Source organism: Onychomys torridus, chromosome 3 (genome assembly GCF_903995425.1).
Source record: "Onychomys torridus chromosome 3, mOncTor1.1, whole genome shotgun sequence".
NCBI lineage: Eukaryota > Metazoa > Chordata > Mammalia > Rodentia > Cricetidae > Onychomys > Onychomys torridus.
The window spans coordinates 160,807,611-160,949,444 of NC_050445.1; the positions used below are offsets into that span (position 1 = coordinate 160,807,611).

General features: G+C 41.1%; 1 protein-coding gene and 2 pseudogenes across 3 annotated transcripts; 1 reads left to right on the forward strand and 2 right to left on the reverse strand.

Annotated features, from left to right (window-relative positions):
* Positions 1 to 11,510: 11,510 nt before the first annotated feature.
* Positions 11,511 to 12,756, reverse strand: LOC118580345 (annotated as a pseudogene).
* An 18,375-nt stretch (positions 12,757 to 31,131) lies between these two features.
* On the reverse strand, positions 31,132 to 55,221 carry LOC118580346 (annotated as a pseudogene).
* Resf1 (retroelement silencing factor 1) lies at positions 54,786 to 83,489 on the forward strand. Of its 3 annotated transcripts, none has more exons than XM_036182032.1 (6): positions 54,786 to 54,874; positions 55,717 to 55,773; positions 64,426 to 64,527; positions 73,172 to 77,636; positions 79,251 to 79,334; positions 82,612 to 83,489. In XM_036182032.1, the coding sequence occupies exons 4-6, from the start codon at positions 73,229 to 73,231 to the stop codon at positions 82,767 to 82,769; spliced, it is 4,650 nt and encodes a 1,549-aa protein (XP_036037925.1). In that variant the 5' UTR covers positions 54,786 to 54,874; positions 55,717 to 55,773; positions 64,426 to 64,527; positions 73,172 to 73,228; the 3' UTR covers positions 82,770 to 83,489. The 3 variants fall into 3 exon arrangements, with proteins under 3 accessions (XP_036037925.1, XP_036037926.1, XP_036037927.1); XM_036182034.1 differs by lacking the exon at positions 54,786 to 54,874 and adding an exon at positions 55,298 to 55,383; XM_036182033.1 differs by lacking the exon at positions 64,426 to 64,527.
* Positions 83,490 to 141,834: the final 58,345 nt, after the last annotated feature.

The window sequence follows — 141,834 nt, forward strand, 5'->3', positions numbered from 1 at the left end:
ATCCAAGCAGTGATGGATATATTCCACAGGGCTAAAAGCAGCATGAAAACAATCAGCTACCTCAAAACATCTGGCTACCTCAAGAAAATCCCCCTCCTCACCCCCAAAAACTAACAGATGACCACCAAATCAGCCGGAAGCAGTTCTGAGAGACATGGCACCCCATTCCCATTTGCTTGCTACCCCTAACTCCCTACTTTTTATAATAACAAAAGGTGTAGAATCTTATTCCTAGCCACCTCCCAGCTACATGACTTCACGCACTATCCAGCAGTCAGACAAAATGCTTAGTCACTCTAGGGTCTTATGTCCTACATAATCTGTGCACATGTGTAGCATGGCCATTTAAGCCCATATATGCATGCTTGAGCATAGGCTTCACCCACTGCCCGGCTCTCTCTCTTCTTCATCTCTCTTTCTGGTAGGCTTTTTTGCATGTTCTCCCTTTCCCTTCCCTAATAAAACTCTTAAAGTGGGTTCAGTTGTAACTTGTGTTTTCTTGAGCCCAGTAAATAGCGCTGTGAATGAATATCACTGACCCCTTGAACTTCAATGGCCACCTGTTGCTTCCCTGACATGGCCTCTAGCACTTGTTCTTTAAACAGCCTTTTAAAAATGCCTTATAAGTCAGCTCAAGACTGTTAAAAGTATCCCTTTCTGTAGAAAGAGAAACACAACTTATTAACTATATTTCTGCTTTCTAGTTGGTAATATCATTCTATACTTTTCTGAGATTATTATGATGGGCCTGTCAAAAATGAAGACATTCTAAAGAGACACTTGAATCTCTCAATCTCACTATCAGACTATTGAAATAATGGTCCCTTAAGAAATGGGAATCCTCCATGAATCTCATCCTGTGAGAAAGAAAAGGCACCAATTAGAGAAGGAATTTGTCTCCCAGAAAAAGATCTCACTCTGTACTATTAGAAGTCAAGATAATAATGGGTCAGTGAAGGGTGGGACCACATTAATAGGCTTTCTGTAACTCAATAATAGGTTTCTCCATGGCCAATGCTGTAAGCCAGATCAAACTGAATGAAAAACTAAAAGAACAGATTAATTCTAGTAAAGCAATTCCTGGGTGAGTTTTCCAGTCCTAGAGATTGAGGGAGGAGAAGTTACACACCTGAACTAAAGCATGGAGCTTATGGTTACATGAATTCCTAAATAATCTTAATAGAAAACTCAGAGCCAGAAATTGGGGTAAATACTGAAAGATCAGAGAGACAAGCCACACCCTTTTTTTTGGTTTTTTGAGACAGGGTTTCTCTGTAGCTTTGGAGCCTATCCTGGACTAGCTCTGTAGACCAGGCTGGCCTCGAACTCACAGAGATCCACCTGCCTCTACCTCCCGAGTGCTGGGATTACAGGTGTGCACCACCACCGTTCGGCCCAACAAGCCACCTCTTACCACTGGGACTCCTCAGCCTGAAAAGCTTTCCTCAGCCAAAAGACTCCTAGTTCCTGTCTCTTCACACCTTACATACCTTTCTCCACCCAGCCATTAAAGGCATGCGTGCTTCCCAAGTATTGAGATTAAAGGTGTGTGCCACTACTGCCTGGCCTCTTTGTTTAATCTAGTGGCTTGTTCTGTTCTCTGATCTTCAGGTAAATTTCATTAGGGTACACAATGTATCACTGCTGTGGATATCGCTCTGTACAAATAAAATGCTGTTTGGCCAGTGGCTAGGCAGGAAGTATAGGCGGGACAAGAGAGAAGAGGATTCTGGGAAGTAGAAGGCTGGGGAGACACCGCCTACCACCGCCATGAAAAGCAACATGTAAAGACACTGGTAAGCCACAAGCCATGTGGCAAAGTATAGACTAACAGAAATGAGTTAATTTAAGATAGAAGAAGCAGATAACAAGAAGCCTGCCACGGCCATACAGTTTCTAAACAATGTAAGTTTCTGTGTGCTTTCTTGGTTGGGTCTGAGCAACTGTGGGACTGGCGGGTAAGAGAGATTTGTCCTGACTGGGCCAGGCAGAGAAACTCTAACTACATATCACTACAGCTTATGTAGCCTATAGGTGAAGGGTGATGACATATCCCAAGAATGGTCAAGAGCTTGAGTGGTTTAGACTTGGGACTTCAGGGGAGGAGCTGGCACAGCTGCTGGGAATTTAGAATTGGACTTTTTGGTGCCTTTTCTTTCTTTGGGGTTCTCTGAGAGGGTTGGGTTTGGTAGGAGAGAAATGAGGCTTTTGGGATCAAGCAGGAGTGAGCTGGAGGTTTCAGCCAAACACATACCTAGATCAGAGCTGCTTAGATGTGCAAATCTTTGGCCCTCTATTTCAACATAGATGTCATTTCAGGACCCTGAATAAGGTAATTAGATCTCTTTGTCTCTATTGCTAAGTCAGGATAAATACACCCCCCTCCATTTTCTGAGACAGAATTTCTCTGTATAGCCCTGACAACCCTGGAACTTGCTCTGTAAACTAGGCTAGCCTCAAACTCAGTGATCTGCCTGCCTCTGCCTTCCAACTGCGGAGGAGACCAAAGGTATGCTTGATGAGTTTGCTTGGTCTCTTTGTCTCTTTTCCCAATGTGGCCACATTGAATAAATAACCTTTTTCCTGCTTTCCATTTTTAATTTGACTCTTTTAATTGTCTTATTGAGAATGGGTGGCTGGACATGACTTGGGAGATGGAGAGTCTTGTCTATATTTGCTTTGTTTCTTCTACTCCCCTAATCTATTTGTTTTAAATATAGTTATGCTTAATAAATAGAATGTTTCTGACAACTGAATCGCTAACTGATTTCTTTCATCATAGAGGTCACTTATACATTAACATATTGTGAAGGTCAGCACTTTTAGTGGCCAAAAGAGACGGAAAGGAAGTGGTAGACACAAGATGAATGTAGTCGCTGAGATACAAAACAACACAGTCCAGACAGTCCAAAGAGATGAGCAGTATAAATGCTCTTCCTCTATGGATGTGCACATTATTCCAGTCACTTGGAGATGGAAGCTATTGCTTTTAAATTCATCTGCCTTCACCTTGTGACTTACTTTGACTGGCAAAATTATAGCAAAGTTGAGAGAACCCATAGCCCATTAGAATGCTCATGAAATAAGTGTACAGTGAAATGGCAAGATTGTTTCTATGAAATTAAAACAATTAGTGAGAATTTACTCTCAGCATTCAGATAATAAGAGGGAAAAAATAAATCTTTAAAAACTAGAATTCATTTGGTTCTGGCTAATGCACAAAGAGAAACCAGCCCTGAATAGAAATCCCTTACTATTAGATCAGGATTGATGAAAGCAGCATAAAATTAGAAAAACAAGAAGCTGGGCATGATAGGAATTCCAGCCACACCCCCACTTAGTTATTTCTGCCTAGTCATTTCTGGGTCATACGTCCTATGTAATCTATGTGCTGCATGGTCATGTATATTGTGCACAGCGTGACCATGTGCGCATGAGTGGAATAGCCATGTGGGCCCATGTGTGAATGTGCAGGGTAGTCCTTAAAAGGTGGATCTGCTGTGGATATCGCTCTGTGTAAATAAAGTTGTGATTGGCCAGTGGCCAGGCAGGAAGTATAGGCGGGACAAGAGAGAAGAGAATTCTGGGAAGTAGAAGGCTGGGGAGACACCGCCAGCCGCCGCCATGAGAAGCAACATGTAAAGACACTGGTAAGCCACGAGTCATGTGGCAAAGTATAGACTAACAGAAATGGGTTAATTTAAGATAGAAGAAGTAGATAACAAGAAGCCTGCCACAGCCATACAGTTTCTAAACAATGTAAGTTTCTGTGTGCTTTCTTGGTTGGGTCTGAGCGACTGTGGGACTGGCGGGTAAGAGAGATTTGTCCTGACTGGGCCAGGCAGGAAAACTCTAACTACATGGATCCCATGTCCCTCCCCCTGCTCATGTATCTTTCCAGCAGGCCTGATCACATCCTGTCCTTTCCTCTTCCTAATAAAACTCTTGATTGATATGGATTCACAACACGTCCCCATGGTTGGGCATGGTCGTGCATGCTGGGTGGGACCTAGTCACTTCCGCCTAGCCATTTCCGGGTCAAAATGTCTCGAGTGACCAGGACCCCATGGCTTTGTGTGGTTGTGTAAAGTGTGCAGCACAACCATGTGATCTGGAATAGCCACATGGGCCTGTGTGTGCAGGCGCTGCCCAGTCTTTATAAGCCGACACCATGAATCTCGGCCCCACTTCACTCATGTGTCTTTCCACAGGCCTGTGCACATCTATCCCTTCCCCTTATCTTAATAAAACTCTTGTTAGTGGATTCTGTCATGTTCACTGACATTTCTTTGCAGGGTAAGAGCACTGCATAAAACCAACAAGGCATGCTAGCACATGTCTTTAATCCCAGCACTCAGGAGGCAGAGGCAATCAGAGTTCGTGGCCAGCTTAGTCTACAGAGTGAGTTCCAGAACAGCTGGGAATATACAAAGAAACCCTATCTTGAAAGAATACCACACACACACACACACACACACACACACACACACACAGAGAGAGAGAGAGAGAGAGAGAGAGAGAGAGAGAGAGAGAGAGAGAAACCTCTACAGAAATAGACTGGCCTTTAATTATAAAAAAGAAGGGCATTCATCTATCTAGGGAGTGGATGGATACTGTGTGTGCCAGGGTACAGGGTTTTGGGAGTTTCATAAGTCAGAAGAGGAAATTTTCAGGGTGGAAGATTCCATCTGCAGATTTGTTTTCTTGCAGTCTCAAAGTTGTAAATACCAATGAAGGTTGAAATATTGACCTGCTTCCCCAGGAGCTTCCCAGATCCTAAACTTCTGTAGATGTTATCAGTGTGTCAACTTCCATTTCTAAAGTTTATCAGCTCACTTGAGGTTTTTAAGTCATTAGATCTTTATTCTGTAAATCTGTGACATAAAAAGCCCATTCATAAAAGGAGTCTTGTCACTGAATTTTTTGTCTGGTCCCTAAGTCTTTGGGCCCCGTCTTTTGTCTTTTGATATATATTTAAAAACATAGGCCTAGTTAAAATAAGAAACTTGAGAAACCTATTAGTTTGTTTTTAAAGAAGCTGTAGCCATCAAAAAGAAAAAAATCTTTAAGATGTTTGTATTTATACATACGTTCACTTATTTGTAAAACATATTTAAAAGCACACACATAAGTTATTATTATCTAAAGGGAGCATGAATATACAATAAGACAAAGGTTTCCTGAAGTAGGAGTGATCGTCTATTAAAGTTAATTTATACCCTCAAGCAATGGGACCATGTTGTGGAACCAGAACTGGGATACAGATCAAAGAGACAACATTTTCACCAGAGCTGTATAACTGTGAATGTCTTGTCTTTAAAAGAAAATTCAAAATGTAAGCAATCATGTTCATTTTCCATAAACAGCAAAGTAAACTGAGGAAGGAATTTTGTGATCTCAGCTCAAGGAAGCAGAGTTTGTAGACAAGCTAAGGAGTATCACAGCTTGAGGTCTCTCAGAGTTGCAGAAGAGGGGAAGGAGAAAGAGATAAAGGACCTTTGAAAAAAACAAAACAAAACAACTCAAGACCCTATTTGTCTCCAGATGGTAAATAACTTCCCAAATCTCCTTAAGGAATGTTGCCAGCCCAGTTCCAGGACTGGCAGGTGAGGGGGTGGGGTACGTGTGTGTGTGTGTGTGTGTGTGTGTGTGTGTGTGTGTGTGTGTGTGTGTGTTTCCAGCAGCTTAGCAGTCTCTGTGTGCTTTCTCCCTGTCATAGAGTTAGGGGATTAGTTTTACTTTTTGTATTCTTTTACAATAGTTGTTTTTACTATAGACATCTCTCTATATTATAACTAATAGTAACCTCTGCTGGAAATAGTTTACCCATTAGCTGTCCTTAAGGCACCATGTCTTTACTTCCTGAGTGCTGTGGGATGTTCTGTATGTCAAATGTGTTGCTCTGATTGGTTAAAATAAATAAAGTGCTAATTGGCCAGTAGCCAGGCAGGAAGGATAGGGTAGGCAGGACAAGGAGGAGAATTCTGGAAAGTAAAGGCAGGGAGAGAGACACTGCCAGCTGCCGCCAGGACAAGCAACATGTAAAGACACTGGTAAGCCACAAGCCATGTGGCAAAGTATAGACTAACAGAAATGGGTTAATTTAAGATAGAAGTAGATAATAAGAAGCCTGCCACAGCCATACAGTTTGTAAGCAATATAAGTTTCTGTGTGTTTACTTGGTTGGGTCTGAGCAACTGTGGGACTGCCAGGTAAGAGAGATTTGTCCTGACTGCGCCAGGCAGGAAATTCTAACTACAGCTAAGCTGTTTCATTTTCCTTTTCCCTGTTAGAGTCAGGAGGCCAGCTTGACCCAAGACAGGGATTGGGAGTACATTTTGAGACAAACATGCTTGAGTCTGAAGTAAGATAGCCAAATCTCATCTCCACACCCAGCTTTTCAGTGAGCTTAAATAGCACAAGACAATTTGCCAACACAACCGATCAACAAGCATAGGGATCAGAACTGTCTTTTTTTTTCTTGCAGGAGTTAGGGGACCTCTCAGTAAGAAAGAGGTCACAGATCTCAACTGAACCTTTTGTGTCAAGGACTGTGAGTGGGATCTATTTTTGCAATGTATAAAATTTGTGAAAGAGAGGAGGTAGTATTTTTTAAAAAGTTAGTCTAGTGATATTTTCATTTTAGTGTTATCATCAACCATGAGGTTGAATGGTGATGTGGCAGATACCTTGGCTCCTCGTGGCTTTTGCCACTGTACCCAAACCAAAGGGTAAGGCTTTTTGTAAGGGTTCATATTATAATGTCAACTTAAAAGACACGTTGAAGCACACTGACTAGCAAACAAGTTTATTCTAGCCACAATGATGAGGATGGCAAATTGGGAACCATGTCTTCTATTTGTGTAGACTAAGGGCCCCTAACAGTGCCTGTGAGACTGGTTTCATAGAGAACGTGGGTTACATTATAGTATGTCAGTTTTGATAATTACCTTGGTTAAAAAGAAATTGGGCTGGCAAGATGTTTTAGTAGGTAAAGGTGTTTGCTGTCAAATCTAACCATCTAAATTTAATCCTTGTCATCCATATAGTAGAAAGAGGGAACCAGTTCCTGCAAGTTGCCCTCTGACCTCTACATGCACCCTGTGGCATACACCACTCCCACCCATAAATAAAAATATTCATGTGGAGGGGGAGATTGCGGATTTGTCATGGCTCACTTACATGTTCAAGGAACAAACTGACATACGTGGGAAAAGGCTTTTTATTAAGGTTATTTATTATTGTGATGTTAAGAGCTTGGCAGAAACAGCATGCTGGTCAGAATGACCTAGGTGACTGCTGCCTCATACCACATATTCTCACTGAGCTGAAGAAATTATCTGAGATTGTTCTTGAACATTTTGAATCCACTTTCAAGAAGATATAATAAACCATGGCTCTCTGGTGTCTACTGTGCTGTCCTTAAAATCTTGAATGCTTATCCTGATTTTTTAAATTACAAGTATAAATTAAATTTTATCATAATTTGGAGTCCCAAGAGTAGTGAGTCTGTTCAGGACAAGGGTACATATTTGTCAACTAATTAAAATCATGTAAAGGAGAAGCCAGTAAAGGAAACATCAGTATTATGAGAAATCCATGGAGTCTGCTTAAAGAGTAAAGGAATTTATTAGGGAGGAAAACTCACTACAGCATGGGAGATTTATTGTAGGGTCCTGGAAGCTGAGTTACAGTCCCAAGCTGTTCTTCTGCCTGGTCCATCTCAGCATCCAAACTCCACAAGGGAGAGCAGAGAGAGGCCTACATGGGTCTCAGTCTTAAGGGTAGCCCTGAGCTATGCCCCAAGGGGCAGGTACTTCAAGGTCATAGGTAGGTAAGACAGTTACCTGCTGCATCTCTGGACTTGTGCGGTCATGGACAGAACAGCTACCCACTACACATTAGCTTCCAGTGGCTGTGATGCTAATAAGTTTAAGAAATCCCCTAATTTTGTTTTGGTAGTTGGCAAGGTGAGGTCATGAGGAGGTTCCATTACCTGATAATGTCATTACCAAGAGAATATACTTTGGTTTGATGAAATTGGAATTGATCCTTTGAGACTTTATCCTTTTCGTTAATGTTACTAGCAAGTGGAAGCATTCAATTCCTCAAGACTCTGTTTGGAAAGAACAATAGAAAACCCACTTGTCAGGTAAGACTCACTATATCAGGGTCATAGAAGGAGACAAACTGATAGATGAAGATCAGAGAGGTGTGGTGATATATTGTGTACCCTAAATGAGGTAAGAGGTGGTGGCTGTAGCTTGCTCTAGTTCTCTGATCTTCAGGTAAATTTTGTTAGGGTACACAATATATCACCACAGGAAGGTTATACTAGGAATTCTTGGGCTGATCCTGAAATCTTAACTTCTCTTTTTGTCTAGGGAGATTTAGAAAGTGCTTAACTATGTTACATAGAATTGATCTGTTTGTTTTGTTTCACTTATTTTGTGTAGCAGGATTTAACCCCTTGGCTTGTCTCTAATTCACAGAAATCCTCCTGCTTCAGTCTCCAAACTACAGGGATTACAGGTATGAACCACCACATGCTGTGGAATAATCCTTCTGTATACTGTTAATATGTATTGCTCTCATTGGTTAATCAAAAGCTGACAGGCTAGTAGCCAAGCAGGAAGATTAGATGGGACAGCTATACACAGAAGACTCTGGGAGAAGGAAGAACATAGTCAGGAGAGATCACCAGTCAGCTGTTGTGGAGGAAGCAGGACATATAGAAAATGAAGTAACAAGTCATGAGCCATGTGTTGAAGCATAGATAAGAAATATGGATTAATTGAAGTGTAAGAGTTAGCTAGTAACAAGCCTGAGTACTGGCCAAAAATTTATAAGTAATATTAAGCCTCTGAGTAGTTATTTGGGAACTGGCAGGTGGGAGAGAAGTGATTGTCTACACCAAACCCACAAAATGTGATTTTGAATAAGGTTTAAAGCTATAGGGTTAGCTAGACTGATCATCATCCTTATCTAATGCCTAGTGAAAAGGATATGGATTTTAGATGCACAATGTTTTTTTTTTTTAATTTTTTTTTCTGTTTTTTTCAAGACAGGGTTTCTCTGTGTGGCTTTGCGTCTTTCTTGGAACTCACTCTGTAGTCCAGGCTGTCCTTGAATTTACAGAGATCTTCCTGGCTCTGCTTCCCAATGCTGGGATTAAAGGTGTGTACCACTACCGCTGGCTGATGCACAATATTTTTACTAGCCTATCCTAAGAAGCTTAATGTAAGCAATTATACAATTTTTCTTTGGAAGACTCTTCATGCCCACTTAAAAATATTGACCATTAGCTGGGAGTGCTAGCCTATAATCCCAGGCTGATGCAGGTGGATCACCACTAGTTCACATACAAGACCAGTCTGTACTACCTAGTTAGTTCCAGGACAGCTTGGGATATAGAATAAGACTCTCTCTCTCAAAACAAAACAAACAAAACATACACATACAAACTGACTGTTGAATTTATATTTACAGTGTTATGTGAGTGGATTGTTTTTTCATATCTCAGGTTCCACTGAATGGCTGCAATTCTTTCTTTCTTTCATTCTTTATTCCTTCCTTCCTTCCTTCCTTCCTTCCTTCCTTCCCTTCCTTCCCTTTCTTTCTTTCTTTCTTTCTTTCTTTCTTTCTTTCTTTCTTTCTTTCTTCCTTCCTTCCTTCCTTCCTTCCTTCCTTCCTTCTCTTTCTTTCTTTCTTTCTTTCTTTCTTTCTTTCTTTCTTTCTTTCTTTCTTTCTGGCTGCAGTTCTAAAGTGTCCATTTTAAGACTCTGCTGGGCTGGGGCTACATGTTAATTCAGTGGCAGAGTACTTGTTTAGCATGTACTACAGTTCTGGGTTACTTCTCAAGCATTATCCAAAACCCAGACCAAACCAAACAAAAATGTTTACCTTAGTTACTAGCCAGATATAGTGGCACAAGCCTGTAATCTACAGCATTCAGGAGGTCTCAGAGGCAGGAGGATGTCCACAAGTCTGAGGTCAGCTTGCACATTGTGAGTTAGAAGCCAGCCAGAGCTACATGGTGAGATCCTGTCTCAAAAACCCAAACAAAAATAAAATGACAACAAAAAAAGAGAATAAGAGCTTACATGGTACTTCAAATGGGGAGAAGGTTGCTCAAAGCAATGCTCACTTTGTAGACTAGTCAGTGACTGGAGAGGACATCAAAGGGTCTGGGCCCTGTTTTGTGCTCCTTGTTGTAGCCCAGGCTTAGCATATAGTTCAGTCAGATTCAAATTGAGGCATCACAGTTTTAGAAAACACAGCTTAAAACCCTGTTGGAGTTCAAAATCTGAAATTCAAATTATGGTGATTTGTTGTGTTGAATGTTTTGGGTTTGGGAACATTTTTATTTGTTGTTTTACAAATTCCCACTCTTAATCCTTCTGCATCTGCCTCCTATCCTGCTTGTATTCTAGGCCATTTTTCTGTCAAGAAACCAGTGTGGTGGTGTTTTTGTTTGTTTGTGGTGCTGTGACAGGGCTAAAAAATGCAGAGTTCCCTCCACCTCATATTCTTGCTGAAGCCACTTAAGTTTCACTATAATTTGATTTCCTTGATGGAAAATTCCATAGGAAATTACTCAAATCTATTCTAAGTCAAGATGCTCCAACTAACTTGTCTTGGATTCTGTTAAGCTGCCTGCTTGTACAAACCAACCCCTCCAGCTGATTGCTTGTTTTCTGTTAAACTGCTTGCTTGTATAAAACTTCCCCCTGCAGCTGCCAGCAAGATAACAGAAAGTGGAGGTTGCCTTTAAAAGCACATTGCTCTAACATCTTGGTTATAATTGAGTTATGAATACCTGAGTATAGTTCCAGCCAGCCAGAATAAAGACTTTCAATGGGCTATAAACTGTGTCTGAGTGGTTTTCTCTGGTAGGGTCCCCATAAAAGCACAGAGGATGAAACCTAGGTCCTGGTACATGCTAGGTACCCAGTCTTTGCTTAGTACTTTGATGGAGATAAAGGCTGGTGGGAAACCTCAAAAGTAGATTCAGAATTGTACTGGCTAGTTTTATACCAAATCAATACAAACTAGAATCATTTGGGAAGTGGGAACCTCAGTTGAGAAAATGTCACCACCAAATGGTCTGTGGGTGAGCATATGGTGCATTTTCTTTTTTTCTTTTTATTTATATTTTATAGGCATTGGTGTTTTGCCATGGGTGTTCAGTTCTCTGGAAATGGAGTCACAGACTGCTATAAGCTGCCATGTGGTTGCTGGGAGTAGAACCTTTGTCCTCTGGAAGAGCATTCAGTGCTCTTAACTGCTAAGCCATCTCCCCAGCATCCCTTTCTTTGTTTCTCCCTCCCTCCCTTCCTTCCTTCCTTCCTTCCTTCCTTCCTTCCTTCCTTCCTTCCTTCCTTCTTTCCTTCTTCCCTTCCTTCCTTCCTTCCTTCCTTCCTTCCTTCCTTCCTTCCTTCCTTCCTTTTCTTCTTTCTTGAAATAGTTTTGTAATTGTATTTATGAACAGAAAACTTAGCAGTGTACATTTAACACAATTTGGTGGCAAGTTCTTTGCCCTTTGTCTTTTCCAGCTTGGCAATTTTAAACACAGATTTAGGAACCAGGATGTTGTCTTCCCAGTGGTGCAGGTCTCATCATATTTAAGTTGTCTTTGTAACCAGTCCTAATAGCTTCCACCAGCTTATCCAGAGCACCCTTGTGCTATGGATATTGCTCTGTGTAAATAAAATGCTGATTGGCCAATCACCAGGCAGGAAGTGTAGGTGGGACAAGCAGAGAGGAGAATTCTAGAAAGTGGAAGGCTGAGTCAGAGAGACGCTGCCAGCCGCCATGATGAGAAGCAACATGTTAAGATACCGGTAAGCTACGAGGCAACTTATAGATTAATAGAAATGGGTTAATTTAAGATATAAGAACAGTTAGCAAGAAGCTTGCCACGGCCATACAGTTTGTAAGCAATATAAGTCTCTGTGTGTTTACTTGGTTGGGTCTGAGCGGCTGTGGGACTGGTGAGTAAGAGAGATTTGTCCAGATCATGGGCCAGACAGGTCCCGGAGAGGAAATTCCAGCTACACTCTTGTCTTTCAAGTAAACCGTGTGAAGGCACCAATGGTGCATGTTTTCCTGTGGACCAGCCACCACAGCCTGGCCTTTCCCCTGATGGTACAGTAGGGGACCCCCATCTTTTCACACAGGACAGGCAGGAAGACTACAAACTCAATGGGGTCTACATTATGAGCAATCATCACCAGATAAGCCTTCTTGTTCTCCACCAAGGTGGTGACTGTATTGACCCCTGCTCAAAGAACAGGTGGTCTCTTAGTTGAGATATCCCCTTGGCTAGCAGCTTTCTTCTCAACATGAGCCAAAAGCCTTTACTACTTCTCAGGCTTTGTCTCTGACCTGTACTTGTGGGCAGGCTTAAGCAGCTGGGTAGCTGTTGCCAGTCCAGGGCCTGGGGAACTGGTTAATGGCAGGAGGTACTTGGAGCTGCTTAGAGAGGATGGCCCTTTACTGCTGCAGCCTAATGCAGTGTTGGGGCGGGGGGCATTTGAGGAAATGTGTGAGATTTCTTTTGGACTGGATATCCTGCCCAATGCCAAAGATCATAGACCTTTTCTCAAAGGATTCACTACCTTTTTGGCTTCCTGTTTCTTCACAACAGCTGGAGCCAACACCACCTTCTTCCCCTTAGTCTTCTTTCCTTTGGACATCTTGCTCGGCTGGAGGAGAGAGAGTGTGGTGCATTTTCTTTATGTTTGATGTGGGAGGGTTCAGCTCACTTGGGGCAGTGCCACCCCTGGGCAGGTGGTCCTGAATGGTATAAGAAGGCAAGGTGAGCAAGCCATGAACAGCAATCCTTCAATACTGCTTCAGTTCTTGTCCCCAGGTTCTTGCCTTGGCTTCTCTCAGGGATGGATTTATAAGTGATAAGGTAAAATAAACTCTTTCTGCCTCAAGTTGGTTTTGGTCATGGTATTTAATGACAGCACTAGAAATCCTAACCAAGACAAGAAACAAGATCCTCCACAAGAGCAACAAGTACTTTCATCCACTGTGGTATTTCTCCAGCCCAAAAATAAAAATTTCAAAACTCCAGTTTTAGCAAAGGACTATGCTTAGTCAGTTTAGTTAGTTACAGATAGTTAGAACCTAACTCTCTGTATCTGATTAGATTCCCTATCTGTGGTGGATTGAATAAGAATAGTCTCCATAGGCTCACATATTTGAATGCTTAGTCATTAGGGAACGACACTAATCAAGAGGAATAAGGAGGTGTGGTCTTGAGGGAAGCATGGGCTCTAGGTTTTCAAATGTTCAAGCCAGGCCCAGCGTCTCTCTCCTTGCAGCCTGTGGAGCTGGATGCAGAACTCTCAAGCTCCTTCTTCAGCACCATGTCTACCTGCATGCTACCATGCTTCCTGCCATGATGGTAATGGACTAAACCTCTGAAACAGTAAGCCAGCCCCAATTAAATGCTTTCCTTCATAAGAGTTGTCATGGTCATGGTGTCTCTTCACATGGGTTAGAATTTTGATGAAGACACCATCCCCCCCCCCCTTTTTTTTCAAGACAGGGTTTCTCTGTATAGTTTTGCACCTTTCCTGGAACTCACTTTGGAGACCAGGCTGGCTCAAACTCACAGAGATTCACCTGGCTCTGCCTTCCGAGTGCTGGAATTTAAGGCGTGCACCACCACCGCCCGGCAACACCATCTCCCTTTAAGCTCCAGGTGATACATGGTTGTCTTGGCCTGTTGAGTTGGTTTAGCCAGAATTGCCTTCATCCCTGACATTATCTTTTTGACACTTTTCCATCTGTCCCTTGTAAGACAATTGGTAAACATCTTATTAATAAAAACCTGGAGCCAGATATTGGGGTGAAAGCCAAGAGATCAAGGAATAGGACAAGCCAGAACCAACCTAACCTCACCAACTCCTCAGCTTCCAAAGAGACCTACTTTCAGTATAACCATGCCTATATGCCTTTCTGTTCTGCATCTCATTTCCTCTCTCCACCCAGCTACATCACTTCCTGTCTATCTGTACAGACCTCCAGACCTCTATGGTTAGTGTTGGGATTAAAGGAGTGTGTCACCATGTGGCCTTGAACTCAGAGATCCAGATGAATCTCTGCCTCCCAAATGCTAGGATTAAAGGCATGTGCTACCATTGCCTGACTTCTATGTTTAATATAGTGGCTGGCTTTTTCCTCTGATCTTCAGATAAGCTTTATTAGGGTGCACAATATATTGGGGGACACAATATATCACCACAGTCCCTGATCCTACTTCTTAGTTCTAAATTTCCACTTGTACATGATGTTTTTGTATTTAAGCCCAAATGGCTCCACTATAAGACCTTATTGCCACCCTGGTCTCCAAAGCAAGTTCCAGGAAAGGCACAAAGCTACACAGAGAAACCCTGTCTCGAAAAACCAAAAAAAAAAAAAAAACCTTATTGCAGCAGTTTCAACATCTATGATCCTAATCAAAGTCATATTTTGATAGTTACTATTATGTTTTGAAGGGATTTCTATGACTTGTTGAATAAAGCAAAAAATCATAGTAGTGTGTACTGTGTATAACCTAATGGTGTTAAAATTACTGTTTATTTTATTAGTATATTGCTAAATGAATATGAAAACAATTTGAGGAAACTGGAGGGTTATCCTTACATAGGTACTATAGTGTATGTGTGTGCCTGCCAGTCTGTGTCTGTGTGCTTGTCTGTCTACCATGAGCTAACCTCACAGTGTTACAGAACTAATATGCCTTCTCAAAGAGAAATCACTTCACACACTTAGAGATTAGCAAAGAAAAAGCTCGTTAACAGTGCACACTCAGTGCTACACTTAGGTCCAATACCTGATTGTAGTCCCAATCGACTGGAATAAAGACTTTTAATTGACCATAAACTGTGTCTGAGTAGCCATCTCTGTTAAGTTCCCTGTAATGATACAGAGGAAATCGGGGACTCCTTTGGGTCTCTTAGTTTCATTAATAAAAGAACATAAGAATGGACTTGAATGGAAACACAAGGACAATTTTATCGGAGTTTAAAAGAAAAACCACAAAGCAGGCAAGCTATAAAACCTCAGTAGCTGCCTAGAGAAGAATGAAGAAGAGAAGGGAAAAGTCATGCATTTAAGCTGGCATGGAGGTCAGATATGGTAAATAATAAGCCACATGACATGGAGGGAGGGTTTAGAGAAAGAATAAGTGTTAATATTCCAATCCCACTCCTAAGTGCCACCTTGTGTCCTGTTGTAAAAGTCTCTTTTTAAGGAAAAGCTCCACCCATTTCTCTCTCTCCTCCCCCACCACTCCCTTGATGTGTGCACCTCTTGACACCCCTCTCGCTCTCTCTCCCTTCCCCTTTTTCTGTCTCTCTGCCTTTTTATCTCTGTATTATAATAAACCATTTCTGCAGATGCAGCCTCTGGGTTGTGAGTGCCCACCCACCGCCCCACCACCATGCCCACCAGTCCACTGCTGCATCTGCCCAGCATGCCAGCATCATTCCCTGCACATGTGGGATACCCATGGAGGTTACCCGTGTAATAATAAATCATAACAATAAGGAAGGCCAAAATATTGGGGAGAAAACCTGATCTGTTAAGAAAAGTGTGCTTAGAAAACAGAAGAAATGAATAAAGGAATAATTACACTTTTCTGAATAACTCAGAAAAGCTGGCAGACTTCAGATCCTATATGAGCTTCTGCACTAGAGGTGGGAATTTGGGGAAGGAAAAATATGATACTCCTTAAATAACTAAATATTCCACCTATCTCTTTAGCATAGTTTAAAGTGAGTCTGCCTTCTTAGGTATAGATCCGTAGCAAAAGTGATTGAACCAGCACAACTGGAATTTTAAGTCTCCACCCAGGTCAGGGAGTCTATGTTTGTGACCAAGAGCTTTTTCTACTCCAAGCTATTTCATGGCCAGAGAGGTACTCAGCTTTGAAAAAAGAACTTTACTTATCAATAATAGGTTAGCTGGCCTAGGATTGAGCTAGATCCCCTCCCCCAAGACAGGGTGTTTCTGTATAGTTTTGGTGCCTGTCCTGGATCTCACTCTGTAGACCAGGCTGGCCTTGAACTCACAGAGATCTGCATGGCTCTGTCTCCAGGGTGCTGGGACTAAAGGCATGTGCCACCACCACCTGGTGAGCTAGACCTTTAGTATTAGTTTCTGCTTAATTTTTCTCACTCCAGAACCAGTAGCACAGGAGTGGCACTGCCCACAGTGGGCTGGGCCCTTCCACAACACTTACCAATGAAAAAAACAAAAACCCACAGGCTTGTCTACTGGCCAAACTGATGGGACCCTTTCTCAATCAAGGTTTCTTTTGCTCAAATAACTCCATTTTGTGCAAGTTGACCAAATTAATAATAATAATAATAAATAATAATAATTGTGCTGGCAAGTTTTGTGTCAACTTTTCACAAGTTAGAGTCATTGGAGAGGAAGAGCCCTCAATTGAGAAAATGCCTCCATAAGATCTGGCTGTAGGCAAGACTGTAGGATATTTCCTTAGTGATTAATTGGGAGGGCCCAACCCATTGTGGGTGGTGCCAACCCTGGGCTGGTGGTCTGGGTTCTATAAGAGAGCAGGCTGAATAGGCCAGAGGAATCAAGCCAGTAAGCATCACCCTTCCATGGCCTCTGCATCAGTTCCTGCTTTCAGGTTTCTGCACTGTTTAGGTTCTTGTCCTGACTTCCTTCAATGATGGACTATGATGTGGAAATGTAAGCCAAATAAACCCTTTCCTCCCCAATGTGTTATTGTTTCATCACAGAAATAGTAACGCTGACTAAGACCCTAACCAACACAGTTTTCTTCCATAGTTTTGTGGGTTTTTTATGTTTGTTTGTTTGTTTTGCCTTTTGAGACAAGAGTCTCACTATGTAGCCTAGAGGAGACCAGGCTGTCCTCAAACTCACAGAAGTCTGCCTGCCTCTGCATTCCCAGTGCTGGGGTTAAAGCAGTGTTTCTCAACTTTTCTAATGCTGTGACCTTTTAAAACAGTCCCTCATGTTGCAGTGACCCCCAACCAAAAGATTTTTTCATTGCTACTTCATAACTGTAATTTTGCTACTGTTGTGAATCATACTGTAAATATTTTTGGAAATAGAGTTTTGGTAGGGGTCATGACCCATATATTGAGAGACACTGGGTTAAAGGCATATATCACCATGCCTGGCTTTTGTTTTTGTTATTGTTCATTGATTGATTTCATTTCTGCATGGACAGTGGTGTGCATAGAGGTCAGAGGACTACTTACAGGAGTTGGTCCTCTGTTATTATGTGGTTCTCAGGTATGGAACTCAGCTCTTCAGGCTCAGCAATAAGGAACCCTTTCCCATTAAGCCATCTCACTGACTCTAGCTTTTTAATTTATTTTTTAAACGATATTTTTATTTATTTATTTAAGGAGGGGGGTCATGAGGAGGGATGTACCCATGCAATCCTATAAGTGGAGATCAGAGGACAACTTGTGGGAGCTGGTTTGTTGATTCTATTATATGGGTCCCAGAGATTGAACTCAGGTTGTTGGGCTTGGAGGTTAGTGTTTTTTACTTTCTGGGCAATCTTACCAGCCCATTGTTTTTTAAAATTTTTTTCCAACAGGGTCTGCTGTAGTCCAGGCTGCCTTGGAACTTACTTTGGAGCTGAACATGACCTTGAACTCTGAATTGTCCTGCTTGTACTTCCCAAGTATCAGGACTGCAGGCATGTACCACTATATCTGACCATTTCTGCCTTTCTTACTAAGTAGAAGGGAGATATGAGCATAAGCTGAGAGAAGACCCTACAACATAGTCTAAGCCCTATTCCACTTATACTGACGGATAAACTATTGCAAAACCCTGGCTTCAGCTTTCATGGTAAGAGAGGCCTCAATTTTAAAGTATCAGAAGTTTACCTTGAGGTAACAGGATGTCTAAGCCACAGATACTCAGCCACAAGAACTTGGGCAATTTCAAAAAGGAGTAAAAAACTTCTAGTTCAAGAGGGTTATAAACCAACCTGCAGAGGGCAGGAAATATTTTAACTTACCAATAGAGAGGCAAAGAATGATGTAGGAAAAAAATGAGCAGGATAGATTAAAAGGTCTATGTAGCCTGGTGTGGTGGTACCCATCTTAAATCTCACCACTTGGGAAGTGGAGAGAGGATCTCTGAGTTCCAGGCCAGCCTGATCTACATAGTGAGACCCTGTCTCAAAAACAAACTGAACTGAACCACAGATTTTGTTGGTAGATGTTTTGCATAAGTACTGTGCTGTGGATATCGTTCTGTAAAAACAGGAAGTAGTAAGAGAAACTATGCCCAATTTCCCAAAATCATCAAGCTGGCTTTGGAGATGGAATTGGCTCACTCCTTCTCTAAACCCAGACATATTGCTAAAAGAAAAGGTTAAGAGATTCTTGTGTCCCAAATCAGAAGAACCCTCTGATGAGGGACAGAGAAAAACCAACATTTTTATTTAAAACTGGTTGATTATTTATGCAATCTCTTTCTAAAGATAAAAAGGGGATATGATATAGATATAATAGGATGAAAGGGTAGATTAAGGAACTTACTTCTAAAGAGCAAAAACTTGTTTAAAATGTTTTACATTGGTATAGATTTTAGTCTGTTGATACAAATTTAAAGTTAATTTTGTTATGCTGTGTGCATATTTCTACTCATGTTTAAGGATGGGCATTGAAGACACTTCATATCTTACCTTCACCTTGGCAAAAATAGCCATTTGGGCAAGAAACTGTTCTTGCCTGGACTGCTTGATCGACTGGACATGCAGGACCCATAGAAAGTTGACCACTGAACTTTGCTTGACAAAATGGTCCTTCAGGTTCCTGCTTCGCAAAGGAAACTGCCAGACATTATACAGGACACTGAGAGAAGTGACGGAGAGACTCTAGCCCTGTGGGCTTAAGACAAATGCCCCAACATTACAAAGGAACATTAGGTGACTGTTCAGGCTGCCAGCTGTCTCTGTCTACCCTGCAAGACTTCCGAAAGTTGCTTGCATCCTTCTTCCAGTTCTCAGGTAATATTATATCCTTCTGAGGTCTTTGATGTGGTTGAAGACTAGATAGTTATAATTTTGCTTAGTTATGATAAAAGATAAGTTAGATATAAAACCTTAGACTCACCAATATAAGATAGGATATCTTCTTTAATAATGTAACTATAATTCTTGCTTGATAATTGTTTTGTTATATGTAATTTTACTATGTAAAAGTTAAAACCTTCCTTTTAAAAAAAAAAAAAAAAGAAAAGGGGAAGTGCTGTGGATATCGCTCTGTAAAAATAAAATGCTGTTTGGCCAGTGGCCCGGCAGGAAGTATAGGTGGGACAAGAGAGAAGAGGATTCTGGGAAGTAGAAGGCTGGGGAGAGACACCGCCAGCCGCCGCCATGAAAAGCAACATGTAAAGACACTGGTAAGCCACAAGCCATGTGGCAAAGTATAGACTAACAAAAATGGGTTAATTTAAGATAGAAAAGGTAGATAACAAGCAGCCTGCCACGGCCATACAGTTTGTAAGCAATATAAGTTTTTGTGTGCTTTCTTGGTTGGGTCTGAGCGACTGTGGGACTGGCGGGTAAGAGATTTGTCCTGACTGGGCCAGGCAGGAAAACTCTAACTACAATACTGTTAGTTACTAAACCTTGCTTGCTTTATCTGTGTCCTGTTGAATTAGTTTGAATTCTTCTCTTCAAGGGCAGAAGAACTTCCAAGGCCTTCTAACATTTTCATCTGCCTTTAAAGTTTTATGTGATTATACTCAACCTGAAATATGTTTGGGTTTGGGAGCTGGTGGTTAAACACTGTTCACACAGTATTGGTGTTGAGCTTTCCTTAAATATATATATATATATATATATATATATATATATATATATATATATATGAAAAAAGAATGTGTCCAAGTACATGAGTATGTGCCAGCCCTTAGAAGTAAGAAGCACTGAATGCCCTGGAACTGGAGTTCCACTCAGTTGTGAACTGTCATGTGGGTGCTAGAAACAAGTTGGGTATGATCCTCTGCAAGAACAGCCAGTGCTCTAAATCACTAGGTTCCGCCACCTGGGTAACCAGCCTCCAGCACTGCAAGGGCTCAAAGGGAATTTATGGAGTACTTTTTTATCTGAGGTTGAGGAAAAGGCACACGCGCACGTGTGAGCACACACACACACACACACACACACACACACTCTTGATGGTTTCCTTCAGAACTTTTCTTTATTCTTCTTTTGTATTTTCCTTTCTCCATTCTTATCTCTATCCAGAAATGTACCTTCTGTCTCTCTTGATGTTTTCCTTCTATCTTTATTCTTCCTCATTATCTTATTCTTGCTGTTTTCTGTTTCCTCTACTTTTTCCCTTACACCTTATGTACTCCAGCAAAATCTTTCCAGCAATATAAAAATTGCAATATGATTACATTCTATTTTTCAAGTAAATGATCACAATGAATACAAATTTTTAAAAAAGCATGTTTTCCTTATCCCTTACATAATTAAACATTTTACAAATTACAGGTGAAGAACAAATTATCCCAAGAACTCACATATATTCACACCCAAGAAACTTGTTATACATTAACAGTGTAGGCAAGCAAGGTATTCTTTTTTTTTTTCCAACACAGGGTTTCTCTGTAGCTTTGGAGGCTGTCCAGGAACTCACTTTGTAGACCAGGATGGCCTCGAACTCATAGAGATCCACCTGGCTCTGCCTCCTGAATGCTGGGATTACAGGCATTCACCACCACCGCCCAGCCACAAGGTATTCTTTTACTGGCAGGCTGCATTTTGTGGTTACAAAGAAAGGACCAATCATTTTATTACTTATCTTAAAAGGTAATCTTATAAAGGCTCTTAAAGGAATCACAAACATAAATATTTATACATGAAAAGCAACCAGTCAGCTCTACTTTAAATCTTTAAGGTGCATACCCACTCATCAATTGTGGCAGGGTCCTGCATTGTTTTCTTTGGGGGAGGGGCCCAGTAGGCACAGAGTCAATGACAGACTCTGGGAGGATGTTGAAACAAGCTCAGTTTGTTCAGGAAGAGACAAGCCTTATATACTCTCCACCCCACCCCTGTGTTGATACTATATTTGTAAAATGTGATTTTATTTGTATATTAATAAAGTTGCCTTGGGGTCAGAGCAAGCCATAGCAGAAGCTGGGCAGCGGTGGTGCATGCCTTTAATCCCAGCACTTGGGAGGCAGAGCTAGGCAGGATCTCTGTGTGTTCAAGGATACAGCCAGCATGGTGACACACGTCTTTAATCTCAATACCAACCATAGAAGACCTGGAGGTCTGTACAGACAGGCAGTAATGAGGAGGTCATGTGGCTGGGTTTACAACCAATGAAAAGGCAGAACAGAAAGTCTATATAAAAGACAGGACACAGGAAGTAGGTCTCTTGTGGAGAGGAAAGACAGCAACAGCAATGAAGAGTAAGGTTTTCAGCTCTCAGCTATTGCTCTGACCTCTTGGTTATAAACTCTGTATTCAGCTCTGTGTTTCTTATTTAACAAGATGGTTACATCTACATTTGGTGCCCAACGTGGCAAGAATTCATTTAAAAAACCACTTGCTTTGGTAATGTGTCTGGCTTCCTGCCTGGGCAGGCCCAGCTCCCTACCTCAGGCCTAGATCCGGCCTAACATGGGCCTAGCTCAGCTTAGGACTCAGGTCCAACCTACCTTAGCTACAAGCGGTTACCGCCGCAGCTGGAGTTACTTGCTTAAAAAGCCACTGCTATGAACAACTCAGGCCTGTGGGAGGTACCACTAATTGCAGTAGAGACATGCAACTGTAGATAGGCTGCTTTTGGCTGAAACGCCAGCGCATGTGGTTGGTCGGAGCTTAAGTAAGCCAGAGCCCAGGCTCGACTCTGCTCAAGTGGGAACATGTGGTTGGATTCAAGCTTTTAGTCAGCACGTGGCTAAGCTTTCTCTCTCTCTCTCTCTCTCTCTCTCTCTCTCTCTCTCTCTCTCTCTCTCTGGATTCCCACCTCAGACACTAGGTAGCTGTTTTGAAATTCCCTTGGATTTCTACTGTTCTACAAAGAATTGGTAAATCAACTATATCAGATATTTTAAAGGAAACTATTTAAAAGAGAATTTTTTCCACATTAAAAAAAAGGGTTTTATGTACACATTGAAAGAAAATTGGGCTTTGTTTGACATTTTAGGCAGTCTAACAATGGAACAATTATATGAGAAGATTAATGTTGGTTGAATTATGTACATTATTATTTTTCTTATCCTTATTTTACAATTTAAAAAGATAGTCAATTTAAGTGCCAGGATAAAGATTTTAGAAAAACTTGTTAAACCTGTTAAAATGAATTATAGAGAAATTCAGATTCAGACAGAAGAAATTAACAGTGAAGTTGTTTCAGGATTGGATTATAAGGATACAGAAAAAAAGCCTGTTTTCACACAATCACCCTTAATTTATCTGGTAACCATAAAACAGCTACTTGGTCAAGTGAATACATAAAATATTTGGACTCCAGTTGAAATGTTAGACTTACAAAGGTTTAAGGAGGCAATAGTAAATCTTATAGCATGCATTCCCCATATGTAAAGCAAATGTTAAACTCCTGGTCAACTTATAATAGGATTATACCACAGGTCTGGCGGGAGCTGGCACAGGCTGTTCTGGAACCTGGACAACAGCTCCAGTGGCAAATGTGGTTCAAAGAGGAAGCTAAATACATAGCAAAACAAAGTAGGGATAAAGGTATACAAATCTTCCAGGATCAGCTAGTTGGAGAAGGCCAATATGCTGCAGTATAAACACAATGTTTATATGATATCCAAACTCTAATTCTATGTTGAATGGCAGCCTTGAATGCATGTAACAGAGCTGAGGAACCAGGAAATAAAACTGAGTCATTTACAAAGTTTATACAGGGCCCAAAAGAATCTTTCACAGATTTCTTTTCTTGCTTTCTTTCTTTCTTTTCTTTTCTTTTTTTTTTTTAAGCTGAGGATTGAACCCAGGGCCTTTTGCTTGCTAGGCAACACTCTACCACTAAGCTAAATCCCAAACCCTTCTTTCACAGATTACTTACAAAGACTGACTTCAGCAGTAAAGAGAATGGTCCCAAATTCAGAAGCTAGCCAGATAATAATTGAATCTTTGGCTTTTGAGAATGCAAACGAAGCATGCAAGAGAATAATCAGGCCGTTAAAGGCAAGATCTGCACCCTTGGAAGATTGGATTAGAGACACGGTTAATGTTGAGGCTCATGATCATGATAATATGTGGGTAGGAGAAGCTATTTCAAGAGGTTTGAGGAATGTCAGATGTTTTGGATGTGGAAGGCAAGGACATTTGAAAAGGGACTGTAAACAGGGCAATTCTAGAAAGAATGTTTCTTCAAGGAACAATGGCAACAGAATGCCCCATCCTTCTGGAGTATGTACAAGGGGTGGTATGGGAAAACACTAGACCAATGAATGTAGATCAACAAGGGACAGACAAGGTAATACTATGCCTCAGTCTTTGGGAAACTCCCAGAGGGGCCTCAGGCAGGCCCCTACAGTGAATCCAGTTCAGACCTTTCCTGCAGTCACAGAGGAGACCCCTACTCAGAGCAGTTAAATAACCAAATGCCTATTGGAATAAACCAGGCTACTCAGAGTAATAGAACAACTGAGACAGAGAGAACAGAAAATCATGGAGAAACCATAAAGAAAATTTTTTGGCAAACTTCTATAAATGAACAAAGACCAAAATTAACAATAAAAATAAATGGTGTTTTATTGTCTGGTCTGGTAGACACAGGTGCTAATGTGACCATAACTGCACCAGAATTTTGGCATCCAACTTGGCCTCTTCAGGAGGTAAATGTTCAACTGTTAGGAATTGGAACATTATCTCAAGTGAAACAGAGTGAAAGATGGCTTGAATGTATAGGCCCATAAGGACAGAAAGGAAAATTAAAACCATATGTGGCTAACATAGCTGTGAACCTGTGGGATCGAGAACTGTTACAATGGAATACTCAGATTAACATCCCTCCAACCTCTGAAATAAATCATAAACTAGCACATGTTTCTGAGAGAAATATTAGAAGGTATTATTCTAATGAGTGGTCACCAGCCATCCATATTATACAAGAACAGGGCACAAAAACTAATGATCTTCCAAAGACACCAACAGCTCTAACTCTAAAATGGTTAACTGACAAGCCTGTATGGGTTCATCAATGGCCTTTAACAACAGAGAAACTCCAGGCTTTAGAAGAGCTGGTAGAAGAACAGTTAAATGCTCAGCATATTGAAGAATCTACCAGCCCTTGGAATTCTCCTGTATTTGTTATTAAAAAGAAATCTGGTAAATGGAGAATGGTAACAGACCTTAGAGCAATTAACAAAGTAATTCAGCCAATTGGCTCTCTACAATCTGGAATTCCTTTGCCCACTCTGTTACCTAAAGGATGGCCTCTCATAGTTATTTATTTAAAAGATTGTTTCTTTTCAATACCCTTACAAGAAAAAGACAGAGAAAGATTTGCTTTCACTGTGCCTATTTACAATAATTCTCAGCCGTTTAAAAGATTTCAATGGGCAGTCCTCCCACAGGGAATGTTGAATAGTCCAACCCTGTGCCAATATTTTGTACAACAGCCATTGGAAGTGATACACTAAAAATTTCCTAAATCGATAATTTATCATTATATGCATGATATTTTACTAGCTGACTCAAATGCAGATGCTTTACAATGAATGTTTGAAGAAGTAAAGAAATATTGCCCTACTGGGGATTACAAATTGCCCCTGAAAAGGTACAAAGAGGAGATTCTATTCATTATTTAGGATATAAAATAGAGCTACAAAAAATTAGACCTCAAAAGGTGCACATTAGGAGAGATTGACTACAGACTCTTAATGACTTTCAAAGATTATTTGGAGACATTTCTCATCTACGAACTATTGTTGGGGTAAAAAATGATGAAATGAATAATTTGTTCGAAACTGTAGAAGGTGACAAGGACTTAAATAGTCCAAGAGAATTATCACCTGAAGCTGAGAAAAAATTGGCCTTGGTAGAAAAGAAAGTACATGAAGGACATGTGGATTGTTTTGATCCAAAGCTGGATGATTGCATTTTGGTTATTTTACCTTCTAGGCATTCTCCTACAGGAATATCAATGCAGAGAGAAGATATTATATTGGAATGGATAATTTTACCAAATAAACCGAATAAAAAATTAAAAACTTATGTGGAAAAAAATCTGACTTAATTTTGAAAGGAAAATTGAAGACTTCGTCAATTAGCAGGAATAGACCCAGCAGAAATTGTTGTACCTTTAACTAAAGAGGCCACTGAGGGCTGGAGAGATGGCTCAGTGGTTAAGAGCACCAACTGATCTTCTAGAAGTCCTGAGTTCAATTCCCAGCAACCACATGGTGGCTCACAACCACTTGCAATTAGATCTGGTGCCCTATTCTGGCCTGCAAGGACACATGCAAGCAGAATACTGTATATATAATAAATAAATAAACCTTAAGAAAAAGAGGACATTGAAAAATTATGGACAGAAAGTGAACCTTGGCAAAGAGCTTGCAGTAATTTTTTTTTGGAGAAATTAACAGCAAATATCCCAAAAGCAATAGAATTTATCTTATAAAGAAAGCTGATTGGATCTTGCCTCGAATTGTACAGGAAAAACCCATATCTGGAGTTCGTACATTTTATACAGATGCCAACAAACAAGGAAAGGCAGGTTACAAATCAGAAAATTTAAGTAAAGTGGTTCAAAGTCCTTATAATTCAGTCCAAAAATTGGAATTGTATGCTATTCTGTTGGTATTAATGGATTTTTCAGAACCTCTCAACATAGTTACTGACTCTCAGTATGCTGAAAGAGTGGTATTACATATTGAGGCTGCAGAATTTATCCCTGATGCTTCAGAATTAACTTCACTATTTATTCAATTACAAGATACAATCAGGAAAAGGAGTCATCCTTTATATATAACTCACATCCGATCCCATACTGGTCTGCCAGGCCCTCTAGCACAAGATAATGATGAGATTGATAAATTGTTGAGAGGAAATGTGCTGGAGGCCTCAGAATTTCATAAGAAACATCATGTCAATAGTAAAGGTTTAAAAAAGGATTTTTCCGTAACCTGGCAACAAGCCAAGGAAATTGTAAAGAAATGTCCTACTTGTTCCTTCTACAATCAGACACCATTACCAGCAGGATGTAACCCAAAGGGTACTCAGAGGAATGAAATCTGGCAGATGGATGTTTCACTTTGCAAAATTTGGAAAATTGAAATATGTACACCACACCATTGATACTTATTCAGGATTTCAATGGGTGACTGCTTTGAGTTCTGAAAAAGCTGAATCTGTAATCACTCATTTCCCATCATTGGTATACCTGCACAAATTAAAACTGACAATGCTCTAGCATATGTCTCTATTAAAATGAAACCGTTTTTTGCTTATTATAATATAAAGCATATTACAGGCATACCACATAATCCTACAGCCCAAGCAGTTATAGAAAGATCAAACAGAACTCTAAAGGACATGATAAATAAACAGAAAGGGGTAACAAAAACCCCCAGAAATAGACTGCACAATGCTCTATTAACTTTGAATTTTCTCAATGCTAATGAGAAAAGGAACAACAGCTGCAGAGATACATTAGATAATAGAAAAAAACTACAGAATTAAATCAGCCTATATACTTCAAGGATGTGCTGACCTCAGAATGGAAACCAGGGTATGTGTTACGTTGGGGATGAGGTTTTGTTTCTTCAGTAGAAGATAAGCTGTGTGTACCATCAACGTTGATAAAGGTTCGATTTGAACAAGAGAGATCTCTTAATTAGAGGAGGTGATAGTTCATCAACCAACATGACCATCCAATTTAAACTAACTTATACCATTAATACATACCTTTTCATTTAATCAGATATAACTTGCCAAAAGGGAACCTCCCCCCCCCCTTTTTTTTTCTGAGATAGGGTTTCTCTGTAGCTTTGGAGGCTGTCCAGGAACTCACTTTGTAGACCAGGATGGCCTCGAACTCACAGAGATCCACCTGGCTCTGCCTCCTGAATGCTGGGATTACAGGCATTCACCACCACCGCCCAGCCACAAGGTATTCTTTTACTGGCAGGCTGCATTTTGTGGTTACAAAGAAAGGACCAATCATTTTATTACTTATCTTGAAAGGTAATCTTATAAAGGCTCTTAAAGGAATCACAAACATAAATATTTATACATGAAAAGCAACCAGTCAGCTCTACTTTAAATCTTTAAGGTGCATACCCACTCATCAATTGTGGCAGGGTCCTGCATTGTTTTCTTTGGGGGAGGGGCCCAGTAGGCACAGAGTCAATGACAGACTCTGGGAGGATGTTGAAACAAGCTCAGTTTGTTCAGGAAGAGACAAGCCTTACACACCCTCCACCCCACCCCAGGGAAAGTTCTGATGAATATGCATCTGCTGGTGGGACATGGCTGCCTCTTATTGGTCCAGGTCATCTCAGATCATATCTCAGTTGTTGTTGCTAAGGCCCTTAGGCAGAGCCAAGTTGGCTCTCAGAAGGTATCTTTGTTACTGGTTTGAGCTGGGTGTCCCTCAAGCCAGTTAGGGCTGAGTCATTCCACAATCAATAGTTTTTTATATCAGGAGATTCAGGGAAAAAATGGGTATAAGGAATATTAATCATCACTTTTGGTCATCAACTAATCCTAGAGAAAAAAAAGCACTTCAGCTAATGATAATTGGGCTGCTTTGTTCTTGTTCCCTGAACTTAAAGAGTTCTTCATTCAACTATGTGCCTTTCTAAAACTTTAAATTGTCTTGGGTTTCTAACCTCAAAGCTATTTAACAAAAACATCTTACTATAACTTTATTTTCAAAACTTTACTTCAGCTATGATGCACTCTGAATCTTGTGAACACATCTTCCAACATTAAGTTTAAAAGAATTTGAGTTAGCCTGACTCCTGGGGACTCAATTGTTTTCCTTAATTATTAACCTGAACTGCAATCTATGCAGCTCCTTAGGTGAAACTCATAGGCCCTAGCTATGTGACAATTCCTTGTATTCATTTTTAATCATCAAGCTCTATTTAAAATAACACTATTATTATCAATTAGACAGTATAGCTAAGACAGAAGTCATCTTCACAATAATCTGCTGGGAGCCAGTCTCAGCAATTGATAGGTCCAGAGAGGATGTAGGGTGTTGGCAAGGGAAGAAGGGAGCCAGGCATGATGGTTGGGAGAATCTTGTAGCCTGACTGACTAGCAGCCAGAGTGCTTCTTTATATATACATAATTCAGTAATCAAGGATAGATTCATGTTGTTACAAAACATAAATCATATCATTTTTGTCTTTGGACATGTGTTCCACTTCCTCTTGTTCATCTTTTAGTCATCATTGATGAACTATGACAGAACAGAGTTATCTTTTCCAATCATTTCCCCTCAAGTTTTGACATAATTGATTGTGGTGATATTATATCTGTGTTCTCTAATAAAGCTTATCTGAGGATCAGAGGAAAAAGCCAACCACTATATTAAACATAGAAGTCAGGCAATAGTAGCACACACCTTTTATTCTGGCATTCAGAAGGCAGAGATCCACCTGGATCTCTGTGAGTTCAAGGCCACACTGGGGAACAGAGCCAGGCATGATGACACATACTTTTAATCCCAGCACTAACCACAGAAGTCTGGAGGTCTGTACAGACAGACAGGAAGTGATGTAGCTGGGCAGAGAGAGTTAATGAGATGGCAGAACAGGAAGGCAAATAGGTGTGGGTATACAGGAAGTAGGTCTCTTTGGGGACCAAGGCATCAGTAAGGTGAGGTTGGCTTTGGCTTTTCCTATTCCTCTGATCTCTCAGGTTTTAACCCCAATATGTGGCTCTGGGTTTTTTTTTTTTTTAATGAATAAGATTGCTTAGCAATTCATCTACAATTGATGAACAGAGTTATCATTTTTACTCACAACTCTATAACCCAAATTTTAAGAACCTAGAGGCATATGATAGCCTGTTCTCAGGCTGGTAGCTCTGGTTGCTTCAAGGATAATAGAGCAAAACAAAATTTCCAAGCCAGCCAAGGCAGATTGCCATGTCCCAAGCAGTATATTATTAACTCTTAAGGTCAGAGTGCCCAAGAAAATTCCTCAGGCAAAAGCTGCTACAGTTATTATTCAAATTTTGGCACAATACAGTGTTTCTATTTTATATCTTTATAGAATTTATTTATATGTCTAATCCAGGCATTCTGTTGCTCTTTGGTCATATGACACCACAGTGACTCTGCATGTGCTAACTTTTCTAAGGGAGGTCCTGATAGCTCATTCTTTTATCACCTTTCTACTCTATTCTTTGCTCATCAATATACATCTCTGTGTAGGGCAGAGGTAACTTCAGCCAGTTTAACTTTGTTGCGGTATATGCTACATAATTGCCTGAGTGTACAATGGGAAGAGGCTTGCAATCTAATCTGTGGCCAACTCCTCTAGCCCACCTTTTTAAGTTGACCTTGAGTTTACTTCGTTTTGATTATCTTGTTCCTAAGTAAGTACAGATGTTTCAAGAATGTCTCATAGCTTCATAAAGAGACCACTGGCTTCTTTATGTGTGTTACAACCTCCAAGTCTTAAAATATCACATGATCACCATGTGATTAGGGAGGGTTCAGGGATGGTCAGGGAGGATGTGGGAGGGTATTCTCAAAAACAAATTAAGGTCATGGGTTGGGAAAGGTCAGGTTCCAGGAAACAGAGCAACTCAACTATTTTTTTCTCCAGAGCTTAAAATTTTCTAGTTTAATTTCTAATAACCAACACTTGGTGCTTGACTCAGGTTTTATTTGCATTTGTCTACAGTATCATTTCCTTGTGAAATGAACTAGTACAGCTCAATTAAAACAAATCAAATCATAATCATCTGAACTGTTTGTAAACTCCCATGAGCTAAATTTATAATCTTGTGTTTGCCTAGTTTAGCCCAAGTTTTAAATACAGAAAGCACAAGAACAAACCAAGGCTAACACCTTGAATCTAGAAGATCTGGGCAACTCAGGGAGTAGACTTTCCGAGAAGTCTGAGGCACAATTACAAGAGAATAAGAGTTCATGTGCAACCTACAGAAAATGCAGCAAGGAAAATAAGACAAAAACAAAAAACAAACAAACACAGGAAGCTTGTAAAAATATTATGAAACTATTTCTACATATGATATTTTGTTTTCATCTTTAGATAAGGTGAAGTGAAAAATGCTCACTCCAAAATCTCTTATCAGCTTTACACCACTTTTAATTAGAGAGGATATTAGCAATTGCAGGAGTAGGTTATTCATCTTATTTCAAAATGTCTATCTGAAATAAAAGTTTAAGAAATATGAATATCCTTTAAATGTAGTTATCAGATATTATACTTGATGGATAAAGGTTTTTAAAAAGCATAAATCATAATTAATGAGCAAATTAAAGTATTTGAAGTCTGTTTATCAGTGACAGGCTGACAGAGACATGAATTTAAGTGAACATTTGCCTGAGATTTCTGATTTTTCAACATTGTAGATATCTAAGTAACAGAAGAATTCTTATTTCTGCATAATTTAAGCAAAATCTTTTTTTTTTCTTACCTGGAAAAACATATGGCTTAAAATGCTTTCAGAGCTTTATTTCTAAAATTAAAATCTGGTCACTCAAGATCCATTTTGTTCTCTGGCTTAAAAGTTAAAAGGTTTCTTCTAACAGTCTGTCCAGCAGCAAAGCAAGGGATACCAGGAACCGGCAGTTGTGCTGGGCCTCCTTGTTACAGGAACTGTTTTCCTGTTTCTCCCTCTAGTATTTGTCTGCTCCAGTTTAAGTAAGTGAAACATTCTAGGATGTTTAGTAGGCAGATCAAGCAACTTAACTCTTATAGTAATAGAAACTTGTTTTTAACAATACAGCATAATGGCTCCTGCCTTCAAAACGGAGCCATACAGGTTCTTCACAGTGTGTTGACAGCTTCAGATGAGCTTCTGTTGGAAGGTAAGCTGTTCCCCTTAGAGCTCCTGTTGGCAGTAATGTTGGTTCTCCCATGGAGGGATCTGTCTGCAAAGGGAATTACCTCACAGCTACAGATTTCTGAGAATCTGCAAGTCCCAATCAGCCGTACCATGGGCTACTAGAGCAATTTGTGGTACCTCAGTGCCCAGGGGACTATGTTGATAATTAGCCTCCTGTCACAACTCAGGTAAGCAAACAGCCATGGGTCATCTGAGGCCCACTCCAAATGGTACATACTGTCTTCGTGTTCCTCAAAAGTGGCAATTAATATTGTCCTGCAAGGGCTCCTTACTCTTCTCAGCATGGTGCTCTGGGAGGGGGTCCATCAACATCATCATTATCCACCAACTGGTCGAAGGGCTCTGAGGAGATGGACATCTTGTTGAACAAGAAGATGCTGCTGAGAATGATGGTAGCAGATGAGAGTGATCCCCTAGGTGGGCTAGGTGACATTCTGTATGTCCTAGAATTTCACTTTGTAGTCATTTCTGCAAATGGTGAGATAATAATGCCTGTTTGCATTGAAGTCAAGGTCAACACACTAGTGGCCCCATAGATGTTCTCTAAGCAGTATATCTGGCTCATATTCCATGTGTCCCAGACTCTCAGGGTAGTGTTACTTGCTGTGGCCACCTGGTAGTCATATGGGTTCCACTGCACTTCGGTGAACAAACTTCAGCTGTCCCCTTCCTTCTGATACCGCTATGTTGGCTAGCACTGCCTGGCTTGGACTTGCTTGGAAACCCTACAGGAGAATGTGGCTGTCAGCCAGAGAATTGACTTTCTTCCCATCATCCATCAGCTGCCACATGAAGCAGGCACATTGCAGTGGGCCAGTATTGTCAATGGACAGAACAGTTCCAATTGCACTGTGCTTGCAATGTTATTGGGCATCCTTCACATGGCCATGTGTCTGGACTCCACTGTCTGACATTGTGTTGTTTCAGGTGGCCAGCACACCTTTATGTCACTAATGTGCCATATCTCACCTGCTTGATGAAGGAGAACATTTTTATTTATAATGTTATTTTCATCATCAAAATTTATGATGGGGTGGTGCAGCCATATCTGATGGGAATGGCAAAAATCATAAAGCCGGCACAGCTGAGTGACAAAGATCCAGCAAAACTGAGCCATATGACCGATGCTGTGACCAACTTTCACTTTTGGTTTTGATCTCCGCATGTTGCATGCTTGAAGGGCTTTTAATATTTGTACAACTCAGGGATATTAGATCGATAGTAAATTTCTTATGAATCATTTATGGCTTCTTCCAGGAGTACTGCTTCTAAGTCCTGAGCATACTACCCCTACCACTTTTAGAGAGATATCCTTATCTACTTAAAGGTCTTCCTTATGCCTTGGAGGTTGTGATGCACATAAAGAAGCCAGAGATCAGCCAGGAAGTGGTGGTACACACCTTTAACACCAGCCTTGGGAGGCAAAGGCAGGCAGATCTTTGAGTTTGAGGTCTTTACGAGGCTCTGAGATTCTTAAAACATCTGCCACAGCATTTACATAGGAAGAAGATAATCAAAACAAAGTAAACTTAAAAAGGTCAACAAGATTCGGTGGGCTAGAGGAGCTGGCTATAGATCAGACTGCAAGCGTCTTCCTACTATATACTCAGGCAATTATGTGGCACATACCACAACAAAGTTAGACTAGCTGAAAATGCCTGTGCCCTACACAGGGACTTATATCGATGGGCAAGGAATGGTGTGGAAAGACGATAAAAAGAATGAAGTGTCAGTGTGAAGCCCAGATCGAGGGGTCCCTCAAAAGACCACCATGGAGACTGGATCCCATATGCAAAAGCAAAGAGCCGTTATTTTCAAGCTCAGAGCTTGAGCTCTGTCTGAAGCAGCAGTGAGAGCAGAGAGCCCGGAGACCTGCCGGGTGGGCTTTTTACCATAGCAGAGGTTGGGGTGAGGGAATTTCGAGGGTTCAGGACCCTGAGTGGCTGACTTTTGTCTAGGGGTATAGGGAATGTTTGGAATGTCAGGTATTTCCTTAGATGCAGCCTCACTGGGTGAGGTCAGCTTATGACTTTTCCTGGGTCCAGGTGTTGCCTGCCAGAAGCTGTGTCTGGGACTCTAAACCTGTCATGGCAGCTGTATGGTTAGGCTGTTTTGGGGCCCCCACAGTCAGGACTTCCCTTTCTTAGGAAAGTTAACTTGTTAACTCCTGCAAAGGCACTGTGGTATCATATCACCAAGGAACAAAAGAATGCCAGAATTAGACATATAAAGAAATTCAATAAAGATATAAAATGTAAACACTGTATTATGCTAGAAATTGAATAACTGCAGCAGCTTTGGCCTGAGGATTTTTGTTGGGCCTACTGACACTCTGACCATTAAGAGTTAATAATCCATTGCTCAGAACATGGCAATCTGCTGGGGCTGGCTTGGAGACTTTCTTTCTGTCTAGTGTCCTTGAAGCCTCAAGAGCTACCAGCCTGAGAACAGGATGTCATAAGCCTCTAGAGTTTTAAAAGTCGGGTTAAGGGGTTGATGAGTAAAAGTGATTGTAAAAGATAACTGTTTTGTCAAGGTTTATCAATGATGACTAAAAGATATGCAAGAGGAAGTGAAATACATTGCTGAAAACAGAAATGATATTGTCTGTTTTGGAACATCATGAATCTATCCTTGCATACTGAATTATGTATAAATAAAGAAGCACTCTGGCTGCTAGTCAGTATGGCTGTGAGATTCTCCTGACCACATGGCCTGCCTGGCTCAATCCTTTCCTCACCTACTCCTTGCCTCCTTTCTGGAACCTATCAACCACTGGGGTTGGCCCCCGGCAATGTGGATCTGATTATTTGATTATATCCCAACCAAAAAAGTAATGGCATCTGTTTCTGTAGTCCAAGGTGTTAGAGTATGTGCCTGGAACTCCAGCTCTTAGTTCACCAGTGTGAGTCCTCCATTGTGGTGGTATTATGTTCCCCGAAATATTGTACACACTAATAAACTTATCTGGGGTCAGAGAACAGGACGGCCACAATATTAAACATAGAGGTTAGGCAGTTGTAGCACATGCCTTTAATCCCAGCATTGGGGAGGGGGGGTGGCAGAGCCAGGTGGATCTCTGTGAGTTCAGGGTCACATTGGAAATAGCCAGGCTTGGTGACTCACACCTTTAATGCCAGAAAGTGAGTTTTTAATCCCAGGGAGTGACGGCAGAAAGGGAAAGATACATAAGGCGTGAAGACCAGAAACTAGAGCATTTGGCTGGTTAAGCTTGTAGGTTTTTGAGCAACAGTTCAGCTGACAGCCATTCTGGATGAGGACTCAGAGGCTTTCAGTCCGAGGAAATAAGACCAGCTGAGGAATTGGCGAGGTGAGGTGGCTTTGGCTTGTTCTGCTTCTCTGATCTTCTAGCATTCACCCCAATACCTGGCTCAGGTTTGATTTCATTAATAAGACTCTTTAAGATTCATGCTACACTCCATGATGTACCCACATCCTACTTCCCTAACACCAGGCCAGAACTCATTCATTCCCCTCCCAGAAATGGACTACCAGACCCAGGCCAGCTCCCAGTTTGGTTCCAAGCCCAAAAGTCTTGATACCCAAGGTTTGGGAGCAGTAACACAAGTGGCCACTGTCAGTGATTGCTTACTGTACTTGCTACTATGAGTCTCTGGTCACTGGTTACGGAACATAGAGACAAGGACAGTCAAGGCCCACAGCAATAAGCCTCTAACAATAGTACCTAATGCCACAAATCTTTGACCTGTAGAAACGGGAGCCATAATCCTGTTTTTCAGGACCCAGAGCTGCAATCCTCTAGATCTGCTAGTCTAGCTCAAGGGCCCTTGACCCAGAATCATCAGCACTAAGATGACACCTATTCCTGACTTCCAACCAGATAAAGCAAAAGAAACCAGACAGAAACAAAACAAAACAAAAACTCTTCAAGTGTTCTCCCTCACCCACCCCATGTTATGTAGCCCTGGCTGTCCTGGAACTCACTATATAAATCAGGCTGGTCTAAAATTCACAGAGATCTTCCTGCATCTGCTTCCAAAGCATTGAGATTAAAGGCATGTGCCTGTTTGGTCGGGGAGTTTCAAAAATAAAGGGGAGCAGACCACCAAGTCTATTAACTAGAAGCAAATTTTATTCCATCATTGTGGGGCACCAAAACTTCTAACTAGCTAGGGACACAGGCAAGTCAGGATTTAGTGCTGTGACCATGAGGGGAGGCCAGAATCTTTTTATAGCAGAAAAATATATGCAGGATGGGGGGTTAAAGGAATTTTTACAATCTCAAGGTTAGGCCTTGAGGAGAATACATTCTGAGATTTATGACTTATGATTAATGTGTGGTGATATTGTGTTCCCCAAAATATTGTGCACCCTAATACACTTATCTGGGGTCAGAGAACAGAACAGCCACTAGATAGAGGCCAGAAAATGGTGGCACACACGCCTTTAATCCTAGCATTCCAGAGGCAGAGATCTGCCTAGATCTCTGTAAGTTCAAGGCCACACTGGAAACAGCCAGGCATGGTAACAAGAGCCTTTAATCCCAGGAAGTGATGGCAGGAAGCAGAAAGGTATTTAAGGTGTGGGGACAAGGAACTAGAGCTGGTTAAGCTTTTAGCAGCAGTTCAGCTGAGATCCATTCTGGATGAGGACACAGAGGGTGCCAGTCTGAGGAAACAGGATCAACTGAGGAATTGATGAGGTGAGGAAGGTGTGGCTTGTTCTGCTTCTCTGATCTTCCAGCATTCACCCTAATACCTGGCCCTGGGTTTGATTTTATTAATAAGAACTTTTAAGATTCATGCTACATTAACAGGTGTCAGTTCAACATGTTTATGAAAGCCTATGGCTATCCTGACACAGCTGTTGGTCTGTCTTAATTCCTAAGCAGCCGTTCTTCCCATAACTACAAGGAATGTATAGCAAAGGGTCATATAAGAGTGGCTGCTGAAGGTTAACTTGTTAGCTGTGATACTCCTAGAACATGTGTACAAGCTATATGAATAGGCATACAATTTTTTTCTTATTTCTGTGCTCTTCAGTGCCCCTGTACCTAGCCAAAACAAACAAACAAACAAACAAACACACACACATTTATTTTTAGGTCATCTGTAGCAGGAATCTTAGATGGTAAACCTGAGGCCAGTTATTGGGGTGAATGCTGGAAGATCAGAGAAGCAGAACAAAGCCACAGCTACCTCACCTCACCAGTTCCTCAGCCTGGATGACTCTCAGCTGAACTGCTCCAAAGCCTAAAAACTTAGCCAGCCAAATGCTTCTAGTTTCTGGTATTCACACCTTATATATCTTTCTGGTTTCTGCCATCACTCCCTGGAATTAAAGGCTCATTTTCTGGGATTAAAGGCTGGCTATTCCCATTGACCCTGAACTCACAGAGATCTGCCTGGCGTGTGCTACCACTGCCAAACTAATATGGTGGTATTGTTCCCCAAAATATTGTGCACCCTAATAAACTTATCTGGGGTCAGAGAACAGGACGGCCACAATATTAAACATATTATAACAACTTGACACAAGCTAAAGTTAAGTCAATTAAGAAAATGCCTCCACAAGATCTGGCTATAGGCAAGTTTGTAGGGCATTTGTTTAATCAATGGTTGATGGGGGAGGGCCCAGCCCATTGTGGGTGGTGCTATCCCTGGGCTGGTAGTTCTGGGTTTGATAAGAAAGGAGGCTGACTAAGCCAGGATGAGCAAGCCAGTAAGTAGCACCTCTCCATGACCTCTTCATCAGCTCCTGCCTCCAGGTTCCAGCCCTGCATGAGTTTCTAACATCACTGCTTTTGATGATGAACTATTATATGGAACTGTGAGAGAAATAAACCTCTTCTTCCCCAACTTGCTTTTGGTCATGGTGTTTCATAACAGCAATAGTAACTCTAAACCAAGCCATGGCAAGATGGTTAAGTAAAGACTCAGCGAAACCACCAAACTATACCATTTTATGGGTAAAATAAAGTTTATTTAGGGAACAAATGGCCAGGTTGTCCCCAAGGATAGAGGACAGCAATCACAGGAAAAAGGCTTGTCAGTTTTGTTGGGAAGGTAGTAGTGGAAGGAGGCCCATGAGTCAGAGTAGCCAGGGGGTTAGAATGAGGACTTTGAACTTTTGCAGGCTTTTTGGATTAATCAGGAACTAGATACCCCTTTGGCGGCAGATCATGGTGGTATTGACTTTCCTGGTAAACAGGAACCCACCTCACAAAATCTCTGGGGAATGTTGAGTTTGACTTTCTGTTTACCCAGTAACAAACCTGTTTACCAGTCAGAGCCCAGGCCACCATCTTAGGACACTGTCAGCAACACTGCCATTTTGGGGGCTCACTGTGGTGATGTACTGTGTCCCTCAATATACTGTGTCCCCCAATAAAATGTGAGGATCAGAGGAAAAAGCCAGCCACTATAGTAAACATAGAAGTTAGGCAATTGTAACTCATGCCTTTAATCCTATCATTCGGGAGGCAAGGATCTGTCTGGATCTCTGTGAGTTCAAAGCCACACTGGAAAGAGAGCCAAGCATGCTGACACACGCCTTTAATCCCAGTACTAACCATAGAGGTCTGGAGGTCTGTACAGATAGACAGGAAGGGACAGAGCTGGGCAGGAAGAGAAAGTGATGTACCTGGACAGAGAGAGCAAATGATACAGCAGAACAGAAAGGCATAAAGATATAGGTATACAGCAAGTGGGTCTCTTTGGAGACTGAGGAGTTGGTGAAGTGAAGTTAGCTTGTAGCTTTTCCTATTCCTCTGATCTCTCAGGTTTTCACCCCTATATCTGGTTCCAGGTTTTTATTTAATAAGACCATTTAGCAATCTGTCTACAGCTCACTTAGGATCTAACAATGGGGGCTTTAATTAGGTCAGGGGAACTAAATACAGGAGAGAAGAGGGTAAAATAATAGTAATGATGTCTGAAAATTTATAAGGAATGACACTATTAACTAGCTACCTAAACAAACAAACCTATAATATATGTAAGTCTGTGTATAAATACACATATATAATTTAAATGAAACTTCCTAAGTGGGCTGACAATGGTCCCTCTAAGAACCAAAGACTAACAAAAATCCCAACACCAGGCATGAGAAGGCCTCTTTTGAGTTTTTGGTCAAGGCTGTTCAAAAGACTCAAAATACTACAGGTTATTGCTATTGTCCTTGGTCCCCTTACTCCCAGAGCTGGACAGTTAAGTACCTATTGCAGAAGAAATCATTCACTTCAGACACAGGGCTCAGAAGCCTGACTTGGAAGCCTCTTCCCTGATAACTAGCTTTCATGGTATCAGAAGGCATCGTGCAAGCTTCCAAAGGAGGGAAGCACACAACAGTCTGTAGATGTAACCGTCTTGTTAAATAAGAAACACAGAGCCAAATACAGAGTTAAGAACCAAGAGGTCAGAGCAATAGCTAAGAGCTGAAAACCTTACCCTTCACTGCTGCTGCTGTCTTTCCTCTCTACAAGAGACCTACTTCTGTGTGTCCTGTCTTTTATATAGACTTTCTGTTCTGCTTTCTCATTGGTTGTAAACCCGGCCACATGACCTCCTCATCACTGCCTGTCTGTACAGACCTCCAGGTCTTCTATGGTTGACATTGAGATTAAAAGCTTGTGTCACCATGCTGGCTGTATCCTTGAACACACAGAGATCGCCTAGCTCTGCCTCCCAAGTGCTGGGATTAAAGTCGTGCAACCACCACTGCCCAGCTTCTGCTGTAGCTTACTTTGACCCCAAGGCAACTTAATATTAACATACAAATAAAATCACATTTCAGTACAAATAAAATATCACCATACCAGTCCTACCCAGCTATGACACCTATAGACCACACAATGATACTGCATGATAGCCATAAGAGTGCAAGAGTGGCACACAGTCCTAGGTGGTAACCAACAGCTTCTATTGGACTCAATACCTGCACAACAGGGAAATCTTACCTGGTAACAGAAACTTAGCCAACTACCCAGGGCTCATAAAATTATGGATCTTTGAAGAGAATCTGTAACTACTACTCTACTAAACCAGCTAATCCCTAACTACATTATAAATATTTGTCCTTATACCCACGAATAAATGTAGTTTTCACCACTCATCTAATAAATTTCTTTTTGTAACAGATGGAGATTATTACCAAAAATGTAGAATTTCTCTTTCTCCTTCCCTCCATTCCCTTGACCCTTCCCCAACCCTAAAATAAACTTGCCAGTGGATATTGCATGTCTGCCATGTGAGTAACTTTCCACTGTCTGCCATGCCTGCATGGCCTGGTCTTACCTGCAGTGGGGCACCTTGGTCCAAAACCCACCAAGGCCTCCCTAGTGCCGTATGATTACAGTAAGGAAAAAGATTCTAGGATCTAGAGGATTAGGGAGTTTGCTATAAGATTGTGTCTTGTATGGATGCCATAAACTATACCCATAAAAATACTGTTTTAAATGTGGATGGGGTAAGGTAAAGTAGGAGGGTACCCCTGAGGCCCCAACCCTATACAAAGGACTATAGGCAACTATGGAATGCTAACATGGAAGAAATAGTCTGTCTCCTGTAAGGAAGAGCACACCATTGGTTATCTGATACAAAATGGTCAGTCCTGAAAATATACATATAAATAATATTATACAGACTGAGCAAGTTGTATTTATATATTTAGTAATAAATAAGTATAAAATATACATACATGCATGTAAAAAGGCCATGAATTTGAAAGAGAGCTAGGAAGGGTATGTAGGAGGACTGGGAGGAAGGAAAGGGAAAGGGGAATGTTGTTAGAGTTTTCCTGCCTGGCCCACAGTCAGGACAAATCTCTCTCACCCGCCAAGCCCATAGATGCTCAGAACCAACCAAGTAAACACACAGCAACTTACATTGCTTACAAACTGTATGGCCGTGGCAGGCTTCTTGTTATCTACTTCTTCTATCTTAAATTAACCCATTTCTATTAATCTATACTTTGCCACGTGGCTTGTGGCTTACCGGTGTCTTTACATGTTGCTTGTCATGGCGGCCGCTGGCGGTCTCTCCTCTCAGCCTTCCTATTCCCAGAATTCTCTTCTCTTTTGCCCTGCCTATACTTCCTGCCTGGCCACTGGCCAATCAGAATTTTATTTACACAGAGTGATATCCACAGCAGGGGAAATGATGTAATTCTATTATAATCTCAAAAAATAGAAGAAATAATTTAAAAGAGAAATGAAAACTACAGAATAACACCAGGAAATGATAGTCACAGAACCCAAAATTCTACCTGCCAAATACATGGATACTGGAATATGGGGCAGGAAGATCATATGTTTGGATGACAGGATAATCTTTATTTTTGCAAACATTTTTCCTAAAATGTGCTGTTTTCTTAAATCTTAGCAACAAACCCATAGTAATAATATATTAAAGATAACCCTGTCACCATAAAAATACATATTCTTGTTACATCAGCATTGATGTATATAATTTTGAAATGTCATTTATGATTATCACTTTCTAAATCATAGTCATTATTAGATTTTCTACTATAGCTTACTGTAGCAGGAATCTTAACAGGTCTTATTAATAAGAGCAAACCTGAGGCCAGTTATTGGGGTGAATGCTGGAAGATCAGAGAAGCAGAACAAGCCACAGCTACCTCGCCTCGTCAGTTCCTCAGCTGGTCTTGTTTCCTCAGACTGCAAGCTTCTGTGTCCTCATCCCAATGGCTCTCAGATGAACTGCTACTTGAAAGCCTGAATGCTAAACCAGCCAAAATGAGTAACTAACCTCTAGTACCTGGTTTTCATGCCTTATAATCTTTCTACTTTCTGAGTCACTCCCTGGGATTAATGGCTGGATTTCTGGGATTAAAGGCTTGTGTCACCGTGCTCAGCTGTTTCTAAAGTGGCCTTGAACTCAGAGATCCATCTAGCTCTGCCTCCCAAGTGCTGGGATTAAAGGCGTGCACCACCACCGACCAACTTCTGCTATGGCTTGCTCTGATCCATTTTCTAGCCACCATTTCTGGCTCTGTTCTCTGACCCCAGATAAATTTATTTCAGGGAACACACAATATTTTGGGGAATACAATACCACCACAGCTTACTGTGCTTATAAGAAAAAATGCAGAGCTCAGAGCACAACTCAGGTCAAGCACTTGCCGAACTTCCTCAAGTCCCTGGGTTTAATCTTCAGTACCCCAGGAGAGAGTTAGGAGAAGAAATGTAAATTTATATTACCAGAGTACATGTCTCTTTGGTTTTAAAAATACTTTTAATAACTTTCATATTGAGCTAACTTCTTTTATAATCTTATATAATTCATACTATTCACTCAAAAGCATTTATTCTAAGCAGGGACCTGTGAACTGTACCAAAACGCCAATCAAGTTTATGGTACAAAACTGTCTTGTCCAACACAGCAAAAGCTAAAACTTGGGGTGAAAGACCCCCACTGGAGATCTTCCCTCAGGAGAGACCCCAAACCCAAGGAACACGCTGAAACCACGGATCAGATGCAAACAGCAAGAGGGTTTATTTAAATGCACAGGTACCTGGGGTGACAAAGTCTCTCGAAGGACTTGCGCGCCTTCCTAGGGCAAGGGGTCTTTTTATAGGATCCCAGGGGCAGAGGCGCGGTTACAGAAGCGAGAAACATAGTTACAGGGTTCCCATTGGTTGATTCAAATAAGGCCAGGGTGAACTTGGGGACATCTCGGAAATTTGATGTGTGTGGCTGACCTGGCCTTGTCTAGGGCACAGTGGGTGTTTTCCTAGCCCAACTGTTTATTCCCCAAGGCCAGGTGGCCAACCACAGATATCCTGTTTTGACTCAACGGTTTCTCTCCCAAGGCCGGGTGGCCGACCACAGATATCCTGTTTTTCTGGTGCTTGCCTTGCAGAATGGCGTTTCTTGGGCTAAGTATTGGGGCCGGGGGGGGGGGGGGGGGCGGCATTTCAGGGGGTTGGGGACTTAGCTCAGTGGTAGAGCTAGCAAGCAGCACAAGGCCCTGGGTTTGGTCCTCAGCTCCAAAAAAAAAAGAGCTAAAACTTGGGAGTCCTGAAAAAGAAGAGCAATGACTACTCAGAAAGAGAGTTATACAGACTCTTCGGGTTTCTTTTGTGGAGAAAAAAAGAACAATTTTATTTTATAGTCTGGTATATTTAAAGGGCAGAGTAGAATTACTGGGAGTGTTGGGCTTTATCAGCTCTAGCGGTCCTAAGGGCTCAGAGCTGCTTCTTGACATAGGTCTCCCCAATGCTCAGAAAAGTATTTTCCTTCTGACTCTTAGATTGCCTTGCAGTTTTCCACAGGACCAACAGGAAAGGATTACCTAAACCACAGGTTGCCCATGATGTAAGCTTTACAGGCTGTCTGAATAGCATCCCTTTCCCTGTAGGATGAATCTTAAAAAGTTCTTATTAATAAAAACAAACCTGGAGCTGGGTATTGGGGTGAATGCTGGAAGATCAGAGAAGCAGAACAAGCCACAGCCACCTCACCTAGCCAGTTCCTCAGCTGATCCTGTTTCCTCAGACTGGAACCTCTCAGCTGAACCGTGCTGCTCCAAAGCCTAAAAGCTTAACCAGCCCTGGTTCCTGGTTTCCATACAGTAATCTCCTCACTTGGGAGGCTAAGGCAGGACTGCCTCTAATTAGAGCAAGTCTGGGCTGCACTGCAGGCCAGGACTACAAAGTGAGACCTTGTCTCAAGTAAAGAAATAAAAAGGTTAAATTACAAACAATGCTTGTGACCACGTTACTTTCCTAAGGAAAAAAAAAAAGAAAAAGGGCAGGACTCTGCTTTTAAAAGGGTAGTGCGGTTCTTACCTGACTTTGCTGGAGCTTCACACGCAGGAAGAAAAAAAAATGTACACGAATCTCCTTTCTAGGGAAAGGAAGTCTGAGCGGCAGCTGGGAAGACACTGGGCGGCCAGAACGAGGAGGCGGAGAAACGTGGACTGCGCAGCCGCCAGGACACACCAGTCCCGCCCTTCTTCCTAGCTGTGTTTTGTTCTGGATCTCTCCCGGTTCTCAAGGTAGTTGGGAACCATAAAGCCCTTCTGTAACCTTGAGATTAGGGGCCTGTGTCCTCTGGTCAGTACCTGTAGACCTGGAGCGCAATTGCACAGCTTTGTGCGCCATGTCTGGGGAATTCTGATTTTTAAAATCTCCTGCAGAGCTGTATGCAGCCAGCATGCAAAGCCAAGCACTCCTGAGAGCATGAATCTGGAGGGTGAGTAAACTTTCTATGACACATTCAGTTGCACTAAATCACAATATATGGGTCCCCTATTGTAAAGTCACAGCCTACGGCGATTTTCAGCCTGTAGAGCTCAGGTTCTGAATCTCTTATTGAAATGCCCCCCCTCTCAGTAACTTAGCCTAAGAAATGGCCTTGAGAGAGATAATTGGGAAAGTAACCTTGAGTCAAAGCAGGAGATATCAAACACCGGGTCTTGGGAGGAAAAAACCTTGAGTCAGAACAAGATATCTATAATTGGCTACCTGGCCTTGGAGAACAAACAGCTGCACATTTCTGAACATTAAAGATAGTCCCCAAGTTCACCCTGGCCTTATTTGAATTAACCAATGGGGACCCTGTAACTATGCTTCTCGCTTCTGTAACCGTGCTTCTGCCCCTAGGACTCTATAAGAAGTCCCCCTTCCCCTAGGAAGGCGCGCAAGTCCTCCCAGAGACTTGTCGCCCCAGGTACCTGTGTATTCAAATAAACCCTCTTGCTCTTTGCATCTGATCCGTGGGTTCGGCGTGTTCCTTGGGTTTGGGGTCTCTCCTGAGGGAAGATCTCCTGTGGGGGTCTTTCATTATATCCACCTTTCTAAGGAGTTTAGATCCCCCACAGGCCCCCAGCTCACGACTCCAAAATTAAGCCATCTCACTTTCATTCATGAAAATCTATGATGTACAAGAAAAAAAAAAAACCAAACTAAGAAAATGACAAGCTATGTTTTTGCATCTAAATTTACAATTTGAGGAATGCTCCTCAGATGCCTGATCAAAATCTGAATTGGGGCCTGGCTCAATTGTTAGGAGTTTTTACGTAGCCTGAGACCCTGGGAGCCATCTCTAATCTTATGTAGCACTCTGGAGTGGATGAAAGAGTTCAAGTTAGAAGTCAGCCTTGGCTACATGACACCCAGTCTCAGAAAAAAACAACAAAAGAAAAGCTGGACCCATCTAGGTGACTCTGTGCCAGGGCCACTGCCAAGCCTGACAACCAGAAGCCCACAAGTATCTTCTGACTTTCACACCCCAGCACACACACACACACCACAATAAATAAATGTAATAAAAACTTCAGAAATCTGTGTTTAGGGGCTAGAGAAATGGCTCAGTGTCTGAACATGTGTAGTGTTTGCAGAGGATCTGAGTTTGCCTCTCAGACCCACACAAGGTGATTCACAACTGCCTGTATTCCAGCTTGAGGGGATACAATGTCTCTGGCCCCCTTGGGCATATGCACTCATGTACACAGACACACAGAGATGCACATAATTAAATACCAGGAGCTGTCCCCGGTGGTAGTCAGGTTCCCGAGAGGTGGGTGATGGAAGGAGTGACCAAGACATGGTGGTCGGGAGAATCTTGCAGCCTGAGTGACTTTTTTTTTTTTTTTTTTACCCCCAAGACAGTTTCTCTGTGTAGTTTTGGTGCCTGTCCTGGATCTTGCTCTGTAGACCAGGCTGGCCTCGAACTCAAAGAGATCTGCCTGGCTCTGCCTCCTAAGTGCTGGGATTAAAGGCGTGCACCACCACTGCCCAGTTCCAGAGTGCTTCTTTATTTATATAGAATTTAGTAAGCAGGGATAGATTCATGTTGTCCCAAAACATAGATCATTATCATTTTTGTCTTTGGACATGTGTTTCACTTCCTCTTGCTCAACTTTTAGCCATCATTGATATACTGTGACAGTGTTAGAGTCGGCGCTGAAACCAGAAGCTTCACTCCGATATCGGGTCACACAGAAGCAGTTTATTGTACACGTGCACACGGGTCAACAGTCAAGCTTGGGACTGAAGACCCTGAAGCTCAAGCTCGCAGGCTTGTTATAGGGCAGTTTCACATGGATGGGGGAGTGGGGTCACTTGGAGTTCAGCCATCTGGCTGGATCTTATGGCTTTTAGGTGGTTTTGCAAGGTGGTTCTGCCACAAGCAGCTTATTTTTGCAAGAACTGCGGGCTAGCTTTACAACATGGAAACCTTCTGTAAGAGCTAAGCAGAAATATTTTTCCACTAAGCAGAAATACATTTCTCGACTGGGATAGGGCCTAAAATGGAGTCCTTCAACAGAACAGAGTTATCTTTGCCAATCATTTCCCCTCAAGTTTTGATATCATTGATGAACATTTTTACTCATGACCCCATAACCCAATTTTTAAAAATCTAGAGGCATATGATAGCCTGTTCTCAGGCTGGTAGCTCTGGTTGCTTCAAGGGTACTAGAGCAAAACAAAATTTCCAAGCCAGCCCAGGTAAATTGCCATATCCCAAGCAGAGTATTATTAATTCTTAATGGTCAGAGTGATAGATAATTACATGTTCACACGGTTGGGCTTGCCCGGCGGACCGCCTAACTATTTCCGGTGTAGAATAGCCATCTCCGGGTCAGACATCTCACGGGACCTGGACTCTGTGGCCTTACGTGGTTGCATAAAGCACGCGCACAGCCATGTAATCTACACGCATGTGTGGAGTACCCACAGGAGTCCCTGTACGCATGCGCGGCCCAACCTTTAAAAAGCCGGCGCCATGTTGCATGAGTCTCTCTTTCTCTCCTTATCTCCTCACCCACGTGTGTGTTTCACGCAGGCCTGTCACCTCTATCCTCTTTAATAAAACACTTTTGTGGTCTTGTCGTTTTTGGAAAGTGTTCCTAGCGCCACATAAACACTAACACAGAGTGCCCAAGAAAATTCCTCAGGCAAAAGCTGCTGCAGTTATTATTCAAATTTTGGCACAATACAAGGTTTATATTTTATATCTTTGTAGAAGTTGTATCTATGTCTAATCCATGGCCATATGACACCACAGTGAGTCTGCATGTACTAACTTTTCTAAGAAAGGGAGGTCCTGATATCTCTTATTATCTTTCCACTCCATTCTTTGCTTATCTTTATAAATCTTTCTGTAGGGCAATCAGCTAATCTCTACAAGCCTGTGCCTTCCTGTATGCTGGGATTGAAGGCATGCACTACCACACCAGGCTCTAAGCTTTCCTTTAATTCCTTTTCACAAGTTGGAATCTCAGATGGGTGGCATCTTGCTCTGAGGTCACCACTTCCTTTATTTAACTTCTTAATCTGTTTATCTCCTTGGACACAGGATTTAGCTCTATTCCACTTCCTGATGCCTCTCTTCTCAATCTGTATATTTTGTATTTTTTATTTGTTCAGCTTGCTCCTTTTCATTATAAATCTTCAGAGTTAACACTAATAACCACATGAGGAAGTCTATACTAGATTGCTTTGAGATTTCCTATGCCAATGGAATTAATCCAAAACTCTTCACTTTAACCTCAGGCAGACTCTTCAGACAAGGGAAAAGGTGGCCACATTCTTCACCAAAATATCACAAGAACAATCTCCAGGTAACAAACAATTTCTTCTCCTCTGAAACCTCTTGAGAAACTTCCCCACTCCCATCCCCAGTTCAAATAACTCTTAGAACCACTGTCTTCCATGCTCCTACTAGTATGCCCCATTAAGCAGTACTTAAAGCATTCAACTGCTTTTCTAATCTATAGTCCCTAGGTCCATATTCATTCAAAGAAAAACATGGTCAGGCCTATCACAGCAATATCCCAGTCTCTGATACCAACTTCTGTCTTAGGGTTTCTATTGCTGTAAAGAGACACCATGACAATGGAAACACTTATAAAGGAAAATATTTAATTGAGGTAACAGCTTACAGTTCAGAGGTTCAGTCCATTATCATCATGGCAGGAGCATGCAGCATATAGGCAGACATGGTGCTGGCTACAGTTTGATCAGAAGGCAACAGGAAGTGAACTGTGACAGGAGGCAGTATCTTTAGCATATAAGAATTTAAAGCCTGCTCCAATAGTGACACACTTCCTCTAACAAAGCCACATCTCTTAATGAGATCAACTACCACATTCATAGAACCACTGAGGAATGTGATGAGGGATGTAAATTGAATATGGTAACTCCATTTTGGTACCTTGGATGAACATTGTCTTGCTGTGTAAAGTGCTAGTAACTGCAATGGAGAACTTGAGAAAAACAATTCCAGGAAGAAAAACAATGGGCAATAATAGGCTCTTTGCAAAAGTCAGCCTTACCTCACTATTTCTGCTAATTGCATATTTTGGCTTTTGTAATTATTTGCTTAGCTTGCAGCTGCAAGAAGGAAGCTGAGATTGCTGGTCTTGGTTGTCAACTTGACTACATCCAGAATTAACTAAAACCCAAAAATGGAGGGCACACCTGCGAGAGACTTTTGTTTAACTTGAAGTGTGAAGATCTACTTCTAGTCTGGATCTTTGAGGTAGGAAGACATACCTTTAATCCGGATCAGTTGAGCTGGGAAAAGACATGCCTTTCAGCTGGATCTTGAGGTGGGAAAACACACCTTTAATCTAGATCATTTAATCTGGGAATGTTGTGCCCAGATCGAGACCTCCAGAGAGACTACCACCAAAGACAAGTGGACCCGGAATGCAAGAGCAAGGCTTTATTTGGGAGCAATACAAGCCTAGGCAGGGACCTCATCAAGCACATCCAATGCAGTGTAGGCTGGAGGAGATGCCCAGCCTGAATTAAACACAGCTTTTAAAGGCAAAAACCACAAGCTTACAATAGCAAGGAATTTCAGTATGGGTACATTTATGATTGGCTTGTTTTTAGGGACTTTCCAGAAACCTATCTTTATCTTATGGCTAGTGGGGTGGCTGTTTGTAACCATTTCTCATTGACTGCCTGTGGGTTGGAACACTCTGTGGTTAAACAGTCACCATGGAAACCAGAGTTGGGACATTCTGTGGTCACACAGTCACCATCACATGATTAACTTGGTATTCTGTACTTTGTACTTTTGGGTTCTTGGAACTTAGGTCAACAGTGGGAACTCAAAACCTAAAACTCAAATAGAGATTCGTACAAACTAGAGGCCTTATTTTAAAAATGGAAGAGCTTTGGTCTCACAGGAAAACCAATCTATAACCTGGGCTTTAACTTCTGCTGGAAACCTACATAAAGACATGGGAGAAGGAAGCTTTTGCTCTTTGCCTGCATGCTCTCGCCTTGCTAACAAGTCCATTCCTTCACTGGCATTAGAGCCTACTGAAGGAACAAAACCAGCAGCCATCTTGAGACAAGGCCTCCATCTTGAGGCATCTGTTATGGGGACTGAACTCAGGTAGGAATATGCTGAAACAACAAAGTTAAAAATGTATATATCCTGGACCCAGCAAAACAGGATACAGGCAGTAAAAATTTTACAAAGACCAGTTGTCTCTGCAGATGTCTTGCATCCTGTCAGCATCTTGAGGTTTCCTGCAGACATCCTGTCAGCTGTTAGCAATTTTGCACTTATATATTTGTTTTGTTTTTGTTTTTTGAGACCGGGTTTCTCTGTGTAGTTTTGGTGCCTGTCCTGGACCTTTCGCTCTGTAGACCAGCCTGGCTCTGCCTCCCGAGTAGTGCTGGGACTAAAGGTGTGTGCCACCACCACCCCAGTGCAATTTTGCACTGATAGCCTAACCAACAATTTCAAAGGATTACCTTATCCCTAGTTCCCTCATCCATTCCTGAAATGCCATGACATGTAGCCCACTGCTTGTAAGCTTTTTCCCTTTATAAACCCCTTGTAATGGTGCTCAGGACCTTTCTCCCTCACTCGATGTATTGGAATGTTGGACTAAGTCCTTTCCTGGGCTCGAATAAAGAAACCTTTTGTTCTTACATTGGAAAGTCGGCTCTGTGGTGGTCTTGTTGGGGGACTCACGATGTGGCCATAACACTACTTCTTCAGGATTCCAGCATATACTGAAGATCAGCTGAGACATACACCCTCATCAACTGAACAGCTACTGAATTCTTGAACTTTCTGTTCACATCCAACCATTGCTGGATTAGCTGGACCTCGGCCTGTAGGTCATTCTAATAATTCTCATATTCATTCTATAAGTTATGTTAGAGAACCCTGACTAATACAGAAACTGGGGACTTTCCAGAAAGGATGTGGTTTTCTTGCTTAAATATGGACTTTGCAAAAGGCTTAGCATTAATTACACTTAGGTCCTGAATACCTAGCTGTAGTCACCAGATGGCTGGAATAAAGACTTTCAGTTGGCTCATAGATTGTGTCTGAGTGTTCTTCTCTGATTGGAACTTGCAGCAATTATATCTGGCTTGGTAGACATTCCTGAACATGAAGAGGATTATGTGTATAAAACAAATTGACCTCTCACTAAAAATAGTCTCAGTGCCTTGACCCGTCCAGCAGATCAGGTTATTCGAGGGTCTCAAGGAGGGAACCACCTGAAAGCCAATGGGGGCGAGAGGAGAAGGAGACCAGGCACATAAAGAAAGACAGAGTCAGTCTGAGTCGCGTCAAGGTCTCGTTTATTGGCAGGATGTTGCAGCTTATAAGCAGGATTTCAGGCAGGGAGGGGGAGCAGGGAAAGGAGAGTAGAAAATTTTGAGAAGAAGTCAGGGTGGTCAGGGTGGTCAGGGTGGGGGTGTTTTTGGTCCCAGGCTCTTGCAGCTGGCTGATTACAGTTTATTCCAGGTGACATATCTAAACGTCCATTTTGTGGTTAGGCCAAGGACACCCTGTTTTTGCAAGACTCCATGAAGCAGAAAAACTCAAGACATAACAGTCCTGGGTCAAACAGTCCTGGGTCAGTCTCCAACAGTGCCTGAGTCCAGCAGTTGGGAAAGGGGCAAGTACAAGGTTTGTTTTTAAAAAAGATAAGAATTTAATTTTCTTAAACTGGCCATTAAACCTTCTTCCTTTGAGTGTATTGTTAATCCTACTGAATGAGAGTGAAAACCACTACCCAACTCCCTGAAGCTTACCTCAATTTTTTGTTTATAAGGAGATAACAGTTTTAGCTATATTAGCATTACCAATGTTTGTAATCTGTACGGAATTCCAATTGTAGAAAAGCAGCCAACAGATGTCATAACTTGAGTCTTTGTTCATGCTTTTTAACCCAAAGTTTTTGCTTTTTTTCCTCTGTCCAGAGAGCTGGACAAATAAATTGGGTAGAGAGTTTTTAGCATGAGGAAAAGAAGCATTTTTGTATCTATGCTTAGAAGACAACCAAAAGAAATTTAAAATCTTAAACTTGTGACTGATAATAGTAGAACTCCATTGACTGATATAAAAACTCTGAACCTTCAAAATAGAGGGAGAAAAAAATTGGAAACTTTTTTCATTACCTTAGATTACTTTCTTATACCTTTACAACTTGCATTTACATACCTTAAAATACTAGCTTTCACATCCTCACTTTCTTAGACCCTCAGAACTTACTTAAGCTTTCACATTTTCTATCTAACCATTTACTAGAGACACAATAGTTATTACTGAGAACACTAATTGCAAAGCAAGTTCCTTTAAATCCGTGTCTTATTTTGCTCTCCTTTCTCTGTCACACAGGGCAGATATTTTGGAGGAAACATTTATACAAACATGCTTGGGTCTAGAAAAGGGTTCTATAACCCAACTCCACAACCAGCTATCCAATAAAGTGGAACAGCATGAAACAACTTTAATATCAGCCACTCAAAAGACATCTGAATCCCTGCTAAACTGAATCCAGTGACCAGAAAGCCTAGGGATAAATTCTGAGCCCTTGCCATCGGAGCAGCCATGGCAAGCAACATTACTGGAGAAGCTGGTCTGGCAGGGATAGAAAAAACAGAAACAAAACCAATAAACAGAACCCAGAAGGCTCACATGCTCAAAGGAAATTACTTAATGAGAAAGTTTCCAGGTGACAACCTCCCATAAAGGGAGAACTGGGGCTGGGTTAGGCTAGGTGGGAGGGAGTTGGCTGAGGAGGTTCCATGGCAAAGTGGGAATGAGTGGCAGGGGTACTGAAGGTTTCCAGTGGGCTAAAAGTAGGTGCCGGAGAGGGATGATTAGGGTGGCCTGTTACTGGAGAGGGAGAAGGGGAGACTGGACGGGCTGGGGGAAGAGAAGGAGCTTAAAGTTGAGGCCAATGAGGAGGGGGCTTCTCAGCTGGATTAGAAATAGTTTGTGCTTCATAGCTAGGAGTTAGGTGGGGGAGCAGGAAGAATAGAGAGAGGATTTGGAGCAGAGATAAGAGAAAGTTGGGATGTAGAGAATGGGGATCCTTTTCCCATTTCTTTGATCTGAAGGATCTGAGTACTATTGGGATCTAGGCTGTGGTTAAGCAGCCATTTTGATTGGTGCCAAACATAGAGGCTGGAGATTTTCTAAGAGGCATCCCAAGGGTGAATGAGAGGGTATGATGATACCACTCCCATGGATTGGGGCTGGAGGTTGCAGTAGCCTGTAGTCCAGGGTGTCCCCAGGATTCTGGAAGGATCAGAAGAGGACCAAGCCATTTAGTGGGTGTTGTATTTTAAAAGTGGCATGAAGGAGTCACATCATACATACAACAGGGCCTACGTTGGAGGTTTATTGAGGGGAGGGGATAGAAGGGGCAGAGAAGCAAGCAGAAAAATAGGCAGAGACCAGTCCCTGGGGATGAGAGCAAAGGAAGAGAAAGAGAAAGAGACAGGAGGTGTACAAGGCCTGCCTTTTATAAGGAAATGTAGCGAATGTGCACAGGGGGTGCTCTTAGTGGCTACAGCTGAGGTTATATACTGTCCGGACCCTAAGGGCAGGCCAGTACAGATGCCCAAATGCTCATCACCATACTCAATGAAGGTCATGGCTAACCACTTGAGATGTGGCACTTGGTACCAGGGCTTTCAATGAGGCCTGAAAGCTTGCCAGAAGGCAATGAAAAACTGAGCTCAGGAGTGAGGTCTCATCGACTGGAAAGGGATGGGGAACAGGTCACATACTATTGTGATTGGCCATTCCTGATTGTCATCTTGACTATATCTGGAATGAACTATAATCCCCAAATGAAGGGCACACTTGGGACCTGGGTCTTGAGGCAGGAAGACACAAGCCTTTAATCTAGACCTTGAGGTTGGAAGGCACACCCTTAATCTGGGCCACACCTTCTATTGGAAGCCTATGTAAGGACAATGGAAGAAGGTAGGGATAGTCTTCACTGCTTGCCCTCACCTTGTCAGCACATCCAGTCCTTCTTTAAGACCTCAGCAGACCAGCTGAGTCACCCAGCTCATTCTAATAAGTTTATGTGTGTGTGTGTGTGTGTATGAGAGAGAGAGAGATTCATTCCATAAGTTCTGTGACTCTAGAGAACCGTGACTATACAACTATCATGAAAGTCATGAGGGATTACAGGCGGCTCCGAGGGGGAAGGCAGAAAGGGAGCAGGACAGTAAAGGGTCACAATAGCCAAGGAAGCCACAGGATTGCACCTCCGAAGGTAGGGGGACAAGGGTCGGTGAAGAGGGCCAGCCAGCTGGGAGTATATCCGTCTCCAAGAGTACCAGTGGGGTGCCCGATGCTCAGTGGGTCACTTCCTCCGACTGGGGAAGAGTTCAAACCGATGGAATTATTGCTGGTGGATGGGGTGCTGAGAGATAGTGAGCTCGAAGGTGAGTCTGTTGTGGGTGGACTGCAGAGGAGATATAGGGTCCCAGCGTGGCTCATAACTAAAGAAGGAACACAGGCATCAGGAGAGCCTGTTACAATGTAAGGGTTTTCTGTCATAAGGGCATCTTGGCAATTAGGAGCCAAGGAATACCACATAATCAAACCATGTAACAAAACTCAGATTTATTGGGGAGAAGAACAGAATGGCTGCTGCCTCTGAGTGGAGGGGTAGGCTTTTAGATGGTTTTTGGAGCATGCGCTGTGAGCTTAGTGGGAAAGTATAAGATAGAAACATTGTTTGGCCGTTAACGCTGAGTCATGGGTGGGGGTGGGGATTTCAAGTTTCTGATTTCAAGGTCAAACCCAAGGCAGGTGTTTTTCCTTTGACCTTTGTCTTGGGGTCAAGTCAAGGTGTTTTTTTTTCTCCTTGGCTCTTTTACCCTACAGTTATGTCTCCATAAATGTCTACACTTGCAGCAGCTGGTCCAATTCATATGGCTCACAATCTTGTAACATAAATGATTTCGGCCAGGCTGTATGCTGCTAATGAGCAGCATAGCTAAGATCCAAGGTTCAAAGGCACAGGAACTACTACTGCTGATAGACCCCAGACCCAGGGTACTATCCTCTCGGGTGGGAGCCCCAGAAACCCGGATCTAGACTAGTCGATGCAATCAGCAAGAGGATTTTATTGTTTGCGCAAATGGGCTCTCTGCACTGTGCAGTGAGAGAAGCCCCCGCAATTGCAAACATCTTTTTGTTTTGTTTTGTTTTTTTTCGGGACAGGGTTTCTCTGTGTAGCTTTGCGCCTTTCCTGGAACTTGCTTTGGAGACCAGGATGGCCTCGAACTCACAACGATCCACCAACGCCCTGGCTGCAAACACCTTTTAAAGGCAAAAACCACAAAATTAACATAGCATTCGGGGCAATATGTGATTGGCTAATTTGAAGATCAGCACAGGAGGGGGATTTTCCACGGGGGCTATTTTTCTTCCTAGAATAGCCACAGGATGTCTGCTGGAGCTACAGGATGTCTCAAGAGTGTCACACAGGATGTTCTGCTGGAGCTACAGAATGTCCCAAGAATGTCCCAAGATGTTATCTTCGTTGGTTTGGGGCCTGGGACTGATATTTGTTCCTCTTTCTCACGCTTAACTCCTTCACTGCATATGACCAGAACTATACCCCCGCCCTTCATTCCTCAGACTGAATCTGAAGTGGTGGCAGGTGGCTCAGCAGGAGTGGTTTTTAAGGAGAAAAAAATGGGGAAGTCCGCGATCTGATGAGTTGATAAGTCCTGATTGGTCATGTTAGTTTAGCCAAATAAACATTTTTGACAGCTGGACCTTGGTGGTCAGCCTCAGGAATGAGTCAGGCGTGAGGAAGTGGCTGAATGAGTCTAATGTGGAGTCTAGTGGTTTAGCAAAAAAGTGCGGAGGGACCCGGACCTGGGCCATGTTTGCCATGTGTGGGCTTGCTAGAGCCCTTCAGCACTATCTATCTATCTGCCTGCCTGCCTGTCTGTCTGTCTTCTATCTTTTTTTCCCCCTCTGGCTGAGAACTTTGTCCTGGAACTTGCTAGGTAGGCCAGGCTGGACTCATTCATTCACAGAGATCTTCTCCCTCCGAAATGCTGGGTTTAAAGGGATGCACCATTACTCCCCGCAGAGGGTGCATTTTCTTTCACGTACTTCATAGAAAATGTTGCCATCCCATCTGAAGATCGATCATTGCTTATGAGATCATCATCAGCTTATCTTCACAGAATTACAACTTGTCTGAAATAGAGTTTCAACCCCATCCCACCTGACTGAATCGGTAATATTCCCGCCGGCGCTCGGCTTTTAGCTTCAGAAGCCCTCCAGGTGATTCTGGTGCAAATTCCAGGTGCAGGGCGAGGCTTTGCTCTCCCCTCTGGCTGTAGAAGGCTCATCTGCCCGGCACTAGGACCGTGGTTCTGGCGCAGACGCCCGGGGGCGGAGCGCAGAGCCAGCTGGATCCGCCCAGACCGAGGCCGTCTCCGAAGCTCGGCGCGGTCCGCGCTCGGCGGAGGCCTTGATCTATGCTAGAGGCGAGCGAGCACCGGCAGGGCGGCAGGTCTGCGGCGGAGCGGGCTTTTGTTCTCCGTTCGGGGCTCAGGGCTGGGTCTCGGTCTCCTCGGTCCCCGCCGAAGGGCGCTGCTAGTGTCCCCGCAACCCGCTAGGGTCGCGGCGCACGGGGCGGTCGCGCGGTCTGCGGTTGTTGGTCTGACCTAGCGGGCGGGTTTGTTGCAGCTTCACGTTCCTTCCTGTCTCGGAAGGAGAAGCAGATCTTTGTTTTGCTTTTCGGTTTCTTTCTGGCTCTTCCGCGCCTTACACTGCCCCCGCCCCTGCGACCCGTCGGCATTGCATTGCGCTCCTCCCTCGAGCAGCCCAGGCCCTGGTGAACACCGCGGCCCGCAGCATCTCGGAAGCAGTTTTTTTTTTTTTTTTTTTTGTTTGTTTGTTTTTTTGTTTGTTTGCTTTTTTTGCATTTGTGGTACTTTGAGTGCCTTCCTAGAAAAATGAAAAAGCAGGTGAAGTGTGTGAGCTTGGCATGCATTCCAATAGGCCAACAACCGAACTTGCGTGGGTATTTAAATTGTCTGTTAAATGTGTTACATTTAAGGGGAAGTTTGTTTCTTGTTAATATACTAAGGTCTTAGTAACTGCTTCCCTAAGCCCCAGTCGGGTTTTCTTTTACCAACCCAATAAAGAAAATTGCTAACGAAGTATTTTTGCTTTGAAATTTATGACAGTAGTGAATTTGGAGAAGCGCACTTGAATTCTAGTGGCAGGGAATATTTTGAGACTAGCCTAGTTTAGTGGTTTTGTTTTTAGCATAACTAATACCAATTCAGTAAACTTAGTAAATCTCAGTACCATGTTTTTAATCCTAAAAACATTTCTTGCTTTTCCTAGGATCAAAGGCTTGAACATACTCCTTGTGGGAGAGGCTAAAAGGTAAAATTGTTACAGGTAAGTCTGCACTTTAAAAAGCCGGTCCTGGTTCTACAGGATAACTACTCACATTTTACCGTGGAGTAATTTTTTTATGGAATAAAATGTCGTTGAATCAACATTGGTTAAACCTACAGAACTTGGCTTGCCATTGTTTGCAACCCTTATTTCCACCATTTGGGAGGCCAAGGCACGCAGATCTAAGTTCAAGGCTATCCTGGTCTACCTAGTAAATTCCAGGTGAGTCAGGGCCTACATAGTGAAAGCCTCAACCCCCCCCCCCCCCCCCCCCCCAAAGCTGAGCGATGGTGGCCCACACCTTTAGTCCCAGCACTTGGGAGGCAGAGACAAGGTGTATCTCTGGGTTTCCAGGTCAGCCTAGTCTACAGATTGAGCTCCATCCAGGTCAGCCAGAGCTACACAGAAACCCTGTCTCTGAAAAAAGTCAGGAAAACAAAAAACAAACTGCCCCCAAACAAAACCCTCAGGAACCAGTGTGATAACAGTGGATTTGATGGCAAAGCTTAAGAAGTAATTATTGGTGCTTAACAGTTTTTACTTATGCCTTAGTTTTAAAACAGGGAAGAGGATTATTATTAATACTATTATTATTTTTTGGCAGTGTTGGAGACGGAACTTTGGGCCTAATTGCTACCCTGGGAGAGGTTATATTAGGTGGTGAATTAAAGTTACCTAGGCAAAGGCTAGCTCTTTTAGGGAAATGTAGTACCAGGGACTAAAATTTTTTTGAAAATTTGTTTTTTTATGAGCATAAGTGTTTTCCCCACATGTAAGTATATGTTTTGTGTACTTGGTCTATGGAGGCGAGAAGAGGGTGTGGATCCCCTCAAACTGACACTACAGGCAGTATCCCCCATGTTGGTGTTGGGACCCTAACCAGGTCCTCTTCTAGGGCCACAAGTAATTTTAACTGCCAGTCCATGTCTTCATACTCAGTGATCTCTGGGGGTTCCATCCCATGACCATTTCTTGATAGGAAGCCTCTTCTGCTGATAGGGCTGTGGTTTCTGAAGCTGCATGTTGCAGTGTGTTATTTGTGTTCAGGTGCTGGTGCCTCCCCTTGGCTCTACCACTCACTGTAAAATCTCAGAAGAATTTTACTTCCCTGCCTCAGCTTCCTCATCTGAAAAGTGGGATAACAGTAGTACCTACATTATGGAATCATGGTTAAGTTACAAGCTTCATAATTAGGCTATGTATTATACTGCATGCCTTTAATCCCAGCAGGCAGGCGAATCTCGTAGTTCTAGGCCAGCCTGCTCTATATATTGAGATCCTGTTTAAAAGCCATCCCCAAACCAAATCAGCTAGGCAGTCAACCAAACAACAAAACAAAACAAATTTCCTGCTTAGAACACTTTTTTTTTCTTCCTCGAGACAGAGTTTCTCTGTGTAGCTTTGTGCCTTTCCTGGATCTTGCTCTGTAGCCCAGGCTGGCCTTGAACTCACAGAGATACGCCTGCCTCTGTCTCCCAAGTGCTGGGATTAAAGGCATGGACCATCCCCGCCTGGCTCTAGAACACTCTTAAAATAGCTTCTGGCACGTAGTAACTGCTTAATGGAGCTTAAGTTTTATCCTGTTAGAGGCAGTGTATATTTTTTTTTAAGACCATAGACATTTTAAAGCTATACTATCTTGTAGTGCAAGAATAAATTAATGAACTTTGTGTATATTAAACCCATCTCTTGTAGCCTGGCCTGCCTTGAACTTGCTGTCTAGCTGGGGATGACCTCTCTATCCTTCTGGTCTTCCTAAGTGTGGGATTAGATTTTCACTCCCTGCCCTGCTTGTGAAGTCAAATTGCCCAGCAAATTCCTTAGTTATGTGAATAGAAAAACTTTATTTTTTTTTTTTTTTTGTCAGAGCTGAGGACTGAACCCAGGGATTTGTGTTTGCTAGGCAAGCACACTGAGCTAAATTCCTAACCCTTTTAAAAGAAAAAACTTCTTTAGTTTCTGGCTTAATTATGAAAAAGTGCATTTTTTTTCTTTTTCTTTAATTTTGTTTTTCTTTTGTTGATACAATATCTTGTATAGCCCAGACTGCCCTCAAGTTCATGAACTTCCTGATTCTCTCTTTAGAGTGGTAGGAATATAGGCATATGTTACTATACTGTGGGAACCCACAGTGACTCCTGCTTGTGGCTTGATTCCATCTTGATTTAAGGTCAGAGTTCAAGCTTGTTTTTGCTCCTCAAGGCTGAATAACAGGATGTTTGGTCAAAGGTATGGTTACTAGATGTTTTGAGAATTAAGGAGGTAGTTATGATTGTTCCTTGAACCATGGTAACAATCTTTTGCTGCCCTTGCTTTGGGTATAAAAAACTAAGATATAAATTCAGGGCTGCTGCAGTATTCACTGAGAGCCCTCCCGATTCTGTCTCTTGTCTCTTTCTTTATTAATCCTCACTCACCTATTCCAATTTTGTTTAGCAAGTCAGCTGGTCTCAACACCTCACCTGGCTGGTTTTATGATTGATCTTGTATTTGTGACCTAGCCAATTTAGTTATTTATTTTTGAGAAAAGGTATCATGTAGCCAGGGCTGGCCTTAAACTCCTTTAGTGAAGGATGATCTTCCTTCCTGCCTTCCAAGTGGTAGGATTACAGACATGTGCCATCATGCTTGCCTTCAAACTTAGTTTTTAATTCAATTTTTAGAACAAATTTCATTTGATTTTCTATTATATAGAGGATATTTTCTACAAATAGGTAACTTTCTTTTATCTGGAAACTGAGTTACCTGTCATCCACTCTGTGTGTTTTATTGTAACTGCCATGGCCAGAACACCTAGTAAGTGTTGCGTAGAAGTGGCAAGACTGGACATCCTTGTGTTTCTCTTAATGTCACTCTTAGAACATTAAATACAGCATTGGTTGTGGGCATTTTAGTTTTTTGCAGTTTTATAACCCTCAGCTGTTCTCATGCACGTTGATTGTATGTAGATTTTTGATTGTGGTAACAATAGGGGTGTAGATACCAGCTTTTTTTGAATCTTCATCTTCACATTCAGGACAGTTATACAGGGATACTGCTAATGGAACACCTTTATTTTTTTAGCCTAGAGGTTTTTTATTGGGGCATGGTATCAATATGTGTACACAAAGAGTCCCCATCTCCTTTCTGGCAAATATGTGGAGTGCTCAGGGGGACTGCCTCTTGAAGCCCCTTCCTATGACTGTTGATGGTGTGTTCTTGGATTACCACTTCAGTGGATGACAGAATGGCCCCCTCCCCCCTCCACTACCCTTTGCTGGTACCATTCTCTTGGACTCAAATTGGAAGGGCAGTTGGGAATATTTTAAATAAACTTTCTCTATACCTATTGAGATCATCTGATTTTCATGCTTTTTTAAATTTTTGTTGATTCTGCATTAGTTTGGGATGTTGAGTGAACTTTGGATTACTGGGATACATTACAGAGTCATGGTATAACTAATATGAACTTGGATTTTACTTGCTTGCATTAATATTTCTTGAGGGTTTTTTATGTCTTAATTTGTGAGAGATTATCTTCATTTTGTACAGGGTAATATTGGCTGAAAATAATTCAGTTGGGTGATTTTCCTTGTCTCCTATGTAAAATTGATTTTAAATCTTTAAAGATTTAATGTGACTAACAAAGCCATCTGAGCCTAAACATTTCTTTGTGGAAGCTTTTTGGCAAATTGTTATGGTTTGAGTGTAAAATGTCACCCCCTCAGGTAGGGTAATGATTGGGCCCAGGGCACCCCACTAGTGGTGTTGTGTTGGGAGGTGCTAGAATCTTTGTTTTGTTTTTGGAGACGGTGTTTCTCTATAGCTCTGGTTGTCTGTCATGGGAGTTAACTCTGTAGACCAGATTGACCTTGAACTCACAGGGATCCCCACTTGCCTCTGCTTCCTGAATGCTGGGTTTAAAGATAGATGCCACCACCACCAGTCGAAGTGCTGGAATCTTTAGGAGGTGGGGTGTGTCTTTAGGAGCTATGTCTTGTCTTGATCCCTTTACACATTCCTTTCTGCTTCCTATTACTTTGTATTTTATGAGTTTGAGCTATTGTGATATGTTTCACAATAAGCCCAAACAGTGGAGCCTGCCAACCATGAACAGCAATTCTTGAAACCATGAGCCAAGATAAACATTTTCACTATAAAGCCTTTTCTGGCTTGGAATTTGCTGTGTAGAACAGGCTGACCTTCATCTCAGAGATCTACTTGCCTCAGCTTCCTCAGTGCTGGATTAACATTTCTAAGAACCTACTTATGGTTCTGTTGCTTTTTCTGTTTCTGTATTCTTGAGTTTGATAGCAGAAGGTAATAAAATAGCTATAAGAAACACATACCCGTAGAGAATGTCCTTGAAGAAGGCTCCATAGTAGGCCTTGGCTTTCTGAAAGCAGGATGGATGTGCTTTCTGCAGGTAACAGAGATACATGGTCTCAGAAACCATTTGTGTCCTTTAAAAAATAACTTAAGGCGGGACAAGAGTGGTGGCTTAGAGATTAATAGTACTTACTTGTGTTAGTTTCCCAGCATCCAGACAGTGGCTAACAACTGACTGTGACTTCAGTTATATATAATGCCCTTCTGGATATATAATGCCCTTCTGACCTCTGTGAACTGCATATACTTACATGAATGTAAAACACTCATACACATAAATAAAAGAAAACCCTTAAATTCAAGATTTGAAAGAACATTTTTATACAGGTTAAATTAATAACACAACTCATTTAGAAGTGATAGTATATATTTACATATTAGCATTAATATTTTCACACCTCCCCAAATAAGATAGTGGCTTTTCTAATTTTTTTTTTTTTTTTTGTAAATCATGGTAATAGTTGACTTATTATTACAAAATAGTTGAGCAAGGCATGATGGTGCATGCCTCTAATCCCAACACTTGGGAGGCAGAGTCAGGTAGAGCTCTGAGTTTGAGTTTAGCCTGATATATAATGTGAGTTTTAGGCATCCGGAGCTATGTAATAAGACCCTATCTCAACACACACTGTTTTTGTTTTTGTTTTTTAAGCTGACTGTGTTGGCATAGGCCAGTAATACCAGGACTCCCAGGCTGAGTCCTGTGAATCACAAATTTGAGCTTAGCCTGGGCTATGTAATGAGTTGTTGGTCAGCCTGGACATCATGACTGAAATTTACTGTTCACTCTGGCACTAAAGACTGCTATAAGTCCTGACAAGTCTATGTATTTAAATTCTACTTGACCTGGACTAGCAGGCCATTCCTCAGTGACAGGTTCATGAGAGGGAGGACAAGGGAATGAAAAGTAAAGAAGATAGGAAGACTGAATTGTGGAGGTCTTGATGCACAAGTTATGCCAAGCAAGTTTATTAAGAGCAGCATCTTGTATATGATCTGCAGTGGGGAAATGGGAGAGAGTCAGGAGAAATCTGTCTTACAATGGGGCAAAGTCAGTTGAAAGCGAATCAGTCAAGCAGTGTTGTACAAAGAGACACAGGATATCTCAAGTGCATCACTGACTGAGCACTCAGTGTCCTTGAGACTGATAACTCCAGTCTTCAGGGGGAAAAGTCAAGTTCTTAGGAACTGAAACCTTAACTCCTTTGAGATTGTTGGCCCTTTGCCAAGTCTGCCGCTGGGCAAGGACACAGAACTAGTTCCCTTTGTCCTTTAGCAGGGCCTCTGGGGAAGCCTTAGGTCAGTCTGGCACACAGCACATGCCCAGAACAGTGGACCAATACTGTGACTAGGATGGCTTAAATTTTAGAATTAGTTGGTAACTGAGTGGTTTCCATTCTTTCTGGCCCAGCAGACTTAGTGAACAGAATTGTTGGCCAATGGAAGGACTCCCAGGAACTCCTATTGGGTGTTAGCTGTGAGAAGGATGTCCTTGAGTAACTAGTATGTTTTTTTGTTTTTTTGTTTTTCCTGTTGTTTCTCTACCACAAGACAGGCTAGTTAAATTAAGAGGCAAGGTATTTTGGCAAAATGAATATTCAGAAAGCTAGTCCAATGAGATGGACAATTCTGTCACAGTGGTGTTTTGAATACGAATGGCATCCTTAAGCTCATATATTTGAATGCTTAGTCACCTGGGAGTGGCACTATTTGAGAAGGTTTAGGAGGTGTGGCCTTGTTAGAGGAGGTGTGTCACTGGCAGGGGAGGGGCTTTTAGGTTTCAGAAGCCCAGACCTGGCCTAGTCAGTATCCTCCCCTCCCCTGCCCTACCCTCCTCTCCCCTCCCATCGTGGATCAGGGTATAGCTTTCAGCTTCTGTTCAGCACCATGCTTGCCACCATATTCCCTGCCATGATATGTACTGACCCTCTGAAACTGATCAAGCCTCAGTTAAGTACTTTCTTTTGTTAGAATTTTCATGGTCATGGTATCTTCACAGCAAAATAGTGACTAAGGTAGTCACAAAATTTGTCTTGCTGAGAAGCTGGTTTAGGGCAGTTTATATAAGGTAATTGGTGTTCCCACACTGGGTATCTTCACATACAGATGTGGATGCTGCCCATCTGATCCTTATTACCTAGTCATGGGGTGACTTAGGTTTTCATTTCTTCCTATCTTTCCTTTCCCTTCAAAACTTGTGAAGCTCTTTCCTCAGCCTTTCAAGAACTGGGATTACAAATGGCCAGTACTGCTATTCCTAGCTTATCTCTGCAAATTGCCTTAAAACATTTTCTCTAACTTATATTTATATTGTATATTTGGGGTGGGATGCACACCTGAGTACCCAAATTGAGCATTCACAGGTCAGAGGACAACTCGATAGAGTTTTTTCCCTCCTACCATGTGAGTCCTCAGGATTGAACTCAATGTCATCCTGCTTAGTTGGCAGCAGACTCCTTTGCCTCCTGAGACATTTTGCTGGCCCCAGTTCTGCAAATCTTAAAAGTGAAAAATGGAAATCCTGGGGGCTAATCCTGTTACTCATTAGCTGCTCCAAGTCCTTGCTGATTTCTAAACCTTTGGTAACTTAGTAATGAATGGAAATATCAACTTTGCTTTATTAGTTTTGGTTTCCCATGGTCTCCTGGTGCCAAGAAAGCAGAAGTACCCTTTATGACTTCTGGATTACATCTGTGACTTGGAAGAGACGGCTGGGTCTGTCATACCCTTTTACTATGCTGACAAGATGGTGGACTCTAGCTAATGGGACCCTGGAGTTATTTTAAGTATCTTTCCATCATTAACTCCAGTCTTCAGTTTGTAAGATCTAGGCTTTCCTTCCCAGGCCCACAAAATGCCTCTACTGAAGTTCTTATAACCAACTAACTGAACAGAATCTGAATAACCAGTGTAGACCCTGGAGTGTTGGCTGTACTGATCTATAAAGAACAGGAAAGAAAATCCCATCAAATGTCTCTGAAACTATTTGGGCCTATTTAATAGGAATTACTCAGTTCTGCACAAGGAGTTCTGTCTATACCCAAGAGCACAATCAGCTTGTTCCTTGTAAGGAGTGATACTTAAAATATTTGTATGTCTAACTTAGTTTGTATTCCAGCAGAGTCAGTCGACTTTGTCTCTGTGCCTGTGTCTGTCTGTCTCTTTCTATTTGTGAGAAAGGGTAACTCAGGGTGGCCTTGAACTGATTTTCTTACTTCCATCTCCCAAGTGCTAGGATTACTTGTGATAGGTCTGGCAGAAATGTTGTCTCTGAAGGCTTATACTTCCTCACCACACAGTAACTTACTGTGTATACTTGGAGGTAGTTGTTAAGGCCACTAGCTTATTAGCATGGTGGTGCATGTCTTTGATCCCAGCACTCTAGGGAGGATTCTAACACTTAGACAGGAAGATTTCTTTGAGTTTGAGGTCAGCCTTGGCTCTCTCAAAAGAAAAAAGTTCTCCAGGGCTAAAGCAGTGGCTCAGCAGTTAAGGGAGTTGCTGCTCTTCCAGAGGACCTGAGTTTAGTTCCCAGCATCCATATTGGGCAGTTTTATAAGCTCCTGCAACTCCAGTTGCATGGGATTTACATCTTCCTCTGACCTGAGGGTATCTGCACATATGTTGCATAGATACAAATACAAATAAATACCTTTTTTAAAGGTTTTCACCTCTCTAGTGGATCATGTTCCTTGGGATAAATAACAAAATAAGATCCTGGGCAAAATTCTAAGAATGATGTCTTACTTCTGTATGTGTTGTAATGTTTAATTCCAGTAGTAGGGTGGTAATACAGCTACAAGGGATACAACATTGAGTAAAACTACACAGCCTCAATGGTCTATATATATATCAGTTTATTAAGGGGTTCTATGGGGAAAACATACTCACTGATACAGGATAAGGCAAATGCAGCTGCAGAGTCCTTGGAAAGCTGGGGGGCTGATTACACGCTGCTTCACACCACCTGATCCAGTGGGTCCTCACCATGTAAGAGAACGAGACTGCCTTTCTCCTCCTTTTTAAGTGGTCACCTAGGCAGATGAGAAGCACTGCTTCTATCAGGCCAGATAGCCCAAGGTCATGGGCAGAGCATATTCCCACTACACTGTTCATAAGTTAACTGAGGTCTAGTCTGTGACATTATCTGAGTGGGCTGTGCTTGTGAATGGAATTTGTATTGTAGTTGGATTAATAAAAAAAATTTGTGAGATAACAGTTGCTATAATGTGTAATGATTTGCTCTTTATTGATTACCAACCCAACTTCTTGCATACCTTGCAGGGATTGAGAGGGCACTGAGTAAGACTTGGAGAGACAGCCACAGATTGTTCTGCCTCCCTAGCTCCTGTTGCCAGGATTTTGCACCCCTCCTCTTCATCCCAGGTATAGGAACGGCCCACGTCCAAGTTTGTTTTTCAGTAGCCCATGTTTAGACTGATCAATCTGTATTCTTTCTGGACTATTGTGAAACTATGCCTTTTGTGTTTTACCATTGAGCTACATTTTCAGTTCTGGGTCTAAGACTTCTTGAGGTACTGGAACCAGAGGATGCTTATATTATTTTGTATGTAAGTTCTGCATATCCTCCTGTGTACTTCACATCAGCTCTAGAATATTTAAAATATTCTGTTGTTGTGCTGTAGTGTTTAGTAGGAACTAGAAACATGACAGAATCAGTACCAACACAATTTCTCTTGTTTTTAATCTTCGACTAAATCTCCAGTTTGTATATGATTGTATTTTGTTGTTTAATTATGACTAAGTTAATGCACAGACCTGTTCCAGCCACGCTAACCATGTGTGACTGCCAGTGGGAATGAACTGCTTACCTTTGATAATATGCTAAATGAGGTGACTTAGTTAAGTGTGGTGTGCAGTTCTTTCTTGTTCCTTTGTTATTTGTTTTTCTTGACAGGATCTTGATGCATAGACAAAGCTGGTCTGAGCTATGACCCTCTTTTCCCAGCCTCTGATTGCCTCTGCCCACCTACAGTTGTTAGTACAAATAAAATTCTGAAAGGTTAACTGTTATTTATTATAGATTAGAGTTATGTTATAATGTAAAATTAAAGGAAATTGATTATACAAAAACTATCAGAGGAAGCCTATTTAGACTGACTTTCTTCTGTAGTTAAAAATATAGAAGACCAAAGATACTATAGATTGACTAAATCATAATACCTTTGGAATTCCTGAAAAGTGACATTATCTTGAATTTTTGGCATTTATAATTTTGTTGATTTTTATTGGAAATTATTTTTTTTTTTCTGGTGCTTTTATTGCAAATTAGAGTGTTAACAGAAATACTGGCTTTCATTTTAACCGCATCAGTTTGTAATGTGTAAGCTTGTTAGGGAACAGATGCTGGCAAGTCAAATGTGGTATGTGCAGGAAAACCTTAATGTTCTGGGGTAGGAGTTAAGGGAGCATGTGCAAGGGCCCTGAACACCACTGTTAGGATTTCAGGATTTGTCCTAGGGCAGAGACAGCAGAATGCGCTAGAGACCCAGATAAGGAGTGGAAACAAAATCACTGACAAATTGAATACTTGTGGTGTGCTATACTGTTATTATTCTTGGGGACTCAGGACCCAAAGCTCCTTGGCTTTCTGAGTCCATTGAACAAAAAGAGACAAAGGACCAATTTGCTCTTAGGTATATGGGTGTTTTGTTCATATGTATGTCTGTGCACCATGTGTGTGCCTAGTGCCCTCAGAGGCCAGAAGAATGCATTGGATCTCTTGGAACTGGAGTTACAGATGGTTGTGAGCCACTATATGGGTGCTGGGAATTGAACCCAGGTCCTCTGGGAGACCACCTAGTGCTCTTAACTGCTGAAATATCTCTCCATCCCTTTCTAGTCACATGTCTAAATAGTTGTTCATTCTTTAAATCTAAGTATAAAATCTCTGAGTCTTCATTTCTGAAATTTTCTCTGTCACATAAAATGTTGATTTATTATCCTTTTTTAGAAAATATTTTTTCTTGGTGTTCAGAGATTTCTGATATTACTCAGCAAACATTTATGTCTATTGGACATAATGTCTCATGTATAGTTTGGGCCCCTCAAGTTAGAACTTTTATGCCTTTCATGTGATTGTTAGTAGCATCTGCTGTAGTTTTCTTACTGTTGCTGTGATAATGTGGCATTTAGATCCACTGGGAAGACCAAATACCTAGAATCAATTCAAATTTAGACTAAATGAATTTATGAATTTATTCTTTTTTTTTGTTTGTTTGTTTTCTTTTTTGGTTTTTTGAGACAGGGTTTCTCTGTGTAGCTTTGCGCCTTTCCTGGCACTCAATTTGTAGCCCAGGCTGGCCTCGAACTCAGAGATCCACCTGGCTCTGCCTCCCGAGTGCTGGGATTAAAGGCGTGCCCCACCACTGCCCAGCATGAATTTATTCTTACTGCTGGTGGAAGGATGGAAGCCTTAGAGCCAATACAGCTTGCTATTGGGAGGTGGGGATAAGGTGGACTTTTTAAAGGCGGACATTGGGAAGGTGTGCATTACAACTACCCATGGAATCCGCAGCTGGTCAGGAAAGCTGTTTTACTTCCCTCAGTTGTTTTCTTTCCCACTGTGTAGTAATAAAAAGACCATTTCATCCCTTTCCCTCAGCAATAAGCAAGTGTTATGGAAGCAAAGGCAGCTGTTAATACCTCACAGCCCATTATCCTATTCTTATCTCACCTGCAGGCCACCAGGATCTCCCAGGCATTCCAGAGCCAAGGTCAACAGCCCTTAGGGATGCCTGGCTCCATATTATGTTTCTTTAGTCATCACAGGGGAACCTGTGTAAATTGTTACTGGAGTCTGAGCACTCTAATGACTGAGATAGAGAAGTTCATTTCTGGGCAGGCAAAAACACAGTGCCATCAGGTTAGGGCTGGCTCTCACATCTTCATGATAAAATAGCTCAACAAAAGGAACTTTAAAGGAGAGAGAGTTTATAAGGCTCACAATTCCAGGTTGCAGTCTGTTATTGTGGGGAAGTTGAAGCAGGAATTTGAAGTAGCTGCTCCTATCCAATCAGGAGCAGAGAATGAATGCTTGCACGCCATTGCTTAGTTTGCTTTCTTAGGCAGTGTGAAGTTCAGATCCACCTCAGTTAACATAATCAAGATGGTCCCTGAGACACCCCATTGGTCAGCTTGATTGATCTAGGTAATTCCTTATTTCATCCATCTCGGTGATAGATTCTAGGTTCTATCAAGTTGATTGTTAAAACTAACCATCAGAAAACATTAGTAAGATCTTCATAAAATTTTCAAGTGAAAATCTTTACCTATTCACTTCATTCTTTCCTCACTCCCCTTTAACTCAACCTCCCTGGAAAACTAAAAAGTAGACTTTATCTACTTCTAGGTTGTACGTTTTGTTTTATTTGAGACAGTGTCTTCACTTGTTGCCCAGGCTGATCTTAGCACTGAGGTTTAAGTGGTCCTCTTACCTCAGCCTTTCAGCTCCCAAGTGCACATTATCACACCTGGTTATAAGTGCATGTTTTGTTTTTTATTTTTGTTTTGGAGATAGGATCTTAATGTTTCCAAGGCTGCCTCAAACTTCATAAATAGGGTGGGAAGGAAAGCCTTGAGCTTTTCCTTCTGCTGGGATTACTGTCTTGGGCCATTATACCTAAGTTATGTGGTATTGGGGATGGAAAAAGGGCTTCATGCAGCTGAGCTACGTACCACTCTCTTATGATTTTTCTTACATACACAGAATAATAAAGTCATCTTCCTACTTAGAGAAGTGGTTCACAGCTTTTTTTCTTTTTTTTTTCTTTTTTTTTTTTTTTGGTGTGTTTGAATTGCCATCATTGCCACTCTCATGCTTTGGGGGCAATTGGCAAATATTAAGTAAACCTAATTGCTGGAACACAACCTTGACAGTAAGTAGCAGGTGGGTATCCACTGGACAAGGGAAAAAATTAATGTCCTGGGGAGAGTGGTATGAAATTTCATCATGCTACACAGAACAGTGCATACTTATATACAAAAACTTTACTTCTAAGAGTTTCCCATCTAATATTTTTAAACCATGTAAAGCAAAACCACAAATTAAGAAGGACTACCTCTGTCTAGAGATTAAATTTAAGTTTTGCTTATTATAGCCAGTTATAGGAAGAATGTAAGGAAATTCTCAACAGCTGGATATAAGAATGTAATCTTTTAATACATTAAAAAAATAGAAATATATAGGATATATGCACAATGGGATGTTGTTTAGTCATAAAGTAGTTCTATCATTTTTATTAGCACATATGGAACAGGAGGTCAGTAAAATAGGCCAGATAAGCAAGATAAATAGTACATTGTTACTCTCCTACAAACTGAAAAGCCATTTCCACAGCAGAGTGGCCACTACAAACTGAAGGGCAGAAAGTAAGAAAGGGACCCTACAGATAGGCAGGATTCTGTGTTTTGTTTGCTTTTGTGTATGGATGAATATGGAGGTCACATTTGGGGGGGATCTACCTTCTATCTTGCTTGAGGCAGGTCTCTTGTTTGCTGCTCTTGAACCATTAAGATTCAGAGGATTCTCTTTGTAGCATGACTTGTTAGAAGTTCTTATTAATGAAATCAAACCCGAGGCCAGTTATTGGGGTGAATGCTGGAAGATCAGAGAAGCAGAACAAGCCACAGTTTCCTCACCTCGCCAGTTCTTCAGCTGGTCTTGTTTCCTCAGACCTGCAAGCTTTGGTGTCCTCATCCCAATGGCTCTCAGCTGAACTGCTGCTCCAAAGCCTAAAAGCTTAACCAGCCAAATGCTTAACTAACCTCTGGTGCCTGGTTTTCACGCCTCATATACCTCTGTCTGTTCTCTGCCGTCACTCCCTGGGATTAAAGGCTCTCTTTCTGGGATTAAAAGTGTGAGTCACCACGCCTGGCTGTTTCCAATGTGGCCTTGAACTCACAGAGATCTGCCTGGCTCTGCCTTTGAGTGCTGGGATTAAAGGCATGTGCTACCACACTGCCTATCCTCATGTTTAATATTGTGGCCGTCCTGTTCTCTGACCCCAGATAAGTTTATTTCGGGTAACACACAATATTTCGGGGAACACAATACTTCCACACTCTTGTCTCCACCTCCCATCTCATCATAGGGGCTGTGGGATCACAGGTATGTGCAACTGTGCTGCACTGTATGTAGGAGCCAGTCTCTATACTTAGCCTGGCAGCACACTGTGCACTCTTAGATCCTTCCATGTTGCTGGGATACTCTGACAAAAGAAACTTTAAGGGAGAAAGAGTTCATTTGGTTAAATTGTAGATTATGGTCCCTCATTGCAGGAAGTCAGTCAGGAACTTAAAGCAGTCATGAGCAGAGAGAAGTGCATGCTTGCTACTTTCACCTTGTCCTTTTATATTGTCCACACTCCAAACCCAGGGAACAGTGATACAAACAGTGGAGGGCTGTCACCATAACAATATAATCAAAACCACCTCCTAGTGACTAGAGAATTCATCATAGAGAAAAGTCGACAAGTACAGCTAACTGTAACACCCTCTGAACCACATCCGTAACTCTTTTGTTTTTAAGACAGGGCCTTACTGTGCAACCCATTGGCCTGGAATTTGTGATGTTTCTGTCTTAGCCTCCTTTCCAGGTGCCATGAATTCAGGCAGCTCCACTATGCCTAGCTTATTTCTGATTTGGGCATAGCATAGAAGAGTAACTTAAGTATAACAATACTTGATAAACTTAATCTTTTATATTTTTGTTTTGATTTTTTTTTTTTTTTTTTTTTTTTTTGGATACAGGCTTTCTCTGTGTAGCTTTGGAGCCTGTCCTAGACTAGCTCTGTAGACCAGGCTGGCCTTGAACTCACAGAGATCTGCCTGACTCTGCCTCCCGAATGCTGGGATTAAAGGTGTGTGCCACCACTGCTCGACAACTTTTAGATTTTTTTTTTTTTTGAGTGGAGGATTGAACCCAGGGCCTTGCACTTGCTAGGCAAGTGCTCTACCACTGAGCTAAATCCCCAACCCCACTTTTAGATTAAAAAAAAATTTTTTTTTAAATAACAAAGTCTCCCTCCAAAATAATGATTAATATTTAAACAGATGGAAGGGCTTACTGCCTCATTTAACCTTTAACCATTATGCACTGAGAACATATAAAATTACACTAAACCCCTATATTGTATTTCAGTAGATACAGTTGAAGAAAATCCAATGTTTTGACTCAACCCACTTGTGTTCTGTCTTACTTTTCTGTTGCTGTGTAGACACCAGGTCCAAGACAACTTAAAGAAGAGACAGATTATTGAGAGCTTTCAGTTTCAGAGGATGGGTCCATGACCGTTACGGCAGGAAGCATGACAACAGGCAGATGGGCTTGGTGCCAGAGCAGTACCTGAGAGCTTATATATTGATGGATAAACATGAGGCAGAGAGAGCTAACTGGGAAGGATGTGGGCTTTTGAAACTTCCAAGCCCACCTCTTCCTGCAAGGCAACATTTCTTAATCCTTTTCAAACAGTTCCACCAGGTGGGGACCAAGCACTCAATTATATGACCCTATGTGGACCATTCTCATTAAACCACCACATGCTCCTATGAAATAACTAGCATGTATAGTGTGTAAGAATGCTTACTAAATAAGCAAGATGACCTGAGTTTAAATCTCCATTACCTGTATAAAAGCCAGGCATGGCCATTTCAGATAGGTTAGCTAGCCTTAGAATTCCCAGATCCAGTGGTCTCCATCGTCCAACCTCCAATATGGGGTTACTAGTTCATATAGCTATCTTTTTAGTTGGTCATAGTCGAACATGCTCTATAGAGGACTTGAGAAGTAGAGAGTCAGGAGGATCACTACAAGTTTAAGGTTAGATATGGCTACATAGTGAGACCCTGTCTCAATATTTGGGGACCCCTGTCCAGAACTGGGGCAGTAGTAAAATACTGATATATTTTGTACTATACTGGATGGCCTAGTGAGGTGCTCAGCCAGTGTTCCCATCTCTGCATCCTGGAGTCCAGAATTAAACTTCTCCCAATGTTTGTTTCCATGGCCTGTTCTTTGTTGTGCCAGCGACTCCAGTGTATCACTTCCCATGACCCACGTACGTGGTGGCAGTGCTGTATTTCTACATTCACATAACACGTGAGACAGGGAGTTTTCTCCCTGCCAAATATTCTTTAGTTTTGTGCACATGCCTCCTGGGTATCCTGATTTCCCATTCAGTCCTGTATCATCAAATTCTACTAGTTAAAGGGCTCACTACCACAAGACTGTCCCAGTTCCCATTCCTCGGAGTCCTGCACTACCTGTGAATGATTGCAAATTTAAGGGGTATCTTGTAACAATTCTTGCTTTGCTATACTCAGATGCAGTGGATAGGGCCACTTTTGTCAAGGAGTGGGTGGGGTTTCCACCTCTAGGCAGAGTACACTATCCTGTAGTGCTACCTTGTATCGAAGCTTACTCTGATACTTGCAGTATTAAACTCTGGCTCTTCCTGCTTTCTAAAGCTGGGGGTAGGGTTGAAAGTTCTATGCCATTGGTGCTGAGTGCCTCATGAGACTGCCTTGAGTTCTTCCTTTTATCAGTAGTATACACTCAAATGTGAGCAAAAGAAGCTCTTGACAAAAGAAAGTAGAAGGTGCTCCTGTTAAGGCACTGCAAGTGATGTAATGTTTTGTACCCAGGGACAAAGGTCAAATAATATTTTTTCTCTTTTCGTTTTTTATGGCTAGGCTAGCACAGCCTTGGACAACACAGGGTCCTGGAAAGGGGGTCAGTGGTATACAGAGACATAGGACTATGACTCTGGCTTCATTTCAAGAATGAATAAGTTTTATTTTCCCACAGTTGTATCTATAGCAGTTTAGCTATCTACTAACAATAGAATTGAATGCAAGTCCCTTTGTACCATTCTGAGTTCCTCTTTCACACTTCTCTGTTCCTGTGGTCTTGTGTATGCAGGAGGACGTTCTTCCTTAGACTTAGACATGATCTCATGCCTGTAGCTTTCTGAAGTCATGTAGCCACACCTCAGTCAGGGTTTGTGCTTGAAAAAGGAACTGTAGACCATCTGGATCCTCACAGTTTTAACTTTTTTATTTTGAGATGGGACTTCACTGAATTGCCTGGATAGGCTTTGAACTCACTTTATAGCTTAGCTAGAACTAAGAACTTAATGTCTTTCTGCTTCAGCTTTCTGAGTGCTGGGGTTATGGACATGAATAGCCAGACCTGACTCAAATGTCTTGGTATGTCACAAGTGATATAGCCATAAAGTTGAATGCTATTCAGGTAGATGCATTTTTAGTGAAATATAATAGCCTGCCTGTGTATATGAAAAACAGATAAACAGATTGTTTGTTAGGATTCCATGTGTCTTAAAAGATGTTTTGGATTTTGTTTCATTTTTCAGATAGGGTCTCCACATTGTCCAGACATACAGTTTATGAGTAGAGTGAATGTTTAGCATGCTTGAGTTGCTCTAAGTCCATCACCCTCACCTCAAAAAATAAGTAAAAGCAGAAAAGTGCTACTTTAACAGGTGACAACTGCTTTCTGTGGAGTCAGTCTTCACACATTTCATTGATTTTTGACAATGGGCACAATTATTGTTGCAACTCCATTACTACTACTCTGTCTGGGTACGGCTTATTCATGTGAGGTCCTTTTGTAGTTACCATAGATAGAATATGCTTCTATTATTCTTTGAAATTCTGTCTAAGCAGAGTGATTACCATAAGTTTGAAGCCAGTCTGGTCTACAGAGGGAGTTCTAGGCCAGAAAGAATCTGTCTCAAAAAAGGGAGGTAGGGAGAAAAGTTTTTTTTTTTTTTTTTTTAATTTTTATTTTATTTATTATGTATACAGTGTTTTACCCTTGCCAGAAGAGGGCACCAGATCTCATTATAGATGGTTGAGAGCCACCATGTGGTTGCTGGGAATTGAACTCAGGACCTCTGGAAGAGCAGTCAATGCTCTTAACCTCCGAGCCATCTCTCCAGCCCCGGGAGAAAAGTTTTTAATAAAAGACCTTTATTTGTATTTCTTGCAGATTTGTGTCATTCAAAACCACAGACTACAACAGTACTACTACTAAGTCAGATCAACTATGAATTGGAATGCAAAGCCAGAGAATGCTGCCCCAAACCCACCACCATATTCTAAAAGCCAGTCGTCTGTTTTGCAGCAGTTTTTAATGCCTTCCACAGCTTCTCAAAGTTCTTTTGGCTGTCTCACACAGAACCAAGAAGCGTGCGTGCATCCTAGTAGTACGAATTCAGCTTCACGGCCCCTTCTGAACGTCAGGAGCTATGTGACTCCTCAGGTCTCCAGTATGCATAATAGGACAGTTGTGGCCTCACAGACTTCAGTAGAAAGAGTAACGTACACAAATGTTAAAGGAGCCCAACAACCAAACCACAATTTGCAAACAGTGTCTTCAGGAGTTATGCAAAATGTCTGGATGAACTCACCAATGAGGAATTTTATGCCTTCTCATACAGAGGCAACCGTATCCCATAAACCTGATGGTGGGACTAATATGCCTTATATGCATGCACCACAGAGTCAGCTTGTCACATCAGATACCTATTCTGTGCAACTACAAATGACTCCTTCAAGTTCTGTAAGAGTTCCTATAACTTATCAAGGAAATTATCAAGGAAATCAGGGACTTAACCACTCGATACCAGATCAGCTGGTTGACTGGACACAGTGCACATCCAATGAACTTACTTACCCAGATTACAGGACACCTACAAAGCAATATCCTTATTTACCACAAAACTTTGTGCAAGACCCTTCTGTTCAGAAACAAAATTTTGTGCCATCTACATCATTACAAGTTAAAAATAATCAACTTCCACCTTCTACACAGTCATTACAGTCAAAGCATCCTGTACCTGTGTCATCATATCAGTATGCTGCAGAAGCCAGCAAAAGACTCCCTGCCCGCCCTTACAGTTGTAGATATGGAAGCCAACACGTGCAAAATTCTCAGCCTGTTTCTAGACACTTGCCTCTGGAAGTTCCTCAGAGTTCAGAAATACACTCATCTGAAAAAAAGAAAGATACTTACAAAGGCTTTCAACAGCAGTGGCAGAACACTAATAAAAATTTCAGCACCATTGGAAAATTCTGTGAGTTGAAAATAAATACAAAACAGTCTTACAGTGACTCTGTTAGTTCTTCTGGGGATGATCTTCAGACTCTTGTTCAAAATAATCAAGAGGAAAGCAAATATTCCTGCAATCCAAGTACAAATCAAGTAATAGACACAAATGCCACAAAAGAAAAGCTGGTGAGGGATATTAAATCACTAGTAGAAATCAAAAAGAAGTTTTCAGAACTTGCAAGAAAAATTAAAATTAATAAAGATCTTTTGATGGCAGCTGGTTGTAGTAAAAAGGCCAATAATTCTTATACTGAACCAACTCAGCACTCTCAATTTTCAGCAAAAGAAATGTCTGCTAAAAGTGATAGGCACTGCTCCATGGAATTGCTAGCAACATGTCTTTCGCTTTGGAAAAACCAGCCTCCAAAAAACACAGAACATGTTCCAAAACCTTTAGAAGAAAAACAATGTAATGCATCAAGAACCAGTACAATAGCAGTTGGCAGTTCAAATCCCACTAATGAAGTTCATGTTAAGAACTTCTGTTCAGGTGTTAGAAATTCTCAGAAAATGACCAGCTCGTCACAAACAGTCATGTCCGTACTCACACCAAGTTACGAGTCTTCAGATGTAGCTGTTGGAAAAGGAACAGAGCTTCAAATTGCTGTGGTGTCACCCTTAATTCTTTCGAATATTAATGCCTTACCTGGAAAAGCGTTAGCACCTGAGGTTGTACCTGAAACTGTATATCCAGTTGTTAAGGAAGGCAGTGTTTGTAGCTTACAAAACCAGCAGCCAGAAAATGCAACAGTAACTGCTGCTTTGCCCTTTGATGTTACAGGAGCAGTAGCAAGTACTATTGTATCAGCTGAGCTTTCCATGCCTGTGCATAAAGAAAAGCAACACAAGCCAATACAGGATGATCTAGATATAGCTGATAGCAGCCTAGGAGAACACTCTCCCCTGGGCGCTGAAGCTCTGCCTAACCCTAGTGACAGCACCATTGTGAGTGGACCCATGTTACAGATTGAAAGTATCTGTTCTCTTGCAGAAGGTGATGTGTCTTACAATTCCAAGATAGCAGAGATATTCAACTCGATACAAAATGAGCCCCAGAAACCTTCACCTACTCAGCAGGTAATCAGTAGTCAACAAGAAGAACAAGTAGGTGACACCACTGAAAATAAAGACTTTGGTTTTCAGAAAGGTAAGTGTGTGCAGTGTACAGATGTTCCTCATGAAGTCACTTTGCAGCCAGAGCCACTGCAGCCTATAGAGCCAGCACCCAGTGAGTATGTTGGAGCAAACAGAGAAATTCTAGAGGGAAGCAGTAAAGAGAACATTGGTGGAAAAGAAATAACTAAGGACATGTGTTCACCAGCTGTTGTTCAGCAAGATGCTCACCCTCAGGAAACTGATATGGTCAGCAATAAGTCAGGCCACAGTCTTCCTGAAATAAATGAGATTAATGACGAAAATGAATCTGTCTCATACCTACATGACCAGCTGTCAGAACTTCTAAAAGAGTTCCCTTATGGCATTGAAACTATTACCAGACATGACGTTTCTGTGGGCCAACAAAAGACAAATGAAATCTCAGAAAATCAGACTGGTAGTAAAATTGGTAATGTGTCTGGGGATAGCACAGACCAAATAAAAATTACAGTATTAAACTCGGAACAAATCAAAGAATTATTTCCTGAAGAGGATCAATCCTGTGACTTAGACAAATTGGCAGAACCTGAGAATAGAAAAGTTCGTGCAGAAGTAAAGAGCCCGTGTGACTCACAGGTCCCCAGAGAAGAAAGTCATGACCCTGGAATGTTAGACTTGGAGAAAGACAAAATCCATTGCTGTGCCCTGGGTTGGCTCTCAATGGTTTATGAAGGTGTGCCTCAGTGTCACTGCAGTTCTGTGGAAGAGAAAGAGAAAGACCGGTGTTCTTTGGAGATCGACAGTTGCAAACAAGGAGAGCAGTCCTGCAATAGTGGAATCACTATTTTTGAAATTAATCCTATTTCTGATAACTCAAAAAGTCCTCTGATCCAAGCACCTGAGAATGGCCATTTTTCTGAAGTATGTGGTGAAAAGATAAAAACATCTAAGACAAAAGACAGCAGTTCATCAAGGGTGGAACAGAAATTAACTGGTCATTTTTCAGTTAAGTGTTATAAGAAAGATAAAGATGAATCTAAAACAAAACAAGATAGTTCACTGAAAATGGAGCAAAAAATAAAAAATGTTTCATCTGAATGTGACAGACCAAATCCCTTAAAACGCAATAAAATAGCAACCCCTGAAATATCTCATGTGTTAATTTCCAACTCTGATAAAAATATTCCGGCATTTTCTAAACAAGCTTCTCAGGAAAGCCTACAGAAAAAACACACATCTCAAGACTCAGGTCCAGGAAAAGCACATGTAGGACTTTCGCCAAATAAAGATCCATGCAGGAAGAATAGCATTTTGGTACAGTCAGTGTCACCAGAAAAGAAAAAATTAAAATTCAAAGCAGGTGGCTCCAGACTGAAATATTTTGAAAAAAGAAAAAGAGACCATGTGCTTACCCCAGATGTGGAAATAAAAAAGAAGAAATATGAAAAACAAGAGCAGAACAAAAACACTGGAGAGACACTCAAATTGTGCAGTACTCTGACAGAACCAAATGAAAGCACCAGTATTAAAGAAAAGACAGTGCCAAGTTCTGAGACCTCAGACTCAAAGGGCAGCTCCTCTAAGAGTACCAGAGTTATAACCGTGCAGGAATATTTACAACGGCAGAAAGACAAACGAATAATAGGGAATAATGCTTCCAAAAACATCTGTGTAGAGAATGTGCCGTGTGACTCTGAGCCCGTGAAGTCCAGTAAGCATTCTGCATCAGCAAGCTGGGAAAAGTTAATTGAGGGGCAGGGTGTCAGTGCAGAGCCCTCAAAAGAACCAGAACATACTTCCACCAGCCATGGCAAAAATCCCAAGGTCCACCATTCTGAGGAGTCAAGGACATACAGTGTGTCAAAAAGTAGTAAAGGAAAATTTGATAGGAAGCAGCCAGACAAAGCCTATATTGATAAAACCAAATTAGAAAGATTGACCAGTATGAGTAAGTCCAGCCAGATACCTCTCCAAGTAAAGGAACAAAGGAAACAGTACCTGAATCGGGTTGCATTTAAATGCACAGAACAGGAAAGCATTTGTCTCACCAAATTGGACAGTGCATCCAAAAAGTTTAGTAAAGAGAAAGAGAAGAATAGGGCATATACACCCATGACAAAAGATGACACAGACAAACAGATGTTGGAGTTTAAATTATGTCCAGATGTGCTATTGAAGAATACAAGCTCTGTTGACAAGCAGGATGATCCTGGGCCTGGGCCTGGGAAGGAGCAAGCATCTGTGCAAGGTTCAGTATAATTTTCTTTATGGGGGGATGAGAGGAGACAGTTTTACACAGTTGAGGCTGGCATTAAATCATCTAGGTTGGCCTTTTAACTCTGATCCTCTTGTCTTCATTTCCCAATTGGTAGAAATGTAGGCTACAGGGCCCAACCGGTGGTTTTGTTTATGTGTGAGGCACCCATAGGGGTGTAGTCCTAGGAGTGGATGAATGGGATGGGTTAGAGTTGGGGTGACATTGAGCAGCATTTGTTTTGTGTTTGTTGCTCTCTATTTTAAATTATAGTAAATTAGTACTGGCAAATTTTCCCAACATCTTCTGAACACAAACATTAAGTCCCTAAGAAGCTACACTGTAAAGCATTTCTTGTGGTAAAAGTTTGAAAAGTATAAAGTGTACATTTGTTTCAAGAAGTTTTGGTTTTGTGGTATTGGTGGTCAAACCACCAGCACTCTGCCACTGAACCACAGCCACAACTAGTGTCTTGGTTTTAGTTTCCTTTTGTACTGATAATTTCAAAGCAGCCTGTATGTGAAACTTTGTTCCAAATATTGAGAAGTAATGTACGTGTTAATTAATGGGCCAATTTGTTGCCATCTTTGAAACTAACAATGAAGATATTATCTCCAAGTTAAAATGGTAACATCTAGTCTACTTATAAAACAAGACCTGTAGAAGGAAGCTATAATTGCTTGGAACAAATTAATCTCTAATTACTCACAAAGTCTAAATGGTGATTGGCAGAGTGGTACATATGGAATGCTAGAGGCAGAAGAATCTAGGGAGTTTAAAGCCATCCTTGGCTATAAGATGTCCTCTCAAAAACTAAATAGTGAAGAAGCCAGAGTCACAGTCATGAATCATAGGTAGCACCTCCATGAAGTGTAGAGTTAAAGGGAAAAGTGCATGAATAGTTACGGTTATAAGAGAAGGTTTTGAAGTTGTGGATATTACGGCTGATAACATTGCACAGTGAAACTCAGATTGGAAAACTAGTCTTTTAGTTGAAATTTTAGTTTTGTCTCTTATTTTTTTTTTTTCCTTCTGAGTATATCTGTTAGGGTGATGAAGCTATAGCATAAACAATACTTTTTTGTGGAAAGTGATAGGTCCAGAAGACAAAAGTAATTTTGTTTAAAATGGCTGATTTCAAAATAAGACATGGTAGCACACATCTTAATTTCAACACTTAAGAGGCAGAGGCAGGTGGATCTCTGAATTTGAGACCAGATTGGTTGTAGTAAGCTCCAGAATCTGAGACCTTGAGTATAACTGGGAATTTGGAATTGAGCAGGGGCAGTGAGTGACTTCCTGTCTCATATCTTTAAATAAATATCCTGAGAAATGTTGGTGATTCAGCCCAGATGAGGAAATGTTTATTTAGTGTGAAAATTAGAAACAATTCATTTTCCTATTGTAAAATATTCAATTTCTTTACCTGGTAAAAATAATTTTTCAGGTCCTTTAAAAAGGTTCTATTACATATGGTATATAGGTATAACATAAGATACCCCATGATGTAACATATAGGTAGGTTTTTTTTTTTCTTTTTTTTTTTTCTTCATTGTGCTAAAATGGAGGAGTAAAGATTATATATCTGAAAACAAATATTTAAAACAGTTTCAGGAATAAAAACTACAAAAGAAGACTGGTTAAAATGCATCCCTACAAGGACAAAGATGCCTGAATCAAGTCAAGAAATAGGTAAAACACCATCTGTTTTCATTTTTTGTTTTGATTTACCAGCTTGTCTACAACATGGATATAATTACAGTACTGTCTCAATGCATGATTTTATTTATATTCTTTTTTTAATCCCTTGGTGTTTGTTTCTGAAGGTAAGATAGCGTTTTGTTTTCTCTGTCAGGATGGAGTGGGAGGCCAGGATCTAGTTCCCTTTAACAGAAAAATAATACTATCACACTGAATTGGGTGAGTTTTTACATAAAGTCTTGAATTTTGTGGATCTGAGTGGACCTCAATTTTGGCATTGTGTCAGGTGATATGTGAATAAGAATATTGTGTAATTGTGATTAAACTCTTCCCTAAGATCTGTGGCAGGCTGGATTGGCCTCCAGTAATGTCTGCCAACTTCCATTTGGTGATTTGTAGGCTCATTCAATCCCCTAAACAAGGTAGGCAAGGACATTCCCTTTGTCATCTGGCTTATTATTGCATTGTTAGGTTAGGAACTTGAACCTGGTCTCTCTCTTCAGAGTTCATTGAGGATAGTGGTGCAAGTATTTTAAAGGACAAAAGGATAGTTGTCCTGGTAGCTTTTAGTTTGTTGTAGATTGGGCTCAGCCTTGTACTCACCGTGAGCTTCTGATTGATCCTCTTGCCTCCACCTCTCACATGCTGAAAGTTTATGTGCTGCTAAGAATAGAGTCCAGGGCTCTGTGCACGTTAGGCAAGAACTGTATTAACTGGATCTTCTGTTTATTTAAAGTGGAATGAATGTACTTCATAGAGTAGATCTGAGGAATTCTGCCTTCATTTTGCTTATTTTAAAAGGCAAAGAAGCCTTTTTACGAGTGCTAATGGCTTACACCTTTAATCCCAGCACTTGGGTGGTAGAGGCAGGTGGATTCCTCTGAGTTCAAGGCCAGCATGGTGTACAAATTGAGTTCCAGGACAGCTAGTGTTGTTACACAGAGAAACCATGTCTTGAAAAAAAAAGCAAAGGTAGTTTCAGAGTCTTGAAATTGGGAATAATTTTACTAAGAACAATGACAGAATCTTTTTAAAAGATTTATTATTATTATTATTATTATTTTATTTTATTTTTTTTTAAAGATAGGGTTTCTCTGTAGCTCTGGCTGTCCTAGAACTTGCTTTGGAAACCATGCTGGGCTCCAACTCAGAAATCCACCTGCCTCTGCCTTCTGAGTGCTGTGATTAAAGGTATGTGCCACCACGTCCGGCCAAGTTTTATTATTTTTAATTAGTGTATAAGTATGGGTCTCTGGGTCTGTGTACCTGAGTGCCCTCAGAGGTGTAAGATCCTCCTGAGCTGGATTTGTAGGCAGTTTTGAGCCACCAATATGCATGCTGGGAATAGATTTTTGGTCCGCTACAAGAGTGGAATACACTGTTAATCACCAAGTCATCTTTTTTTTTTTTTTTTTTAATTTTAAAAAAATTGTATTTTTTTAAGAGAGGAAATTTGACAAAGGTGAGACTAGAGAATCAGACATGTATAGGCAAGCATGTACAAACTGAGTCATAGACATACTGAGATAATTCACATAAGAAAAAGCTTAGCTAGTCATGCTGTTTCATCCTTATAACCCCAGTACTTGAGGGGATAAGGCAGGAGGATTATAGAGAACTGGAGACCAGCCTGGGTTACAAAACAAAGTACTATCTCAAAGAAGGACCAGAAAAATGGGCTGGGGATATGACTCAGTAGGTTGGGAGCTTGCCTTGTGTTCTTGAGGCTCTGGATTTGACATTCAGTGCCAGCCTATTAGGGGAATGGCTGACACAGGATCAAAAGTGTAGGTGTAGTGAAGAGGGGAAGGAGGCTCCCAAGTGAGAGAGAACAGCTATAAATGCCTGGAAACAGAGACAAGGACCATGGAACAGTAAACTAAAGGGTTAAATAAAGAGGGAAGGTACAAGCTTTTCTGAGGCTGTCTACCATACCAGGGTAGACTATTAAAGTCACCCCTTTACATTCACTGTTTGGAACTGGCCAAGCTCTTTATTGCTTTATTTTTCTTCTTCCCTTCCATTTCCCTTCCCTTTCTCCTTTTTCCTTTCCTTCCGCTTTCCCCTTCTTCCTTTCCCTTCCTTACCCCGCTCTTTTCCTTTTCTTTTTCTTTTTCTTTTTCTTTTTTTTTTAATTAAAAAGATGGTGTCTTGCTGGGCGATGGTAGTGCACACCTTTAATCCCAGCACTTGGGAGGCAGAGCTAGGTTGATCTCTGAGTTCAAGGCCAGCCTGGTCTACAGAATGAGTTCCAGGACAGGCACCAAAACTACACAGAGAAACCCTGTCTCGAAAAAACAAACAACAAAAAAGATGGTGTCTTATATAACCCAGGCTTGCCTTGAACTTTATATGTAGTTAATACTGATCTTGAACTTCTAATTATCTTATCTCTTCCTTAGTGAGTGTATATGTTGGATGAGAGAATTAAGAGCATTTGGGTATAGTTCCCTCAGAGTCCAGAAAAGGATATTGGATCCCCTGAGTTACAGGCAGTTGTGAGCCCTCACTGTGCAGGTGCTGGGAATCAAACTTGTCTCATTCTTGCCCTTTTTCCCCCCTCAAGACAAGGTAGCCTTGGCTGACTTAGAACTCTCTTTGTAGTAGAAGCTGGCCTCTTCTCAGAGATCCACCTGCTTCTACCTCCCAAGTGCTGGGACTAAAGGCAGCTACCACTGAACCATCCTTTGAGCTCTTCCTTTGGTTTTTGAGGCAAGCTCTTGTGAAACTCAGACTAGCCAGGTGATGGTGATGCATGCCTTTAATCCCAGCACTCTGGAGGCAGAAGCAGGCGGATCTCTGTGAGTTTGAGGCCAGCCTGGTCTACAGAGTGAGTTCCAGGACAGCCAGAACTACACAAAGAAACTCTGTCTCAAAAAACCTAAACAAACAAAAACCACCACAAAAACTCAGACTGGCCTTGAGCTGAAGATCCTCCTGCCTCAGCCTTGAAAATGCTGTGATGATAGGCATTTTCTGCCATTTCAACAGTCTAGCTCAGTTTTCTGTCCCCACACATACTGCACATTTCCTGTCTCTTTTTTTTGTTTTGTTTTGTTTTTCAAGACAGGGTTTCTCTGTAGCTTTGGAGGCTATCCTGGAACTTGCTTTGTAGACTAGGCTGGGCTCGAACTCAGAGAGATCCACCTGCCTCTGCCTCCCGAGTGCTGGGATTACAGGTGTGCACTACCACCGTCCGGCTCCTGTCTCATTTTTTTCAGTGTATGTTTGTCATACTGAACATTAAGTATCAGTTTTGTTTTCTTAGATCGGGCTGATTCAAGACTCTCTAAGAGAAGCTTCAGTGCAGATGAATTTGAAACGCTACAAAACCCAGTAAAAGACTCAAATGTCATGTTCCGGACCTACAAAAAAATGTACTTGGAGAAGAGAAGCAGAAGCCTCGGGAGCAGTCCAGTGAAATAGGCACATGATGTAGTGGATTTACTTTACCACCGGCTGTCTAACTTTTTCTTTTCAGGCTCCCTTGCTGGAAATAACTCAGGACTTCCAAATTTGGATTTCTCAGCCAAGGAGTTCAGTTACAGCTTATGTTATGTCTTTCATTGATACTGTGTGACTGAAATGCTGGTGAGCAGGCAAGGAAACAGATTGCATTTGTCTGGGAACTACAAAGTATGTGATCTTCTATATAGTTGAACCATGTTTACTATTTTAAATCTTGTTGGCACAATGGTGCACACCTGTGATCCTAACATTTGGCAGATGGAGACAAGAGGATCAAGAATTGGTCATCTTCAGCAGCGTAGTCCATTGAGGCCAGTTTAGACTACATGAGATTTCTCTCTCCAAAAACAGAACAACAGCAACCAAAAAGAATGTGAAGGTGACTTACACAAATCTTACTTTGAAATGCTGTTATGCTGACATAACTATTCATTAGCTAAGGACTTATTTGACTGGGATTGTAAATATATATTTTTTTTCTAAGCACATTAGCAAAACTTATTTTTCAGAAAATGCTCACTGTGAATGTCAAAAGTATATTCCTAAGTATTTTGTACCTTATTGTAAAGGTTTTTTCAGAAGTCTTGTTTTATACTTTTGTTAAACTGAATGGAGTTTTTGGAAGATGTCTTGACCTTACTTTTCATACTTGAAATAAACATTTATTTTTTAAAGAACTACAGTTGAAGTCTTCATGGTTTCATTTCTCTTTCTTTTCTTACAATTATTAATAGACATTTGGATAAGCTAGGCACATCTTCAAGGAGGTTAAGATGGCCTTTGCTGTAGAGGACACAGAATGTTTACTTCTAGGAGAGCACTGGTTATTTATAGAAAATTCTTCCCTCTCCCAGTGGTGGAAATGGAATTCTAGACCTCATGCATGTTAAGTGCTCTGCCACTTAACTATACCTCTAGTCCTGTTTCTTTTTTAACCCCTACTGTTGTATATATAAACATTGAAATATGAAAGTACATTGAAAGTGTAAGGTAGACAAGAAGATTTTAAGATAATTATTCAGAAAGTTCCTTATAGATTCAGCTTCCATATTCAGCTTACCCCAATCTTGTAGGAAACACCTACTTACAAGCTTTTTATGCAGTATCGAGGAATACTCATGATTATTTGAAAATGCTATTGCACTTTTTTTTCCATGAAAAAATATTAATTGGAAGGCTGAGGCAGGAAGATTGCTAATTCAAAAATAGTCTGTACTAGGGGGTAAGATCCTGTCCCAATCAAAAGAAAAAGTAGAGGCTTAGACAGTGAAGGAAACAACCAAAAAGAGAAGCTAGTGAAGATATAATTGAATGAGGCAGCATGTTTCAGCCCCAGCAAGCAGCAGAACTTGGCAGCTTCGGCCATGTGGTTCTGGCTTTAGACGTAAGGATACAAGAATCTCCCTTTCATAACTAAGGAAAGCTGCTGAGTCCAAGCATGTGTTAGGAGTGTCCCTGCATGGAGGCCCATAGAAGACATTGTGTGAAGCTATGAAAGGGAAGCCTGGATTGCCTTGGAGACCCCACGATGTTTGAAATGCCAGAGTCATGCATGGGGTACCTGCCAAGGAAATCTGCTAATGGATTATCAGCCCAAAAGAATTGTGTTGCATTCAGCAAATCTGAAAGGAGTTGGAGATCTGAGGAGCATTTTGACAACAGACTTGGAAGATGCAGAGTTTGGAATTTGCCCAGCTGGATTTTGGTCTTGCTTTGGTCTAATATTTCCTTATTTTCCTCCCTTTTCTCCCTTTTCAAACAGTAATGTATATCCTGTGCCATTATATGTTGGAAGTGTGTGATATGCTTTTGATTTTGACTTTATAGGGGATTAAGATCAAGAGATTGCCATGATTCCCAAAAGAGATGACTTTTACAGGGTTGAGACTGTCATAGAGTATGGGCGGGGACTTTTTAAAGTTGGACTTAACACATATTTGCATTATGATATTGTTACAAACTCCTGGGGGCCAGGGAGTGGAATGTGATAGTTTGAAAGAAAATGGCTCTTATAGACTCAAGGAGTGGCATTCTGAGATGTCACCTTGTTGGAATAGGTATGTGTAACACGAATCCTAAAAGGTCTTATTAATAAAAACAAACCTGGAGCCTCTAGAATGCTAGGATTAAAGGCGTGTGCTACCACTGCCTAACCTCTATGTTTAATATAGTGGCTGTTCTGTTCTCTGATCCCCAGATAAGTTTATTGGGGTTCACAGTATATCAACCACAGGTATGGCTCTATTGGAGGAAGTGCACCACTTTGGACCTACATGTAGAACTCTAAGCTACCTTCCCAGCACTATGTATGCTCGGACTTGTTGCCTCTGCTTTGGAGTGCTGGGATTGAAGGCATGCATCATCATGCCTGATTCTAAGCTTTAATTTCTTTTTACAATTGGAAGTTTAGCTGCATAAGATCTTGCCCTGAGGTCACCACTCCCTTTATTCTGTTTAACATCAGGCTTTTCTTTAATCTGTTTATCTCCTTGAACACAGAACTTTATTCTACTTCTGGTGCCCCCTTCTCAAATTGTACGTTTTGTATTTTTCTTTGCTCAGCTTGCTCCTTTTCATTATAAATGTGCATAAGAGTGAATACAAACAACCATGGAGTCAATACTAGGCTGTTTTGATATTTCCTCTGCTAATACAATACCAAACTCTCCAATTTACCCTCTGGCAGATTTTTTTTTGGACAAGGAAAGCAAGCAGCAAGATTCTTCACCAAAATATCACAAGAACAGTCTCTAGGCCACATACTAACATTCTTGTCCTTTGAAACCTCTTCAGCCAGGTCCCCACAGTTTCAAATCACCCTCAGCACCACTGTCTTCCATGTCCCTACTAGGATGCCCTATTAAGTCCTATTTAAAGTGTTTAACTGCTTTTCTAATCCAACCTATCAAATTCCACATTCCTCCAAACAAAAGCATGATCAGGCCTGTCACAATACCCCAGTCCTTGGTTTTAATTGGGGTATCTTCACATAGAAACCTATAACCACAGCTTATAAAGGAAAACCTTTATTTGGGGCTGGTTTATAGTTCAGAGGCTTAGTTCTTTGTTATTGTGGTAACAAGTACTGCAGTAAGCAGGCAGACAGTGCTGGAGAGGTAGCTGAGAGTTCCATATATGGATCTAAAGGCAGCAGGAAGAGACTGAGCCACTAGGCCTGGCTTGAGCTTCTGAGATCTCAAAGCCCAACTGCTAGTGATGTACTTCTTCCAACAAAGCTATACCTGCTCCATCAAGGCCATACCTCCTAATAGTGTCACTTCCTATGAGTCTGTGGGGGCCATTTTCTTTCAAACACCATACTATGAAAAGGTTGAAGGAGAGAATGAACTCCATAGAGTTGTATTCTGATCTCCAGAATTGTGTGTGTGTGTGTGTGTGTGTGCGCGCGTGCACACACACACACACACACACACACACACACACACACAAGTAAACACACAATAGTAATAAGTAAAAAAAAAATGTAAAGGGTGAGAATAAGAGGAGAGAGAGAGAACTGCCATATGAAGAAGAGTGGGGATAGGCACTGTTTTAGGGGCAGGTTCATGTTTTAACAGTGTTAGATGTCTATCTCTTACGGGGTTCAAGTAAGGGAGTGACAATCTTCCCTTAGTCATGTGTGTCCAGTAAGTTCTTGGGTTTGCTTTTCCCGAGATCCCAATTTGCTTTGATGATTTTATAGAGTGGCACTCATTCTACTTTTTAAAAGTTACACTTATTTATTTATTTATTTATTTATTTATTTATTTATTTATTTATTTGTGTGTGTGCTACAAACATGTATGTAGAGAGGATATCTCATGGGAATTGGCTCTCTGCACCACATATGTCTTCAGGATTGAACATTGGTGTCTTGTTTTTCTGCCAGTACAGTGGCTGCACCTGAATATACTGCTGTTTCAGCCATTAACTACAGCTCCACAGTTACTGGTCCACTTCTCATGAAGTAGCCCGGTGGGACTCTATTAGAGTTTCCTGCCTGGCCCACAGTCAGGACAAATCTCTCTCACCCACCAAGTCCATAGACACTCAGACCCAACCAAGTAAACACATAGAAACTTATATTGTTTACAAACTGTATGGCCATGGCAGGCTTCTTGTTATCTACTTCTTCTATCTTAAATTAAACCTTTTCTATTAATCTATACTTTGCCATGTGGCTTGTGGCTTACCAGTACCTTATATCTTTTCTGTCATGGCAGTGGCTGGCAGCGTCTCTCCACGCAGCCTTCCACTTCCCACAATTCTCCTTGTCTCGCCTACCCCATCCTTCCTGCCTGGCTACTGGCCAATCAGCACTTTATTTATTTTAACCAATTAGATCAACACATTTGACATACAGAACATCCCACAGCAGCTAGCTGACCTCCTTCTTTGTGAGCATCTTACAAAGAGAATATTTCTTCTACTCCAAACTAAAAAGGACCACCACACTCAAAGACCCTACTGCTTCCTGTGTGTCTCAGTCCATTTTCTGTACTCCCTCTGACTTTGATTACTTTCAACTAGTTTCTGGCTCTGCCTCTTGACCCAAGGTTGATTTAATTTAATTAATGCAAATGTAAACTTTGGATTCACAGTGTGATCATATATCATGCAACATGGGTCTTTGGGCACATCTGTTTTTACTTTTTGGAATAAGTTTCTTTATAGTCTATGCCTTGTGGGTGGTCCTAGATAAATGGTATTTATGTATACACCATATATATATACCCATATATATATGGGTAATACAAGATGTGGATCATTCTCCATCATTACCAGGGCAAGACAATAGTCTGAAGAAACAATTTTATACACTAAGGAGTAACTTAGGGGAGAGAATAAACCTATCCCAATACATACTAAATTTGTAAGTGAAAAAGAGTGGAACAGTAAGGAAGTGGAAATATAACAATTGTCCTCCTAAGAATTTGAAATATTGTGTTAAAGGCATTGAAATAATCACAATTTACCTTCATTAAAATTTAAAATATGCCAGGCAGTAGTGGCACATGCTTTTAATCCCAGCACTTGGGAGGCAGAGCCAGGAGGATCTCTGTGAGTTTAAGGCCAGCCTGGTCTACAAAGCCAGATCCAAAACTACTCTGTCTCAAACAAGCAAACAAACAAACAAACAAACAAAAAGATTTAAAATACCATATGGAAGAGAGGAAGGTGGAGGTAGCTGGGCTTTGAAGCATGGCTATTTTTGTAGATTTAAAAAAATTATTTTTTCTTTATTTTCTTCTACTCTGTTGCATTATCTTTTGTTCAAAGAGTGAAATCTGCATTGTATTGATGCAGGAGAAAATTGAAATAATAAAATTGATGTTATAAAGGATTCATTAACAAATTTGTTTAATATTGGAAGATATTACCCTTTTTGTTGTGATGATTCCAACTCCTTTAATACAGTGTGCCATATCCTTGCAGCTTTCTCTAAGCTCAATAATATGAAAACTCCCTTCCTCCCCAGCAAAGTTTCCTGCTCTCTACCTAGCTTTATCTGGAGGATGTCCATGGGCCTAGAGGAGTGACCCTATCTGAAAGCTGTCTCTAAACCAGATTCCTGTCTCTAAAACCAGATGCCTGACTTATTTATCTTTAGCTTGAACCCTGACATAGATCCCTGCTAGAAGACTCCCATGTACTAGAAGCCTTATGATACAAGCGTGCCTCAATGCAAATTAGGTGATGCCCCACCACTATCCCTTTATATTCCCCTTTCTTTCTGGAATAAAGTGGGGTTATAACACTTAACTGCCTCCCAGGAGAGCTGTCTCCTCTCTGGGAGTCACAAGCTAGATGACCCTGCTTGCTTGTTTTGTGCCCCACGATCCCAAGGAAGAAGCATGGAGCAAACCACCATTCAGAAAAGCTATTCAAAGTTGAATTTAGCTGAAGGTACACTGCTCTGATATGACTGGAAGATGAAGAACCAGCCTGACTCCATTTTATATCCAGGAGCCATTTTGCTATTTTCTTAAAAATAAGTTTTCATTTACTGTAAGAGCTGAGTTTCTATTTTTGTGTTTCTGTTTCCTGGAATGTGACCTGTTTGTTTGTTTTGTTTTGTTTTTTCGAGACAGGGTTTCTCTGTAGCTTTGGAGGCTGTCCTGAAACTCACTTTGTAGACCAGGCTGGCCTCAAACGCACAGAGATCCACCTGCCTCTGCCTCCCGAATGCTGGGATTACAGGTGTGCACCACCACTGCCTGGCATGACCTGTTTTTAAGAACATCCTGACCTATTCTAACCAGTGACCACAACCTATATGATGACTGTTTTTCAAATTTTTCTGTACTTTCCTACCCACCTATTTGTGGTTTTATTCCTCCTTAAAAGGACCCTGAACAATGGACTCAAGACTTCTCTCTCTAGCACCATTTTGGGCAAGGTAATCACTGGCCAGCTCTGGGGACTCAAATTGCTCAATTTGGTCCAAAATTGTGGTACTGGTCTTACACTCATCTGGTGGGATTAACAAGGCAAGTAGTGTACTAACCAGGCTTGTTAGAAACTATTGGGTGAAAAATTTGTATTATAATTGAAGTTTAGGGTTGCTGAGAAAGTTTCTTCTAATATTTGTTCACCAAGCATGACCTCCAATTAGGCTCCATTCCCAAAACAAAAGGAGACAACCTTGACTTATAATTAGCTGTTAGGTACATCTTCATATCACAGAACTTATCTCTAAGGGTCATCTCAAGAGGATGTTATGCCTGCATCATGAGTTCCCCTCCATGCAACAAGATCACCAAGGAGCCAACTTCAGATGCAAAAACAAAAGGTTTCTTTATTCAAGCCAAGCCCAGGCAGGGACTTCATCTGACCCTCCTATTACAGTGAGTGAAGGAGGAAGCCTCAAGCACTCATTACAAGGTGTTTATATAGGAAAAGTTAACATGCAGTGGGTTACATATCATTGGACAAGGTAGCTGGGGTGAGGTAGTTCTTTGAAGTTACTGGCTAAACTATAAGCGTGAAATTACTAATGGCTGACAGGGTGTAGGGTATCTACAGAGACATACATTTTTTACTCCCTATATCCTGTTTTGCTGAGCCCAGGATATATACATTCAGATTTCTTTTTCCAGTCCTGTTTTCACATGAGTTCAATCTCCGGTCAGCTCTAAATTACTGATCAGCTTCTGGGTTCATTTATAGATCAGCAGATACCTTCAGATGGGCAGCCAGTTCTCAAGAGGGCTACTGATTTTTCTCCTTCAAGGACAGAGAGTACAGGGTCACAGCCATAAGTCCTGGTCTGCCTCTAAGTTCCTTGTGCTCCTATCAAGAAAAGCATAATTCTGCCAGGTGGGCAAGATGAACCCAGGTAATGACTGTTCGAAGAGAACAGCACTGGTATACTTAAAAAATAGTTCTAGCATATCTTTGCTGTGTAAATCTCCCATTTGCCCAAGTAGCCAGTCTCCTGTCTCTGTTTAAACTATCCAAAGTGTAACCTGGAGCCCAGTCCTGAAAGAGATTTAAAGATGACAGCATATGTAAAAATGTATAAGTTTACAATGTATATGTTAGCAAAGTCTGTTCCTGGCTGGCCCCTCTTCAGGCATTAGTCAGAGCCATATCAGAGAGATTTTAAATAAATCTATATTATATAAAGCTATATTAAAGAGATTTTCCTTTATTTTATATTTCCTTTATTCTATTCTATTATTTATTTATTTATTTATTTATTTATTTAATTTATATATTTATTATGTATGCAGTGTGCTGCCTTCAGGCTACAAGAGGGCACCAGATTTCATTACAGATGGTTGTGAGTCACCATGTGGTTGCTGGGACTTGAACTCAGGACCTCTGGAAGAGCAGTCAGTGCTCTTAACCTCTGAGCCATTTCTCCAGCCCTACTGTTTCTTTTTAAAACTGAGATATATTTTGAGTATATGTGTCTCTTTTTAAATATTTATTTCTTATTTATTTATTTATTTATTTATTTATAGCAGAGTTGCAGTTTATTTAGAGAGCTTCTAAAGGACAAGAAAGAGCAGAAGAGGGGCATTTTGGCAAAAAGGTACACTTAAGAGCATGGTATGAGTTTCTGAAAGAAGTGTTGCCCAAAGTTTTATCTTTTTTTAAATTTTAATTTCAATTAATTAATTAATTAATTAATTTTTTTTTCTTTTGTTGAGACAGGATCTCATATAACCTTGGCAGGCCTAGAACTCACTGTTTAGACCAGACTGGCACTAAAATCATAGAAATCTGCCTGCCTCTGTCTCTCAAGTGCTGATATTAAAGGTGTACACCACTGAGACTGGCCCTCCAAAAAATGTTTTCTTCTATTTTTGTTAAGTTGTACAACCAGCATCACTATCTAACCCCAGAACAATGTCATCACCTACAATAGAACCCTAGGCCCATCTCACCCCTATGGCAAGTTTTCTGCCTCTATGTATTTACATGGACATTTCATATGAATGGAATATGTGCTCTTTTCCATATGGCTCCTTTCTATGAGCAGTGTTTTATCAAGATTCATGTTATAGCGTTCAGACATTAGTACTTTATTTCTTTTTAAGCTGGGTAATATCCCATTGTATGTACTTTTATTTTTTGTTGTTATTGTTATTATGCTTTTTATCTTTGTTTTTTAAAAAATAGCACATTTAAGGAAACTTGAAGTTCTAGTGCCCAATAAAGTGATATTTCAATCCTTGAGCACTGGCATCATTCTTTTGACTTGGTAGTTGATACTCCCCCTCCATCTGGGTCTTCATATCACTAAAGCAAAACCAGGAGTAGAGGCAGTCACTGCGGAGTGTGTGTGTGTGTGTGTGTGTGTGTGTGTGTGTGTGTGTGTGTGTGATTGATTCCGATTAGGAAATTGGAGGTGCTGCTAAGGGAACAAGATTAATCTATGTCTGCAACCTGGGGAAATTGGAACAAAGGAGCAGATTTAAGAAATTCGTGGTTGGCTAGGCATGGTGGTTCATACCTTTAATTGCAGCACTTGGGAGGCAGAGGCAGGAGACTTTCTCTGAGTTTAAGGCCAGCCTTGTCTACACAGTGAGTTCCAGAATGCCTGGGACTACATCAAGAGACAGTGTCTTGGGGGAAAAATGTATAGAAAGTGGTATCAATAAGAACATGTTCATGAAATATAGGGACTTAGGAAAAAGAAAGACTTCTAACTTCATGGTTCCTATAAGTCTTCTATTATTGCCATCTACCTCCCATGTACTAGGTATAGATTTTAGAGGAATTTTCTGCCGGAAGTAGAAAATTAATTTACTGGCCTACATTCTTGATTCAGACAGTTCTTGTCCATGAAGATAAAGATATTTACCTCAGGAGTTGAGAAAAGGAAAGCACGGAAGAAAGGAAGGAAGGAAGGAAGGGAGGAAGGAAGGAAGGAAGGAAGGAAGGAAGGAAGGGAAGGAGAGAAGGAGGAAGGAAGAAAGGTCATTTAGGAAAGATGAGACATACCCAAGCACAGGTATAGGTGTCTCACTGTTTTCTTTGTTAGGGCTGTCCATATGTGGCCAAATATATGTTTCAGTGGCTTTGTAAGTTACTTTACTTAATGCAGTTTACAAGTTTTAATGTTAAGCCTGAGAATCAGGAGAAAAGACCAAATCCACAATTGTCCAATTAAAGCAAAATGTATTTTGGGGTGTACCTGGGACTGGCCAGTGGCTGTCTTACCCTAAGTCAGGAGTTGAGAGAACAGCTCCTGCTGGCCTCTTGAAGTGCTTTCTGTAGGAGAGATGAGGTGTTCACAAGGGTGAGATAGTTGGCTGTTATACATTTTTAGAAAAATATAGTGAAAGGGAAGGAATAAGGGTAAGGATATCATGTGAATGGAGTCACAAGATGTTTACATCCGTTCTAAGAAACAGGAACTTACTACTACAAATAGAAACCTTAGCTTGCAAGGATTTAACAGAGAACAAACAGGAACTTAATCTTTAACTACAAATAGAAATCTTAACATGCACAGGACAAATAGGAACTTCTTATACAAATATCAACTTGCAAGGATTTAACATGGGACAAACAGGAACTTGTTCCTAACTGTCTTAACTGCAAACAGACCCTTAGCCTGCAAGGTATATTTTTCTTGCTTTGGTCTCCCATTAACTTGCAAGGTATATTTGTTGTGCTTGGGTCTCAAGACCCCCAAACAAGACCACCACAGAACTAATATCCAATGTAAGTACAAAGGGGTTTATCAATAGCAAGCAAGCCTGGGCTTGGTCTGTATCCAACACTCTGGCTATGCAGGTGAAGGAGGACGACCCTGAGTTCTCAGAGTGAGAGGTTTTAAAGGAAAAAACTACAAGCTGGGAGGTACAAGCCTTTGCATTTCAGGGTCATACTTCAGTTAACAAGAACAGTTTTAGCCAGGAGCAGAACTACAGTAGACAAAATACATTTGGAGACTCTCCCAGAACCATAGACTTTGATGGATTAAACCTTTGTTTTTGTTTCACAACTATTTCTTGATCTGCAGCCTACCCACACTGGAGGGTGTAAGGGTTCTGTCCTTAATTACGTTATCATCCTGGGACTAGGGCCAGCCTAAAAAGCGGGCGGACCCTCTGTGTTACGCCCTTCTCTCTTCCCTCCACGAGGTCTCTTCTGTCTCTCCGTCTTTCTTCCTCTCTCTCTCTCTCTCTCTCTCTCTCTCTCTCTCTCTCTCTCTCTCTCGCAGTGAAGCTCTAAAAAGGTAACTATGGCTCGTGACTTTCCTCCAGCATGCTCCTCTGCCAGCATGGCTGCCGCGGGTGGCAGCAATTTAACCAGCAGAGGGGTTGCCTTGACTGGGGGTCCTAACTGGTTATTTATGTCTATGGAACTTGGTTCAATTTCTATCTTAGCACTGTTAGAAATAAAAGTTTTTGAATGGAGTTTGTATTACTCTCTCATATTGTTCCTATTTTGGTTTCACATTAAAGATTAAATAATTACCTTTTTAAAAATAAAGTTCTAAAGTTTATTTATGGGGAAGGTGATAGTTTGAATGTAATTGGTCCCCATAAGCTCATTGGAAGTGACACTATTAGGAGGTATGGCTTTGTTGGAACAGGTGTGGTCTTGTTGGAGGAAGTGTGTCACTGTGGGAGTATGCTTTGAGATCTCCTTTGTTCAAGTTTCACTCAGTGTGACATTTATTTCACTTCCTGTTGTCTGCACAAGAAGTAGAACTCTTATCTACCTCTCTGGCACCATGTCTAACCTGTATGCCACCATGTCCCACCATGATGATAATAGACTGAACCTCTGAACTGTAAGAAAGCCACCTAATTGAATGTTTTCCTTAATATATGCTGTGGTCATGGTGCTTCTTCACAGCAGTAGAAACCCTAATGAAGACAGGAGGTATTATTCAGGAATGAGAAGGGAATGCTAACAACTCAAGTTTTTAGATCATTTTGGCTCTAAGTATGCAGTTTATTATATTTGAAGTCATTGATTTTCATATCTTTAGAAAAACATGCACTGATTCAATAGGCAGGTTTGGCTTTATCTGTTTCCTGCCAACAGGAAAGGCAAAGCAGACCCCTAGATGAAGGGGCAAGTTTTCCCTCCCATGTCTCTACAGCTTGTCCTGTCTTTCTATTCTTCCTTAAACTTTGGTTTAGTAGATTTCTCTGATGATCTTATGGAAAGTTGGCAAAATTTGGAAAACATATCACTTAGGCTTGTTTCACAAGTCTTAGGCAAATAAATTATATTTAAAACATAGAATCAACAGTCTAAACTTACTTTCATTTTGTTTCCTGCTGACCACTTATCTAAGTCAGATTAAAATGGCAGTGTGGTATGTGTTACTATTCTGATCCTGCCCCTTGGTGCCACCCTGTGCCCTGATGTAGAAGCCTATTCTTAAAGGAAAACTCTACCTATTTCCCCCTCTCTCTCCATTCTGCTTTCCTCCCATGTAGTGTGCACAGACAGACACCCCCTCTTTCTCTCCCTTCCTCCTTCCTTCCTCTCTCTTTCTCTCCCACCTTCTTCCTTCCCCCACTAAATAAACCTCTTCACTGAGTGCTGTCTGCATGGTGTTTCTCCATTTTAGGTACAGACCTTGAGTTACTGGAACCAGTCAACCCTGATTCCAGGAACCAGAAAGTGCAAGGTACAGAGTCACAAGGTATTCGTGTGGTGATGACTACTGGACCATGGAATGTCCCAACCCTGGTTCTCAGGGTAACTGTTTGACCACAGAGTGTCCCAACCCTAGTCTCCATGGTGATTGTTTAAGCACAAAATGTCCCCACCTAAGGGCAGCCAATGAGAAATGGTGACGGGCAACTACCCCCCTTAAAAGTAAGATTAAACCATGATTTCTGGAAAGTCCCTAGAAACGATCCAATCAGAAATTTACATGTATAAAAATCCCCTGCTACAGTAATCTTGTGGTTTTTGCCTTTAAAAGCTGTGCACAATTCAAACTGGGCACTTCCTCCAGCCTCCATTGGGTATTGCCTAGGCTTGTATTGCTCCCGAAAATCCTGAATTAAAGCCTTGCTTTTGCATTCTTTGGTGGTCTCTCTGGGGGGGTCGCCATCTGCATTCAACAGTAACAATATGGGCCTTGAGAACCAAGATGAAGAAAAACAAGAAATAGCCAGGGGGCTGGTCAATGTCTTTGAGTATGCACATTATTCCATCAAATCTCTCCTGCAACTCCCCTTCCTTTCTCACATCCAATTCCAGGTTGTTTTTTGTTTATTTGTTTGTTTTTCCTCACTACCTAGTAACTTAAAGTACCCAATCAAGGCTGGGTGGTGGTGGTGCATGATTTTAATCCCAGCACTCAGAAGGCAGAGGCAGGCAGACCTCTGAGAGTTCAAGGCAAGTCTGGTCTACAAAGCAAGTTCATTGACAGCCAGAGCTATTACATAGAGAAATCCTGTCTCCAAAAATAAAAAAATAAACAAACAAATGAAAAAACAAAAGAAAAGAAAAAGAAAAAAGAAAAAAAAAGTACCCAATTGTGGTGATATATTGTGTACCCTAATAAAGCTTGTCTGGGGATCAGAGGACAAAGCTAGTTACTATATGAAACATAGAGGTCAGGCAGCAGTAGCACATGCCTTTAATCCTAGTATTTGGGAGGCAAAGATCCATTCAAATCTCTGTGAGTTCAAGACCACACTGGGAACAGAGTCAGGTGTGGTGGCACACACCTTTAATCCCAGCACTAGGAAGGAAGGAAGATGGCAGGGCACAGAAAGATGTATAAGGCATGAGTAAACAGGAAGTCTCTCTCTTTAGACTGAGGATTTCACAGTAAGCTAGTGGCTGTAGCAGTTCAGCAGAGTCCCATTTGGGTGAGGACTCAGAGGCTTTCAGTCTGAGAAAATAGGATCAGCTGAGGAGTTGGCAAGGTGAGGTTGGCTGTGGCTTGTTCTGTTTCTCTTATCTTTCAGCTTTTTACCCCAATATTTGGCTCTGTTTTTTTTAATTATTAATAACACCTTTTAAGATACTTTAAGATCTTTAAGTTACCCAATATAAGAGACAAAGAAGCCAAAGACGTATAAAAAGCTCTTTTGGGATATTCATGGCTCTCAGAGAAAGTGCTGGTGAATAATAGAAACTCTCTCTGTAAAAGAGCCTTGGGGTTCCATTGCTCTGATTAGAAAAGTCTGTGTCTTAGTTAGGGCTTCTACTGTTGTGAAGAGACACCATGACCATGGCAACTCTTATAAACCCACTTACAGTTCAGAGGTTTAGTTCATTATTATCATGGTGTGACAGAGTTGTGTGCAGGCAGACATGGTGCTGGAGCAAGAACTGAGAATTCTTACATCTTGACTCACCAGCAGTAGGAAGTGTTCTGAAATACTGGGCTTGGCTTGAGCAGATATGAGACCTCAAAGCCCACTCCACAGTGACATACTTCTTCCAACAAGGCTACACCTATTCCAAGAAAACCACATCTCCTAATAATGTCATTTCTGATGAGTTTATGGAGGCTAATTACATTCAAACTACCACAGGGGGTAAGCACAAATGGACTAAATTCAGGGCCTTGTTCATGTCAGGCATGTGCTGTTTTACTATTGAGCTACATCTCCAGTCCACTCTTAAGTTTTTTAAAAATATTATTTATATAGATTTATTTATTTTGCAGGATATGGTGGTTCTTTTGTATCCCCAATTTTATATCAAAGAACTATTAGAAGCAGCAGGGTTACAAAGTAAAATTTTTATCATGGTGCTGGGCCTACTCACTCCATACTGGAATAGGTTATACTGGTGATATTTGGACACACAGACCATTTGTAGGGATACAGAGCTGTTGGATTTAGTTATAGGTCAACCAATCAGGACAGACAAAATGTTCACAAAAATCACAAAAGCAGAACTGCAGTTTTACAAAAGAGTTTAACCAAGGGTTAGCCAATTGGAACAGGCAACATGGATACAATCTTAAGATAAGGGCTCATTTCATGTCTTTTGTTAATCATCATTGTGGTAAGTTTTACAACCTCATGCTTTACCAGCTCTAGGGTTACAACCTCAATGTGACAGGATTTACAATTTTATATTTTATAATTCCTTAGGCAAAAGTTTTATCTCCTGCTATACTTAGGGAGATTCACTTAATTCTTTAGCAAACAAGGGTGTCAGGCCAGATCCAGGTGAGAAATTTAACTCTTTCAATGCTTGCCTTTAATTCAGTACTTCGGAGACAAAGGTAGAGGCAGAAGAAGAGGAAAACGGATCTCTTTGAGTTCAAGGCCAACTCAGTCTACAAAGCTACTGTGGGATGTCCTTCTGTACCCTGTGAATGTGTATTGCTCTCATTGTTAATAATAAAATTGATTGGCTGGTAGCCACACAGGAAGTATGGCAGGACAACCAAACTAAGGAAGGAAAGAGAGCAGCAGAGTCAGCAGCAGAGGATGCCAGCCAACCAGCTGCCGAGGAAGCAGGACATGTAAAAAATGAGGTAACAAGCCACGAACTATGTGGCAAAGCATAGACGAGAAATATGGATTAATTTAAGAATCAGAGCTAGCAGTAAGCCTGAGCTACTGGCCAAGCATTTACAATTAATATAAGCTGTTGAGTGATTATTTGGAAGCGGCTGCAGAATGGGGCGGGACATAGAAACTCTATTTACACATAGTGAGTTCCAGGCCAGCCAAAGGTATACAGTGAGACCCAGTCTCAAAAAGAAAAGAAAAGATTTATTTCTATGTGTATGAGTGTTTTGCCTACATGAGTGTAAGTGTAATATATTCGTGCCTGGTGCCATGGGAGGCCAGAATAGGGCACTGGGTCCCCTAAATCTGGAGTTATACATGTTTCGATTGCTATTGGTCATTGAACTGATGATCTAGATGCCCCAAATCTTGGTGAGAGAAGGATAAAAAGAACTCAGTGATAGAATGCATGCTTAGCCAGGGTTAGGCTCTGGGTTCAAACTCCAGCATCCCCAAACAAATAAATATACAGCAACAAAAAAACCTCCCAAAAATGTGGTGTAGTTTGAATGTGAAATGTCTCTTATAGCTCATATTTGAACATGCTTCCCAGTTTCTGGCACTGTTTGCAAAGGTTATGTAACCTTCAGGAGGTGAAACCTTGATGGAAGAGGAACATCACTGGGTAGAGGATTGGGACTTGAAGATTTGTAGCCTGCCCCACTTCCTGGTCTCCACTGCCTCCTTGTTTTCTGTGTAGATCTATATCAGTGAAATGTCAAAAGCCTTTAGAGTTCAGCTCTAAATATTTTCTCCCAGAGTCTAAGGAAGGCTCTACAAACTAGTGAAGAAATCTATCTATCTGAGGGTATCAAACTAAATCTACCCACATCGTGATTCCTCTGTCCATGTCTCTGTATTCTTTCTCTTTCTTTTCTCCTTGTTGCAAGATTTGTTTTTCAGTTATATACATATACAAAACAAAGGCAATTCTCTGGAAATTGCGGAGTTACAGAGCTTGGACATTTCTTTATCTCTGAAGGTCCCAAATATGATCTTTTTGAAAGACTCCTTTTCTGACTATGTGTCCTGCCAAATGAGAGATAATCACAGGGAGCTAGCTTTTAACATTTGTCTCAGAGAAAGGAGTGGAGATTAGGCTGTGGGAACCAAGGTTATTGACTGCATGACTGCCACACAGAGTGGTGGGGGGAAGTTGTCCTGCACATGGGAGAAGTTATACCCAGTAAATAATCAAAGCACTGCTATGCCATGGAGATAGATCCCAAAATTGTAATTGATGGGAGAAAGCTTATGGCTTCATATAAGAGGTCTACAGCAGGAAACAGCCAAATCATTCAAGAGGCAATAATGCCTTTTTCTCTCTGAGCCTAACTGCTAGATCCCACCTAGCTAAGTTTCCAACTTATGAAAAGGAATTAAAGAAAAGCTTAAAGCCAGGTGTGGTGGGGGCATACCTTTAATCATAGCACTGTGAAGGCAGAGGCTGGTAAACCTCTGAGTTTGAGGCCAGCCTGGTCTAGAGATCTAGTTTCAGGACAGCCAAGCTTAGGTAGTCCAGGACAAAAAGCTGATGAAGATGTAATTGAATGAGGGGGCCATATTCCAGGCCGAGCAAGCAACAGAACTTGGCAGCTTTGGCCACATGATTCTGGATTTTGAGTTAAGGATAGAAGGAAGGAGTTATGGAATAGAGCTGCTGAGTCCAGGCATGTGTCAGGGGGGTCCCTGAATGGAGGTCTATTAAAGAGGCCATTGAGTCAAGCTGTGAAGTTGGAGCCTGGATTATTTTAGAGAAACACAAGATGTTAGAGATTACAGAGTCATGGGATACCTGCTGAGGAAAGCTGCTAACAGGGAGTGGAGCCAGCCCAAGAAAAAGAAGTGTGTTGCAGTCAGCAAAGCTAAAAAGGGTTGGAGATCTGAAAAGCATTTTGACACTAGATATGGAGATGTAGTGTTTGGAATTTTCCCAGCTGGTTTCCAGTCTTAGTTTAGTCTAGTATTTCCTCCCTATGCTCCCTTCCTTACCATTTTGGAATGGTAATGTATTTCCTGTACTATTATATGTTGGAAGTATGTGATCTGCTTTTTGATTTTGATTTTTACAGGTGATTAAAGTTAAGAGATTGCATGAGAAGCCGGGCGGTGGTGGCTCACACCTGTAATCCCAGCACTCGGGAGGCAGAGCCAGGTGGATCTCTGTGAGTTCAAGGCCAGCCTGGTCTCCAAAGCAAGTTCTAGGAAAGGCGCAAAGCTACAACAGAGAAACCCTGTCTTGGAAAAAAACAAACAAAACAAAAAACAAAAAAAGAGATTGCATGAGTCTCAGAAGAGACTTTGAACTTTTGATTTTAAAACATTGTTGAGACTGTGATAGACTAAGGGGACTTCTGAAGTTGGACTAAATGCATTTTGCATTATATTACCACTACAAGCCTATGGGGGCCATGTGGTGGGTATTGTGTTCCCTGAAATATTGTGTGTTCCCTGAAATAAACCTATCTGGGGTCAGAGAGCAGGACAGCCACAATATTAAACATGAGGATAGGCAGTGGTAGCACACACCTTTAGTCCTAGCATTCCAGAGACAGAAATACCTCTTGATCTCTGAGTTCAAGGCCACATTAGAAACAGCCAGGCATGATGACACGCGCCTTTAATCCCAGAAATCCAGCCTTTAATCCCAGGGAGTGATGGCAGAACGTAGAAAGATATATAAGGTATCAAGACCAGAAACTAGCAGCATTTAGCTGGTTAAGCATTCAGGCTTTGGAGCAGCACAGTTCAGCTGAGATCCATTCTGGATGAGGACTCAGAGGCATCCAGTCTGAGGAAACAAGACCAGCTGAGGAACTGTCGAGGTGAGGTAGCTATGGCTTGTTCTATCTCTCTGATCTTCCAGCGTTCACCCCAATAACTGGCCTTGAGCTTGATTATATTAATAAGAACCTTTAAGATTCATACTACAGGGCCACAGAGTGTAATGTGGTAGTTTGAATGTAATTGTCCCTCATAATCTCTTAGGGAGTGGCACTTGGAGGTGTGGCTTTGTTGGAGGAAGTTTGTCACTATGGAGGTGGGCTTTTATGTTTCCTATGTTCAGGATACTGCCCAGTGTCTCAGTCAACTTCCTGTTGCTTACAAGATGTAGGACTCTTAGCTATTTCACCAGCACTATGTCTGCCTGCATGCTGCCATGCTTCCTGCCATTATGTTAATGGTCTGAACCTCTGAAATTGTAAGCAAGCTACCCCAGTTAAATGTTTTCTTTATAAGAGTTACCATGGTCATGGTGTCTCTTCACAGCAATAAAAACCCTAACTAAGATACCTTGTTAGAGAAGTTGTCCTTTTAAAGGCATTTGTGTCTATACCTTAAAGTGACTATATAGTTCACATAGCCTCTTTCAGAAAGGAACATCTCATTCAGAGTAACTTGAATCTCAGACCCTGGGCTATGGTCACTTATTTTTGCCTCAGAATAAACTATCACTTATTCTCTTTGGAAGGAACATGAAGTTTATTGCTGTTGTCCTTGGTTACCACCTAGAGGTGAAAGGTAAGTTCCTATTGCTGAAGATACTGTACACTTTAGAAACAGCCCAGAGAACCCTGAGCTGGAACAGAACTGAATGCCCCCCACCAGAAGACTAGCTTTTATGGTACCAGAAGAAACTATGCAAGCTTCCAAAGGATGGAGATATCCAATAGCCCTACTCAGCTATGACATCTATGAACCACAAGAATGACCAGCATGATACAATAACCTTAGCAGTGCCACACATACCTTGGTGGTACCCAACAGTTCTGTAATTGAATTGAAGACCTGCTCAACTAGCCCAATCATCATCAGAGAGGCTTCCTCTGGCAGATGATGGGAACAGATGCAGAGACCCACAGCCAGATGTTAGGCAGAGTTTGGGCAACACCACGGAAGAGGGGAGGAAGGACTGTAGGAGCCAGAGGGTCGAGGACACCAGAACATGGTCCACAGAGTCAACTAAGCAAGGCTCACAGGAGCTCACAGAGACTGGAGTGTTAATCACAGAGCCTGTATGGGTCTGCACTAGGTCCTCTGCATATATTGGTAGCTTGGGGTTTTTGTGGAACTCCCAACAGTGGGATTGGGTATGTGTGTGACTCTTTTGCTTGCTCTTGGGACCCTTTTCCTCCTACTTTACCTCATCTAGCCTTGATATGAGGATTTGTGATTAGTCTTATTGCATCTTGTTATGCCATGTTTGGTTGATATCCCTGGGAGGCCTGCTCTTTTCTGAAGGAAAACAGAGGAGGAGTAGATCTGAAGGAGAGAGGAGATGGGGGTGGGGGAGCTGAGAGGAGTGGAGGGAGGGGAAGCTATAGTAGGGATGTATTGTAGGAGAGAAGAATAAATAAAAAGAAGGAAAAAAAAAAGACCTGCTCAACAAGAGGGAAACCCTGCCTGGTACTGGAAATCTAGCTAACTACTTATTGCTAGTGAAATCATGGTTATTGGAGGACAATCTACAACCATTAATTTACCAAACTAGTATAATCCCTAACAATAATCTATAAACATCTGTCCTTATATGCACAGATAAGTATAGTCTTTACCCTTCATAAAGGAAACTTCTCTTTTCAACAGAGACCACTACAGAAAACCACAACTAATTAAAATGCAGAATTATGGAGTCCAGTACCAATATATACAGCTACAAAACACTATTGCACCTAAGGCTCAGGGAACATTGAGGAAGGGGCATTTAAACATAATAAGAATCAGAGGGTCAGGGAGTTTGCTGTGAAATTGTGTCACCTTGTGATATCAGAAGCTACATCCATAAAGTCTCACCAATGTGACTGCCATAATACACCTGAACAAGGATGACCCCAATGGCCAAACCAAAGTGGATGGGGAAAGTTTACTAGGCCTCAACCCTATACAAAAGAACTGTAGGCATCTGAGGAAAAACTGGGAACAAGAAAAGTGGTCTTCCCCAGGGAAGAACACACCAATTGATTGATCAGTGTCAAACACATTATACAAACTGAACAGGTCATTATACAAACTGAACATGTTATATTTAGGAATCTATATGCATATGAGTATATATATATATGCAATAACAATTAGTGGAAAAAGAGGACATGGATTTGAAGGAGAATGGGAGGGGCATATATAGGAGAGTTTGGAGGGAGGAAGGGGAAATGATAAATAATATAATTACATTATAATCTCAAAAATAAAACTGAGAGAGAGAGACAGAGGGAGAGGGAGAGGGAGAGAGAGAGAGAGAGAGAGAGAGAGAGAGAGAGAGAGAGAGAGAGAGATGCTATCTGGGGCTGGAGAAATGGCTCAACAGTTATGAGTGCTTCCTGCTCTTACAGAGGACACAATTTGGGTTCATAACACCTATGCTGGAAGGCTCACAAACTCCAGATCCGGGAGATCTAGAACTTCTGGGCTCCTTGAGCACCTGTACTCACATGCATATACCCACACACATACACACACACATAATTAAAAATAATAAGAGTGAGTCTTAAAAATATTGTCTTGTATTTATAGTGTACATACCAGAATTTCTATATGTAAATGTTGACTGGAAGTAGTATATTAAGAAATATACATGTTCTATGAAGTTAGGTATTGAAAATGTGGAGGTATTTGCTAGTGGGGAACAAGGCTTCCCTGAGAGACAGTGTGCAGACTGAGTAGCAATCCATCTATCTTAGTGGTTCTCAACCTTCCTAATGTTGCAACTGTTTAATACAGTTCCTCATGTTGTGGTGACTGTCATTCATAAAATTATTTAATTTCTACTTCATAACTAATTTTGCTACTGTTATTAATCATAATATAAATATCTGATTTGCAACCCCAAAGGGGTTGTGACTTACAGGTTGAGAACCGCTGATATCTGACCAGCACACTTGGGCTTTTGTGAAGGTGAAGCTTCCTCAAAATGAATCCAGGAATGTGTCAAAGACAAACATAATGGCATATAGTGTATCTTAGTGGTATACTCCCTCTTAACAAGAACACACCTTGAATTAGAACGCCAGCTCCCTATGAAACAAACACAAATCTTAGTTATCTGAACAAGTATTATATATTTTGGTTAGCTAGTTTTGAGAGAACAAATAGTTTTAATCTTAGCTAGTCACTTATAACAAAGAATAGAGAGTTAGATGTCCTGTGTTCGACCTTGTCACAGATAAATAAGAGGGAATGTTCCACATAACTCATGGGATTTGCCTAAGTCCCACGGAGAAGAATGATTCTTTAAGTAAGCTGTTTCTTAGAATGTGAAATAATAGAGAGTTTTAAGGTGTAGGCTTTCCTCTAACATCTACGTTAAGGTAAGGGTGTCCACTCTCACTGCTTTCATTCATTACAGTACTGAAACTTTTAGTAAGAGCAAGTAGTCAGAAGTAGTCAGGACAAAGAAATAAAAGGCACAGCAATAGGAAGAAAGGAAGAAAGTCAAATTTCCTTGTTTATAAATATGATTCTATACATAGAAAAATATAAACACTCCATTAAAACACTGATGAAGAAGTTCAGTAAAGTTGCAAGATGTAAAATCCCACACATCCAAAATCATTATTTTGTTTTGTTTTCTTTTTCTCTCATCTTTTCTTTCTGTTTCTGTTTTTATTTTTGTTTTTCTCCCCAAGGCAGGATTTCCTAGCATAGGTTGTAGCTGAAGATGACCTTGTACTTCTGATCCTTCATCTTCCATCTCCCAGGAGCTAGGGTTTCAGAGGTACATAGCTGGTTTATGCACTGCTGGAGACTGAACTCAGCACCTCCTACATGCTAGGCAAGTACTCATACCAACTGAGATACATCCCCAGATAGATTAGTTACATTTTTTAGTGCACCAATTATTTGATTGCTGGGAAATTTTAATAAAACCCATTTATAATAGTTACAAAAAATTAAACATCAAAGAATAAATTTAACCAGGACACTGAAAGACCTCTACAATGCAAATTATACACTGAAAAAAGGAATTGAAGACACACACACACACACACACACACACACACACACACACACACGTAAAGATCTAACAGGTTCTGTAGTTTCAATACAATTCCCATCACAATACCAACAATGCCTTATAGAACTAGAAAAAAATAATCCTAAAATCATATGGAAGCACAAAAGACCTGAAAAAGAGTAGGGGAGGGGCTGGAGAGATGGTTCAGCAGTTAAAAGTGCTTACAACTCTTCCAGAGGATAGGAATTCTGTTCCCAGCATCTAAGTCATAAGATTTACAACTGCCTACAACTCCCAGTTGAGTAACCCATGTCCCCTTCTGGCTTTAATGGGCACCCGCATGTGTGTGAGTGCACACTCATACACACACATTCACATGCATACACACACACAATAAATAATAAATCTTAAAAAAAGCACTGGTGAGATATCTTAGTGGGTAAGGGCACTGCTATGGGATGTCTTTTTGTATACTGTGAATATGTGTTGCTTTGATTGGTTGATAAATAAAGCTGCATTGGCCTATGGCAGGGCAGGATAAGGTTAGGTGGTACATTCGAACTGAAGAAGAGAGAAGACAGGTGGAGTTGAAAGAGACTTGAGTCCACTGCAGAAGGAGCAACAAAATGTCAGCAGACCAGTAATGCCCCTGCTATATGGCAACATATAGATTTATAGGAATAGGTTAATTTAAGATGAAAAGCTAGCTAGCAAGAATTTGGAGCTAGGCTGGAGAGATGGCTCAGTGGTTAAGAGCACTAACTGACTGCTCTTCCAGAGTACCCAGGTTCAAATCCTAGCACCTACATGGCAGCTCACAACTGTCTGTAGTTCCAGTTCTAGGGGACCTGAGATCCTCACAAAGATATACATGTAGGCATAACACCAATGCACATAAAAAAATAAATAAATTATTTATTATAATTATAAGGTTAGTACATTTAGAGACTTTCTTATAACTATGGACTTTGATGAACTGGATCTTTGTTTCAGTTTTAGAAGGTGGTGCTGTCTGTGTATTGAGTTTTATGGTCTGAATGGCACTTTCATCATGGAGTCAGTTGTGCTAAAGTCTGGGGCCTACTAAAGTTTAGGGCCCTGTTACAGTATTGGCATGAAAACAGACACATAGATAATATGACAGAGTGGAAATTCCTGAACTAAACACATATGGCTACAGCCAACTGATCTTCAACAAATAAAGTTGAATGAAGGATAGCTATTTAATAAATGGTGCTAGGAAAACTGTATATACATATGCAGAAGAAATAAACTATATCTTACTCTATAAGAGTCAACTCTAGGTTGATCAAAAACTTATATGAGACTAGGTGTGGTGGCATATGTCTTTGATTCTAGCACTTGAGATGCAAAAGCAAGTGGATCTCTAGGAGTTCAAGGCTAGCCAAGGCTACATAGTGAGACTTTGTCTCAAAAAACAAAACAATAAGTAAAAAAAATCCTATATGCAACAAATGAAACTATGATCCAAGTAGAAATCACAGGAGAAACACCCCAGGATATCAGTATAGGAAATATGTTTTTGGATAAGACCTCAAAGAAATAACAAAGACAAAAACAGAAAACTAGTATTATATGCAATTAAGAAATATCTGTACAGCAAAGGAAATAATTGACAAAGAGAAGCAACAGAATGAGAGAAAATATTTACAAACTATTAATCTAAGAGAGGATAATATTTAGAATATGTCAGGAACTCAAAAACAACAAAATAAATAAATAATCCAATTTAAAGTAGACAAATGATCTGGATAGATACCTCTTAAAAAAAGAAACACAGATGTGAGAAAATGTTCAACACTACTAGCCATCAAAGAAATATGAATGAAATCCACATTGGTCACAGTAGTAGAACACATGCTTAGCAAGTGTAGGGATCAGTTTCTAACACCAAACCAAACCACAGTCAGATACCATTTCACCCAGTAGAATGGCTGTTATTAGAACAAAAACAAAAGCATGTTGGTGAGGATGTTGATAAAATGGAGCTCTCATACCTTGTTGATGTGAATAGAAATTATCATAGCCATTGCAGAGAACAGCATGGAGATACCTCAAACAACTAAAAATAAGTGATTTGACCCAGTTATCCCACCTCTGGATGTATCTATCCAAATAAAGCAAAATCAGCATATTAAAGAGACTCATGTTTATTAACAGCACTACTCACAATAGCCACAATTTGGGACCAACCCAGAAGCCTACCAACAGATGGCTGGATAAAGAAATGTGGTATAGATATATAATGAAATATTATTCAGACATAAGAAACAATAAAATTCTGTTACTTGAAGTGAAATAGAACTGGAGAACACTAGGCTTGGTGATGTAGTGGGCTACTGAACTATTGTTACACCATCTCATTAAAGTATTCTTAAGAAAAACTTTAAGTGCTAAAACTATCTTGGATAAACTGGTTTCTGTTCATATAGACTAGCTATGAATTTCTATACAATGTGTCCTTGACCTCAAGGTTATGAACAGCATGACCAATTAACTATCTTTCTGCTTCTGTAAACAATACTTGCTTGCTTTCTGCAGATGACCACAGCTGCCTTTCTGTGTACATCACATAATTGCAGTTTTTGACCGTAAAAGCTTAAGCAAATAGGAGGTTGGTCTGCTCCTCACTACTCTGTATGGGATAGCCCTACCAGTGGAGAACAAAGGCTCTATATCATTTGCCTTATTCAGGCCTCTCAGGTGGTTTCTTTTTGGGTATCCCATAACAGTGTAAGAAGTCAGACCCCAAAAGACAAATGTTTTATGTTTGTTTTTTTATAGATAAAAGCTTTTAAAAAGTGAAGTTAAATGTGGAATAGTGATTTCTTAAGGATGGAAAAGGTGGGGAGGGGGTTAGAGGAGGGGGCTGACTATTGTCTACTCAACAGAGATGGGAGTAAGAAGTTCTAATATTTCACAGCAGAGTAATGTGACTCCTATTACCAGTTGGATATTTGGCTTCTTACCCCATAAGAGGTGAATTAGGTCAAAAGAAAGTGTTGAGGCAAGGAAAGTGATTTTATTCAGAAAAGACTGGACCAGTGAGATGGTCCAGTGCATAAAAGTGCTTGCCTGAGTATAATCCTATGAACTCACATAGTAGGAGAGAACCCATAAGAGCCAGTTAACTTGAAAGCCCCACTTGCCCAAGGACAGATAACTTCCTGTAATGTTGGGGGCCATGGTTCTCAGGAATTAACAGAACACATGTTTTTGCTCCCTAAACCAGTTTGTTTGCACTGCAAATGCCTGATTGGAGGAAGATAGGAGTTACATAGGCAGGAAATACTTCAGGATGTGTGCTTGCCCCTGATTTGATCTGATGGGAAATACAGTGACCTTGTGGCTTTGCCTTTTAAGCCTCTGCAAAGCATGACTAGTGGCCATTTCCTGGGAACCAAGGAGTGGATCTGGCTGTAGTCTATTACCCTGGTTAGTATTTAATTAAAGTTTGCTTCAAATTTGGTTAAAAATTTTGGAATTGGTCTTTCTTGATTTTCAGAATTAGCAGACTAACTCCTGCAAGTTGTCCTCTGACATTCACACTAATTTTTTCCTTATAAAATTTTATTATTTTATGTGTATGGGTGTTTACTTGTATGCATGTCTGTGTACCATGTGTGAGCCTAGTGTCCACAGTGGCCAGAAAAGGACATCAGAACCCTTGTAAGTCAAGTTACAGATAGTTGTGAGTCGTAATATGGGTGCTATGAATCAAACTTGAGTCTTCTGTAAGAGCAGCCAGTGCTCTTCACCACTGAGCCATCTCTTCAGCTCCCTCCCCGCCTCCACACTGTTGCTCACCTGCAAGTCCTCAGTCTCTCAGATGTTGGGATTATAGACACGTGCCACCAGGCCCTTCTTACAAAGCCTGTCTTGCAGGAAGGCTGATTTGAGGATGGGTGTTCCCAGATTGGAATAGGCTTCTTTACAATGAGGATCATCAGATCACACAAGTGATCCACAATGTATCCTTTTCACCTAGTCTTAAGATAGTTATGTAAGCGCAGTTATGTAAATCTCAAGAAATGTAATTTCTTGGGTCTATCCTTAGGACTAGTCACACATTACAATAGACCTAAGTTGCATGAGACTCAGCTGATTGCTAGACTCTCAGTACAAAATGACCACAAATTCCTCACAAGAAACTTTCATAGTGCTTGGTTTCAGTATTTACCAATAACTTACTATGTGTGTTAGGATAAACTAGAAGAGAAAATCTTGAAGGCTGTAGGTGGATTTTTCTTTACTGTCACTCAACTCCCAAATAACCACATGGAGACTTCTTATTAATTATGAAAACTCAACTAATAGCTTAGGGTTGTTTCTAACTAGCTCTTATAACTTAACTTAACCCATTTCTATTTATGTTGCCACCTGACTCATGCCTTTTACCTCTTTTATTGCATGCTTTTTCTCTCATCTGCTGGCAACTTATTCCTTTTTCCTCCCAGCATTCTTTCTGCCCTGAAAATTTTTGCTTAGCTATTGACTATTTAGCTTTTTATTAAACCAATCTGAGTGATACTTCTTCACAGTGTACAAAAAGACTATTCCATAACAGAAGGCTTTAAACATAAAGAAGTGATAAGCAAGTAAAAATATTAATTACTCTGATGGATATATACAGACTGTGAACCTATAGAGAGGTCCATGCTGTACTTCATAAGTATGTATAATTGTTAAAAATAGAGGATTTCAGATAACAAAGATTGGTGTTGACAGGGATCTTTTTTGTCATTGCTTTCCATGAAGACAGAGTTCAGTAAGGGTCAACACGACTCAGTGATCAGGATCACTGATCTGCATGTCTCTTTGTGCATGCTGTTATGATTAAAGAGATTCTTTTCCAAGAGGATCTCTCAGTTATGGGACACTGCTGCCATCATGTGGTACTCACTTAATGACTTTTGATACAAAGAAGCAAATCTTTTGTTAGACTCTAGAGACTAAGTGTCATTCAGAGGTGTGTACTAAAAGCCATTGAGGCCAGGTATGGTGTCTTATGCCTTTAATTCCAGCACTTGGGAGTAAAATGCAGCTCGATTTCTGAGGCCAGCCTGGTCTACATAGTGAGTTCCAGTACATAGTCCACAGCTACATAGTGAGACTCTGTCACAAACAAACAAACAAACAAACAAACAAAACCCAACTAGCCAATCAACAAACAAAAAACCATGAAGATGCAGAAGAAAATACTAGAATTCCTACTTCCTTTCATTTTTATAAAAAAAAAGTCAAAAATTTAAACTGTGCTGATATTGAATATATCAGTTTTATTTGGAATTCTTCATCCTGAGTTTATCTAGGTCTTTGCTCTATATCACCTTCTCAGGGAAGAGTTGAAGCCTCATATTGTTATCAAACTTGGGGCCACAGCCTGTGCCCCAAGCCAGATTCAGTCATTTATCCTCAATATGTCAATTTGAATATATTTGCCTTCCATAAACTCATACCTTTTTTTTTTTTTTTTTTTTTTTTTTTTTTTTTGGTTTTTTGAGACAGGGTTTCTCTGTGTAGTTTTGGTGCCTGTCCTGGATCTCACTCTGTAGACCAGGCTGACCTTGAACTCACAGAGATCACCTGGATCTGCCTCACAAGTGCTGGGATTAAAGGTGTGTGCCACCACATACCTTTAATTCAGACCTTGAGGCTGGAGGACACACCTTTAATCTGGGCCAGACCTTCTGTTGGAAGCATGACAAGTAGCTCAGGTAATCTGGCCTCTCAGAATGCCTCAATTGCAGTTTCCTCAAAAATCTGCATTCAGAACAGCTTCAAAGCTGCTAGCTGAGATGGTTCAGGCTCACAGACTACACTAGTCAGGACTTTGGTTAAGCCCTGCACTTTCCCATCACACAGAGACTGGACAACAAATGATACAGCCAGCTCTCTCAGGACTTGACCAGTATTCCAATTCTCTCAGGGTCCCCTAAAGATTCTGTCATTTCCAGATAACAGGAAGTAATTTTAAGAACATGACCACATTCCCAAGAGGTGGGGTGGATGTTTTTGGTCATTTGGGGGTTATGGATGTTTGTCATTGTTTGGGGAGGTTAGATACAAGTTGTTGTTGGTCATGGTCAGGGAGGAAATTAAGCAAAGGAGGTTAGATTAAGGGATTTCTTTTATTATTTCCTCTATCCTTTTCTCTCTCCTATTTAGTAAAAAAGAGAGGAAGGTGAGTAGGAATAATAGGATAAATGTGTAGATTATTGAATCCACTTTTAAACTAAAAAGCAACTACTAGCCTCAAATATTTTGCATTGGTATAGATTTTTGTATATTGATACAAATTTAAGGTTATTTTTGTTATAACATATTGTATATATGTTTCTACTCTTGTTTAAGGTATTGTACGTATGCAGCTCATTTTAAAATGTAATGTAAAGTTCTAGTCCTTGAAAGCTATATTATAAACTGTTTGGGATAATTACAAAATGCAGGTTAGTAGGTAGTCATCTATAACAATCAAATTTGTAGTCATGGTAGGTATGTTTTCAAGGTTAAATAGAGATATATTTTAGGTAGATAAGCAGCCTTCAAACACTTAAGAGATGTACAGAATATGGTATTTAAAATGTTTTAATAACATAAGACTATTCATGACAATGAGATACATCTGTTTCTGGTAGCACCAATCTACTTCAGAGAAGATAATGGGTATTGAAGAACCTCCAAATGGAGTTTGCGTTACATGTGGCAAAGCTAGCCATTTGGGCAAGAAACTGCCTTTGCCTTGATTGCTGGTAGTACATTGTCCAAATTGGATAAGCTGAAAATTTCCAAGACAAGGTAGGACAAGGTAGTCCTTCAAAATTCCTGCTTCACAGAAAAGTCTATCAGACATTGTAGGCCTATAAGCCAAAGATGGATGCTCCAACATTGCAGAGGAACCTTGGGTGACAGCTATCTCTGTCATTTCTAAAGTTTTGGAAGTTGCTTACTCTGCACTTTTGGTTTTCTCAGGTAATATTTTATCCTTCTTAGGTCTCTGATGGGGTTGAAAACTAGATAGTTATAGTTTAACTGTTTTCTTTGTTACCAAATTCAAAGAGGAAACTCACAAAACAGATATAAAGTTTATAAAAGTTGAGAGACATAAAAGCTTAAGTTGTTTATCTAAGAAAATGTTTTAAAATTTAAAAGCATACTTTTAGGCTGGTAATACAAGTTATAATAGAAAGTAGCTTAGGTATAAAACTTTGGATTCATCAAGATAAGAGAGATAATAAAGTACTTTCCCTGAATTTGCCAAATACAAATGGACTGGACATTGTGAATGTAATTCTTACCTGATAATTGTTCTTATTATATATAGTTTTACTGTGTTGAAGTTAAACCCTTTCCTTTTTATTTAGATAAAAAGGGAGAAATGTTGTGGGATAATCTTTTTGTATACTGCAAAGCTATGTCTCTGCCAAGGCATATTCTGACTGGTTTAATAAACAGCTGAATGGTCTATTGTTAGGCAGGAGAGGAAAGGTGGAACTTCTGGGTAGAGAGATGAACTGGAGGAAGAATCAGAGAGGTGGAGATTCACCAACTAGACATGGAGGAAGTGGGACAGATGGTACTGAGCTGGCTAATGAGCCATGTGACAGAATGTAGATTAATATAAATGAGTTAATTTAAGTTTTAAGAGCTGGTTGGGAATAAGTCTAAGCTAAGTTCAAGATTTCATAATTAATAAAATGTCTTTGTGTCATTATTTGGGAACTGGTGGTCTAAAGAAAGACCATTTCTCTCTCTCTCTCTCTCTCTCTCTCTCTCTCTCTCTCCCTCTCTCTCTCTCTCTCTCTCCCCTTCTTCCTTCCCCTCCCCCCTCTCTCTCACACACACATACACACATAAAGGAAATTTATTAAAATGACTTACCGGCTGCAGTCCAACTAATCCAACAATTGCTAGCTGTGAATGGAAAGTCCAAGAATCTAGTAGTTTCTCAGTCCCACAAGGCTGTGTTTCTTAGCTGGTCTTCTATGTATGCTACAATCCCAAAGAAATAGGCTCCAGTGGATGTTCTAGCAAGGTGAGGGTAAGCAGGCCAAGAAGAATGAACCCTTTCTTCAATTATCATTACATAGGCTTCTAGCAGAAGGTCTGGCCTAGATTAAAGGTCTATCTTCCAGTCTTAAGATTCCAAACAAAAGCCTGTGTCTTCAAGCCTCAAGATCCAGATCACAGGTGTGCCCTCCATTTTTGGACTGTAGTTCATTCCATATATAGTTAAGTTGACAACCTATAATAGCCATCACAAGTCCATCCCTTGCCAGCTTGACACACAATCATATCTCCTCATTTCATAATTCATTTCCAAATGAAAATAATAACAAGGTCATAATAATGCCCAAACATAATATAACTATCCCATGTACAATTACAAATGCATTATATATTTAACCAGGTCATAATTATGCTTAACATGGTATAACTATCCCTTGCATAACCACAAACATATAAATTTAGAATAGGTGGCAATGTCCTTTGGGGGACATCCCATTAGTATTCTCTTAATTGATGTTGTAAGATAAGAAAATTTGAAGAAAACAAAATATCTGTACAAATGCATTATTAATAAAACACAACATAAACACTCATGTCAATTATAATCCTCATTTCTGTAACTGGTCACATGGACTTAGATGATATTTATAATTACCTTTTTCTACTACCCATTCTGTATTTCCTCTACCCCATGTAAGCACCTCAGTAGGTCTTGGCTCTTTTTCTGGAGGAGTGACCCATACCTCCATTCCTGATGTGTCTGTGTCTTTTGTCATCCTGCCTGTATTAGATTGTTGTACTTTCCTATTGACTTTAATCACAGAACATAGTAGCATCAAGAGATGCCCGAAAGGATCTTCTGCACTCCAGACATACTCTTTCTTACCTCCATTGTGGAGAAGCAATTCTATTTCCTCTTGGTAATCTGGATCAATCACCCCTCCTAACCCTGTTATTCCTTTCTTAGCTTGTTGGTTTAAGGGTATTAGAAGTCCAAAGTGACCAGGGGGATGTCCAAGCTTCCAGTTCAATGGAATGTTAGTTGTGGCTCCTGGCAGTAACACTCCCTGTTTGGGAACCAAAACTTCTAGGCCAGCAGAACTTAGGGTTGCAGGAACAGGAAGCAAAAATTTCCCTACTAGGGTTACTAGGGGGAATATAATGAGTGAATATAACTATTTCTTTTCCACACTTTGACTCCTGGACCCTGGACCCTGGATCCTGGCTACAAGAAAAACTGTATCATATTGGATGCTGATTCAAAGCATACATATATTGCTTTCTGGAGAACCCTGACCTAGTACTCCAGGCTGTTGCCACCTAATTGGTGCTATAATGGTGTCTTCAAAATGCCATTCTTAATGACCACATGAGAACAGGAATAGGCAGAGTACTGGAGAGGTCCCCAGAAAGCCACAATGATACATTCTCTGTAGACTGCTGGCAATGGTCAAGAGAAAGCCTGATCTGACCTAGTTTGGTGATCAGATGGCCAAACACCCTAATGGTCATGCTGGAACTCTCATCCAATAACTGATGGAAGTGGATGCAGAGATCCTCAGCCAGGCCCCAGGTGGAGCTCCAGGAGTCCAGTTGTTGAGAAAGAGGAGGGACTGTAAGAGTGTGAATTGTTGAGACCAAGATTGGAAAAGCACAGGGACAAATAGCCAAACTAATGGAAACACATGAATTATGGAGCCCCCAGCTGGAGCAGGCCCTCTGGATAAGTGAGACAATTGAATAGCTTGAACTGTTTGGGAGGCACCCAAGCAATGGGACCTGGACCTGTCCTTAGTGCATGAGCTGGCTGTTTGGAACCTTGGGCTTATGCAGGGACATTTTGCTCAGCCTGGAAGGAGGGGACTGGACCTGCCTGTACTGAATCCACCAGGTTTAAATGATTACCCAGGGGAGTCTTGGCCCTGGAGGAGATGGGAATGGAGGGGAGGGGTTGGGGGGGAGGTGGGGGTGGGAGCGGGATGGGGGAGGACAGGGGAACCCATGGCTGATGTGTAAAATTAAAACACAAATATAATTAAAAAAAAAGGAGAAAAAAATAAAACAAAATGCCATTCCATCTTTCTATCAGGCCAGTTCCTTCAGGATGCTGGGAAACATGGTAAGACCAGTGGACTCCATGATAGTGGACCCTCTGTTGCATTTCTCTTGGTGTGAAGTGAGTTCCTTAGTCAGAAGCAATACTGTATGGAATATATATGGAATGAATGTGGATAAGGCATTCTATGAGCTCACAGATGGTGGTTTTGGAAGAAGCATTACATGCAGGAAAGGCAAATCCATAGCCAGAATAGGAACCTGGCCACCCTTTCATTCAATGGGTTCTGGGCCTACAAACTGGCTCAAATCTGGAAATTGATTCACTGGCCAAGATTGCCTTTTGCCACAATCCAATGGAGACTTTCATTTGTTTGAGAAATTTTCCATTTTATATATAGGTCAAACAAAAATGCAGTAGGCTTCTTATCTATTTCATGCCTGGAAACTCCATGATTGATTAGCCAGTACCAAAATACCATACATGTCATGCCACTCTAAAATTCATCTTGTCAGTGCTAATCATTATGGTTAGGCCATTATAAACATTGTTTTGTCTGTGCTGCCCATTATGATAACTATGATTACCTTGCCTCTGGCTATTCAATGCTGCCACCTGCCCCTGCTACCTTGGGACTCAATTAAACCCATTGCATTTAATTCTTCCAGGTGAGCAGCTACATCTTCAACCCTAAGGTCTGGTACAAGGAAACAGGCGACAACAAAACTATTCAAATGTGCTGGTGCCCTCTCACCATTTTGTGTCTTATAGGATTCATGAAGGGCACTTCTTCTGGGCCTTCCCATTTGTGGAGGATTAGGTTTTACACAGCATACCCACTCTGGCATTGCAATTTCCCTGAGCCTTAAAATCCTTTCAACAAAACTAAGCCAAGGATATCAAGCATCTCTAACTCCTTTTCAGTAGGCCATATTTTGATAAATGCTTCAGTCAATGACTCAAACTTTACACACCCTTTTTAACTGTTCTATATCAAGATTAAGATTCCATATTAAATCTAGAATCTCCACTCAGAAGGCCCATATCAGTAAACTCAGGCTGATCTAGTTTTATGTTTCTTCCACTATTATCCCATGCCCTTAAAAATCCATTCCCACACATATTCCCCAGACTTGCTTAAATGAATTAGCAAAATCATTAAGCTCTTTAGTAGTGTAGCATACCTCTTCATGGACTGCACTTTCTACCTCCCCTGTAGGAGCCTGTTTTGCCTTGAGTCTTATTATAGGTCTAGAGGCAACTATTGGTGGGCCTTGAGGGACATCAGTATTGTCTTGACAGACATTTCCTTCAGAGGAAATTACTTCTGATTTAGCAGACACTGGAGAATTAATTTCCTCAGCAAAAGATGAAAAGGGCAATGTTTCATCAGGCAGTGGTGGCACACGCCTTTAATTCCAGCACTCGGGAGGCAGAGGCAGGTGGATTTCTGGTGGGTTTGAGGCCAGCCTGGGCTACAGAGGGAGTTCCAGGACAGTCTCCAAAGCTACACAGAGAAACCCTGTCTCAAAAAACCAAAAAAGTTTCAAGAGATGGAACTGAGGGTCCTACTTCCTCAGGTGAGACAAACCTCTGAAAATCTGAGGGTCCAGAGTTCTCAACTTCAATAGAGTCCTACCACATATCCTCACCCCCAAGTCATAGGATTCCGTTATTTACCAATTAATGACCTTACTTTAACCACTGACACCTCTGAGGATAAGAATTGAATTTTCACTGGAATTCTTTCAGCCTTACAATGAGGGCTTCAGTTTGATTTTCTGAAACTGGAACTCTGTGGCTGCTGAAGAGAAGATTATCTTCTAGGGCACACTTAGAAAACTTTAGATTCTTTAAGCTGGTCAGTTTTATCACTAAGTTCATTGTTGTCCTTTACCATAATCTGAAGTTGGTTAATTTTATCATGGAGCTCATTCCTGTCTGCCTTAGGTTTTCTATTGCTGTGAAGAGATACCAGACCACGGCAACTCATAAAATAAAATATTTCATTGGGGTAGCTTGCTTACAGTTTCAGAGATTCGGTCCATTTTTATCATGGCGGGGAGCACGGCACATGCAGGCAGACATGGTGTTGGTGAAGAAGCTGAGAGTTCTACATCTTGCAGACAACAGAAAGCTGACTGAAGCTGGGTGTGGTGGCGGCAGCGGTGGCGGCAGCGCATGCCTTTAATCCCAGCACTCGGAGGCAGAGCCAGATGGATCTTTGTGAGTTTGAGGCCAGCCTGGGCTACCAAGTGAGTTCCAGGAAAGGTGCAAAGCTTCACAGAGAAACCCTGTCTCGAAAAACCAAAAAAAAAAAAAAAAAAAAAAAAGAAAGAAAGCTGACTGAGACACTGGTCATAGGAAAGGAAATCTTAAAGCCTGCCCCCACAGTGACACACATAATGACCTCCAACAAGGTCATACCCATTTCAAGGAAACCACATCTCTACATCTCTTAATAGTGCCACTTCCTAAGAGATTATGGAGGCCAATTACATTCAAACTATCACACTATTCTTAATTTATTGAGAGATAAAGAGATAAAGTTTGTTGTTAAGAACAACCAAACAGCAGTATCATTTTCCCCCAAACTGTCAAAAGTTTCATATACAGGGTCACCAAATCCATTGCCACTCACAATTGATGAAACAAGATAATCAAAAGCATTTATCTCCTTAAGTTTGTAATGTTTCTTTTCTTTCTTCCTTCCTTCCTTCCTTTCTTTCTTCCTTCTTTCTTTCCTTCCTTCCTTCCTTCCTTCCTTCCTTCCTTTTCTTCTTCTTCTTCTTCTTCTTCTTCTTCTTCTTCTTCTTCTTCTTCTTCTTCTCCCTCCTCCTCCTCCCCTCCTCCTCCTCCTCCTCCTCCTCCTCCTCCTCCTCCTCCTCCTTCTTCTTCTTCTTCTTCTTTCTCTCTCTCTCTCTCTCTCTCTCTCTCTCTCTCTTCTCTCAAGACAGGGTTTCTCTCAAGACAGGGTTTCTCTGTGAAACAGTACTGGCTATCCTGGAACTAGCTCTGTAGATTCTAATATACTTCACACCATAGGCTTTCAGTACTCTCCAACCTCCCAGGAGAGGGAGTGACTGGAGAGCCTTCAGTAGCCAAAGGTGCTGGTGAATTTGAAGGTGCTGTGTAGATTAATTGCTAAATGGTCTTATTAAATAAAAATCCTGGAGCCAGATATAGGAGTGAAAACCTGAGAGCTCAGAGGAATAGGAAAAGCCACAAGCTCACCTCACCAACACCTCAGTCTCCAAACAGAGCTACTTCCTGCCTACCCACGCCTATATGCCTTGCTGTTCTGCCACCTGATTTGCTCTCTCTGTCTAGCTACATCACTTCCTCTTCTTGCCCAGCTCTGTCATTTTCCTGCCCAGCTCTGTCACTTCCTGTCCGTCTGTCCAGACTTCCAGGCCTCCAAGGTTAACTAGTGTTGGAATTTAAGGCATGTGCCACCATACCTAGTTCTGTTCCTAGTGTGGTCTTGAGCTCACAGAGATCCAGAAAGTTCCCTACCTCCTGAATGGTAGGATTAAAGGAGTGTGCTATCATTGCCTGATTTCTGTGTTTAAAATACTGGCTGGCTTTCTCCCCTGATCTCTAGGCAAGCAAATAAAATATCACCATGGTGCTGGCAAATTGAAAAGCCCATTCCAGATATTTAAAAGATTTATACTTCTGTTTCTATAGAACTTCCTTGGTACCAAGATCTGTATTAGTCAGGGTTCTCTAGAGTCACAGAACTTATGTATATATATATATTTACACACACACACACACACACACACACACACACACACACACACACACATATATGGAATTTATTGAAATGACTTAAAGGCTACAGTCCAGCTAATCCAACAATTGCTAGCTGTGAATGAAAAGTCCAGAATCTAGTAGTTGCTCAGTACCCCCCAAGGCTGTGTTTCTCATCTAGTCTTCTGTGTATGCTACAATCCTGAAGGAGTAGGCTCCAATGGATGTTCTAGTAAGGTGGGGGTAAGCAGGCCAAGAAGAATGAGTGCTTCTTTATTCCACTGTCTTTATATAGACTTCCAGCAGAAGGTGTGGCCCAGATTAAAGATATATCTTCCAGCCTCAAAATCCTGATCACAGGTGTGCCTTCCATCTCTAGATTGTAGTTAATTCCAGATACAGTCAAGTTGACAACCAACAATAGCCATCACACAGAGGAACCACAATCTGTTCCCAGCACCATATTGGGCAGCTAATAACTGCCTGTTATTCCAGCTCCAGGGTGTCTGATGCCCTCTTCTGCACATGTATGACAACAGGTCAATGTACATTAAAGGTTCTTAAGTTTGGTCAGTAGATAATGAGTAACTTCTGCCAACACAGAAAGATATGCCCATGTTGCTCTGAATTCCTACACTGGCACATGCCCTGCTGAGATTTACCCCCAAAGCCCATTGTTTCTTTGAAGGAAACAGCCTAACCACACTTGATGAGTTCTGTACCAATCAGGGAGCCTGCTTTAATAAAAACTAGGTGTATGGCACTTGAAGAATGGTATCTGAGATTGTCTTCTACCCTCCACAAATGTATACATGCAAGTGCATGTATACTTGTATATACATGTGCCCTATATAGGAACATGCACACACACAATTCTTAATGAGTGAATTAATTATTTTTGAAGCTATTGTAGGGTCTTAGTAGACTGGAAACAATCCAGGCACATGAGTTCACTCAAAGCAAGATTTTTATTCAATTGGCAGCATAACCCTGACCGGTCAGGGATCACAGTATAGACTCAGGAGCTGACTGCCTTCCCGAACGCTTATTCAGGAGGGTATTTAAGCAAGAAAACCACAAACATCTGTGCCAACTGATACAGGATACCAGTCATACAATGTAACCAATCAAATACATTTGTTCTTTGTGGTTAGGAAAGCAAGTGTGTCTTGGGGAACTAAAGAGGAATAATAGGCTACTTTTAGTGCCAAGGAGGAAGTTTGTCCACCCTAGTGGAAAGTCTCAGTTCCCCTAGGGCCTGGAAACTTGAACTGTGCTTTATCTCAAATTTAAAATGGAGTCTGGAAACAAGATGACAGTACTTAGGACAAGTTCCTTTTGCCCAACACTACACAGTCTTACTTTATAGTACTTGAACTAAATATCCTCCTGATTCTACTTCCTGAGTTCTGGGATCACAAATATATACCACCATACCAAGTACTGGATAGAATTTTATTTCATGGCTTTGCATAAACCAGGCACCTTCATGATTGCTCAGGCTAGTTAAGAATCATCTTGTCTGTGAGTCCCCAGTTATTTACTTACTCGATGAACAAAATCTGATTTGGGAAGGTGTGCAATGATCACTTTTTTTCCTTTTTCAAATGTGGAATCACCCACTATGAAAGTTTCTTGCATAGAAACTGAATATATGTGGAATCTTGTAGATGTAACCGTCTTGTTAAATAAGAAACACAGAGCCAACTGCAGAGGTTAAAAGCCAAGAGGTCAGAGCAATAGCTAAGAGCTGAAAACCTTACCCTTCACTATTGGTGGAATTATTAAGGCCACTCCACGTAGTTAAAAGGGAAGTTTATTTTGTGGGGTAACTTACAAATGAAGGGGTAGGTCGCAGAGTCTGGCAAGGTAGAGGGTAGTCCGGCGGCGGCGTTCTCTGGAGAACTCTGCTCGGTCCACCTCTCGCGTCCGGCGTCCCGGAACCAAGAGAGTGAGTTCTTCCCGATCCTTCGTCTTCTGCTTCCTCCTCTGCCCCGCCTTGTGGGTGTGACCATTACCGAAGCCTCAGTGGGGGTTGGAACTTCCAGGCCAATGCTGGGATGCCTATCCACTACATCTCCCCCTTTTGTCTAAATAAGAAAGTTCTAACCTAATACAAGACTATATACAAAGAGATGGTTATCAAATATTGTCCAGGAGTAATGAGGGATAATGACCTAGATAAGTTGGAATTACAATAAGTACAAACAATATCAAGCAAAAAACACATAGTAAAATCCAGGGAAGTCTAGGGCATGGATAGGTGGCGTGTTACAAAGATCATTCCAAAAGGTGTCCTATCCTAAAGTACCTGAGTCTAATACCTAATATATCCTATCTAAGATATTATATATGTATATATACTAAGTTGTAACTATAACTGCTAATCTCCAACCTCATCAAAGACCTGAGAAGGAATATAATAATATCTGAGAAATGAGAGAAGGACGCAAGCAACTTTCGGGAGTCTTGCAAGAGTAGACAGAGACAGCTAGCAGCCTGGACAGTCACCTAATGTTTCTCAGTATCGTTGGTGCATTCAAATTGGCTACAGGCCTAGAGTATCTGACAGACCATTTTTAGAAGCAGGAATTCTGAAAGACCATCTTACCCTGTCTTGGCAAAGTATAGTGGTCGCTTTCCTTGTGTCCCACTTGTCCAGAAAGGACAGCATTTGTACTGTCAGCAGTTGAGGCGAGGGCAGTTCTTTGCCCAGTAGGCCATTTTGTGCCAAGAAGACAAACTTCCAAATGGAAATGTCTTAGAAGCCCAACATTCTCTCGGGATCAAATTGGTGCTGCCAGGAGCAGTTATGTCTCATGTCAACAGAATTCTAAGTTATTTAAATGCCATGTTCTCTAGGTCCATGAAGTGTTTGAAGATTACCTGTCCATCTGACCTATGTATTTATAAATCTGGATAACCTAACTAACATAATTATAGAGATGACAAGCATAGGTGACAATAACTATGTAAGTCTTATCTACCTAAACAACCTAAGGACTAAGTCTGGGGGCTAAGCCAGGAAACTGACACCCGACTTGCTGTTCCCTTTTTCGGGAATGGGACCGTGTAGGCGTCCCCTGGTTAAATGGAACTTTGCAGGCGTTTTTAGGTGCCCGCCAGCCGCCAGCCAGGAGGAGGCTGAGGTAGCGAGCCGCCTGGGCCTTTGGAATTTGCCCCACGTGAGCGCCAGATATTGGTGGAATTATTAAGGCCACTCCACGTAGTTAAAAGGGAAGTTTATTTTGTGGGGTAACTTACAAATGAAGGGGTAGGTCGCAGAGTCTGGCAAGGTAGAGGGTAGTCCGGCGGCGGCGTTCTCTGGAGAACTCTGCTCGGTCCACCTCTCGCATCCGGCGTCCCGGAACCAAGAGAGTGAGTTCTTCCCGATCCTTCGTCTTCTGCTTCCTCCTCTGCCCCGCCTTGTGGGTGTGACCATTACCGAAGCCTCAGTGGGGGTTGGAACTTCCAGGCCAATGCTGGGATGCCTATCCACTACACTTCACTGCTGCTCTGTCTTTCCTCTCCGCCAGAGACCTACTTCCTGAGTCCTGTCTTTTATATAGACTTTCTGTTCTGCCTTCTCATTGGTTGTAAACCCAGCCACATGACCTCCTCATCACTGCCTGGCTGTACAGACCTCCAGGTCTTCTATGGTTGGTATTGAGATTAAAGGTGTGTGTCGCCATGCTGGCTGCATCCTTGAACACACAGAGATCCTGCCTAGCTCTGCCTCCCAAGTGCTGGGATTAAAGGCATGCACCACCACCACCCAGCTTCTGCTATGGCTTGCTCTGACCCCAAGGCAACTTTATTAATATACAAATAAAATCACATTTCAGTACAAATAAAGTATCACCACAAACTCTCTCAAGCCTAAGCCTGGCATGAGTGTTGTTTGTTCCCTTACTTCCTTCTTAAGATTTTCTACTGCTTAGTCAAGAGATGGCAGCAGTGGCTACAGTATTCAATCGGACATTTTTTTGTTAGTAGCTCCCTCTCAGAGACTGCTTCTTGCTTTTCTAGAGGAGCAGAATTGATTCCCAGCACCATGTCAGACAGCTCATAATTGTTGATCTTCTCTCCAGGTGCCACCAAGCCCCTGCGGTCCCACAACCCACGTATAAAATAATCACTCAGATGCTTATATTACTTATAAACTGTATGGCCATGGCAGGCTTCTTGTTATCTACTTCTTCTATCTTAAATTAACCCATTTCTATTAATCTGTAACTTGCCACGTGGCTTGTGGCTTACCTGTACCTTACATCTTTCTTGTCATGGCGGCAGCTGGCAGTGTCTCTGACCCAGCCTTCCACCTCCCAGAATTCTCTTCTCTCTTGTCCCACCTATACTTTCTGCCTGGCTATTGGCCAATCAGCATTTTATTTATACAGAGCGATGTCCACAGCTGAGAGAGAGAGATACTGCCAGCCGCCACCATGACAAGGAAGATATAAGGTACTGGTAAGCCACAAGCCATGTGGCAAAGTATAGATTAATAGAAATGGGTTAATTTAAGATAGAAGAACTAGATAACAAGAAGCCTGCCATGGCCATACAGATTGTAAAAAATCTCTGTGTGCTTACTTGGTTGGGTCTGAGCAACTGTGGGACTGGTGAGTAAGAGAGATTTGTCCTGACTGTGGGCCAGGCAGGAAAACTCTAGCTACACATAATTGCCTGTAGCTTCAGGTCCAGAGGATCTGGCCTCTGAGGCCATGGCATATACATGGCATGCATTTACATAAATGTACACAAAGTTGTTGGGGTTTTTTTTGTTGTTGTTGTTTTGTTTTTCAAAACAAGGTTTCTCTGTGTAGCTCTGGAGTCTGTCCTGGAACTTGCTTTGTAGACCAGGCTGGCCTAGAACTCACGGAGATCCGCCTGGCTCTGCCTCCTATGTGCTGGGATTAAAGCACTGCTCTTTTATTTATTTATCTTTATTCTATTTGCATTGGTGTCTTGCCTGTATATATGTCTATGTGAGGGCATCAGATCCCCTGGAACTGGAGCCACAGACAGTTATGAGCTGCCATGTGGGTTCCAGGAACTGAATCCGGGTCCTGTGGAAAAGCAGCCAATGACTCAACCGCTGAGCCATCTCTACAGCCCAAATGTACACAAAGTTTTTATTGCCTCTCAATAACAACATGTTGAGGACTAAGATGTCACCATGTGAACCTTTGGGAAACATGCAAGTTCTAAACTATAGAATCTTATGAAACCATATGAAGATTTCATACATAGCAATCATTTGAAGAAGAGAATGTATTATAACTAAACTTCTTAAGTAAGATAGTAATTAAATAAACTGAAAAATATGTTGGAAAATTGTTTAATAATGTGACAATGTTACCATGTTTTTTAATAATTCCAGCATTCAGAAGGTCAAGGCAGGCTTTCTGAGATTTTGAGGCCAGCTTGTGTTACACATCAAGACTGCCTCAAAAAAAAATCCCAATAATAAAATAACAATTATAGTAATAAATTTATAATACCTTTATCAACATATGTTAATTAACTACTGATTAATTCACATTTACATCTTCCAGTGGGATTTGATGTAATTAATCCAATTCAGAGAAGCTGGGCATGGTAAGTGTATACCTGTAGTTTTAGCATAGAGGAGACTGAGGCATGAGAAGCCAGCCTTAACTATATAGTAAGACACTATCAACACACACGCGTGCACACACACACACACACACACACACACACACACAAACACACACAGACAGAGTGAGACACACACAGAGAAAGAACTTTTATCTAGTAGGGATCTTTGATTTTCAAGAAATATCCCACAGTCCTTTTTTGAAACAGCAGCTCATGTATCCTGTGCTGGCTGGAACTTGCCATATAGCTGAAGATTTTAGGATGTCTTTGAATTTAAAATATTCCTGCCTTTATCTACCAAGAGGATCATAGATGTGACCTACCACTATTGATTTATGTAGTAGTGAAGTTACTGGAGAGGAAACCCAGGGCTTCATGCTAGGCAAGCGCTGAGTCACATCTCTAGCCTCTCATTTCTTTCTTTTAAATGACCAGTTCTACAGTAAAACACAGTATTTTGAAACCTTCACTTTTTTTTCTTTCTTTTTATTCTAAAAACCAAACCAAAACAACCCCCACCAAAAAAAGAAAAAAAAAACCCAATGAACATTTATTTGTATGTATGCACCACAATGCCTGACAGTATAATTCTTTTTGATACTGCCTGGCCAGAATGCATTTCTTAATTACTGATTCCAGTGAAGACATATCTAATCTCTCTCTAACACACACACACACACACACACCCCATACACCTTGAACATTTAAGGTTATATAGTCATGAGAAAAGTTCCTCTATTTAATGTTGCGGTGGTGGCACACGCCTTTAATCCCAGCACTTGGGAGACAGAGGCACGCAGATCTCTGTGAGTTCGAGGTCAGCCTGGTCTACAAAGCAAGTTCCAGGAAAGGCACAAAGCTACACAGAGAAATCCTGTCTCGAAAAACCAAAAAAAAAAAAAAAAAAAAAAAAGGATTTTCTGGGGTTGGGGATTTAGCTCAGTGGTAGAGCACTTGCCTAGCAAGCACAAGGCCCTGGGTTTGATCCTCAGCTCCAGAAAATAAAATAATTAAAAAAAATTTCTAATAAGAACAGTGAAAAATTACAAGACTTTATTGCTTCAATTTCCTTATCTTCACCTTTGAAATGGGAGCATTTGTTACTTTTCCTTTTTTAAGTCATAAAACTAAAGAGTTAATCTAATTCATTGTTATCAATAAAAAATTGGGAGTCAGATATCAGAGTAAGAACCCAAAAGATAAGAGAAGCAGGGAGCAGTCACCAGTTGCTTCCCACCTCTACCATTACTCTGTCCAAAAAGGCTGAAATCCTCTCTCAGCCTCACCTTACTACTTTCAGTCTTCTCTGCCTACAGTCCTCCAAACCTCTATGGTTAATTTTGGTCAGCTAGTGGCTAGCTACACCCTCTGACTTCAAGCAAGCTTTATTTGTCAGAATACAATCAAAATGTCACACAAGATTTCCCCTTTTTTGTCTAAATAAAAAGCAAAGATTTTAACTAACATAGTAAAACTATATACAAGAAGTATAGTATATATAATGTATATAATAACTATACAAACACACACACACACACACACACACACACACACACACACATATAGGCAAGAATTACAAAAACAATGTGTTAGCATTTAGGCATCTGCACTGGCCTGCCCTTAGGGTCCTGTAAGGATATACCTCAGCTGCAGCCATTAAGAGCACCTCCTGTGCACATTTGCTATATTTCCTTATAAAAGGTGGGTCTTATACACCTCCTGTCTCTTTCTCTTTCTCTTCCTTTGCTCTCATCCCCAGGAACTGGTCTATGCCCCTTCTCTCCCCTCCCCTCAATAAACCTCCCATGTAGGCCTTGTTGTATGGTGAGACTCCTTCCTGCCATTTTAAAAATGCAACACAATGCCTAGTCCATTTGTATTTGACAAATTCAGAGAAAATATTTCATCATTTATCCTATCTTGATGAGTCCAAAGTTTTGAGCCTAATTCACTTTCTATCCTAACTTGTATTACCAACCCAAAACTATCTTTTTTTATGTCTCTCAACCTTATACATTTTACAGCAGTTTTGTGGGTTTCTTTTCTGAACTTGGTAATGAGGAAAACTATACCTGTACAAATTAAGACTGACAATACTCCAGCATATGTCTCTAGTAAAATGAAATAGTTTTTTTGCATATTACATTAAGCATATTACAGGTATACCACACAATCCTACAGGACAAGCAGTTATAGAAAGATCAAATTGAACTCTAAAAGATATGCTTAATAAACAGAAAGGGATAGTAAAGACCCCCAGAGATAGGTTGCACAATGCTTTATTAATTTTAGATTTTCTAAATGCTAATGAGAAAGGAATGACAGCTGTGGAGAGACATTGAATAACACAAAAAAACAGATGAATTAAATCAGCCTGTATACTTTAAAGATTTGTTGACCTCAGAATGGAAACCAGGATATGTGTTGTATTGGGAAAGAGGTTTTACTTTTGTTTACACAGGAGAAGAAAAGTTATGGATACCATCAAAATTGATAAAGATTTGAATTGAACAAGAGAGACTTCTTGATTAGAAGAGGTGATACTTCATTAAACAGCATGACCATTCAATCTAAATTAACTTATAAGACTAATAAATGCTTTTCATTTTGATCAGATATAACTTGCCAAAAAGGAAACTCCCCAAAGTTAGGGTTGGGGCAGGGTTTTGTTTTTGTATTTCTAGGAGAATGAAAGCAACCAACTAAGGAATCTGAAGATCACTGAACAAATGAGACATCTGAGGAAAAAGAATGAATCATCTAGAGAAAATGTCCCAAAAAAAGAGTAAATTAGTCTATTGCTACATCACATTTCCAACAGAATAAAATTTCTTAAATCTTCCCAATGTTTGTTTCTGCTATTCTCTATAGACATATAATATTAATAGTCTTTCTGTAGTCCCAGTTCAATCAAAAATTCAATTTGGCTTTGGAATTGGAGTGTGGCTCTCTCCTTGTCTAAATCCAAGCAAGGTTGTTAAAGGAAAATCCAACATCTCTGCTTCATGTCAGAAGAGACGCCTGATGTAGGACAGAAGAAAAATCAAAATTAAGGGACTATTCTATTGCCACTAATCTCATAATTCTTTAGTTTTATTTTGACTCTTTAAAACTTTTCTTAAGGTATAAATATTATCTCAAAATTTATGAAATTAATATACATATTTTAAACTTTCTGTCATGATATTAATGGTCATAAAGAATACTAACTAATTCTCTCTCTCTTTTTTTTTTTTTGGTTTCTCTGTGTAGCTTTGCACCTTTACTGGAACTCACTTTGTAGACCAGGCTGGCCTCAAACTCACAGAGATCCGCCTGCCTCTGCCTCCTGAGTGCTGGGATTAAAGGCGTGCGCCACCACAGCCCGGCTATACTAACTAATTCTAGAAAAAGGTTTTATCTCGTTTCCTGCACACGATTTCAGGTTTGAGTCTCTATCAGGTAACTAGGAATTAAGTTTTTGTACTCTGGATGTACATAACAAATATTGATTCTTTAACCTCTTTGAGATCTGATGCATATGACATTTAGAATGCTTAAGTTTTCTGTGGTGAGCTGTGACCATTCCTAACAGTGACCTTTAAAGTCTCCAGAAGGATAATGGGGTCCCATAATGATAATTCACCTGCATTGTGGTAATGCCACTAAGCTGACAAACACCACCCAAAGACCTGCTTTAGATCACAAACTGCTTAGGACAATTTCAAGGTGGCTAGCTGAGATGGTTCAGCCTCACAGTCTACTCTAGCCCTGTACTTTCCTATTACACAGAGACTAGATACCAAATGATATAGCTAGCTCTCCCAGGACCTGAAAATTATCCCATTTTTTTTTTCAGGATCCCCTAAAGATGCCATCAACCCCAGATAGCAGGAAATAATTTTAAGAATGTGACATCCACATTCCTAAGAGGTGGGATGGGCAATTTTGGGTAGTTCAGTGGGTTATGGATATTTATCATTGTTTAGGGGAATTGGTTACAAGTTGTTATTGGTAATGGTCAGGACAAAAGCTGAACGAAGGAGATTAGATTAAAGGATCTTTTTCTGAAAAGATAAAAGATAAAAATGTAGATTATTAAATCTACTTTTAAACCAAAAAAGCATCTACTAGTTTTAAATATTTTACATTGGTATGGGTTTCTATATTAATATAGATTTGAGGTTATTTTTATTGTATGTATGTTTCTACTCTTGTTTAAGATATTTTATATATTGATATAAATTCAAGGTTATTTTTGTTAGAACCTACTGTACATACATTTCTACTCTTGTTCAAAGTATTGTACCTATACAGCTCGTTTCACAATGTAATGTAAATTTCTAGTCCTTGAAAGTTATTATTACAAACTATTTAGGATAATAAAGAAAAGCAGGTTAATAATTATCTATTACAAGCAAACTTATAGACATGTTATATATGTTTTTAAGGTCAAACAGAGATATATTTTAGATAGATAGGTGGTCTTCAAACACTTCAAACACAAGAAAGTGCCCTTGCCTTTACTGTTGACAGTATGCTGTCCAAATTGGACAAGCAGGACACAAAAGAAAGTGACTGCCAAACCTTGCCAAGACAAGGTGGGACAGTCCTTCAAATTTCCTGCTTCACAGAGAAGTCTATCAGATATTCCAGTCCTGTAGGCTGAAGATGGATGCCCCAACATTACAGAGGAATCTTGGGTAACTATCCAGGTAGCCAGCTGTTTCTGTTATTTCTTAGTTTTGGGAGTTGTTTACTCTTCATTTCCTGTTTACTCAGGTAATATTATATTCTTATCAGATTTTTGATGGAGTTCAAGAGTAGATAGTTATAGTTTTCCTTAGTTATGATAGAAGATAAATTAGGTACAAAACTTTGGAGTCACAGAGATAAAATAGTAAAATATTTTTTCTAATTTTGTCAAATACAAATGGATTGCATAATGTAACTGTAATTCTTACTTAATAACTGTTCTGTTTTGTATAGTTTTATCATGTTAAAAAACTTGCATTTTTATTAGACAAAAATGGGGAAATGCTGTGGAATAATCCTCTGTACACTGTGATTATGTATTATTCTCATTGGCTAATAAAAATCTGACAGGACAGTAGCCAGACAGGAAGTATAGGAAGGACAGCCAGACACAGAGAGAATGCTAGGATGAAGAGGGACAGAGTCAGGAGAGATGCCAGCCAGTCACTGAGGGAGAAGGACATGTAGAAAATTAAATAACAAGCAATGAGCCATGTGGCAGAGTGTAAATAAAAAGTGCAGGTTAATTTAAGTGTAAGAGTTAGTTAGTAACAAGCCTGAGCTATCAGGTAAGCATTTATAAGTAATATTAAGCCTCTGAGTGGCTATTTAGGAACAGGTGGTTGAGACAGGAAAACTCCACCTACGTAAAAATAACTGGTATTTTAAAGTTATAGTGTTCCTCTAATTTCCCCCCCCCTGGCTAATAATTTAGAGTTGATATGTGTTTTGGTTTTTGCAAATGAGATGAGAATAGGCATGGCCTGAAGAAATTCTTTCCTGAAAAACACAGGCAACAGAGGAAAGAGCTGTTGCTATTTCTATTTACCAGCTTGAATATGGGGCATGTCTGTAACAGCTTCCTGGCAAGCTTGAGATGACAAGCATGAGGAAAAAGGCCAACAGGCATAAAAGAACAGGGAGACAGCTGGTCCCTGTGAGCCAGGTTTGCAAGCATGGAGAATAGCTTTGCAACCCTGGGTTGCATTTGGCTTGGGCTGTACCTACACATCTCTCTAAACAATGCATCTAGCAAACCATTAGGAACCTAGAAGACAAACCTGCATTAAGCTACACATATACTCATTTTTTTAAAAAAAGGGAAGTAGTTACTCCTTTTAACAAACATTTTATAATGCCTTGTTTCTATTTGAACACATATTAGAACATAACCCAGGAACTATAGGCAATGGAGTGACCACACTTAGACTGCTTTTTGGACAGATGTTCAATAAGGCAAACTGTCCTTAGTGTGAAGTTTTAGGGAAAATTCCCAACTTACCATTTTGTGTTTATGTATAATTGGTCATGCATATGATTAAAATAAGACACATTATGGGAAGAGATATGTTCATGGGAAATAGTTACATAATTTAATCCATCAGTTAAAATAGAGAACCACCCAAACTGCATCCCTTAACAACCAAAATTCATCCTTCATAAAAAGATGTGCAAATAATAACTGGAAACAAAACAAAGACATCCACTTTCTTCATACCTACTCAATATAGTACTTGAAGTCTTACCTACAACAATAAGACAACTGAAGGAGATCAAGGGGCTACCAATAGGAATGTCAAAGTATCTCTATTTGCAGATGATATAATTTTATAGATAAATGACCTTAAAACTCCACTAGGAAACTTCAACATCTAATACACACTTTCAGTAAAGTAGCAGGATAGAAAATTAACCCACAAGAACCAGTAGCCTTCATATATACAAATGATAAACAAGAAATCAGGGAACAATGCCTTTCACAATAGATAGCAAAAAGAAAGAAAAAAAGAAGAAAAAAAAGAAAAAAAGAAAAGAAATCTATGTATCAGGAATTTTAAAAGTTCTTATTAATAAAATCAAACCTGAGGCCAGTTATTGGGGTGAATGCTGGAAGACCAGAGAAGCAGAACAAGCCACAGCTACCTCACCTTGCCAGTTCTTCAGCTGGTCCTGTTTCCTCAGACTGGAAGCCTCTCAGTCCTCATCCAGAATAAATCTTAGCTGAACTTCTGTTCAAAGCCTAAAAGCTAGAACCAGCCAAATGTTTCTAGTTTCTGGTCTTCACGCCTTATATATCTTTCTCTTTTTGCCATCACTCCCTGGGATTAAAGGCTCACTTTCTGGGATTAAAGGCATGTGTCACCATGCCTAGCTGTTTTCAATGTGGCCTTGAACTCACAGAGATCCAGAGGGATTTCTACCTCTGGAATGCTAGGATTAAAGGTGTGAGTGCCACCATTTTCTAGCCTCTGTATCTAGTGGCTGTCTGTTCTCTGACCCCAGATAAATTTATTAGGGTGCACAATATTTTGGGGAACACAATACCACCACAAATCTTGGTATAACTCTAACTATACAAGTGAAAGACTTTGTATAATGTAAACTTTAAGACATTTGTTGTGGGATATATGATCACACAGTGGACTCTAGGATTTCATTAAATAAAATCAATCAATCATAGATTGAGAGGTGGGGCAAGCAACAGTAACTGGAAGTAACTATAGAGTGTGAGGGGAAGTCAGGAGGTCAGAGAAAGAGGGGCACAGGAAGTGGAAAGAATATCCAGTTGGAGATTTGTTTTCAGACAGAGTAGGAGAGGGTCTCTTTCTGAGACAACAGTGGATGAGAAAGGCCATCTAGCCGCTTACTCTGCCTCTCTGCCTAGCAAGTTTTACCCCAACATTTGGCTCCCAAATCCTTATTGGTAAAATAAAAGGATAGAGACTTAGTTAAAACAATTATTTGTCCCCCTATGGGAAGGTGGCTGAAGTGGACAGTAGGATGCAAAGGCTCCCCCACCCTGTGGCCTAAGCAGCAATGCTGCAGCAGTGGAGACACACTCCATAGCTGAGGCAGGGGCAGAATCAGGTGTAGCCACTGTGAAGTAGACATACAAAGACAATGAAGAAAGAAACTGAAAAAGATATCAGAAGATAGAAAGATCTCCCATGCTCATGGATCAGTAGCATTAATACAGTGAAAATGACCATTCTAGCAAAGTCGATCTAGATCCAATGTAATGCCATTAAAATTCCAACACAATCATTTACAGAAATTGAAAAGATAATTTTCAGCTTCATATGGAAACATAAAAAACTCGGGATAGCTAGAGCAATCCTGAATAAAAAAAGAATTCCTAGAGGTACCACTACCCCCTAGTTCAAATTGCACTACAGAACTATAGTAATAAAAATATTATGCTATTGGCAAACAAACAAACAAACAAACAAACAAACAAACAAACAGCAGACACATTGGTCAATGACAAGAGACTGAAGAGCCAGATATAAGTTGACACCGAATAGATACCTGATATTTGACAAAGAAGCCAGAAATATACACTGGAAAAAACACAGCACTTTCAACAAATGGTGCTGGTTAAAGTGGATGGCTGCAGGTAGAAGGGTGCAAATAGATTCATATTTATCACTCTGCACAAAACTCAGCTCCAAATGGAGAAAGAACCTTAACATAAGGTCAGATACCCTGCATCCAATAGAAGAGAAAGTGGGGAATAGCCTTGAATTCATTGGCACAGGAGGAAACTATCTGAACAAGGACATTGATAGCACAGGCCATAAAAACAATACTTAATAAATAGGACATCAAGAAACTGAAAAGCTTCTGTATAGCAAAAAAACTATTATCATTTGGACAAAGGCCTGGGCTACACAGTAAAAAAAAAAAGATCTTTACCAATTACACATCTGATAAAGGATTAATATCTAAAATACATAAAGAACTAAAAAAAAAACCCTAGACATCAAGAAAAAAATATTCCATTTAAAAAATTAAGTACAGGACTAAACAGAATTCTCAAAAGGTAAAAACACAATGGCAGAGAAACACTTAATAAAATTTCAACATCTTTAGTCATAGGGGAAATGTAAAGCAAAGCTACTTTGAGATTTCATCTTACACCAGTCAGAATTGTCTAGATCAATACAACAAATGATAGCTCATGCTGGTGAGGATGTGGGTTAGGGAGAACACAATTTGTAAATGGTGGGAGTGAAAACTTGTATGGCCACTTTAGAAATCAGTGTGGCGGTTCCTCAGGAAGCTGGGAATAGATCTACCTCAAAATCCAGCTGTACCACTTGGGGTGGTTTGAAAGAAAATGGCCCATAGGGAGTGGAACTATTAGGAGGTGTGGCTTTGTTGGAGTAGGTATGGCCTTGTTGGAGGTAGTGTGTCATTGTGGACTCTGAGGTCTCCTTTACTCAAGCTATACTCAGTGTGGCACACAATTTTGCTTCTGCTGCCTACAGATCAAGATGTAGAACTCTCAGTTCCTTCTCCAGCACAATGTCGGCCTGTACCCTGCCATGTCCCACCATGATGATAATGGACTAAACCTCTGAATTGTAAGCCAGCCCCAATGAAATGTTTTCCTTTATAAGAGTTGCTGTGACATGGTGTCTCTTCACAGCAATAGAAACTCTAAGACATCACTCTTGGGCATATACCCAAAGGATACTTTATCCTATTACAGACACACTTGCTCAATCATGTTCAATGCTGCTGTATTCATAATAGCCAGAAACTGGAAATAGCCCAGGAGTACATCAGCAGAAAAATAGATAAAGAAAATGTGGTACATTTACACAATGGAATACTATTCACCTATTAAAAATGAAATCATGAAATTTGCAGGTAATGGATGGATCTAGAAAAAAATCATCCTGAGTGAGGTAACTCAGACCAAAGAAGACAAATGTGGTGTGCTTTCCCATATGTGTGGATGTTAGCTTTTAAGCCATTAATAGACATGCTATAATCTGTATTACCACAGGGGTTAGTGATAGGGTAACAGGGAGACTGGGGGGACCAAAGGAGAACAAAGGATCTCCCAAGGAAGGGGAAATAGAATAGTAGGGAGAGACAGGGTAGGGTTGGGGGTGGGGGACTGGAACAGGAGGATTAAACAGAGAAGGAGAGGGAGATGGGAGTAAGGGAGGGAATACTGAGAGGGACAACTAACAGGGCCACTTGAGGGGTCATATGAAAACCTACTACTGATGAAGCTTCTTGAAATGTATGCACATAGTAAAGAAATCTAAAATGGGGTCACCAATTAATGGGAGAGACATTGTACCAATTATACATCATTTATCACCAAATGAAACTTCCAGTGCTAAAAATGGATTACATCTGATTGAGTCAATGACCCAAGGGGTTCCATGGAAACCCCAAAATAACTCAGGCTATTACCAAGGTTATTGGTTGTTCTCCACAAACTTATGGTAAGGCCCTAACACTTACATATCTCATTTGAATACAGAGAGACAAGCCAATGCCTAACTAGAGCCTTCATCTTCACTGACTAGGATTCATGGTACCGAGGTACCCTGCACACAACCAAAGAAGCAAGATAACCAATCTAGGTACTGTTGTGCCTGTGTATTGAGACCACCACAGAGCCAATATCTGATGCAAGTACAAAGGGGTTTATTAAAGCAAGCAAGCCTGGGCTTGGTCCATGTCCAACACTCTGGCTATGCAGGTGAAGGAGGACAGCCCTGAGTTCTCAGAGTGAGAGGTTTTAAAGGGAAAAACTACAAGCTGGGAGGCACAAGCCTTTGCATTTCAGGGTCATACTTCAGTTAACAAGAACAGTTAGCCAGGAGCAGAACTACAAAAGACAAAATACATTTGGAGACTCTCCCAGAATCATAGACTTTGATGGATTAAACCTTTGTTTTAGCTTCAAAACTACTTCTTGGCCAGTAGCCTACCCATCCTGGAGGGAGGGTCGCCTTGACGGGAGTCCTACCTAGGTTGTTTATGTCCCTGGAACTTGGTTCAGTTTTTATCTTAGTACTGTTAGAAATGAAGTTTTCTTTAAAATGGAGTTTGTCTTGCTCTCCTGTATAAACCCTGAAATCTACAATGGTGACCTGCCTACATAACATGCTGGTGCCATAGTGGTACAACTATTGTGGGAATAACCAAGCACTCTCTGATTGAATTTAAGGCCCACTCTGCAAGATAGAACCCATGCCTGACACTGCTCAGGTGGCTAAGAATGAGGCTAGATAGGCCATGGACCTAGAGGAAAGCCAAATACTGCTGTCTGGCTAAAGGAACACAGCCATAAAATGTCTCCTAATGACATTCTGGTATACCCATACATTACTGTCTAGATCAGCCATCATCAGGGAAACTTCTTCTTGCAGTAGACTACAGAGATCCATGATGGGACAATGTGCAGAGAGTGAGAAACTTTTGAACACTCAGTCCTAGTTGTGATGTCTTCCTCAAACCTCTCCCCTCAGGGGTCAGGGAGTTATGTGGAAGAGGAAGCAGAATGATTTTAAGAGCCAGAGGGGATGGATGGCACCAAGGAAACTGTGTTCCAGACACAGTAGGACTGACACACACATGAACTCACTGAGACTGTGTCAGCATACACAAGGCCGGCACAGGTTCAAGCCAGATGAAATCCATCCCTGAGAGGGGGAAGTAGACAGGATCTCCCATCCCTAAGCAAGAAGAAGTTATCTCCAAATGACAACCACTTGCAAAGGAAAAACTAGTTTTCTCTAATGGAGTCTCAATGGGTATATAAACCATACTTAAGGGTAGGCCTCATGCCCAGCATGGCCAACACAAAAAACTTAATGATGTTTTTGTAGACTTTTTGTTTCATAATGCTTTGGGCATTTTCATCTTACTGATCTTTTACTTGTAATATTATGGTTTCTGATTCTGTGTTTTTAATGTGTTTTGTTTAGGGGTGTGTCTTGTGTACTTCTTGTTCTCTCTCTCTCTCTCTCTCTCTCTCTCTCTCTTCCCTTGCCTGTTTTTTAAAGAAAGAGAAAGATGATGTAGAGTTGGATGGGTGGGGAAGTGGAGAGGATCTGGGAGGATTGGAGAGATAAACCATTAACATAATACAGTGTATGAATTTTTAATTAAAAAGGAGAGAAATGTTGACTTGAAAAAAATTGGGGTCCTTGAATATCTTCCCTTATGTCAATCTTGACAGTGTGTTTATATGATCTTTATTATTGCTTTGCTTTTAATAGTTGCATTCTGTAGGGGATTTTATTCTGATTATGAATAAAATGCCAAGAACATGAAAACAACTACCCTAGACTCTGACTACAAGTAATACCTGATGGTGAGGAGAATACAAAAATCTAGAGGAGGAGGTTCCAGGAATGAACAAACAAAAAGTGGCAACATTGGAAAGACTGGCAGTCCTTAGTATATTTGAGCTTCTTTTAGCCAAGAAAGCATGCTCTGAAAAAACTTATAGGAACTTAGAAGAGGCAGGTACTATATTAATAACCCATAAAAGGTCACTGTGGCCTTTGTCATGCCCAGATTGTGGGGACCCCCAAAAGATCACCACGGAGATCGAATCTCACATGTAAAAGCAAAGAGACTTTATTTTCAAGCTGAGGGGCTTGGTCTGTCTGTTCCATGCAGCAGTGAGAGCAGAGAGCCTCGAGCTCAGGTGGGAGTGTTTTTTTTTTTTTTTTTTTTTTTATCATAGCAGTGTGAGACCAAAATGAGCCACCTTAGAAATAAGACCAAAATGCTTTCACCCTAAAACTAAGGCCTATGATTTCTCCTTTTAGGTACAGGCCTGAGTTACTGAAAGCAGTCAGTTCAGATTCCAGAAACCAGGAAGTGTTAAAAGTATAGAGTCACAAGGTAGTCAGGGGGTAATGACTGTTGGACTATGGAATATCCTCTCCCTGGTTCCCTAGGTAACTGTTTGGCCAAAGAATGTTCCAACCCTGGTTTCCAGGGTAACTGACCATAAAAATGCCCTGAGGGCAGCCAATGAGAGATGGTGGTTTGCAACCACTCCCTTAGAAGTAAAGATTAAGCCATGATTTCTAGAAAGCCCCTAGAAGTGAGCCAATCAGAATCATACCTGTACTAGCACCCCTAAATTATGTAACCTTGTGGGATTTTCCTTTAAAAATTGAGCTTGCACAGAGGCGGGCACTTCCAGCCTCCACTGCGTTGGATCTGTTGGACAAAGTCCCTGCCTAAGCTTATATATCCATAATTAAACCTTGCTTTTGCATTCAGGCATGTTTGTCTTCAGTGGTCTCTCTGGGGGTCTTGATCTGGGCACAACAGCAGAGGTTGGGGTGAGGGGATTTTCAGGGTTCAGGACCCTGACTGGCTGACAATTGTCTAGGGGTATCTTGGTAAGAAGAGGAAATAGGTGTGTACTAGGTTCAAGGACATCTGGCCACCTTATCTAATGGTTGGAATGTTTGGGATGTTAGGCATTTCCCCAGCCCTGGATGGATCCCTGGGTGGTGTCAGCATAAGGTTTTTTTCTGGATCTGGGTGTTGCCTGCCACAGAAGCTGTACCAGGCCCCTAGCCTGTCATGGCAGCTGTGTGGTCAAGCTGTTTTGGGCCCTCCACAGCCTCTACTTTCCCTTTCTCCCTTCTTGTTCCTTTGAAGTCAGGCCACATGTCAGATATGGCACACCTCTCTCCTCTTCTGTACTTTTCCCTTAATAAACTATTTCCTTTCCTGAAATTATCCTTGTGTCTACATACAATTCATTGTGAAGAGGCACAAGAACCTGTCCTGTAGACGCAGATCCAAGCCTGTAACACTGGCAAAATTTTGTAGCTGAATACATGCTAGTAGCAGTCCACTTAGGAAAATTTTTTCCCCCAAATAGGCTTAAAAAATATTGTGTTTGTATATGATGCATGTGTGTGGTTGTTCATGTGCCCTAGACAGAATGTGGATGCCAGAGGACAGCTTTGTGGAGATGGTTCTGTAAGGACTATGACCTTAATTATGTCATCAGCCTGTGACAGTATCCCAGCTTAAAAAGTGGGCAGACCCTCTGTGTGTCCCTTTTCTCTTTCTGCTCTCTTCCCTCCACGTAGTCTCTGTGTTTCTCTCTCTCTCTCTCTCTCTCTCTCTCTCTCTCTCTCTCTCTCTTTCTCTCTCTCTCTCCCTCTCCTTCTCCCTCTCCCTCTCCCTCTCTCTTTCCCACTCTCTCCTCCTTTCTCTCCCAATAAAGCTCTAGAAAGGTAACCATGGCTCATGATTCTTCTGCGGGCATGGCCGCCAACAGGCAGTGGCCAGCCACCAGCAGCACTGAGTTAACTAACATTTGGTGCCGTTCAGACTCAATACACCAACTGAGGACCTGCTGACTGCTGATGCTTGCTGCCTCCTCCCCTGCAGCAAGACCGCAAGACTGTGAGAGTGTCCCTCGCCTCCAATGGACCCCTATATAACTACCCTGCTATAGCCATAATTCTTCACAGTGAGTCTGCCTTTCTTGCGGCTGTAGTCTGAGCTATATTCTTTGCGACGGATGCCCCGGGGGTTGTCCTTGGGCTGTGCTGGCAACGGCAGGCACATTTTCACTCCCAATGAGGTGAAAAATGTTGTCTGGGGTCTACTGAGTAGACCACTGCAGTGCATCTGCAGCCCTTCCCATCCCTTGATGAAGAGGATGGCGAACTTGAGCTGATTCTTAGATCTCTCTCCATTCTTTGGGGATGCCCAAGATTGGAGTCTGATCCCGGTTTGTTATTTTACTTTTTAAATTTTTCTCTTGGCTACAGCAATGGGACAAAGGGGCAGATAATTTACCACCTTCATTGGCAGATAGGGGCGGGTACCGGTAAATCTGCCGGCATAACAGAGTCACAGGAACTTCTGCCAGCAAACAGGCAAATAAGAGTTACTTTATCTCCAAGCTTTCTGCTAATGCTCTAAACCCTTCTCCTTCCCCACTTCTGTGTCGACCACATGAAACCTTTTCTGTCTCTGACTTCTGGCGGCAGTGGGCAGGCTCAAATGGGCGGGCTTGGGCAGCTTCTAAGACTCTTGCCCTAACTCACCTTAACTCCACCCACTCATTCTCGAACTGCCTTGAGAAGCACAGACGGGTCTGAAAGCAGCTGAGATCCAAACAATTAAGTTTACAGTAGTCAGGATGGCTCCTAATCCAAAAAATCAGCTTATAGCCTCAGACAAGTCTTCCAAAAGGATCGGTTTACAGTCTGCCTACTGGCAGATCTTCTAAAAGCTGTCCTTAAGCCACCAATCATCAGAAAAAAAAATTCAGGACATGGAGTAAAATCAGTCTCTTGTTCTCCAGACCTCCCTGACTAAAACTTAAGCATCTGGAGAGCAAGGCTCCTGACCCCATGGGCAAAAGAGTCATCTGTGGCATTTAAGGTGTGCCAGAAAAGAGATAAAAGCCCCAAAACAAAATTGCCAAGTGCTGACACTCACTGACTCTGGAAAGCTGTTGGGTCCCTGTTTTAAGTGAAAAAGGCCACAGGCTAGCTAATGCCCTGCCAGGCCATCAACAGCCTTGTTAAAAGTGCCACCTAGAAAGACAACCAGTCAGCTGACTGCCCCCAGGTGCCAAGATGCATAGGTATACCAAGCTAAGACCTCCAACAAACCTAGGCCTGGCTACAGACATGGCAGGGAACCCAGAACGCAGCAGGGAAGTGCTGTGGATATCGCTCTGTGTAAATAAAGTTCTGATTGGCCAGTGGCCAGGCAGGAAGTATAAGGCGGGACAAGAGAGAAGAGAATTCTGGGAAGTAGAAGGCTGGGAGAGACACCGCCAGCCGCCGCCATGAAAAGCAACATGTAAAGACACTGGTAAGCCACAAGCCATGTGGCAAAGTATAGACTAACAGAAATGGGTTAATTTAAGATAGGAGAAGTAGATAACAAGAAGCCTGCCACAGCCATACAGTTTGTAAACAATGTAAGTTTCTGTGTGTTTTCTTGGTTGGGTCTGAGCGACTGTGGGACTGGTGGGTAAGAGAGATTTGTCCTGTGGGCCAGGCAGAAAAACTCTAACTACAGGGAAGTGATCCGTTTCTTTCTTTCTGGACACCAGAGCCACTGACTCAGTCCTGGGAGCTTTAGGATGTCACTTCTCCTTTCTATTGTCAGGTACAGAGGACAGCCTTACTTACCAGATTTAATTGCATTTTCAGAGTTACTTAATAATAAAAAAAAGATTTCCAACTAAGGTAAGAGCTCATTGTCTCACTTCAAAGTTACTACCTGTGTTTCTCATGTGCATACAGATAGGGCCATGATCTTTGCCTTGTCCCTAATTCCAAAAAATAAATTCTCACATACCACAAGCTTTTCTCTTCCCAGTTCCCTGTTCTAATTCACTGTTCAGCTAATGGTACAGGACCACCACAGAGCCGGAGTCCAAAGATCATCAAGTAAGAAACTGTAACAGCTAAAAGGTATTTACACCCCCAGACCCAAAAGTGTCTGGGCACTACAAAAAGACTTTAATGTAAACATCCATTACTGTGAGATGCTTTTAACAATTGATCACCTGTCTCCTGGATGCTGAACTAGTAAAGGAAACAGGTGCTTTAAATAACCTGCCTCTGATAAAGCTTAACATGTTTCAAAATCCATCTGGAAAGGCTGGATCTACCAACATAAAATAACAATGGTTGTTTTCTCTCTAAGCTTTTTTCTATGTCATCAGCATCTTGTCAGACAGAAGGTTCCCAGCCACAGCCAAGAGGGATACATGTCTCTAGAACAAATGGATGACAGCATCCCACAACGCCTGTCTACCTCGGAAGACTCCCCTTCTCCATCCCCCCAAGAGCCAACCAATGTCCAAAAATCAGCTGGAAGCAGTTTTTGAGAGGAACTATGCCCCTATTCCCATCTACCTGCTTTTTTTTTATAATAAGTGAAAGTCTGGGATGTAAGGACTATGTCCTTAATTATGTCATCAGTCTTCGACAGTGTCCCAGCTTAAAAAGTGGGTGGGGCCTTCTGTGCATCCCTTTTCTCTTTCTGCTCTCTTCCCTCCATGTGGTCTCTCTGTCTCTCTCTCTCTCTCTCTCTCTCTCTCTCTCTCTCCCTCCCTCCCCCTTTTTCCCCTTTTCTCCCAATAAAGCTCTAGAAAGGTAATCATGGCTCGTGATTCTTCTGCCAACCAGCACACTCCTCCATTGGTATGGCCGCTGCAGGTGGTGGCCAGCCACAAGCAGCACCGATTTAACAACAGGTTCTCTCCTTCTACCTTTATATAGGCTCTAGAGACTACATTCAGGTCCTCAGCCTTGGGCAACCAAGTGCCTTACTTGTTGAGCCATCTTGCTAGCCCACTTTTTATTTTGAGGTACATGGTTTTGATACAGGAATGTCTTTGAGGGTGATAGAACCTTTCTGAGCTCTGTCATGCTTGAGAAGGTGGGGTCCCAGAAACTAAAAGGCTACCAAAGCCAACCCAGGTCAGATGCTTCCAAGTTCTCATCTTGCAACTTGAAGAATTAATGGGGACTATTGGGGTCCAGCCCCTTGATAGCCTTCTCCCAGGGTCTGTGGAAGAATCTACAACAAGCTGATAATCTAATCTTGGATGATATTAAATGAATCTATGTACTTGAAACTCTTTAATCCATTCGTTTTACTCATTTGAGTCAGTTCTCTCTTTACACAGCTGCTATTTTGCTCTCTTATTTGGCTCCTTTTTTGGCTGATTCTCCCTGCATCTTCCTGCTGTTCCCTCTAAGAGCCCATCTTAATTCCTTCATCTTAGTTCTGCCCCATCTTGGTCTTTCTCATCTCTTTTTTACCCACCTAGTTCTTCCCCGTCTGGCTCCTCCTCATCTTCTTCTAGTTCCTCAGTAATGTTCTCAAGTCTCTGACATTTACAGTTATATACCCATGCAATAGCAATGCTCTGGCTAAGGCAAGGTCACCAGGTTCAAATTCCCTCAGGGTCAAAAGGATGGGCAATAAGAGCCACACAAAAGAGCAGTAATTACCAGCGTCATCTTCAGCCCAAAAGGGAAGTGACTAATGGGGAATAGAACCAACTGAGGGCTAAATTTGGTTAATATCTGAGAAAAGAGGATTTTATGTGCTCAACTATATTCT

Bases quoted from the DNA above. Each gene is read 5' to 3' on its own strand.
- Resf1 (XM_036182032.1), top strand. From the start codon at position 73,229: ATGAATTGGAATGCAAAGCCAGAGAATGCTGCCCCAAACCCACCACCA. The intron at 77,637-79,250 runs GTTCAGTATAAT...TATTTAAAACAG, and splicing joins GGAGCAAGCATCTGTGCAAG to TTTCAGGAATAAAAACTACA. The intron at 79,335-82,611 runs GTAAAACACCAT...TTGTTTTCTTAG, and splicing joins TGAATCAAGTCAAGAAATAG to ATCGGGCTGATTCAAGACTC.